Raw genomic sequence first — 143,703 nt, forward strand, 5'->3', positions numbered from 1 at the left:
AAAGTCAAAACATGGTCAAACATGATTGACCTAGTGCATATCACTAACAATCTCCCACTTGCACTAGGCCCAATCTACATTAAATCTAATTCCCATGGACCTAGTATGACTCTCATGCTTAGGCTGTGGAAGAGCCTTAGTTAGCGGATCAGCAACATTATCATTTGTCAAAACTCTGCATATCTTCACGTCTCATCTCTCAATGATTTCTCGAATGAGATGATAACGTCTAAGTATGTGTTTGGATCGCTGATGTGATCTGGGCTCCTTTGCTTGTGCTATGGCCCCATTGTTATCACATAACAAGTTCACTGGATCGGATATACTAGGAACAACTCCTAATCCAGTTATGAACTTTTTGATCCAAACATCCTCCTTAGCTGCGTCTGAAGCAGCTATATACTCAGCTTCTGTTGTAGAATCAGCAACGGTGTCCTGCTTCAAGCTCTTCCAGCTGAAAGCACCTCCATTCAAACAAAACACATATCCTGACTGTGATTTATAATCATCAATGTCAGTTTGGAAGCTAGCGTCTGTGTAACCCTTTACAATCAGCTCATCTTCCTGACCACCATATAGCAAGAATGCATCCTTGGTTCTTCTCAAGTACTTAAGGATGTTCTTAACTGCTGCCCAGTGACTTTCTCCTGGATTTGACTGGTATCTGCTCGTTGTACTCAAAGCATACGAGACATCAGGTCGAGTGCACAACATTGCATACATGATAGATCCAATAGCAGAAGCATATGGAATTTTACTCATGCGGTCTCGCTCATCCTGTGTCTTAGGACACTGAGTCTTGCTGAGACTGATGCCATGTGACATTGGTAAGAATCCTCTCTTAGAGTCTTGCATACTAAACCTGTTTAATACCTTATCAACATAAGTGCTTTGACTTAGGCCAATGAGTCTTCTAGATCTATCTCTATAGATCTTGATGCCTAATATATAAGCAGCATCGCCCAAGTCTTTCATTGAAAAACACTTCCCTAACCATGATTTAACATTTTGCAGTGTGGGAATGTCGTTTCCAATGAGTAGTATGTCATCAACATAAAGCACTAAGAAAACAATCGCGCTCCCACTAACCTTCTTGTATACACAAGGTTCATCTTCATTCTTGATGAATCCAAACTCTTTGATTGCTTCATCAAAACGAAGATTCCAACTCCGAGAAGCTTGCTTTAATCCATAAATGGATTTTTGAAGCTTGCAAACCTTTCCAGAATTCTCTGGACTGGCAAAACCCTCAGGTTGTGTCATGTACACATCCTCAAGTAAGTTTCCATTAAGAAACGCTGTTTTGACATCCATTTGCCATATCTCATAGTCATAATATGCAGCTATGGCAAGGAGAATTCGAATGGATTTGAGCATAGCAACTGGTGAAAAGGTTTCATCATAGTCTATACCATGTATTTGTCTGAAACCTTTTGCAACTAGTCTTGCTTTATAGGTATGCACATTGCCATCCATGTCAGTCTTCATTTTGAAGACCCATTTGCACCCAATGGTTTTTACACCATCTGTTGGGTCAATCAAGGTCCAAACTTGATTATCATACATGGATTGCATTTCAGATCTCATGGCTTCGAGCCATTTTTCAGAGTCAGGACTATTTATGGCCTCTTGATAGGATGTGGGTTCTTCTTGATCCACAATCATCACATCATTGTTCTCAGTAATGAGAAATCCATATCTCATAGGATTATGACGTGTCCTATCAGACCTCCTTTGGCCTTGTGGTACTTGTACTGGTTCAGCAATTGCTTGTTGATTCTTTTGAGGTTCCATACTTGGTACAATGCTATTTTGTGGTTCTTGAATTTCTTCAAGTTGTACTGTACTCCCACTGGTTCCTTTGGAAATAAATTCTTTTTCCAAAAAGATACCATTTCGAGCAACAAACACTTTGTTCTCATAAGAATTGTAGAAGTAATATCCTTTAGTTTCTTTAGGATATCCTACAAAAAGGCTAATAATCACCCACGGCCCCTGACTTTAGGGGTACCTTACGACAAACCCCCTGATAAAAAAAAAAACGATCAGTAAACCTCCTAATCTTTGTGGCGGCGCTCGCTCAACCCCCTAAACCCCAAATATGACGAAAATACCCCTGGCGCCGTTTTTTTCAGTCAACTGTCATTTTTTTGAAAAAAAAAAAAAAAAATCTGACGGCGCCACGCCAGCTGCCACGTCAGCAAAATACCATAAAATTTTTAAACACCCAAAATACCCCTAATTTAATTTAGAAAAAGACAAAAATAAAATAAATCAACCCAATCTAAACCATTTAATTAACCGACCCAACCACCGCCACCCGACCAACCCACCGCCCGACCACCGCCGGAAAATTTTCCGGTCATACTCAGATCTGTTCAAGAACAGATCCACCGTGGATCTGTTCAAGAACAGATCCCACGCAGGGATCTGTTCTTGAACAGATCCGTCGCCGGGATCTGTTCTTGAACAGATCCAGTGCTGGGATCTGTTCAAGAACAGATCCATGGTGGATCTGTTCCAAGAACAGATCTGAGTATGACCGGAAAATTTTCCGGTCATCTCGGAGAAGATGACCGGAAAATTTTCGGCATGGTCGGGTGGCGGGTTGGTCGGGTGGCGGTGGTTGGGTCGTTTGTGTTTGGGTTGATTGAATTGTTTGGGTTAGATAAAGTTGAGTTGAGTTATTTTATTTAATTTTTAATTAAATATGGGGGTATTTTAGGTGTTTTAATTTTTTATGAATTTTCGATGACGTGTCAGCTGACGTGGCGCTGTCAGTTTTTTTTTTTTTTTGAAAGTCAGTTGACCAAAAAAGACGGCGCCAGGGGTATTTTCGTCCAAAAGGGGTTTAGCGAGCGCCGCCACAAAGATTAGGGGGTTTACTGATCGTTTTTTTTTATCAGGGGGTTTGTCGTAAGGTACCCCTAAAGTCAGGGGCCGTGGGTGATTATTAGCCCTACAAAAAGGCATTTGTCAGATTTGGGTGCTAATTTATCTGAAATTAGTCGCTTCACATAAGCTTGACATCCCCAAATCTTAAGAAAAGACAAACTATGAGTTTTTCCAGTCCATATCTCATATGGTGTCTTTTCAACTGCCTTTGATGGAACTCTATTCAAAATGAATGCAGCGGTTTCTAAAGCATAACCCCAAAATGAGATTGGAAGATCAGTTTGACTCATCATTGATCGAACCATATCCAATAGAGTTCGATTTCTCCATTCAGACACACCATTCCATTGTGGTGTTCCAGGTGGAGTCAATTGAGAAACGATCCCACAATCTCTTAGATGATCTACAAATTCTTGGCTTAAATATTCACCACCTCGATCAGATCTTAGTGTTTTAATATTTTTACCAAGTTGATTTTGTACTTCATTCTTAAATATTTTGAACTTTTCAAAAGATTCAGATTTATGTTTCATCAGATAAACATAACCATATCTACTGAGATCATCAGTAAAAGTAACGAAGTACTGAAATCCACCTCTAGCATTTGTACTTAATGGACCACATACATCTGTATGTATAAGGCCCAATAAGTTTTTAGCTCTTTCACCTTGTCCAAATAAAAGGTGTTTTTGTCATTTTGCCCATTAGACAAGATTCACATGTTTCAAATGATTCATAATCAAATGAATTCAAAAGTCCATCTCTTTGAAGTTTTGATATGCGTTTCTCATTTATATGGCCTAAACGACAATGCCAGAGATAAGTAGAGTTTAAATCATTTGACTTAAACTTCTTAGCATTGATGTTATAGATTGATTTTTCATTAGTGTCTTCAACATTTAAAATATAAAGACCACTACTGCGTGGAGCATATCCATAAAGAATGTAATTATGCGAAATACTGCATTTATTATTCCTAATAATAAATTCAAAACCATCCTTGTCCAAACAAGAAACAGAAATAATATTCCTACACATGGTAGGTACATAATAACAATTGTTCAAAGATAAAATAAGTCCACTAGGCAAAGATAACTCATAAGTCCCTACAGCTAAAGCAGCAACTCTTGCTCCATTGCCAACTCGTAGGTCCACTTCGCCTTTTGTCAAACTTATACTCCTTTTGAGACCCTGCACATTAGTACAAATGTGAGATCCAGATCCAGTATCTAATACCCATGAATCAGAAGTAGAAAGATTAATTTCTATAACATGAATACGTGAAGTGGTAGTCTCACTACCCTTGTTCTTCTTCAGATCATCCAGATATATCTTGCAATTCCTTTTCCAATGTCCAGGTTCCTTGCAGAAAAAGCAAGTTCCTTCCTTTGGCGGTTTTTCTTTGGGTTCATCCTTGGTCTTGGGCTTGGACTTGGGTTTAGACTTCTTGAAAGCCTTTCCCTTGCCCTTACCAGACCTTTTCATACCCTTTCCCTTGTTGACCATAAGAACATCCTTAATCTCATTCTTGATGTTCTTTTCAGCAGTTTGAAGCATCCCATGCAACTATGTGGTGGTCTTCTCCATATTATGCATATTGAAGTTCATGATGAAACCATCATAAGCCTCAGGCAAAGATTGGAGAATAATGTCTGTAGCCAACTCTTGGGCAATTGGGAGACCGAGCCTGTCCAAATGTTCAAGATGACCCTTCATCTTCAAAACATGAGGACTAACTGAGCCGCTAGTAGTCAACTTGCAAGAAAGCAAATCCTTGATGGTATTGAACCTTTCAATTCTTGCTCTCTCTTGGAACATTTCCATGAGATCAGTAATCATGGTGTTCGCATCCAATTCCATCATTTGCTTTTGGAGTTTATTCTCCATGCATCCAAGCATAATGCAAGTGACATCAGTAGAGTCATTAAGATGCTTCGTATAAGCATCCCTTTGAGCTCTAGTAGCAGCAGGAGCTGGTTCCTCAGGGAGGGGTTGATCAAGGATATATTCCTTTCTTTCTTGCCTAAGAACAATTCTTAGTTTTCTGTACCAGTCCAGAAAGTTAGTGCCATTGAGCTTATCCTTCTCAAGGATTGATCGCACTGATGAAGTATGTGTAGTGTTTGTAGCCATCTCTACAACAATAAATATACAAGTAGCATTTAATAAAAGGCACAATAAAATTCTCACAACATATATTAATAATTCATATAAAAACCCTTAATGTTAATTTCAACAATTGAAAAATAATAGTGGGACAAGATCCATATTTCACCCTACTTCAAGTAAGATTTGGCTTATCACTTTAAGTGTGGTTTATTTAGGTAGGTAACACTTTACCAATTACATCTCATGCAATTCTTGAACATAGAATATTAACATCACATGTAATCTTGATATTCTATCTTATACCCTAGGTTCAAAACTACTTTGATAACCTAGTTAAGTCTAACCAAATCAAACATATGGATATCACTTTTATCCAACTTATCTTACTTAGATGACTTTATACATCATGCTTTGGCATAGCCTATACATAGCAATCTAAGTCTTGATAAGTGTTATTACAATGGGAGGTATATTGAAGACTTAATATTAAATAAGGGTTTGTTATTTATCCTATTTAGTTATCCTATCTTATCACATGTAAAATAATCATGTAAAGCATATAACCAATAAGATAAACATTAAAAAAAATTATTTTACTATTTTAAATCATATTTAACAACAATCATATAAATATGTTATTCATGATAATTTAAATCATATTTAAAATTTATCATTAAAGTATTAAAATAAAATACATGACAAAAACACGCCGGCTTAAAAGGATAACGGTCCTTAATGGGGTGTATCAGCGGGGTCCAAGGGGCGCGGCCCCTTGGCGGGGTCTGGGGGCAGCGCCCCAAGCGGGGTCCAAGGGGCAGCGCCCCTGGCGAGGCTCGGGGGCAGAGCCCCAGGCGGTTCTCACATGTTACTCTTAACAGAATTAAAATTTCTTTATCCGAAATCAATAATCTTAACTGATTACGGTTTATTTTAATATGTTCAAAACAGATTAAAATAACCCCAAAACCCTAATTACTGCATCTTAAAAACTGTTCAGAAACAATTTATTTAACACTTAAATAACAACAGTTTCATTAATTCGGCTCATAGCAGAATTAAATACAGTTTTATAAATTATGTTCATAACATAATTAAACACGGTTTTATCAATAGAATTAAAAAGTTTCACAAACAGTTTACTAATCCTATTTAAAACAGAATTACTAATAGAATCAAAACAGTTTCACAAACAGTTTACTAATCCTATTCAAAATAGAATTACTAATAGAATTAAAACCAGTTTCACAAACAGTTTACTAATCCTATTCAAAAACAGTTTTCCTAATAGAATTAAAACAGTTTCATAAACAGTTTACTAATCCTTATTCAAAAACAGTTTTATTATTCTGTTTCCCCTTTTCTTATCAATTCGTATGAACATTAATACTACGAAACCTTTAATCAAATTAAAACGTAATATTAATTTAGAATAGTATATTCGAAGTTTTAATCACATTAAACGATTAATCAAATTAATTCTTCATACTATTTTTCATACAATTAATCACATAAACGTTTTATTTATAATTACAACGAATTATAATTCCTTCAAAAACAATTTCGAAAAACAACCCCTTTTTCAAAACAGAACATACAATAAGCACATATCACATATATACTCAGAATCTAATTAATCAAATTACAAGCAGCTCTGATATCACTGTTGGGTTTTATAGGTTAATAACGCAGCGGAATTTCAAAAATTTATCTAAAAACCCAAACCAAGATCCATGTAATTCGAATTAACAGAATAATTACTTACTTGTATGTCGAATTCAACAGCAATGTAGGAAGGAAGGAGGTGGTTCACTTTGGTGATACCTGGCCTCGGATCAGAAACGCCTCCAAAAGAACGCGTCCTCTACGAGTATCCACACGAACAGACCTTAGCCAAAACTAGTGCTTGTGTGTGCTAGCACTATTGCTTCACAAGCAATTTCGAATTTTAGTGATTTAGTGAATAATGAATTTCGTGATTCTCAAACCTATTGCTTAATGAGTATTTATAGTGATAAATAACACTAGGGTTTGAGACAAATTCGAATTTCAATCTCATTGCAATTCTACAAGTTTATGTTTATCAAAAACTCCTTTTTGATAATTATCCATATATATTAATTACTATATTTATTATCTTCCAAAAATAATAAATTAAGGAAAACACTTATCCTTAAATTTCGAATTAATATATATATTTATTAATATATATATATTACGAATTATATATATATATATATATATATATATATATATATATATATATATATATATATATATATATATATATATATATATATATATATATATATATATAATTAATCACTTAATCACATTGGGCTTGTACAACCCATAACTATTTTGGGCCTGTTCTTAGTGTGCGACCCTGTAGGTTCATATAACGTTGGCGGTAGGCTCGAAATCCCTATTTCAGCCCACAAGTCATAAGTGGCCTCTAGCAAGACATTATGACTACCCAAGTTATATGAATATCGATAATCCGATTTAACCATTTACAATAATATTTTAATCCCTTTGTCTCTCGATATCCAGATTGAATATAAGGCATAGTTATGTCATCCTTATAACATTCAATCATTAGTTTCTTGACTCTAAGTAGACTGAAAATGATAACTTCTTATCAATTAGCATGACCATGTATTTTCTTCAGTCTATCTTCTTCAAGGGGCCCATAGATATCTTACTCAAATAAATGAGGGACAAATTCCTTCTCAGTCACTCACATTTCTCACATAGTTACTCTCATATCCAATGACAATCTATTCCATTATCCTGTTAAAGATAATGTAAGACTGTATCAAAATATGAAATAGCTATGTAGAAATCCATGATGATTTCAAGGTCAAAGGATTATACTAATAGAACTGTAATGAGAATTACTTATGACAGTGATCTATGTAGTATTCTCACAGTGGGTCATCCAGTGCCTTATTTCTCAAATAGCACCTATGATTTGACTTAATATCTCATATACATGATTAGTAAAACATAATCATCAGTCAACATCATACTAGTCTCAATGTTCTATTAAGACTAGGGATAGATGGTAATATAATTCTTTTATTAAACCTAAGGGTTCTACTATCAAGTCACATACTCGATGACCTTAGAAAGAATTAACCATTCAAGTATTTTAATCATTAATATAAAATGATAAAAACTGCTAATCAATAAATAATAAAATGATAAAGTCAAAACATGGTCAAACATAATTGACCTAGTGCATATCACTAACAGGTGATTTGTTAAAGGCTAAAAATAATCATGTTTCGAAAGGGAATAGCAAAGTGATCTCACAAAGTGACAATCAGAGTAGTGTTAGTTAGAGTATAGAGAGACAGATTTTTCCTAGGTAGGAGTTATTGGAAACAATAGGCAGAAGAAAAATAATGTTCCCCTCGATAGGGGTAAATGATAGGAGTTTTGAACATTAGGGGTCTAAATGACCCTATTAAGCAATCTGAGATTAAAAATTGGGTCATTAAAAACCAATTATCTCTTATAGATATAGTGGAGACTAAGGTGAGGAGGATTAATGCTGATAGGATTTTTTGTAGTTTGAATTTGAAATAGTGGGAGTGGATTAACAATTTTGAATTTGAAGAGCTTGGGAGAATTTGGGTTTTTTTTTATAAGGAGTATAATATGAATGTGGTTAAAATTAGGGGTGAGCATTAAACGGTCAAAACCGAATAACCGAACCGAACCGAATTAATCAAACCGAAATATAATTTGAAAATATGGTTCGGCTACGGTCCGAATTTTTAAAATTTTGACTATTCGGTTCGGTTTACGATTTTTACAAAAAAATAACCGTAATAACCGAACCGACCGTATTTAAAAATTACGTTATTTTAAACTTTCATATACACACATTTATATATTAAACTTGTTTAATTTTAAAGTTTTATAATAAAAAACGATAAATATAGATTTAATTTAAAGCACATGTACTCTCTAGGTTAAATTTTTCCATTTATTTATTTATTTTTTAAAAAACTGTTTTTTTTCTTTTCTAAAAACCATACAATTCGACCGAACCGAACCGAACCGGACCGTAATATTTCGGTTTGGTTAATACGGTCTTGATATAATTTGGTTAATACGGTTCGGTGACCAAAATTTTTAAAAAACCGAACGGTTTTGAATTTTTGGGCGGTTCGATGACCGAACCGACCGTTGCTCACCCCTAGTTAAAATTTCTAGTAATGAGCAAATGATTAATTGTTATAAATTTGTTTGTAGTTTTATTTTATGGTGCAAATGAACCTGTAAACAGTGGGTGATTTCAATGCAATTCTAAGAGATAGTGAAAGATGTGGTGGAGTAATGGCAAATTGTAATGATTGTGAAAATTTTCAGAAGTGTGTTTGTTGTAACATTGATACCGATTGTTGAATCTTTGGTATCAATTGTTGTGACCGGTTCTTGACCGGATTGGTATGCGCAGCGGAATCGAAACCATTGGTAGGATTTGATCAACAAACAATAATATAGCAAAATAATAAATAACACAAGAGATTTACGTGGTTCTGCTTTAAAGCGTACATCCACGGGTGAAAGATTCGAGCCATCCACTAATCATCAAAAGGAGTACAAAATTGGTGGAGAATCACCAAATAGAGAACATCTCTAGTAAATATGCCCTTAGAAGAAAAACCCCACAAAGTGTTTCTCTCTCTACAAGAAGTAACGCAAAAGGGTAAGAATTAACTTATATTCCTCACATCACACACACTCCCTTTTTCCCTTATTAACATCAATGTCTACATTGTGTGTTCGGTTTTTGGTGTTTTCTAAAAGGTGAATAAGGTAGTGTATATATAGTGAATAAATAGTCTATATGGCATTAGGAATATTAATCCTAATTGGATTTATACTTCCTAGTTAGCCAATGATAACAAAGTTATCCTTCTCCCAAACACTTCATTAATAGAGTCCTAATACAAATAGGAATTAGAATTCTAGGCATATTCCAACAATCTCCACCTTGACTTGAATTCTCCAATAAACTGTGATTACTGTTGTGCTCCACCTTCTCCATTTAAGTCCAAACTGAACTTATTCCAAAAGAGGTTCTTTGAGGAGGACCATACAAGTTTCAAGAACGTCTTGAACTTGCTGAAACCAAAATGACTGAAGATTTACTATCTTCGGGTGTATCAATCAAAATTTCACGAAGCTTCAAATTTTGTTGGTCTTAAAACTGATACCAGAAACAAACGTCATTAGTAGCCTATAATGATTAAATCAAAAAACAAATGTTGAGATCGTAGCATATCCCTTAATCTTCATAAGTCGACCAACCCAATGAGCATACATCACAAGTGCAGCATCCAATCTCACTTCATCGCCAAATAACCCATAAAACTCGTAGTTTTATATATTGAGATACCAGACATGTGCATATAGAAATCATGTTGAACATACATTATTGTTCTAACTGCCTCATTATGCATCTTGTCCTTGACTGAACCAAAATTCCAAAATTCTGCATGTATTGACCGTTACCCATAACTACACTCCACTATCAACTAGTTGTAGTCGGAAAACCAATTGAAATTGGCACAAATGTGATATGAACAACCTGAATCTGCATAAATTTCGGATAAAATATAATTATGCTGCAATTTTAAGCGTAGACTGGTTCTCTAACATGATTCGCTTGTAACCGCTAGCATTCAGTCCTCATCTAATTATCTCCAAACAAATTGACTTATGAGTGATCCAATAGTGACGTCATTCCAAATTACAAACGTTGTAATCCATCTTGTGTCTAAGATTGCTACTTATTCAAAACAAAATCTCTTTTGCAATATCATGATTTTATCAAAATCTGATTATACTCAAACAAACTCTTCATTCAATAAACTCTTAAAAGCAATTTTTTAAATTCAAATCACTAATAAAATTTCATGAGAGTATAAAGAGATTACCCCAATCACTCATCTTACAAAGGCTCTATAAAATCCTCAAATAGTTGTGTGTTTAGAAAAGTCATACCTTTTTCTTTGTAGTTTAAAGTAGCATATTGATCTCCATAATAAAATTCTTCTTAAGATTTTACATACCCAAGTCTGTCTTCAATAAACGACTTTTGGCACTTCCAAATTTGGTGGCTTCTCTATCTCCAAAAAATCTTCTTCATGTAAAGTAATTCATAGGGGTGTGCAGTATTCGGTTAAAACCGAATTAACCGACCGAACCAAACCGAAATATTATTTCGGTTCGGTTTTTGGTTAATTTAGTTCGGTTATGGTTTTGGATTTTAAGAATTTTGGTTATTTTGGTTCGGTTCGGTTTTCAATATATAATTTCCGAATTAACCGATATTTAAAATGACGTAGTTTTAATATGTACATATATAATGGCACTTTTGTAATATTTTAGAAATGCAAAGTAAAATTGTAATTTAAACCCGAGCACACCCTAACCCTAACATTTCATTTCAGTTTGTTTCTTCTTTTCATTTCACTCCACAGACTACAGCCGCATCACACTTTCTCAAACCCTAATAACCAAAATGTATCTTCTCTTCACACTTTCTTTAAATCTAACATAATTTATGAATCACTCATATCCTTTCACTTTCATACTTTAATGGTTACTATTTATCAACACTCTGAAATTTTTGTATCGTTTGGGTCCAGCATTTACGTTATAATCTCTTCTCAATTCCGTTTCAAATAATCATTTTTATCTTCAACGAGATCAGGTAAATTAATTATCAAATTCAGTTGGGTTAATTTTTTAATTTTCAATTAAATCTAGAAGTGTTAGTTTTATCCATTAGTTAAATTTCATACTAGAAATTTTATAATATCTGAAATAATTATGAATCCTACTACGATTTTTGTAAAATTTAACCATGGATGTTGTGTTTTCTGAGATTAATGATGTTATTGCATTTTTTAAAATCTAAACCATGAATGTGGTGCTTTTATAGTTTTATGGATAGTTTGGAAAATGATAATCACTTGATATTTTCATTTGGTTTTATTAATTTGTTTCTTGTAAATAAAAGAGTGCTTTAGCTGTTCATATTTTTTGAAACTTTTAGATATTATTTGAACATAAAAGCAAAAAACAATTGACATGTTAAATCTGTAGTATGTCTTTATCATAAAAAATAATTAAAATGTTATTTCTGTACTTCTTTAACTAATTGTGTAATTATTGCAGATGTCGAGTTCACAAGGAGATACTGAAGCCTCAAACAGTATGAATCAAGATGCCAATACAAAATATGCTTCAAATAATACTGAGGCAGGATCAAAAATGAAGCGGAAGAGCATGAAACCGAGATCACAAGTGTGGGATCACTTTGAGAAGATCCAAGGTGACGATTCTACAACTAGTAGAGTTAAATGCATTCATTGTGATAGAGAATTTTGTGGTGATACAAAAAAAAATGGGACATCATCACTTAGAAATCACATGCTAGGTTGTATCAAAAACCCACATTTTAAAGAAACTAAACAAACATTGATTAACTTGCAGCCTACTAATAATCAAGAGGGTAATGGGATGTGTCAAATTAGTACTTGGAAATTTGACCAAGATGAGATTAGACAAACTGTTGCTTATATGATTACAGTAGATGAATTACCTCTTAAGTTTGTTGAGGGTGAGGGTTTTAAGAGGCTTATGGCAAAAGCATGTCCTAGGTTTAGGATTCCATCTCGATGGACAGTTTTTCGAGACTGTTTTCAGTTGTATGTTGATGAACGGATAAAGCTAAAAGCTTTCATGAAAAATAGTTGTCAAAGGATTAGTCTCACAACCGATACTTGGACATCCATCCAAAGGATTAATTACATGTGCATTACTGCTCATTTCATAGATAACGATTGGAACTTGCATAAAAAAATTCTAAATTTTGTCCCGGTTTGTAGTCATAAGGATGATTACATTGGTAAGGCAATCGAAACTTGTGTTCTTAATTGGGGGCTGAAAAATATTTTCACCATAACCGTGGACAATGCAAGTTCTAACGATACAGCTATTCAATTTCTAAAAAAAAAGAATGCTGAATTGGGGGGGTAGTGTAGGCAATTGTAAGTACCTACACATGAGGTGTATTGTGCATGTCATTAACTTAGTGGTTTTTGATGGTTTAAAAGATATTAATCCTTCTGTAAAACGTGTGCGAGATGCAGTGAGGTATATTGGAAACTCACCTGCTAGACTTAGGAAATTCAAGGAACTTATTGAGTGGGAAGAATTGGATTCCAAAAGCTCATTGTGCTTAGATGTCCCAACTAGGTGGAATTCCACCTATTTAATGTTGTCAACAGCTCAAAAGTTTGAGAAAGCATGTAATAACCCGTATTTTTTATAACTTGTTTTGGTGGTTGGTTGTCCGTTTAAAGTTTGGTTTGTGATGGACTTTGGTTGTGTTTTAACTTCGACATGTTCTCGTTGTGCTTCCGACTTGTTTTCGGATTGATTTATGTGCGAATTAGCATATGTGGTACCTTGGTTGTGTCATGTTGAATGACTTATGTGTACCCCTTGAACCTTTAAGTATTTGATGTTGAATTGATTTATTTCCGGATTGTTATCGAAACAATGTTTGCATGTTTTCCAAATCTGCTATGCTCTAGTAAAACGTCCATATCTCCCAAAATAACCGTCGGATCGGGCTGCCCTTTGGATATGTTGTACCTAAGAGGATTATCTTTCATTCGACTGTTAGGATCGTCGTTTTGACCCCTTTTCGGGTCAACCGGACCTATAACCGGACCTGCTGGGTAGAACAGGCCGTAGGTCCGGTCCACTATGATTTCTGCATTGGCAGTGAGTCAACCGGTTCTATAACCGGTTCTGCTGGGCAGAACCGGTCGTAGAACCGGTTCATTACGGGTTTGCTTATAAAAACTTCGTTTCTCGACCAAATCAGCCCCCACTCGTTCCCACAAACCCTAAACTGATTTCTAAACATTTATAGACAATTCACAATCACATTTTGGTGCCTCAAGACACTTGGTAAGTGTTCTAACATCCATTCCATCATTCAATTCATAGTTTATGTAATCGAATTGTTTGGGTATTCATTGGTCCTTCGGTTTTTCATTGTTGTAGCCATTATTCCACTATTTTTCTGAGTTTTCCATGCTCTTTTGGATTGCTAAGGTAATTAATTCTTCCTTTACCCTTTCAATTCGAATCGTTGGTGTGATGGTTGTTAGATTTCAATTTTAAATGTTAGTTTTGTGGCATGTAATTATATGGGCTGTTTTGATTTGGTTTTCTTATTAGTGTATAAATTATTGTTAATCTTGATTGGGCATGTTTAATGTTAGAGGGCATGCTAAGGTGATTGTATATTTTATGTTGGCCGTTTGAGCATGTTTGCCCATTGAGGACTTTTGTCGAGAACCTTATGAGCGTTATGATATTTTGATTATTGAGTTCTTATTGAGTTCCTTGTTTTCAAAATGGATTTCATAGTTTATCAAAAGTTGTTCAAAATATTAAAATCTGGTTTTACTCTGGTGGATTTTGGTTCGGGTTAGACTTGGGTCGCCCGATTTGTGAGAAGATGCCTTGCAATTGTTGTAACTTGGCTGACTCACCATGTTGGTTTTAAACTTGGTTTATGGATTTAACTAAGTTATCTGAAATGGATTTTCGGATCATGTTTTCAAAGTGGGAACTCAATTTGACTTAACTGATTGTATGACTTTGGTGACAGTCCGAGTAAGTATGATTATTCCACGTTGGTTTATGCTTTGGCATTTTGACTATATATGTATAATGGCGTTATGATGGTTTATACTTTGGCTTGATTGATATATGTGCTAGTCGTATGTGGTGTCTAGTACTCTCTAGAGTTAGGGGATGATATTAATTATTATATATATTTTCTTAGACCTGTCGACTGCTCGTGCTTCGGAGTCGGATCAGGTTTAGTTGCTTGTCAAGTTTTCACGTGGATATGCAAGATGTGAGTTTGTACTTACTATTTACCGCTTTATTAAGTAAATTGTTATTTTAATATATAAATATATATTGTATGTATATTTCGAACTGTTTTTCCATTATGGCTTTTAGTTGGAACATGCTACCTAATGGGCATCATTAGGACTGCGTGCGCACCGGTATTGATCTAGATAAGGTATGTGATATATGGGGGTAACTCGGTGGTAGCCTAGCTCTCGGGACCCAGTAGAGTAACTCGGTGTAGCTTAGCTCTCGGGACTCTGGTTATGAATTAAGAGTGGTCGGTGGTAACTCGGTGTAGCTCAGCTCTCGGGACCAGGCCTAATGGATTATGGTTATATTAGTATTGTGGATTAGGGTTCCAACTATTATACGTAATGTTCATATTAAATGTTTTAAAAGGGTTTCAATGGTTTTCCACTTGATAAATGTAAATAGTGGTATGAACTTATCTCAGTATATCTGACCCCGTTGTTTTCCCAAATTTTCCAGGGTTATGATATGAGCGAGTCAGCTGCTCTCCGATTCTTTATTTCCTCGGAGGTTTTACTATATTTAATAAGGTTATTAAACTTATTTTATTCTTAGACCGCAGTAGTAAATAGAAGTCTTATGTCAAATACTTGTTATAAATTTATTCAATAAATTATTGCTATTTTGGCATTCTTTTATTAACTTGGGTTAATATATACTTCTGCCATGTTTAAAACTCAGAGTTGCCTGAGCACTTTATAATAAATGTTGTAAATTATGAACTGCTAGAACTAGGCTGAAGTCTCGGTTGCCCCCGAGCATTGGTTTCTTGCAGGCTTATGTATTTGTTGGTTATCCGCAAGGCTAGCTACGGGTTTTGATACAACCATACCCATACCCTAGCGCCGGTCGCGATTCATGAAAATGGGTCGTGACAAACTTGGTATCAGAGCTTTGGTTTCAAACCAAGGCCTTATGCATGTTATGTATTATGTGTTTTGGCATGATAAGTTGATGTCGTGTCATAGGAACTACTGCGGAATTAGGATTCGTGCCTTGTCTTTTAAAACGTCATCTTTTATTTTCAAACTTTCAGCCTACATCCTATAGGTGATGTCTGTCAGTCTTTATTTGGTGTTGATGTTATGATTGACAATTAATTTCACTTGGATGTTATTGATGTGTTTTATCATGTTGAGATTATTTCACTTGGGTAATTATAATTGCTTTCGATTTCTCGGGAAATCATAGGTTGGTAAATATTTCTAAACTCATACTTGGGTATGATGTTGTTTGATAAATTTTTGCGTTTATGCCTGATGCGATTTAAAAAATATGGTACGGATACGGTTATTTTGCATGATGCGTTGCACTGTTTTTGCCTTATTAATAAAGTACATCTTGTCTTTGGCCTCGATTGTTGATTTTAAATGTGATCGTATGTTGGGTGTTAGCCTTGTTTTTTTTCTATTAAAGAGATAAAACGTGTTTTGATGGTAATGCATTGTTTGACCACATGTTGATTTAAAGATTTTCATTGAGAATATTGTTTTATCCAATTTGTGTTTCGACACAAGATCATAAGAGAAGTTTGATTTTAAATTCTTAAAAAGTTTTATTTTTGGTTGAGCTACCAGTAAAAACAAATTCCTGTATTTTGAGATATTATGTTTGGTTTGGTGTTAACAAGCGATGATTTCAAAATGATATTTTATGAAATGAACCATTGTTTTATGAATTTAACGTTGAAGTTATTTTATCATGTTGTAGTATGTCAGCATTTTAAATTTTTTAAGATTTACGGAATAGATGTTTGAAATCAAAGATTTCTCACTTGAGTTTTAAATTACCGTTTAGCGGTTGGTTTAAGTTGAGCTCCCAAATATGAAAGGATGGAAATTTTATTAATATATTTTTCCGGATTTACAAATATTTTAAATACGTCTTATAAACGATTGTTTTGGGTTCGACTTAGGTCACCCTAATTTAGGAGTTGAGCTTGGTAGTTGTAATGACTCGGCTATCTCGATGATTTTATTGTTTGAGATACTTGGGTGTCCATTTTAAAGCAACTGATTAATAAGAAGAGACTTTTACAAATTGTGATTTTGTTCTAACCTTGGGGCTCAGCAAAATTTGGAAGTTTTCGTATTTGATTTTAATTTCAAAACGAATTTTGAAACGTACTATTAAAGGATGATATAATTACATGGTAATGAGATTTCAAAAAAAAATGTGTTGTGGCATGTCCTGATTTGTCTATTAAGTATGTTTAGGGTTAATTGTGTTCAATGGCATGTTTGGGTGAATTACGGTTCATAGAATTCGTAATATGTTGGTAATAAAAATTAGTTGTATAACTCGCTTGTCTGTTGGACTAAGTTGATCGTGTTTGTTGTCTCTACGTGTGGAGTAGCACGTGAGATGATTTACTCACGTGGTCAAGGTTAGTTTACCTTGATGTATGATTCTAAGATCGAAATCTTTGGGTTTCGATATCGAGGAAGACGAGGGAAATACTCCCTTGTATTGGCTGATGATTTCTGGTTATCCTAGAACGGATATTGGAAACTCTGAACCGAGAAGATAGACTAGTGTATTAATACACTGGTGTTTCCATCAAGTCTGAAGATGCGATGCAGGAGCTGGCGGTAAATTTTATAGGAATGTATTTTATGTGCTATTTTTTTTTGGATATGCTCAGTCATGATTGAGATTAGTTAAATACTTTTTCTAGTAGAGTTGTAATGAAGTTATGAGGAGGAGTTGTTGTATAGCATCAAATATTGGTAGGTTGCAAGTACAGAGTTTAAGAAATAGTTTGAGGTTATCGAGTGCACATCTCACAGAGTGTAACGACTAGCAAATGTTTTATTGTGAAATGAATTTCACAGGTTGATTTGTTAAAATATTTGAAATATTTTTAACACGTAACTGTGCCCAGACATATCATGAACATGCATTTTAAAGGTCACGAACAGGATTGCATTAAGCATTGAGTATGTTCACTAAATAAAAGATAAATTAATAATTGATACATGCATAATAGTACATGCATCACGTGCATAGAAATGATTAGGGTTGGATGCAACTCTTTGGGGATGAGAGATGTCATCACCCTGGCGCACAATTATGTAAAATAGATTTTGTCAATAAAGTGTTTTGAGAAAAGTATATTGAATCAAACTCGCGAGTCCCTTTGGGGTAAATGTATTTTATAAAGTTATGGAATTTCAAATGATTTTGAACTGTTGCCGAGAGAAAGCTAGACAAATACTCTGTGATGATGGTGTTAAATTATGGACGATTACATTGTTAGGGATCGGTCGATGTTTTCAGAATCTTGTGCTTCATAGAAAGTAAGAATGATTTTGAGGTTGCGCTCGAGATATAGTTGTGCTAAGTGCGGTATAGTGTAGTTTATAATAGAAAGCTTTCGTGATAATTAAGGATTTTTGGATTAAGGATGTTGCTTATGCTCCATGTGTGCGTATACACTATATTTTTTATTTTAAACGAAACTTTATTTTTCCAGATTTGAATTGTCCAAAGTATTTTGGTGTATTGATATAAAGGTATGTTTATAAACAAGAGATTTACATTGCTGATTCTACCTTTCTGAGGAAAGGAAGAAATTTTGTCAAATTGATTGAAAAGGGATAATAAATTTTTCGCTTGAGCGATTTCTTCAAATTGTGTTTTTGTTTGAAAAAGTTTAAAAGCGACTTAAATTTTGGATGTTTGAAACATCAATGTGCATTTTGAATACGGGAAATCTTGCCACAGTTTGACTTTTACGAGAAAAGTATAAACTATTTAAAAAGTGTTTTAAAAAGTTTGAATTAAAGAGAACATAAATTTTGTCAGTTGAACTGATTTACAGATTTGCAAATGTATTAGAAAATAAGAAGAAATTTCGGATTTAAAATGTGAATATTTTGAAAATTTTCAAGGGTTTGCAAAACCGATGGTTTTTCAACGGTAAAGGTATTTCGATTTTGAATGAAAAAGGAGGTGTAAGACGTAGACTCTTTTAAACAGTGTGGAAAATTTTGTATATAAAATATTGTATACCCACAGGGGTTGGTTTTGAGCATAGCTGACAATCCGGTCGTAGTAAAATGGTCGTATTGATCTTTCGTTGTATACGAGATTATAGTCAATTGATTGAATAATTTTGAGAATTTGAGTTCGATTTGGTTATGTGAGATAATTGATTCAGAATCAGGAATCGCGGTTAATAGGTTTCGACAACCATAATCGGTTGATCGATTTTGTTAATTAATGGTATTATTGTAATGTTTGTATATCGTTTTGAGCATGGTTGAACACTTGTTGTAAGAGACAAATTTTTTTTTAAGTTGTCTGATGCAGTCAATGTTCAGTGTAGTCGTGGCGTTATGTTTTTGAGTGATTGGGAGAATCATTTTGATGGACATTGTTTATCACTGATTTAGAAACTTTCGTTATCATAAAAGAGGTCCGCTTTTCTTTGAATTGCGATATGAGTTCTTATGTTTTATGATTCACAAGTTAATTGCATTATCGAGTTGGTACTAAATCGTTTGGATTAAAGGATTATTATAATGTTGATTTTGGAACTGAAACATTATGAGAAGTTTATTGGGTTTTGTTATCGATAATTTTGATGTAAAGATGCTATAAGTGGAAGTAAGTAAGTGTTTTAGAACGATAGATTTTATCAGCTATGTTTACAGTGTTATTGTTTTGTCTGAGGCAAAAGATTTTGGAATTATAGAATTATAGTTGAGCTTAGCGCTTAATCTTGTATTTGACATTGAGGATTTTATAATAGATGAGTTTCGAGGTGGTTCTGGAAGCCACTTTGGTATAGAGTAATTGTGACACTCAGTTGAATAATTGTTGATTATTCACATTGTGTTGATCGAGTGATTGTTGAAGCGCTGAGTTGATAGAATAGAAATTTGTGCATATGTGTGTTGTGACCATTTGAGGAGTTGATTTATATGAGTGGTGGTTTTGAATTATCATTCGATGAGCAACCTGTTAAATTTGTGGTTACGCAAGTGCGTCGGTTGATGAATAACAGAATTCCTATGATTACAGTTTCAATTGGTTACTTGGTGGAGGAATGTTCTTGAGAGATAGAGTTTGTTATTCAAATTTGTTATTATGCTTTCCTTAATTCCTTTGGGTATCATGATTATGTGATCTTACGTTGGTCATGTACGTTTTGTATGGCTTGCTATGTAGTTTTATGTTATATTTTACGTCGGTTGTTTTTGTGTTAAAATCGAGGACGATTTTGTTTTTAAGTTGGGGAGAATGTAATAACCCGTATTTTTTATAACTTGTTTTGGTGGTTGGTTGTCCGTTTAAAGTTTGGTTTGTGATGGATTTTGGTTGTGTTTTAACTTCGACATGTTCTCGTTGTGCTTCCGACTTGTTTTCGGATTGATTTATGTGCGAATTAGCATATGTGGTACCTTGGTTGTGTCATGTTGAATGACTTATGTGTACCCCTTGAACCTTTAAGTATTTGATGTTGAATTGATTTATTTCCGGATTGTTATCGAAACAATGTTTGCATGTTTTCCAAATCTGCTATGCTCTAGTAAAACGTCCATATCTCCCAATTTAACCGTCGGATCGAGCTGCCCTTTGGATATGTTGTACCTAAGAGGATTATCTTTCATTCGACCGTTAGGATCGTCGTTTTGACCCCTTTTCGGGTCAACCGGACCTGCTGGGTAGAACCGGCCGTAGGTCCGGTCCACTATGATTTCTGCATTGGCAGTGAGTCAACCGGTTCTATAACCGGTTCTGTTGGGCAGAACCGGTCTTAGAACCGGTTCATTACGGGTTTGCTTATAAAAACTTCGTTTCTCGACCAAATCAGCCCCCACTCATTCCCACAAACCCTAAACTGATTTCTAAACATTTATAGACAAATCCCAATCACATTTTGGTGCCTCAAGACACTTGGTAAGTGTTCTAACATCCATTCCATCATTCAATTCATAGTTTATGTAATCGAATTGTTTGGGTATTCATTGGTCCTTCGGTTTTTCATTGTTGTAGCCATTATTCCACTATTTTTCTGAGTTTTCCATGCTCTTTTGGATTGCTAAGGTAATTAATCCTTCCTTTACCCTTTCAATTCGAATCGTTGGTGTGATGGTTGTTAGATTTCAATTTTAAATGTTAGTTTTGTGGCATGTAATTATATGGGCTGTTTTGATTTGGTTTTCTTATTAGTGTATAAATTATTGTTAATCTTGATTGGGCATGTTTAATGTTAGAGGGCATGCTAAGGTGATTATATATTTTATGTTGGCCGTTTGAGCATGTTTGCCCATTGAGGACTTTTGTCGAGAACCTTATGAGCGTTATGATATTTTGGTTATTGAGTTCTTATTGAGTTCCTTGTTTTCAAAATGGATTTCATAGTTTATCAAAAGATGTTCAAAATATTAAAATCTGGTTTTACTCTGGTGGATTTTGGTTCGGGTTAGACTTGGGTCGCCCGATTTGTGAGAAGATGCCTTGCAATTGTTGTAACTTGGCTGACTCACCATGTTGGTTTTAAACTTGGTTTATGGATTTAACTAAGTTATCTGAAATGGATTTTCGGATCATGTTTTCAAAGTGGGAACTCAATTTGACTTAACTGATTGTATGACTTTGGTGACAGTCCGAGTAAGTATGATTATTCCACGTTGGTTTATGCTTTGGCATTTTGACTATATATGTATAATGGCGTTATGATGGTTTATACTTTGGCTTGATTGATATATGTGCTAGTCGTATGTGGTGTCTAGTACTCTCTAGAGTTAGGGGATGATATTAATTATTATATATATTTTCTTAGACCTGTCGACTGCTCGTGCTTCGGAGTCGGATCAGGTTTAGTTGCTTGTCAAGTTTTCACGTGGATATGCAAGATGTGAGTTTGTACTTACTATTTACCGCTTTATTAAGTAAATTGTTATTTTAATATATAAATATATATTGTATGTATATTTCGAACTGTTTTTCCATTATGGCTTTTAGTTGGAACATGCTACCTAATGGGCATCATTAGGACTGCGTGCGCACCGGTATTGATCTAGATAAGGTATGTGATATATGGGGGTAACTCGGTGGTAGCCTAGCTCTCGGGACCCAGTAGAGTAACTCGGTGTAGCTTAGCTCTCGGGACTCTGGTTATGAATTAAGAGTGGTCGGTGGTAACTCGGTGTAGCTCAGCTCTCGGGACCAGGTCTAATGGATTATGGTTATATTAGTATTGTGGATTAGGGTTCCAACTATTATACGTAATGTTCATATTAAATGTTTTAAAAGGGTTTCAATGGTTTTCCACTTGATAAATGTAAATAGTGGTATGAACTCATCTCAGTATATCTGACCCCGTTGTTTTCCCAAATTTTCCAGGGTTATGATATGAGCGAGTCAGCTGCTCTCCGATTCTTTATTTCCTCGGAGGTTTTACTATATTTAATAAGGTTATTAAACTTATTTTATTCTTAGACCGCAGTAGTAAATAGAAGTCTTATGTCAAATACTTGTTATAAATTTATTCAATAAATTATTGCTATTTTGGCATTCTTTTATTAACTTGGGTTAATATATACTTCTGCCATGTTTAAAACTCAGAGTTGCCTGAGCACTTTATAATAAATGTTGTAAATTATGAACTGCTAGAACTAGACTGAAGTCTCGGTTGCCCCCGAGCATTGGTTTCTTGCAGGCTTATGTATTTGTTGGTTATCCGCAAGGCTAGCTACGGGTTTTGGTACAACCATACCCATACCCTAGCGCCGGTCGCGATTCATGAAAATGGGTCGTGACAAAGCATTTCTGAAATTTGAAGAACAAGATATCAGTTTTAAAAATGATTTAGGAGAGGGTGGAATTCCAACTTTAGTTGATTGGAGTTGTGTTAGAAAAATTGCAGATTTGTTAAAGCATTTTTATGACCTTACATTGAGAATTTCTGTTTCCTTATATGTTACTTCTAACTCATTTTTTAGTGAGATTTCAGATTTGAGTTGTATTTTGAATGAGTGGAAGGGTAGTCAAGATGTAGAAGTCAATAGAATGGGTGGAGCAATGAAATTGAAATTTGATAAATATTGGGGGGATCCGGATAAAAATGAATAAAATAATTTTTTGGGCTAATATTTTAGATCCTCGTGACAAAATTGAGTATATGGAATACTCCTTTTCTGAGATGTATGGATCTGAAAAAGGCAGTAACTTATTTGTAAGCGTGAAAGATGAACTTGCCGAATTGTTCAAAGAATATAAGAGAAAGTACCAGCCGAGTAATGATTCAGTTTCAAGTGGTAGTCAAGCAAGCGGTACTTCTGAAATTTCAGATTGTGGTGCAAAATCCAAGAAGCCTGTATCTGTCCTGAAAGAGAAGTATAAGAAGCAGAAATTAGAGAGTGGGTCTGGTTCGTATAAAAAATCAAAACTTGAACTTTATTTAGATGAGGCTATTTTTAAGGATGCCGAAAATCTTGATGTTTTGAAGTGGTGGAAATGAACTTTGAAAGGTTTCCTGTGTTAGCAAGGATGGCTCGTGATATCTTGGCTGTTCCAATTTCAACCGTTGCTTCAGAGTCCGCATTTAGTACCGGTGGAAGGGTACTAGATGTGTTCCGGAGCTCTTTAACTCCAAGGATCGTTGAAAGTTTAATATGTGGACAAAATTGGCTTCGTGGCTCGCAGCTTCCGATATGTGTTGAAGAATGCTTAGAAGAGCTTGAGAATGCTTAGAAGAGCTTCGGTTTCGGTTATTTCGGTTTCGGTCCGGTTCGGTCACCGAACCGACCGATGCACACCCCTAAGTAATTGCGCCTTGCGAAATCCTCCAAATAATACTTTTCCATAATAATCATAATCCAAAATTAAATCTGATAACCAAATTGGCTCTGATACCAATTGTTGTAACATTGATACCGATTGTTGAATCTTTGGTATCAATTGTTGTGACCGGTTCTTGACCGGATTGGTATTCGCAGCGGAATCGAAACCATTGGTAGGTATTTAATTATGGATTTGATCAACAAACAATAATATAGCAAAATAATAAATAACACAAGAGATTTACGTTGTTCTGCTTTAAAGCGTACATCCACGGGCGAAAGATTCGAGCCATCCACTAATCATCAAAAGGAGTACAAAATTGGTGGAGAATCACCAAATAGAGAACATCTTTAGTAAATATGCCCTTAGAAGAAAAACCCCACAAAGTGTTTCTCTCTCTACAAGAAGTAACCCAAAAGGGTAAGAATTAACTTATATTCCTCACATCACACACACACCCTTTTCCCCTTATTCACATCAATGTCTACATTGTGTGTTCGGTTTTTGGTGTCTTCTAAAAGGTGAATAAGGTAGTGTATATATAGTGAATAAATAGTCTATATGGCATTAGGAATATTAATCCTAATTGGATTTATACTTCCTAGTTAGCCAATGATAACAAAGTTATCCTTCTCCCAAACACTTCATTAATAGAGTCCTAATACAAATAGGAATTAGAATTCTAGGCATATTCCAACAGTGTTGATGATTCTAATATGATATAGCTAAAATGGAGTGGTAACCTTTTTACCTGGACTAACAACCAGATGGGTGGCAACAAAGTTTGGAAGAAATTTGACAGAATGCTGATAAATGATTTGTGGATGAGCAGATTTATTTCTTTAGAAGCCAGAATTCTTGATCAAGTTATTTATGATCACTCTTCCATTGGTGTTGTGATTAATGATGAGATTAGTCATAGTGCTGGACCTTTTAGACTCATGTGGACTAAAGATGAGGATTTATGGAGACCTTGAGATTTGGATGGAATAGACCTAATGAAGGTTTTAAAATATTTAAAGTTGTTAAGAAATTGAAAATGCTGAAGGCAGACTTACTAATTTTAATTTGGGTTAATTGCAAATGCATGCACGAATTTTACCCTAATTTGCAATTACAACATAAACTTTGAAACTTAATAATGTCAGTAACCAACTTTCATTTTTTGGCAAATTGGTACACCAACCAATGACGCAACGACACATGGCAGTATATTACAATGTCCACGTTAGTATTTTTCTTATTTGGTGTATCGATTTGCCAAAAGTGTAAAGTTGGTTACTATTATTGCCAAGTTTCAAAGTTTATGTTGTAATTGCAAATTAGCGTAAAGTTCGTGTATAAATTTGCAATTAACCCTTTTAATTTTAGTGACATCTCTATAAAAGTTGCTAACTGTAGAAATATTTTAGATGATGTGCAGAAAAATATCCAGTTAGGTCCTTTAAACCCCTTACTTATTGAGGAATAGCAAGCCATAACCAGGGGTGAACAAGAATCGAACCAAACCAAAAAATCAAACTGAACCGAACTTCGTTGTTTGGTTCGATTTTTCGGTGAAAACAACTTGGTTCGGTTTCTACTTTAGGTAAAGTTTGGTGTTCGGTTTGGGTGTTTTGAAAACCGAACCGACCAAAAAACCGAATTAACCGAACTTTAATATAAAATATATATATTTTTTAAAAATAATATACATATATACTTATATTTATATATTTTTTGTCTTTATATCTTAGTTATTGTTGATATAAGTTTATAATTGATATTCAAACATATATGAAATTTTATTAGACTGTAATTATTTAACATTACAATTACTTTTAATATTAAAAATTTTAAAAAAATAAAAAATAGTGAAATTTAGTTTTAACCAAACCGTACCGAACCGAAATTTTCGGTTCAGTTCAGTTTTTTCACCTCCAAACTAAAAGTTCGGTTCGATTCGGTTTGGAAATTTTTCAAACCGAAAACCGAAAAAAATTTCAACCGAACCGAACCGACCGATGCTCACCCCTAGCCATAACTATTCGCTTAAATAAATTGTCAATGCATGTGTTCAATTGAAGATCCTAGGCTTTAGGTAAATTGGAGATCTTGAGCTTTTGAAAAAATAGAGATCCTGAATTTCTGGCGGCTTGGAGATACTGAGCTTCTACCAACTTGGAGATCCTGAACTTCTAGAGATCCTGAACTGCTGGCAATTTGGCGATCCTTAGCTTCTTGCATCTGGAGATCCTGAGCTTCTGGAAAATTGAAAATTTTGGGCTATAGGCTTCTTTTTATTTTGGGCTCTTGAATTACTTTTATTTTGATATAAACGATAGTATAGATTAAATCTTTTCAATTTGAACCCTCTGAAAAAAAAAGTCTGCGTCCATCACTTACTACAACCATATTATCCAACAAAATCAAATACTTGCAAAAAAAATATACTCCCTCCGTCCCGTAAAGATAGAAAAAGTAGCTACTTTTTTTGTCCCACAAAGATAAAAAAGTAGTGTTAGTTAACAATAAAATTTTTAAAATACCCTTATATTAACATTAATTGATTTAAAGTTTCAATGTTTGCTTTTTATGCATCTAAAATTATATTGGCTAATATTTATATAGTGGCTTTGGGTTGTGTGGATCACTAATTTATTGTGATTTACTTCAAAAAAAGGATAATTTAGGAAAATTATCACAAATTACCTATAATTAACTACTTTCTTAATTCTTGTGAAAGAGCTATTTTTTCTATTTTTACGGGACGGAGGGAGTATCAGTTTCGTAAAAAATTTAAATTTATCGATTATAATATAGTTTGAAAAATTAATTTCATAATACTATAATTATAAAATTTAAGTAACGAGAATTTTATATAAATATGACACTCAGTTGAATTTTTTAGTTATAAATGACCTAATTATTAAGAAAAAAAAAGTTATAAAATATATACTCTTTTTCCCATTAAAGGAAATAAATTTTATAAATTTTTTTATAGGTAAAATCTAATTGTGTCAGTTGTTAGTGATTAATAGTTAATTGTTAAATCATTAGATATTAAATTGATTTTACATCACTTGACTGCACTAAAATTTAAAGTCGAGATTTTAGAAATGTACTTGGAGGATCTAATCACTTGGTTTAGACTAAACTTGTTCATAAGCTGAGTACTTGTCCAGCTTGCCCAGGACCATTCACCTTGGGTGTGACTTGGACAATAATCTTTGGTCTCAAACCTGGCCCAAGTCCGAGCCAGAAAAAAGTCCGTAATATCATGGGGTGTTTAGCTTTTTAATATTGTGAAAAATTTGTGTAGGCCTGCCCGGTCCCTAAAAAATAGTACATCAACACCGGAATTGGGTAGTATATTTGAAGATTGAACAGGACTTGATCTTATCTTTAAAAAAGTCAAGTCCAGTCTGAACCCATCTAAACCCGGCCTATGAATATTTTTAATTTAGATTTCACTGGCGGGTGGTGATATTGCCAGATCTGATTTTTATAGGGCCAGAGCATTTTTTGAATTTAGACAATATTGCCCTTTTTTAAATAAGATGGTAAATTATTTTCTATTAGCTATCTTTTTATTCCTAAATTAACTTGTTTAATTAGGAATGAAATACTTAAATCTAGATAGAATTCTCTCTATAGTCAACTCTTTTTCTCACCATCACTTCAAAGTTCAAACAAACAAATAATGAATTAACAAAAAGAAATCTTAACAACACTGCCTTCATTCCTCTTCATCAAAATCATGATTCTTTATGCACCCAGTACTAATAGTCATCTCCTTAAGCACAAGTTAATTAGCCAGCAATAAAGAATGGTTTTGATCTTCCCAAGATTTTAAAATGTTTCAGGTACAGCTCTAATATTATTAGTTTAACAAGAACAAATGCTAATCCAACAGCACATACAGTAATGAGTTCAGGTCGAAGCACTATAAAACTGCTTCACGGTACAATACCATATGAATTACTATATTATTTTGATTATCTCTCTTTACTTAATGTCTTGCAGCAACTGCATTCTTGCTTAAATTTTAGACACAACATCTACTTCATCGTACAATACGATATGAGTTTATATAATTTTCATTATGTCTATTAAGCTTCCCTAATTATTAAAACTGTTTCAGGTAATGTACATCGCCATTTTTGTTCAAATTGTTGCCAGGTTCAATTGAAGCAAAAAGCCACTTTTTAATGCTGGAAAGAGCTAAGAATTTGATGATGACGTTACAGTGCTTTGTTCTTTGATCTCCTAAAGTGTTTACTTCCTAATTATAGAGAGTTAATTTAGGAATAAAACGTTAGCTAAAAGAAAATAATTTACCCCCTTATTAAAAAAGGGCAATATTGTCTATAGTTTAAAAAGTGCTCTGACCCTATAAAAATCAGATCTGGCAATATCCCCACCCTTCACTGGCAATTTAAACATGTTAAATTATTGGTGAGTTTATTTTTCATTTAAATAATTAACTTAAATAATTAATTTTGTTTTTTTTATTGATTTTAATTATTTTAATTATATTCTATTAAAGATTAAAATAAAATTAACATTAAATTTTAATAAATTTTGCAGTTATATGTCTGGTTATCAATTTTTATTGGTCAAACACATATTTAAGTCCTTATATATCACATTTTTTCAATTTGGATCCCTATACTCAAAGACGTTATATGTCTTACACTATAAGAACATCCATTTCAAAACTCTATTCTTGCGAGAGTTGACGTAATGTGAATAAACCTAACAATCAATATAAGGTAATTCATTCTGACCATTATTGAACTTTTGAATTTTTTCATTTCAGTCACTAAACTAATTTTTTTTTCATTTTGATCACTGATTTTTTTTTCATTTTAATATTTCGGCCAAAAATGCTTAGCTGGCAGCCGGAAGTTGACATGTGATAATCGGATTTTACAAGTTTTATTTTAAAAATTTATCACACATACATATTTTCACTTTAAAATTGAGTTTTTAGATCAATAATGCAAATTTATCACACATACCTAAGTATTTTTAGCCGAAAAATACCAAAAAAAAAAAATGAAAGTTCAGTGATCAAAATGAAAAAAAATAGTTTAGTTACTGAAATGAAAAAATTCAAAAGTTCAGTGAACTTCAGGATCAATTACCCATCAATACGGGCAAAATGTATATATATTTTGGTCTCTACAATATATTTTGTCAAACCGAATTTCTGCACTAAAAAAACTTTCAAATTAAGTCCCTATTCTATTAGAAACATTTACTACAATCACATAATTTAAATAATATTACTAATTTTTTTGTTTTTTTGTAGAATTTGACTCATTTTCTCACAAAATGAAGGTTACAAAATAAATCTGATTTTTATTCACAATGCTATCAATTGTTTTTTAGTGTTTCCTACACTAATACATATTTTCAAATCTAGTTTAAAATTTTAATCATTTAAAATTAATTAATTTAATTAAATGAAAATAAATATTTTTAAATATAAAATTAATTTTAGTTTTTTTTAGAATTAAATATATTAAAAACTGTTCGTTTTCTTCAAAACACGATCTTGGTTGATTTCAATGAATATGAACCAGATCTAATTCACACGAACAAAATCTAGTTTATTCGTCTTCCATGAGAAGAAGATGACTAGTTCATTCGTCTTCCTCGAGACGGACCAAGATTTGTCTCGAGAAAGACGAACGATTTTTATAAACTTAATTTAAAAAAATGAAAAACTAATTATATAATTTATTAATAATAAATTTTGAATAATTAAAATTTTAAGTTAGATTTATAATGCATGGACTCAATTAGCAAAAAAATTATAGTGTAAATACAACCAGTTTCATAAACAATTGTGTGTATCTCATTCTCCAATGAGACATAGGTACTTAAATTGAAAACTTTTGATAGTATAGGACATATTTTTAAGGATTAGAATTCTTTCATGCTCAAATGATGAGTCATGTTTACTAATTTACACCATTCATTACAAAATGAATAGTGTATGTTAATTTAATTAAATTTGGACTTTTTTAATCTACACCATTCATTTTGTAATGAATGGTATAGATTTAATAAATATGACCCCTCATGTTCAAATGAACATGAGAGAATTTAAATCCTATTTTTAATGTTTTTAATTGCAGGGACCCAAATTGAAAAAAATAATAATATAAGATTACAAATATCTATTTTTATTTTTCAATAAATGGTAACATCAAACTATTTTTTATTTTTTTATTGAAAGAAATGCTGATGTGGAAGCCGGTACATCAGCGTTAGCGGACTACTGTTGGAAAACACAAGCCAAGAAAAATGGCGGGTGCGAAACTTTACGGTGGCAGTTGTACGGTGTCACTCTGCTTCTCAAAACCAACAACCTCAGCTAAACCGCCGTTCGTGTTATTTGACTCGTCGCCTGAACTCCGCCGTCCTCCTCCTTCTGGCCTACGAGTCGTGGCTATGACCATTAAGCGAAGCCCTAAGCGTCTCAAATACTCCACTCCTCGTTTCACTAAGGTCTCTTCTCTACTTACTTTTTTATTAAACGCAAATTAATTAATACTTTTGATTGTAATTGTTAATTCATTTGTTTGCTTTTTTCTTTTTAAGATTTTTTTGGTATTTCAGTTTCTAATTGCTTGATTTTTTTTGGCTGCTACTCTAAGAAATTAGAAACAAATTTCGATATCTATTGATTTTTTTTGAGCTCAATATTAATGTTAATGGTACGTAATTGAAATGTACACAAGTAATGCTATAATTTTCGAATTATGCAAGTATTTTGTGTTTTTCTGTATACTCGGTTTTTCGTGTTTTGATTTTTTGGATATCTAGGGCTTGTTTTCTTGATTTTTTGTTGTTTAAAAGTATAATATATTAATGATGGACTGAAATGTATGATGAATATTAAATATCAGGAGGATGAATTGCTTTATGTAGAAGCTGATCCATCAGGAACAGACAGTTGGAAGTTAGATTCAGTCGTTGAACTTTTGAAGGCGGGAGCTGTTGGTGTCATTCCCACGGATACTGTGTACGTAGGAGCTTGATTGCCTATTTATGAATATCTTTTTCTTTCATTATATATCCGTTATTGCAAGTTGTACTAGTGATTCAATTATTGTAACCGTATGTGTGCCTACAGCATGTGGCTTTAATTGTCTTGGGAGCATTATCTTTTCTATAGTTAAATTGGAAGTTAGATTTTAGGTTCCTGGAATTGGACTCATGGTGGTTTGCACTTTATTTCTTGGATGTTCTGATATTCATTTAATTTCTTATTCTATTTCTTATTATTGTTACGCGGTTCAGCGGTTGTATTTTTCCACCCTCATATTGTGTTTGGGTTTGCATGGTGGGAAATTTTTTCATCGTAACCGCAGGATTGGGGTGAATTTTAGTAAGTTGTGGAGGCTTGTGACAGTTCATAGGTCTTAAATTTTTAAAGTAATGATGTAGCCACAGGTGAAAATAAATAAACAATTAGAGGTGTGAAGTATTTGAAAAGTTCATGAATATTGTTTTCTTTTCTTTACCAACATCCTTTTTGCAACCAAACTGAGGTTGGAGTTTAGAAATCGAATTCTCATTGCTCTTAACTTGTTTGTCATGATATACAACAAACTAGTGTTTTACTGTCTTGACTTGTCTTCCTTTGTTGTTAGGTATGCAATAGTCTGTCATTTGAAAAGCCACTCAGCCATTGAACGTCTGCGCAGGTAGATTTTTTTTTTCTGTTGCAGTGCTTTTTTTGTTTCAATCTTAAATCTTCAGGTGACATCTATCTTGTAATTTTTGCAGAATAAAAAATATAGAACCTTCCAAGGCAAGAAATATTGTTTCTCTTCAAGTACCATTGTAATTGCTTCGGCAGAGTTTTGGCGAGACACTGAACCATCTATTGTGCTGCATTTGGATTACATTCCTTTTTTTTTTCTATCGCAAATTACTGTGTAATTATTGTTTGACCTCCTTTTCTCATTATCATCTACAATAATGTCTTTCGTTTTTTTGCAGCCTCTCAGCATGCTATGTCACTCTTTGCGAGACATTGACATATATACAACTGGCTTCCCTCGCGGTGATGGGCAAGGACATGCAAACATATTCCGAGCTGTCAAACATTGCGTGCCTGGACCTGTATGCTCTATTGTGCTTAATCCATTTTAATGAGGGAAAATATAAAAGTCCCACTAGAGATGATCTAAAGTACAAAGGATCTATCCATAACTTCATCCAGGACTGACCATCCAGTGGTTTTTTGCCTTGGATGTGTTGAACAGTAAATTTTAATTTTTTAGCTGTGTTTTCTCTCTGATGAGCAGTTACCATGGCTGATTCTCCTGGAAATTTTTCCAAGTTTTAACTTGATGAATTAATGTTGATCTTGAGAATTTTTGGATGACCCAATTTCTCTAACCCACCCATAAACAATTTTATGTCATTTGTCACTGAGATTAGCTATGATATTAAAAACTTATATTCTGTTTTGGATGGTCATGATTATAATTGGGTACAACAGATTATGCTAACCATTGTTTTGTTTCTTTGTGACAGTACACTTTCATTTTAACTGCAAGCAAAGAATTACCTAAGCAGTGTGTGAGGTATGGGACTACAACTGCCAAATATGCTTCAAGGAAAAATGTTGGCATTCGTATCCCTGATGATGCAATTTGTCAAGCAATACTAGAGAAGATGGATGCACCACTTATATCAACAAGGTACGTTTGATTTCATATGCTGGTTATAAACTTGTTTATTTATTTCTGTTGATGAGGGCTTCTGGATGGGATGGGGAATGAGCAGAGGTAGTAGCAGTTTGCAACTTTGCTGAAAAATGGGAGATGTGTATCTGTGCATGCTTTGCAACATTTATTATTGCTGATGTTGGTATACTAATGTGTTCCATGATCTAGACCGACTAAGTGAATATATTGTGTCTTTCTGTCAGTGTCAAGTGGCCCGAGGATAATGCGTGGATGCTAGATCCTGTTGTTATAGCTGATTTATATGGACCAGAGGTATGTATACATATACTTGTGGATTTGCAATTACCATCAGAGATAAAGTTATGATTATTTCCTATTCCTTTTCTGTAAACTGGTGGTCATGCCTAGTTATTTTGGTTTTTGTATGTGCTTTCAAGAAACTTTTGTCAATCTATGAGACGTTTTCTATATTGGCGCTTATCTTATATGTAGTTTCAGTTCTTGCCGAATGAGTCATTGGCTTTTCTTAATCATTGTGTTTTTGCCTATCACATAAATTTGATCGAAATCCAAGTACTTGACCAGAAGAAAAAAGGAATGAAAAATTTATTGAGATAACATTAATTTTCTTGATTAATAGGACCCGATCGATAATGATATTTGTAAACACTGTACTTTTACCCCATGACATCTCTTTCATTCTCAAAGAAACTTGTTGATAAATAGTGCTATTCATTAGAGCTTTTAATTTACCTTCTAATATTTCTGCTTTAGGTAGGCATGATAAACTCGAATACTATTTATTTTATCGATCTTAACCTTCTGGTTTTGGCCGTACTTTAGTTACAGTTCAAGCTGTTCATATTCTAGTGGTTGAGCCATGTGCTAATAAATGCAGGGTCTTGATTTTGTTGTTGATGGTGGTTTAAGGGTGGCTGACCCATCCACTGTGGTTGACATGACTGGAGTGTTTCCAAAAATTATCCGGCAGGGGAAGGTAATATTATTTATACTTGATAGATTTTTGAGCCCCTTTGTTTTTCTTTAGCTACTTTGATGGTTTTTTTTATCTCCTATGAACTAGCATTTGCATCATCCCCTTTACTTGACTTTAAAAAAAATGGAAGAGCATCTCCCCACCCCTTTACGCAACTTTTGATAACCGGTTAATGCTCAGGGACCCAAACTACACTGGATGGTAGCGGAAGATGATGCTGAGAACATAATCCCTTCTGCCTCTTAGATGGAACTTGTTTGTACAGAACCACCTTCCACGTATTTTTGTCTCATTGGTCATGCGGCAGGGCCAGTTCTTTTTGATGGAGGGATTTAGCATCTTTTGTAAATCTGCTAGTTTACGACTTAACATCTATAGCAAACAACTTTCTAACAAGAGAGTTCATGGTTAAAAGGCTCTAAGCCTTACTTTTAGCGTTCATGCCAAGATTTCCGATGAGTTTCAGGTCATCGATCTCAAATGTGGCTGTATAGAAAATCTAGTGTTTCAGGTGATATGTAGATACAAAGGGGACTCGGATTACTTGTTGGATGTGGAGAAAAATTCAAATTTTCATTAATTCAACTTTTTGCCATTTTGAATGTGTTAAAAATATTAATTACTGTGGAGGACCACATGTTTTATCTTACCTACCATGAATTTCGAGTCTTTAAATGGTCGGTTCACCAATCAATCAAGCTCATGGTATGTAATTTTATTGATTGTGGACATAGTAATAGATGAGGCATGGACAGACATTTTTCTTGTACTACTAAATGCTTTAATCTGTATTCTTAACAATTCATTCAATGCTTAATACTAGTATTTAATGCATTTTGCTTCTTTATCAACATTAAAATTTGGCTCTATGACGAAACCAGAAATTTCATATTTTACATGCTTAACCAATCAAATCAAGAGAAATAAATAAAGGTTCAAATATTTAAAATCTCTTTTAAATTTTCTACCTTTCCTATCTTCAGTTTTTTTGTTTACCATATCATATAGTACTAGTGATGAATAATTCGGATTCGAGCTGAGCATGAATATATGTGTAGCAAGTCTCTCCCTACCAAATTTAAAATCTGTTTTAATTTTTAAACCTTCTTTTCTGTTTTTAATTTAATTTATTTTTGTTTAACCATCCAATGTCCGATTATCATATTGGTGTTGAATAAAACCTTTTTCTTTTTATCGTTGAAAAGGGAGATTTTTGACGCTTGTAGAGGACCTAACAGTTTAACGAATAAAAATTGATAAGTCTGACATTCCTAGCAACCAAATGAAACCAGTGGTCTTTCGTGGAAGTTGGTCGATTTGAAGTCGCTTTATGAGTGAAAATAAGCCGATGACGAAAAATATGAGAAAATTAAACTTTTAAAATTTGAACGAGAACTTTGCCATTCCCGCCTACTCTTTCAAATCAACTAATTAATTAATTCTTGATATGATTTGCTGCATTTTCTTCTACTATTGATCCTAGCAGAATTATGCCGCGCACGTATCATTTGAGCTATAACTCGTCAGTAATAACACGGAAGCTAAAATGGTGAAAACACAAACAAATATGTGTAGGTCTTGAGCTGGCCATGATGGTTGACAAGGAATGTGATGAAATTTAAATAAGCAGTTATTACCCACTGACATTAACAGTTGAGGTAGCTGCCCTAAAATCTATCCTACTTCTCCCAACATAAATTCATCATCAACATTACATTCATTCATTCAATCTGCTTTTTTCTTTTCTACTGCTATTATTTTCTCTGCAACCAAACAAACTAAAGAAAATAAAAATGCTCCATTTTCTTTCTCTTCTCTCATAATTTGCTTAAATGATCTAGTGCATGAATGCAAGCAGTTTCTGAAATGGGAATTCAAACTTTTTTAGAATTGTTTTTATGTATTGCAGTGATGACAGTAGGTGAACTCGACTCGGTTGAGTCAACTCTTATGATTAAAATACATGGAGCTCCTCCAAAATATTCAAGGTTTACTAATGCTGTTTTTAACTACTCAGTACTAACACCAGATGGTAGTAATGCTTGTAACAACAATGGATGTTCCATTTCTTGTCAGGTGAATTTCTTTTTCACTTACTTTCATCTTTTAAATGATAAATTATCTAATTCTAGGAAAATTTATCTCAATGGTGTCTGAACTTTTATTTTTTCATGTGTTCAACTTTTTTTAAATGTATCAAACGAGTATTTTTAGCTGTTTCGTTCACCGATGTGCTAAAAGACAGAAATAAAACTCTCGTTTTTATTTAAATCTATGCATCATATTAATAATCGTGTGTGATGATACGCTTATATATACGGAATGAAAATGGAAAATTATATACGTAAATTTAAAATAATTTTTGCCTTGTTAGTAGTCGGTTGATTGTAAATGGATTAAAACACTAATTTGATACATTTTTAAAAAGTTTAGACACTAAAATAGAAAATTTGTAAATATTCAGACACGACTAGTGTAATTTTTAATTAATTTTAAGATTTTGTTATTTGTACTTAACATTGAAACTTGACATGCAATTTTGAACAGATTGATGGTCATATTTTGAGATCGTGTCCAGTTGACACAATTGTATTCAAGAATTTAACAGTGAATCAGAAACATAATTTTCTTCTCAATGTCACAACTCAAAGTGGAGAAACAAACACATCATCTTACTCATGGTTTATTGGTTAGTATCAAATTAATAATTTCTTTAACTTCATGATTATAGAACCCTAATTTATTGTTTTGTTTCAGATACAATTCCACCAACTGCAACATTATTTAGTGACCAAAATCACACAAATGCTCAAAAATTAACAGTTGAAGTTACATTTAGTGAAGCTTGCAGTGGAATGGGAGGCTTCAAATGCATTGACTCAACAAATTGTGATGTAAGTGGTTGTTTATACTTACAAATTATACGTAAATTACTATATTTTGTAACGATGTTGTACGGAAATAAAAATGCAGAAATGGAAAACGTAAAAAATAGTATTTTATAAAATTAGGTTATAAATATCAAATTTAGTTCATTTTCGGACGTAGAATTCGCCAAATTTCTATGCAACATAGAGTTTTTAAATCAATTTTTTTTTTCAAAATTCACAAAAAATAATAATAATTTTCTCTATTATTTGTAGGTTTTATTGGATGGACCAGCATATGTCGAACCTTCTTCACTAAAAATGATAAAACCTAGCAAGAAATATAGCTTTGACATAATCCCTTCGTCCAAGATTCTAAATGGGCGAATCATTGTTAGAATGGCAGACAATTTCTGCACAGACAAGGCTGGTAACAGTTTTAAGAGGACTAATGCTTCCATTTTAGTTATACACTTTGGTAAGTTACCTCATATTCTCTTATTTTGTTTCGAGTTCCAACTCGAGTGTGTTATACAAGTTCAACCTCGAGCTCGAATGAGCTTAAATTTGCAGGCTCGAGCTTGAGATCAACTCGAGTTTAATAAAGAAAAACCAATTATTCAAAATTTATCATAGTTGTTTATTTGATCTAAATTTACTTGAATTGCTGTCTTAGATAGAAGAGCAGTAGTAGTAGATATATGGATGCCAGTTTCATCATATGAATTGGAGATCAATGGATTCCCAAGAACAGTTCTAGCAACTAACAAAATGGAGAACTTGAAAATTTTAATGGAATTCAGCATTCCCATTATGAATTCAACACAAGAACTGTTTAATGCTGTCCGTGTAAATATGGGTAACATATTACCTATTTTCAGTAAAAATCATGGAGATCGCAATTTTGTTTTCCAAGTAAGCATCCTACTACTTCAGCTTGTATGACATGAATATCAGAATTGCACTTTTTACGGAGTTAGTAATGGCGGATTCCGAATTTGTAGCTCGAGAACATATTAGAAACTGAAATCATAACAGTTGAACTAGATGCTGGATTAGTAATCGGCAGGACGGGCGTTCCTGTCTCACCTGTAGCACCACTTACAATACTTTTTGGTATGCAATGTCGAATTTCGGATTCTCACAATTAGTTTCTCTCGTTTGCTTTCTTTTAATTGCTTCACTAACTCTTATACTTTTTGTCAGACTCGACAAAGCCTGGCGTAACGCTAAGTACCAGCTCTCCGAATGTGACAAAGGCGTCTGATATCAATGTAGTAGTTGAATTCACAAAGCCAGTTTTCGGTTTTGAGGCTTCCATGGTGAATGTTGAAGGAGGGAAACTTACAAGGCAGGTGCATAGGCGATTCTGAAAGCTGTTCTTACCATAGTTCACAAGTAAATACGTATAATTTTCATGTTTCGGTGCATAATAATTGAAGATTAGCCGAAAGGCTTGAAAAGCAGCTTAAGTACATTGCTTTTCGACTCCATTTAGGTTCCGTGGACATTCAAGGGCTCTTTATTCATTCACTGTCGTTGCTGTAACATCGAGCATAGTCCTCGTCAGTATTCCTGAAGGAAAAGTAAATGACATTTCAGGAAATCAAAATTTGGGCTCTAACCAACTTGAAGTGAAACACTGTAAGAATGTTACACTTTTTCATTGCTTATGGTCTCTATAGAGAGGGACCTGCTCTTTAATTATCAATAACGCAATGCTCTTGCTTCTTGATTCGGTAAAAAAGACACGATCCCTGCAATTTCACTGGCGCTACACTCCTTCATTACTGCTGGAGTATTAGCAACATCACTGGTGGCAGCTGCACTTTCCATTTCCTCTGCAAATCTTGGAGCAATAGGCTCTCTTGGCTCGGGTAATACCATTAATGCTGCTTCAAACCCGTCGATGAATCTACACGTAAGTACATAACCTTACGCTACATATACAATCTACTTGTGGATAAAGCACTTTATATATAAACTTTTCTATGGTAGGGATTGTATGGGCACCTTCAAGTGTTTGTCCTCTCAGACTGGTTTCCGGTTAACCATCCAATTGAATATTCTGAAACAACAAAAGGATTGAGATGGCTCATACCTCGCCAGAAACTTCCGTGGAAAGAGGATGGAAGCTCAACCTGGCCTAACCATGTTTATTTGGCTGAACAAGGTTTCTACAGATTACCCCTTGGATATCCCTACCATTTAAAAGCGGACCCTTGGTTTGATCGAAACTTGACCGATTCTTCCCATCTGCAAGATCAACTATCTTCTCTTAATAAAATGGATCCGAACTTTTCTTGGCTTCATGAACACAGTATGAGCATGAAGAATTCTCCATTTGGTCTACCGCTTGATGCCAGAGAATATTATACTTATTTCTTGGTGTGTATTTGTTATCTACCACCTACAGTTAATTTGTCGTCGAGATCTTGTATAAATCTTTATTAAAATTGTATTTGTCCATTTTCCGCAGAGAGGAGAGCCGTATTCTGCTAACAATGTCGTGAAGAGGATGGTGAATTACACGGGGTAGCTTCAGCATCCTTTAAAATTCGTTAAGCAGCATATGTTCGAAACAAGTATATTTGGTTAGTAATATTGATGCCATTGTTTCTGTGACAGATGGGAAGATATGGAGATGAACTTGTTCTGGCTTGGAATAGGAGGAGGAAGTTTGCTTATGATTCATATTCTAATCTTGATTTTCCTGAGATGGAGAATCGGAGCATCATCCACTCATGGGATACTTGCGTTTCCAAGATTTGAGTTTCTTCTTCTCATTCTCGCATTACCATGTATCTCTCAGGCATCTGCATTCGTTATGAGAGGTAAGATACTGCAAATGAATTCCTTGTTATTGACTGAAAATTTCCAGAATTTTCCAATTCTAAAACGGAGAAAACATGTGAATTTGCAGGCGGTACAATGTGGGGTATCATAGCCGGTGCCTTGATGCTTGTCATACCAGCAGCATTCATTTTATCAGTTAGTGTTTTTCTTGTAGTTGCTGTTTACCCAGGAAGTTTTGCTCAGTACAAGGAAATCAAGCATATGGATATAACAGAAACATGGCCTACTAAGATATGGCTCTTCTTCGTCGGTAAGCCAGTAATTGGAAAATGGTTTAGTCCTGAAGGGCTACCCTTATCGTTCCTTACACGGTTTGGAATTCTCTTTGAGGATCGAAAGGGCCCTCCATTGTTCGTCTATGTTGATCAGAATGATCCAAACACCATACCGAAATGGACTGAAAGTGGGCACACTGGGATAGGAAGAATGAGGGCTCTAAGCTCTGATGATAGCAACGAAGAAATCAACACCCCCTTATTCAAGAGAATTTTAGGTTGTGCTAGATCATTCTACATTGTTCTCGATCTTTTAAGAAGAGTCAGCTTGGGAATAATATCCGGAGCTCAATCTTCTCAAACATCAAAGGAAAACCTTTTCGCGTTTGCGATGACATCTGTACAGTTTATGTTTCTGTTTACTCTAAAACCATACATCAGAAGGGGAGTTCAGGTGGTAGAAAGTATTTCTTTGTTGTGTGAGTTAGGCATTTTCGGTTTATCCTTGGGTATGGATCATTTAAATCCGCTAGAGTCGAGAAAGCAAGGATACATAATGTTGGCTCTTCTCTTTGTAACCTTTATTGCTCAGATTATAAACGAGTGGTATGCATTAATAAAATGCACTTTAAGACTCTCTAGGCCTAAGAGGGATTCTTTCAGGCTTGGATTGAAATTTGCTGCTAAAGGTCTTGTATTCCCTTTCCTTCCAAGGAAGCATTGGTCGAGTATTATACCGAAAAGAGGTACATCGACCATCCCACCTCTAAGTCCGGAGACACAATTTGCGAGAAGAAATGCAAGTGCAGAGCCTTACAGTGCTATGACAGCAACAGTTGTTCCTGTGCTTAGTCCTGGTTCACCAGCAGGCCTGGATATTAGTCAAAGAACAAGTGCCGCGATTGCAGAGACGACAATCACTGCTGGGGAGGAAAAAAGATTAAAAATCGAGCGAAGGAATGAGCTGAAGAAGCTTAGAGAGTTAGCCAAGGCTAGTTTTGCAGGCATTCCGAAGAGCGAGGAAGGACGAAATAGAAACTATAGATTTATAGAGCAAACTTGCCCTCCGGCTGAAACATCGGATCATCATCAAGCCTCCTCTTCTAAAGCCAGAGACCGATGTTAACAATTAGAGGCTGAACTTAGTGAAGAATCTATGTATATTATTTGCTCATCTAAACATACTTTTGTTCATTGATACCTTCTATTAACTTATCTTATGTGAATATTCATTTAGGGAAAAAAAATATAATCCATATCAAACTAGAGAAAGTTGAATTTACATCCGTTTTTCAGTAACTACATGTTCATGAAAATTAAAAGCATTAAAAAGTCATAAAAGGATATAAAGCTGAAGAATATGTAAGTTGCTAAACATCAAAAATCCGAAACTACTCGCTTCATGCTATTCAGAAATCATCAAAATACACATCTACTACTTCACACTATCTTTCTGCTTTTGGAATTCCAATGTCATAAAAACTAAACTTGTCTGCTTGAGGAAAGTGCACCTGATTCTGAAGGCTCGACATGGGCGGCTGATTACGTGATTGTGGCAACATTGTTTGCAGCGGCATAGAGGCATCAAAATGGTTGAGCCGTACATTATCCGGTACCAGGAATTGAGGGTTAGCAGCATAGGGCAATCCTGAAAAGCTTGGAATATGATTAAGAATACCTCTGCCACCAAATTGATTGCTGAAATTCTGATTGTTCGACATTTTCGCCATCACATCCTCCATTACATTTGAATTTAGCGACATCCCCTGATTCTGGAAATACATTGGAACTTGAACATCCAATGGCTTCGGAGCAAACAATTGCAATTGCAAGTTATTTGAGCTGCTGCTACTGCTGTTATTGTCCATCAAATTTCGACCAGATATGGTTGAATGAGTATCAGGGAAAAGTTGAAAGTTTGAATTCAACGGGATCATATACGGATTCTGCCAATATATAGGAGGAATTTGAACATCCTTCATCAGGTCCGGAAAACCCTGAAAGTTGTGAGTATCATAGACCATTCTTGGCGCTAACATTTCAATTCGATCATTCTGATTTGCTTGGAATGAGTTCAATCGTTGATCAGCCGCTTCAATTCTATTTTCTAATAAAGTAACAAGTAGTCGTAATTCATCTTCAGACGAACTATCCAACCGAACATTCCATGACGGGAACTTAGCTTGGAAAACCTGCTTATGCAACTTAAAAATCTCTGCATCAAGTTTCTTCTTCTTTTCCGAAAAATAATCAGAAACAGAATAGCATCTTTTCGCTTGATCAGTTTCCTTATACTTGCCGATAATATTTCTAGCTTCATCAGAATTGAGCGGCCAGACAGCGTCGGGCTTGTTGGAATATTGATTTTTCAGTTTCGGTCCGAAAATGACTAAACAAGCTTCAACACCACAGAGAATTGAGAATTCTGAAACCTTTTTCTCTAAACTTTTCTTTCTTTTCTGATACGTAAGCATTCGCGTACTCTCCTTCTTTATCAATTCCATCTTTATTCTGCTATGACCCATTGCTTTGATCTACCAACACAAAACAACAGATTATATATCTTCTCTCCAATAAAAAAACATATATCTTTCGAGATCGAATCAATTAAAAATTTACACTAGTTCTTCATTTAATCACATTATTGTTTGTATCCAAGTCTACATAATTCAAGAGACAAAATATTCCATAATTAAGTAATCAATCAATGCAGTGCGAACATGCCAGATCATCGAGTTTAGTTTCGAATTTTCTCGAATTTCCTTTCATATTCGATTTAATGAAATTCCATGAACTTAAGAAAGAATCAATCAATTTTCTTGCATGCATAATCTAATGCTAAAATGTAAATTCGACCGGGCAGTCTCGGGTTCGATTCTCTTTCACCATTAATAATCAAGAAACCAATTCAGACAAATAATAAATCACTGACAGTAATTAAATAGGGAATCGATCAAACATACCAAAAAGAACACAAACAGTAATAAATTAAAGCTATGAGTTAATCAAACAAAGGGTTTCAAAAGTAGAAGGTTTGATTAAATTGTTACGTTACTATGAATACAAGTGGTAAGTAGCAGATTACCTAAGGCGTAAATGGAGTTCAAACACAACAATGGAGATTTTGTAATGACAAATTTGGGTGGACGAGCTTTGTTTTTATATAGGAACAAGAAATATAATAAGGAACAAGGCATTGATTGCTGGATTTCAAGAAAGATTTTCTCTTGTTCGTAATGGAAACTAACCGATTTGTCAAGTTTTTATTTTCTTGAACATTTGATTGTTCTTGTTTTAGGAAATAAAATATGAGGGGGAATCTCCTATTTAATGAAGAATCGAAAGAAAACAAAAGTTACTGTGTGTTTAAAATGTTACCGTCTTATGCTATTAAAATATTATGAAACACGGAAACTTCGACAAAGTTGCGTATCCCGTTTCGGAAAGGTTTCAGAAACCGGAAACTCTCAGAAACTCTCGGAAACTCATAAAGGAATGTTTCTGGTCGTTTCCTAAATAAAAATATTATATAATTATAAAAAAATCTAAAAAATCCTCAAAAAATAATTTTTATGAATCAATTATACACAATTTTTATTATTATTTTATCTATAATATAGCTTATTTTCTTATTTTTGTTGGATTTAATTATATTTGATTTATTTTATTAATTGGTATAAATATATAAATAAAATTTAATATATATGTACCATTTTATGATTTCTAATATTATAAATATATCCTTATATTTTTATTATTTATACGTTTTTTTCACGTTTCGTTTCCTTCATTTTAAAAGTTCGCCGTTTCGTGTCGTTTCCGTTTCCGTACTACATAGTGTGTCAGCCACCTATGGCACTCCTTTGGTTCCAAGTCAAATCGGTCGAACTGGCTATCCGGTTTAAATATGGCCATCATCCCCAACATGTCATCTTCCACAAATGGGTTCTGAATCAAAAGATTTGGAGATGGCATACGAAGACAGGATCAGCAATTTACCAAATGAAATTCAATGTGAAATATTGTCACGTCTCTCAACAAAAGATGCCGCCACAACCAGCGTTTTGTCAAGGTGCTGGAGACACAAATGGACCGCTCTCGCCGATCTAGATCTACACACTCCACGCACTGTTAATCTCAAACCATTCCTGGATTTCGTTAGCAGGGCTCTGGCGGTTCGCTCATTCCCATCCATCAAAAGATTTAGACTTCAAATGGACGGAGATTGTCCAAGTTCAAGCTTAAAGTCATGGATTGAAGCTGCGGTTCGTTATAAAATTGAGGAGCTGCATCTTTGCATCAAACAAGGAGGCATTCCAGTTCCCGGTCATCTTTTCAGGTGCGGATCTGTAAAGGTTTTGAAGCTTCAGGGACGTGGCTGTTATATTGATAAGAATTATTTTCCAGAAACTATATGTATGCCGAATCTCAAGATCCTTCATCTTCAAGGAATTGAGTATCCAGGTGATTCTACCATAGGTATACTGTTATCGTGTTTATTTAATCTACAAGAATTGATTATCTATAGATTAATGGACTATAATAATAAGTGTAAGACTATCCATATACAGTCTGGTTCATTGAAAATTATCAAGCTTCACATGTGGAGTGGATGCTACATGAAAAACACTAGGGTTGTCGTCGATGCGCCGAAACTTGAATTTCTTGAGCTTTTAAGTCTTCACTGTCTAATAGTTGACATGAAGGCTAATTCATGCTCAATAGTTCATGTGGCTTTGTATCTTAATTCATATCTCTCCTATCACCCTAAAGATGCCGCTATTCGATCCGCTGCTCTTCAATTTATCTCCAATATTTCTAGTACTGTTAAAGTCTTAACCTTGTCTCCAGACATTCTTCAGGTTATCATCTTTTGTCCTTTCGCTATTTCTCGTTTTCATGTAATGTAGTGATAATTGATCTAACTAATTTTCAGGATATTTTTGATGCATCCAGCAAAAATGTGCCTTCTTTTCCTAACTTGAATCACTTGGTGCTGAGAACTTTCCAAAGTGGCATGTCAAATTTGCTTCATATGCTCAGAATTTTACCAAATTTAAAAGTTCTTGCACTCAATAAGGTTAGTACTATCATCTGTATCTATATGAGTCTAAATTACATGTTTTTCGGCAAGCTATGTTAGCCGCATTTTCTATTTCTGTTAAATACTATTGCAACAATTTTGAAACTGCTACTAAACTGGTGTAGTCATTCCCACTTTATGTGTGTTCCTCTACAAATTACTTGTTGCTATTCAATGTCGAACTATGTTAACATCAACCCCAATAATTAATCTCTTTTCCCAGGTTCATAAACATTTTTTTCCATCGGAATATTGGGATGATGAACAAAATGTTGTGCCCCAGTGCTTGAACTCATCCATCGAAAGGTTTGAATTTAAGGGATACTCAGGCTGTTCAGGAGATGTGAAAATTCTAGAATACATCGTGAGAAACGCAAAGGCGTTAAAGGAATTTAACGTCTTAGCGTTTTCTTCTGACGATTCTGAGGAACCATTCAAATAAGAGCTTTTAAACAAGTTATCAGTATTGCCAAAGACATGTCAAGTTAAAATTGAACATTCTATGTGATCTCAGTTTTAAAATTAATTATTTTAACTTTTGTTAGTTTCTCGTATTTATAAACAATCAAACTCTTTTCCATTTGAATTATAAAACTTTTTACTGTCCGAATCCGAACTGCTTAAAGGAACAAACTTGTAGATCCACAGCTTTGGACCCAAAGGTTGCTCTTATTCGAATGGGCACTAGAGAAAGGTACAATGTATTTTGACTTTATATTTTTAATTATACAGTGCTTTAATTCAATTGGGTGTATCGTAATTTAATTGCTTTTGATCTCTGAAATTTCTCTTTTTCTCTATAGCACAATCCTGCCTTCTTGATGAATTTATAAATTGATCTTTAGCTCTCACTTTCATGTATCAGTTGTTCGAATAATGCTGCTAAACTGTGTTCCTAGCTTATGTCTATGATATAAAGGTATGTGCTTGTCAAGTGATTGCTATTTGCGATAGTTTCGAGTTTTGAATTTCTACCAAAAATGTGAATTCATACTGAAAATCTTTTAGAATAAGATGGCGTAAGAATGTTCACCACTGTCTCATAACTTTAACCTTGTGATGACTAATTTTATCCTTCTAGTCTAAATTTTCCCCAGTTTGATTATTTTCCCAAATCTTTTGGATCTTGATATGCTTAACGACGTCAACAAGCAGTGACAGAAGGATAATAATTCAATGGTACAAGAGATTATAAGGCTTGAAAACTGGCAATCTTGGGTTGATATGTTTCAGATTAAGCTATTAGCTAATAACATGAGAGAAAGCTTGATTCTTGAAGCGACAGATTGTGTTATTATTGAATATTTGATGCACAGCTGGAAAGCTTGGAACTAACTCAAGGTGGAAGATCTTCCTTTATTTTTTGAGTTTTGCAGGAATTTTGGCGTTTTTAACGCAATGGAAGACCTAAGGGGACGTTTTGGTATCCCAATTTGGATTTGGTATTCAAATTTGAAAAATTTACGTTTAGGAATAGGTTTCCCTTTTTAATGTGCTTTCTACTGTTTTTAGGGCTCCGTTTCTTTATTTTTCATCTCTTAAAATAGACTAAAATATTGTCATCTCTATTTTCATTCTCGTTTTTTTCGTTAACCTGGCCTCCTTTCCTCTATCTTCGTCCATCAACACCATTATCCAATCCTCCGATCACCAATTTCCTCTCCCTCCAATGATGTTGAAGTGTTCGTTGTTGTGATATGCTTTATGTTCTCGGATTCTTGTTTGATCTCGCGTCAACACCAACTTAGTCACTGAAATTGTAAGTAACAACTTTATGAGTGTCTTTGGGGCATATACTATTTTTGGGGTGATTGTGTTGTTATAAAGTGATATACTTTTTTTTTATTTTTATTTTATTTTACTTTTGCTTCTATTATTTTAAGTTAGATGAGATATGTTGTGGTAAGGAATTAAATAAGAATTGTTGCACCCATTGTATTTGTTATTGTGCTAAAATGACTAAAAAAAAAGCTCCTCCATGTTTTTTTTTAATTTTTTTTTAAAAAAAAAATTGAAACTGGATTTTAAAATTAAAGTATGGTATTAGGTTGAAATGAAATTAATTAGTCTGAATATTTTATTTGTTTTATGTAAATTTTTTTACGGTTTTTTATTTTTTAAAAAATATTGATAATTAATATAAATTAAATTATTATTAGTTGAATTTTTTTAAAGAAGAAGGTGTTTTTGTATAATTAATAATATTAACGTATAATTAGAATATATGCTAAAAATGAAGGATTATTTTAAACTCTTTTTCAAATGAAAAGAGGTCAATTTAATACCTCGAGGGTAAAGGCGAAATATAATAACAACATCAAAGGTATATGTGATAGTTTTCCTAAATCAGGGTATAAACGAAATAAAGATTAAAGGTGGGGATTTTTTTAAGTAATTAAGCCTTTAACTAATTAGTGGCTTTGCATCAGTACTGATTAGAGGTGACAAATGGGTGATTTTGGATGGGCTTCTTTGGATTTGGCAATTTTGGCTCATAATTTTTTTGAGTAATTTTGGATTAGGTAATTGTGAGTTGGGTTGGGTCATGAAAGCTCCAAAAAAAATCCAAAATATTTGAAATTCATACTTTGAGATGAAAAAAACAAAATTAAAAATCAAATTGGAATTTCTAAAAAAAAGAAATTTTTTTCAAAATAAAAAAGTCAATTTCTTTTCTCGAAAAAAATTATTTTTTAAAAAATTTTGAGAGAATTTTTTTTTTAAAAAAAACAATTATTTAGATAAATAAATTGTACAACTTTTGAATATTATTTTTGAAATTTAAAATGTATTTATTATTTTAAAAAATTCAAACACTCTTGAATTTAAAAATTATTTGGACCAAAATTTATCTATTGGGTCATTCTTATAAAATTATTAAGAAGATTACACATTTAACTAAAATATAAAAATATTTACAAATTCTAAGTTAACACGAAAAACATACAAAAAATACATCATCATTTCAACTTTTTTATATTTGTATTCTCTGTGTCTAACGAAATTAGAATTTTATTCTGATTAATTTCATATGTAACTTGACCACCACATTTCTCTCTTTCTACTTTTTTTCTCTCTGCATCTGACAAGTCTTACAATTGTGCAGACCACAAATTTCTTTTTCATTTGTTCAAACATCCAATTTTTAACATTCAATTTTTTTTTATTCTTCGAATTAAGTGCAAATGTGCAGATTACAAATTGGTATTAAATTTAACATTTCTTTTTAATTTGTTCAAATATTCAATTTCTTCCGTTTCCTTTTATTATTTGTTCTTTAAATTAATTATAAAAATGTAATTAAAATATTAATTTTTTTAATTAATTTCAAATATGTGCTACTATTTATTCTATATTTTATTATATTAATAGCAGCTTTAAAAATTTATATAAACTGAATAAAATAATTAAAATTTGATAAATTATATTTCTAACATACATATTCTAATTATAATGATAATAATAAATTATTATTTTATTATCATAATTTTATCATAATTGTATCATAATATTTAGATAATCCTATCATATTCTTTTGCATTAATTTTACATAATTTTACAAAATTAGATAACATTTCATAATATTATTATATTTTTATCATAACTTTAGCATAAAATTATTATAACTTTATTTATCATAATTTTTGCATAACTTATTTTACGTAGTTTATAAATAATTAGATTATATTTTCATAACAGTATCATAATATTATCACAATCTTATCATAATATTATGACAGTCTTGTTTAGGGGTGAGCGAAATATCCGACCAACCGGTTTAACCGACCAAACCGATGATTTTTGGCCGGTTTAGTTCGGTTATAAATATTATTTCGGTCGGTTCGGTGACAAATTAGGAATTTTTAGTTTTCGATTTTTTGTTCGGTTTGATACACAAATACCTAAAACTTATTTTATACGTGTTAACTAATACTCTGCATTTCATGTTATATAACAATTAACCTAAAAACCTAATTTACAGTTGCTGCTCTTATTAAATTTCTCCCACTTAGCCGCTGCCGGTGCTCATCCTTTCTTGCATCATCAGTTTGTCCCTGATACTTTCCTTTCTAGCATCAATTTGTTGCCGGCATCTTTTCTTTCTCATTACTTCCATCAATTTGTGCTGTTTTCTATCAATTTGAACTTTAATGGATAAAGGATTCCTCTAGTGGTGCAAAGAAGACTTTTCATAGCCATATAAGGCTTTTGTATCAATTTGAACTTCAACAGATAAAGGATTCTTCTAGTGGTGTAAAGAAGGCTTTTCATAGCCATATAAGGCTTCAATTTACATAATTTATCATTCTTAGGATTTCTCTAATGGTTGCATTATGACGATCTACAGGTCTTCGTGACGAGCTTATGGATGATATGGAATGATCGAAACAACATTGTGTTTTCAAATCCCAGGCAACCGGGTCAACTTTTGTTTCGCAGCGTGAATGAACTATGTGCTCGTGCTGAGCAGCAGAACTCACAAAGAGTTCACGCTGATCCTGCATGGCAGGCCCCCCTCCCAACGTTATTAAGGTTAATATGGATGCAGCCATGGCAGTTCATAGGAATGTGGCGGTCATCAGTGCTGTTTGCAGGGATAGTTCGGGTGCAGTGGTGAAATGTGGAGTGTCTACGTTGCATGGTATTAGTGATGTTGAATTATCTGAGACTTATGCGATCCGGCTGGGGTTGCAAATGGCCGCCTCTTTGCAAGTCACAGATGCTTTTGCTGTTATCTCCCGTATCCAGCAGCCGAACTCAGCTATTGATAATATTCAGTTGATTGTGGAAGACTGTTTAGCTATAGCAAGGGATTTTCATGTTGTCTTTCGTCATGTTCGTAGGAATTGCAACTATGTTGCTCATGCCCTCGCCAAATAGGGTATCTTTATCGGAAAAAATTGTATGTTTGACGGTGAAATTACTTTCCCGATCAACGAACTTATCGTTCATATTTAACCAATAAAAATCTTGTTTCCTCTCAAAAAAAATATCTTGTAAGAATTTAGCATACCTAGCCGTTTGAAGTATTTTTTTTATTTTTGTTTCATTTGCTACCATCAACGGTGGATAAATTTGTTTTCTTGATTATTAATAGCAGCCAATTTCAATTTCAGTTTCAATTTTATTTTCATATTTTAGGATTTTTGTATAAAACAAATTTCATCGTTTACGATTTAAACGCATTATTTTAAACGTGACATCGAACATTCCAAATTTTTCATCCAAAATTCTAGTACCGTTTCAAACATTTTCTTTTGCATAAAAGGACATTGTTTTAGTCGTTTTGAATAACTAAAACAACATTAAATAAGATATTTGGACTGTAAAATGCTTAAAAATGAAGGTCAAATAATAAAAAATGTTAAATCTTTCATGAAAGTTTCACAAAAATTCAAACCTTTCAATTTTATCTAATTTGTCCTCAAATAAAATCAGATCATACAAAAAAATGGCGGCAAGCAAGAAATGACAGATGGTAGGAGAGATTCGTTTTTTTTTTAAATTGTAACTTTTTTTTTTTTAAATTTTATGTGATGTTTTAATTTTTAAATTTATTATGTGTAATAAAAATTAGAGAAAATCACAAAAATACAAGAAAAAAGTCCACCATTTTCATTAATTACAAGCTATTATGAAAACATTTCATCTATACCATTTCTCATAAAAAAAATTTCACTAGTACCACCTTGGTGCACCAATACAACAAGTGCACCAGATAGTTATCTGACCCGCGCATGACGCGCGGGTCAGTTCATGAATTGCACCCAATTCAGTAATGAATTGGGTCCAATTCATATTGTATCCAATTCAGCTTCTACTGAATTGGATTACATCCAACTTTTTTTATACTTTAATAAAACAAATAATTTATTTATGCATTTATTTTACATCCAAATTTTTCTTATGTATTTATCTAATATTTGAATTTTAAAATATTAATTTTAATTTGATATTTAAAAATATATATATATATATATATTTAATCTTAAAATTATAAAATATAAAACATAAAAATATACAAAATGATACAGTTTTAAAAAACATAATTTTATAAATTATTTTTCAGCTACATTATTGATAAATACTGAACTCGAGTCTGATGCATAAATAATTTATTTATCATATGTATAATTATATATTAGAGATGTATATATCATGTGTAAATTATATATCAGTGATGTATTTATAAAGTACATTTTAAAAAATGTATCTATCATGTATAAAAAAAATGTATCTAGCATGTATAAAAAAATGTATCGAATATGTATAAATATAAATGAACCAATCGAATTAGTTAGTTGATTCAATTATATCGATAAAAATTAAAAACAATTAATTAATTCGTTTAATTAAACTCCAATATCACAACATATAATTCATTTCTCGATAAAAAATTTTGAAAAAAATAAATTATTCCACCTGTGCATCGTCTATTTATTAAAATTTTCAAATAATAAATTAATATATTTGATATCATATAACTATAATTTATACATGCTATCTATCATGTATTTATTTAAATATATTTAAAAATATATCTATCGTGTATAAATTATGTATCAGCAATGTATCTATTACGTACATTTACAAAATGTATCTATCATGTATAAATTATGTATCATCGATGTATATTAAGTACATTTAAAACATGTAACTATCATGTTTAATTTATTTATTTTATATAAATATCACGTATAAATTATGTATCGACAATGTATCACATATGTATCGGAAATGCATCAAATATATGTCGGAGATGTATCAAATATTTATCGAATATTTTGCGCTTCTACTCGCCTTTTTCCTTCTTTCCACCTAGAGCTTCCGGTCAAACCATAAAAACAAACCAATCAAATATATATAAAACAATAATATTTGGTTCATTTTAATTAGTAATATTACATATATGTTTAAGCTTTTCTAAATATAAAATAGAACCAATCTAATTAGTCAGTTAATTCAATTAATGTATCAAATGTGTATCTATCATGTATATATTGTGTATCAGAGATGTATTAAAAATATATTCGAATTTCAATTAAATGTATCAAAGGTGTATCAAAAATGTATCGGAGATGTAACAAATATATGTCAAAGATGTATCAAATTATGTACCAGAGAAATTAAATATGTACCAAACATGTATCGAAGAAGTATCAAATATGTATTGGAGAAGTGTCAAATATATAAATGAACCGATGGAATTAGTCAATTGATTCAATTAAATCGATAAAAATAAAGATAAAATATGTAGTGGAAATGTATTTGAAATATATCAGAGATGTATCCAATATTTATCAATTATGTATAGTTCGATTATGTATTAAAAATGTATCAAATATATATCGGAGGTGTATCGAATATGTATCAGAAATGTATCAAATATCTATCAAAAACTTGATACTTTCTCGATACAAAATTTTGGAAATCCATAAATAAATGTATAAATTATGTATCAGATATGTATCCATTAAATAAATTTTAAAAATGTACCTATCATGTAGCGGAAATGTATCAAATATGTATAAAAGAGATATATGCAATATATATAAAAATATTTCGACACATCTCAAAAATGTATCAAATAAGTATAAAAAATATATGTAATAAAATGTATAAAAAAATAAGAAAATAAGTTCGAACAATCATATATTTATCAAATATATATATATATATATATATATATATATATATATATATATATATATATATATCGGAAAAATATTATTATATAATATATGAGAGACGTATCAAATATATATCGGAGATATAAATAAAAAAAGATTAATATATTTGTATTTTTAAAACTAAAATTAAAATTAATATTTTTAAAATTTAAATATAATAAGTAAATTTTATGTATTTAATATATAAATATATAATTTATAATAAAAAAACAAAAAATTATATCAGGTGCACCAAAAGGTGCACCTGAAATTTGCTAGGAATGACCCGCGCATCATAGGCGGGTCATTCATTATAACAGGTGCACCAAATGGTGCACCTTAAAATTGCTGAAATAAATGACAGTGGTGTACGTGTATATGGTGATATAATGAGGGCTTTTTTGGTCTTAACATATGTGATTTGGTGGACATGTGTTGGCTTGGGAGAAAGGTGGTGTTGGTTGAAAATTAATAATGGAAGTTGGTATTTTATGAAAGAAAAATTGTAATAAAGTAAACAAATAAATTAATATTGTATTAGGTGAAATAGTGAGTTATTATTGTGGTTTTCTTGTTATTTTCTCTAAAAATTATGTGTTGATTTTACTTTTTTATTTTTTTATTTTATGTGATGCGCTAATTGTTTTTACTTAATATGTGTAATAAACAATTTATGATTTTTTATTAGTTTTTATTATGTGTAGAATTGTAATACCCCAATTATTTGAAGATAAATAAGTCATGCCACGTGTCGTAATTTCCGATAAGTTAAGTTAAGAAGAATTTAATTTAATTTTATCGGGAGTTTAGAATAATGTTTAGAAAGCGGATTAGTGGGATTTAAGGAATTTAATATTGAAAATTTGGATGTGGAGGCATTTTGGGGCTAAATCGTAAATTGTGAAAAGTTTAGGGGCTAAAGTGCAAATTAGCCAATTAAGCCTTGAAAATAGGAATTTGAGGATTTTAACGGAAATAATATATTTTGAGATAGTATTATTTATTGGATATGAATAATACGTATATGATTTAATAGAAAGATTAATTGAACAAGTTTTGGATTAAATTGAAACATTTAAAAAGTTTCAAGGATCAAAGTGTACTTTAGCCGGATTGTATATATCTTCCAACTCCTTCTCTATGAAGGTATCAGATCATCATTATCATTTCTTTTCTTTCTCTCGCTCGCCGTTTCAATTACGTTCCGTCGTCCGATCGCCGTTTCTCGTCCGTTTCTGACGTTTCTTAACTCGAATTGATCGTATCCCAGTGACGTATCACGGTAAGCTTGACGTTTTATCGTTTGGACGGATATATTTTGAGTTATATCGATTCAAAGTTTTAGGCCACGAAACGATTTTATCGTTTTATCGATTATAGGATCGTTTTTGGATGTTTAGATGTTAGAATACGCGTTTTGGTTGAGTTTGGAGCGTTTTTACGTATATAGCATGTCGGAAACCCCGGAAATCGATTCCGGAGGATCGTGTACGATAGTACACGATCGTGTACTTGTGGTACACGAACGTGTACCATCCATGGTACACGAACGTGTACCAAGGTACACGAACGTGTACCAATATATGGTACACGACCGTGTACCAAGGTACACGAACGTGTACCATCAAGGTACACGAACGTGTACCTCCCTGCACGATCGTGCAAACCCCCTCGACCCTCGCATCCCCGATTTTTCATACTCCTATTGAGTTAGTTTAACACTCGTCGCCGTATGCGCATGCCGAGAATTGAATGAAAAGTGATGTTCGATCCGTGAGCGAGTACGTGTGTGTTTATATCTCGAGTCTAGAATGTCTATCGAGTTAGACTCTCACTCGAGTTATGTTTGTCTGTTTCTTAGGTCCGGCAAGGCAACCAGCTACCGGACAAGGAGCTTGACGGAGGTCGCGTAATAAAGTTTTTGGGGAAAAAGCAAGCAGTGAGTTTATATGTGTTTACTTTTGATGTATTGAAAATGCATTGCTTTTAAACGTAAAATGATTTATATGAATTGCATAACACCATTTGTTATCGAAAATGCTTTGTATGAAATACATGCATCATTATCTTGAAACCAGTATAGATCCGATGAAACATGCTTTCCTATTGGGCGGCAATAGGAACTACGTGATCACTAGTTAAGTTCAAGCTGTATACTCCTTCGGTTGTGTTTGAAAATGTTTTGTTTGTTTGAATATGAAATTCATATCGATCGATCGTTGGACTTTAAGATGGGCAGTCACCTTGGTTGAACTATCCCGGGACTGTACCAAATGGTATTGGTTGATCTGGTTGAACTATCCCGCAACCTACCAACAGGATTAAGATATATCGTTTTGTTCGAAAGAAAGAATTTGGTTTTGATAATTCGATGAATCAAGGATTAGGGTTTCAATCGGAAGTTATATTTGGATGCATATAAATGAATGACTTATTGCATTGTTTTGTTTTATAGAATACTCAATTGTAAACTTATGAACTCACTCAGTTTCGACTGACCCCGTTGTTATAACCATTTTTCAGGTATATAGTCTTTTGACGTGACAGGCTTCTATTCTTGCTTCAGAAGTCTGCTTAGAAGTATGTATAGAAGAAGTAGGTATCAGTAGTGCTGCAGTAGACCAGTCCTAGATATGTTTATAGTTTTGTCAAACGGTCTAATGTATATTTATACTCTGATGTTTGTAAACTTGAATGGTGTTACTGCGCTTTAAACCATTTGTTTTTGATGTGCGAAACAAGGCAATGCTTGATGTGGCATCGCATTGTAAGACCCTAGTTTCTATTGATGGTTTTCAGAAAATGTACATAGATGTTTAATATCTTTCGTTAAAAAGCTTTTCTGAAAACGCTTGTTTGTTTTTACCGCAAAAAGTTTGTAATGGTTTTAGGCTTGCTACGGGTTTCGGAGCTACCACTCCCATTCCCTAGCGCCGGTCGCGGCTCGAGTTTCGAGGATGGAAATCGGGTCGTGACAACGTTGGTATCAGAGCAATGGTTTAGTTTCCTAGGCCATTGCCTTATGTTTTGTTTGTTATGTGATCCTAGGATTGACAATGCCTTTAGGTTAAGATAGGAACTACTGCAGCTATAGGATTCGAATTATGTCATTGAATTGTCTTCGTTTGTTTTCGCGCTTTCAACTCTTATCTATAGGATGTGAGTTTGTTGTACGTGTGATCGATAGTATACGGATGCCTTTGTTTGCATATATGATTAGTTTTGCGCTTAGAAGTAAGAATATGTTTATCGTATGATTGCTGATCGGGGCGTTGTTTGCTTTGGTCAGGATGGCTGGCCAGAGACAAACTAGATCGCGTAGCGCTATGGCACGAGCAATAGCTGGAGAGGCTCAAGATGAGTCTTCTGTCCAGGGTGGACAGCAGGAACCGGCGGGAGCAGCTGGAGGAGGCAGAGGACAAGCTGCCAATGTGCAAGAACCAGTGCAGGCACCAGGAATGCCTCAACCAGTGAATTTTGGAGGATTTAATATGGAACAGTTTTTAACTGGAATTGCGACTATGGCAACAACTCACGTGGAGAACCAGACTATGCAACGGGAGCAATTGCTGCAACAACAGCAACATCTAATCGGGAATGTGGATAGAGATATTACTTTGGCTTACATGCGTCTTAAGCCAACTGCATTCAACGGTACTGGAGATGCGTTGGATTTTCTGGACGAAGTGGAGCGTAACGCTAGACGTCTCCAAGCTAATGAAAGGCATTCTATTATGATGATAGAAATGTCGTTGAAAGGACCAGCAAAGGATTGGGTTCAACGTGTTATTCAACCGACTATGGATCAGATGACATGGGCTGAGTTTGTTAATCGCTTTAGAGAGTCCTATCTACCGTACTCAGTAACTGAGCTGCATCGGGATCGATTACTGAATTTGGAAAAGGGAGATAGGTCGGTGCAGGAGTATGTTACGGATTTTACAAGATTGAGTCGTTTTGCACCAGACCTAAATATGGATCCAGTTAGAGTGAATACGAGGTTCGTAAAGGGATTAGGACCTGAGTTCGTGAGCTTGATGTCGAGTGTGACTAGGGATTTGGTTCAGCTGATTGATAATGCTCAACAAATCGAGTCTACCCTGATTAGATACGGGAGACTTCCAGATCCCTCTGATCGAGTGCCGACTAGAAATGAGAATGTGCATGTGGTGCAGAGTGCTCCAGTACAGTCTCATGATGGAAACTTCCCTAGACCTCAGCGTAATCGAGAACGTAAAAGAGCTAGATATGATTCACAAGCTAATACGTTTGGAGAAGGATATAGTGCAAGGACAACAAGTAATGCAGGAGTGGAACCTCCTATTTGTCAGACCTGTAACAAGAGGCATTACGGAGTGTGCCATCTTGTCTCAGGAGCGTGCTTTAATTGTGGTCAGTATGGTCACTTTGCTAGACATTGTCCGAGGCAGATACCTCAAGGCTCAATGACCACTGTGGTGCAACCTTCCTACAACCAACAGAGGACTGCGTATCAGGCAGCATCTGGATATGGTCAGACAGGAAGTACTTTTACCGGTCAGAGAGGCCGTGGCTATGGAAATCGTGGAGGAAGGAATGGTGGAGGTCGTGGTGCTGGTCAGACTGCACAGGCTGGTGGGGGTCAAGCCAGAGTTTTTGCTTTGAATCCGCAAGAGGCACAAGAGTTTGACGATAATGCTCAAGGTATCTTTTATAACTCTTATGGATGTGTTAGTTTGTTTTGATAAGTATGTGGTTAAGATTTAAATTCGAGGACGAATTTATTATAAGGTGGGGTGAATGTAATACCCCAATTATTTGAAGATAAATAAGTCATGCCACGTGTCGTAATTTCCGATAAGTTAAGTTAAGAAGAATTTAATTTAATTTTATCGGGAGTTTAGAATAATGTTTAGAAAGCGGATTAGTGGGATTTAAGGAATTTAATATTGAAAATTTGGATGTGGAGGCATTTTGGGGCTAAATCGTAAATTGTGAAAAGTTTAGGGGCTAAAGTGCAAATTAGCCAATTAAGCCTTGAAAATAGGAATTTGAGGATTTTAACGGAAATAATATATTTTGAGATAGTATTATTTATTGGATATGAATAATACGTATATGATTTAATAGAAAGATTAATTGAACAAGTTTTGGATTAAATTGAAACATTTAAAAAGTTTCAAGGATCAAAGTGTACTTTAGCCGGATTGTATATATCTTCCAACTCCTTCTCTATGAAGGTATCAGATCATCATTATCATTTCATTTCTTTCTCTCGCTCGCCGTTTCAATTACGTTCCGTCGTCCGATCGCCGTTTCTCGTCCGTTTCTGACGTTTCTTAACTCGAATTGATCGTATCCCAGTGACGTATCACGGTAAGCTTGACGTTTTATCGTTTGGACGGATATATTTTGAGTTATATCGATTCAAAGTTTTAGGCCACGAAACGATTTTATCGTTTTATCGATTATAGGATCGTTTTTGGATGTTTAGATGTTAGAATACGCGTTTTGGTTGAGTTTGGAGCGTTTTTACGTATATAGCATGTCGGAAACCCCGGAAATCGATTCCGGAGGATCGTGTACTTGTGGTACACGAACGTGTACCATCCATGGTACACGAACGTGTACCAAGGTACACGAACGTGTACCAATATATGGTACACGACCGTGTACCAAGGTACACGAACGTGTACCATCAAGGTACACGAACGTGTACCTCCCTGCACGATCGTGCAAACCCCCTCGACCCTCGCATCCCCGATTTTTCATACTCCTATTGAGTTAGTTTAACACTCGTCGCCGTATGCGCATGCCGAGAATTGAATGAAAAGTGATGTTCGATCCGTGAGCGAGTACGTGTGTGTTTATATCTCGAGTCTAGAATGTCTATCGAGTTAGACTCTCACTCGAGTTATGTTTGTCTGTTTCTTAGGTCCGGCAAGGCAACCAGCTACCGGACAAGGAGCTTGACGGAGGTCGCGTAATAAAGTTTTTGGGGAAAAAGCAAGCAGTGAGTTTATATGTGTTTACTTTTGATGTATTGAAAATGCATTGCTTTTAAACATAAAATGATTTATATGAATTGCATAACACCATTTGTTATCGAAAATGCTTTGTATGAAATACATGCATCATTATCTTGAAACCAGTATAGATCCGATGAAACATGCTTTCCTATTGGGCGGCAATAGGAACTACGTGATCACTAGTTAAGTTCAAGCTGTATACTCCTTCGGTTGTGTTTGAAAATGTTTTGTTTGTTTGAATATGAAATTCATATCGATCGATCGTTGGACTTTAAGATGGGCAGTCACCTTGGTTGAACTATCCCGGGACTGTACCAAATGGTATTGGTTGATCTGGTTGAACTATCCCGCAACCTACCAACAGGATTAAGATATATCGTTTTGTTCGAAAGAAAGAATTTGGTTTTGATAATTCGATGAATCAAGGATTAGGGTTTCAATCGGAAGTTATATTTGGATGCATATAAATGAATGACTTATTGCATTGTTTTGTTTTATAGAATACTCAATTGTAAACTTATGAACTCACTCAGTTTCGACTGACCCCGTTGTTATAACCATTTTTCAGGTATATAGTCTTTTGACGTGACAGGCTTCTATTCTTGCTTCAGAAGTCTGCTTAGAAGTATGTATAGAAGAAGTAGGTATCAGTAGTGCTGCAGTAGACCAGTCCTAGATATGTTTATAGTTTTGTCAAACGGTCTAATGTATATTTATACTCTGATGTTTGTAAACTTGAATGGTGTTACTGCGCTTTAAACCATTTGTTTTTGATGTGCGAAACAGGGCAATGCTTGATGTGGCATCGCATTGTAAGACCCTAGTTTCTATTGATGGTTTTCAGAAAATGTACATAGATGTTTAATATCTTTCGTTAAAAAGCTTTTCTGAAAACGCTTGTTTGTTTTTACCGCAAAAAGTTTGTAATGGTTTTAGGCTTGCTACGGGTTTCGGAGCTACCACTCCCATTCCCTAGCGCCGGTCGCGGCTCGAGTTTCGAGGATGGAAATCGGGTCGTGACAAGAATTAAGATTTTTTATTATAAATTTAATGAATATAAATTGTAATTTAATTTTTAATACTTTAATAATGCATGGACTCAATTGGCAAAAGATTATAGTGCAAGGACCCAAATTTTGATTTCATAAATTTTAAATAGGCCAAGCCCATCTAGAGGCCCTTGTACTTTATACTTTTTTTTTCGTAAGTCCTTATATTTTATTTTTGTATTATCTGTTCCCTCTACTTACCTATTTTTTATTTTCAAATCCTTTTTGAATAATTTTCAATCCTTTTGAGTGACTGGATGAAAAAAAGATTGTAAGTAGAGGGACTGGAGGAAAAAAAAAATTGTAAGTGCATGGACTGGAAAAAACTCAAAAAGAATCTAAAATTAAAAATAAGTAAGTAGAAAGACCGTATAATACAAAAATAAAGTGTAAGAACCTACGGAAAAAGTATAAAGTATGGGGACCTATAAACGGATTAAGCCTTTTAAATATAACCAGTATCAAAGACAAGCGTGTGTATCTCACTCTCTAACGGTATGAGACAAATGAACTTCAAATTGATGTTTCTTGTCCTAATGTATGAGATAGACATAAACTTTTTGGTAGTGTATGACATATTTTTAACATGTTTGAGTGCATAGATCCAAATTTAAAAAAAATGATAGTGCATGATCCTAAATATATGTTTAGCCTTTAATCTTAAAATAGCTTATTCAATGTTGAGGAATCATTGTCTATTTGTATATATCACTCTTCATTGAATGAAGTTTAACTTTTGACAAAAACATTATTACTACATTAAATAAAAGTGGATGTGATTTTTCTTTTTTACAAGTTAATCAACAAAAACTAACTAAAACGGTTAATAATCAACCATGAACCCTCAACTTCGTTCTTCATATCAGTAAATATAATAACCCTAGATATGAAACGATAATTGGATCGTGCCACGAGTCCTAAATTATTAAATTTAGGCTAAATAGGATGGAAAAGAGGACCCGAGTAGGTCACATTTGAAATTTAATAAGAAAATTTCAATAATAATAATATTCCATAAGAGAAATGGAATTGGAATTAAAAGATAGATAAGAGAAATTGGCTAAAAGTACAGTTTAGTCAAAATTTGGAAAATAAGTTTTTAATTCCCGAAAATAGAAATTTAATAGATTAAGATAGTAATTAGTGTTTATAAGAATAATATTGATAAAATGATTGTCGATAATTATTAAAATGAAATGTGGACGAAAAAGTGAGAAAAAGTGCAAGTGAGCTCAAAATTGAAAATTTAGGGTTTTTGGCCAAAAGTGCCAAAACAAGTCATGGGGAGATGGAATTATTAGATATGAGATCAATATTATTTATTTGGAAATAAGTAATATGGAATTTATCGGATCTAAAAGAATGAGTGTTCGACGGACTAAATTGCACAAAAGAAAAATTAGAAATTAAGGCATAAAGAGGTGACAAACTTAAAGACCAAATAGGGACTTATGCCATAAATATAAAAACAAGAAAAATGAGTTATAAATCAGCAAAACCCCATTTCTCTAGCTGAAATGAAGATCATCCCGTAGCTCCATCTTCCAAAAACATTTCAAACTTCAAATCATCACAACTCTTTCTTTTCTTGACGGAATTGAGTGATTCTCGCGGACACGAAACGAGGAAAGAATCCTCTAATGGATTGTGGCTTCAATTTGAGGTAAGGATGAGTGATTTTGGTTAGGGTTTCAACTGAATTATTTCGGTTTTGGTGATTGAATGTGTGTTTTGTGTGATTGATGATTCTAAGGTAGTCTTGAGTTTATATGGAGCAATATGGATGGTGAATTCATGCTTAGACCTTTGGTTTTGATTATCAAGTAAGGTAAGGATCCATTTCTGAAAGTACTTAAGTTTTGATTGATAAATTTGATAGAAATTTGGCTAATGCATTTGGCAATGGCATGAAGTAAATAATATGTGATGTTTGATGATTATAGTCATAAGATTATGTTGTATTGAATGAAATATTAGTTTTGGAATGAATGAAGGGTTCAGGCAAGGACCTAAACCATTGATACATGAGTATTGATGTGTTCTAGGTCTTGAAATGATGATGAATTGGATGAATTAGAATAGAATTGAGTGAAGCTTGAATGTATGAAAGTTAGATAAAAATTGCAGAAATCTGTCTTACAAAACAAGCATTGTTGTGAGGGTTATATCTCAGGATATATAGCTCCGAATTAAGTTATGTTTGTTGTTACGGAACCAGGTTTAAATTTTAGCTAATTCAGACTCTAAGTTGTCCAAACAGACCAGAACATTACGACGCGCGTAACAATTCTGAATTATGGACAGCTCAAGTTGTTAACTTAAGGGCCAGTTTTCGAGACCTTCGGGTGCTAGATTTAGTCCGAGACCCAAACGAAAGTCGAAGATGACATTTTGAACTTTAAGAATGTCGGTTTCATTTAGAGGTCGGACTACTTTATGGTTAGCAAACATAGTCGACTACCGGGTCGATAACGCGACAAGTTATGAACTTGTTTATTCTCGAGTGTAAGTATCTATTGAGTTAGAATCTCACTCGAGATCTATACGATATTTCCTAGGTTCGACAAGGCAACCAAATAGCGGACAAGGAATTCAATGAGCTTACGCTATAAATAACAAGAATTTTGGATAAGCAAGCAGGAAGTATATTTTACTTACTCGCATTATCCTATTAAATGTTATTTAATATGCTATATGAATAATACTTAAATGCATCACACACACACACACACACACACACACACACACACACACACACACACATATATATATATATATATATATATATATATATATATATATGAATGGTTTGTATACGGATTAGATTGGGTGTTTTGTATTGGATTGAATTATTATTTTTATATATTCAATATGTGGAGATTTAATATGTTTGAAATGAGTTATTTAACTATTTTGGAATATGTCTGAAAGGTGCTTAACTAAGCTAAATGTTATTTATAATGAAAGAGGTGTTGATTTGAATCGATATAAATATTTGATTGTTGCAAAGCTTTTGTGCTTTTGATGTATTGATTCATTTTTGATAAATGTGATATGCTTTTGACTATTAGATAGTCATTTGACTTGGTTAATATGAATGTGTTTATTGTTGAAATTGATTTGAGATTTGATTTTGTGGCCAAATGGTGATTTGTTTGTGCTTAAATGGTTTGAGATTTATGTTGGTGATATGCCACTCTGTAATGATGTATGTGAGAGGTGCTGAGTTGTGATATGCACCTGTGATTATGTGTTGAGATAGAGATATGCACATGAGAGAATATTTTGTCAGGTGTCAATGCGCATGACACTGGGCTAAGTCATGAACGATGGTCGGTAAAGGGAGAAGGGTCGAGCCTGTTAATGAAGTGGAAGGGTTAGCCGTCAGGTGGCCTAGAAAGAGGTTGGCTAGGCTGTAAGCCAGTGTTGTGTTCGTGGGTACAGACCTAGGTGTTGGACCTTTGTCCTTTCAAACTCCTTTTGTTTTGACTTTGACAATCAACTATGAGTGATCTAATCATGTTTATTAGTGTATAGGAACTCATAGGAACAATCGGAAGTCAATTCGGAGCTCTCTAGCAAAAATCGTGTTTTTGAGACACAGGAATATCAAAAACCCTCAAAAGCAATCAAATGTGAACCATAGAACTCAATGTTTTTATTGCATGCAATATGGTCACATTAATGTTCATTGCTATGTGAGAAAAGTTCAATTAAGGCTAATCCCTTTGAACTATTCAAGCATTAACTTTCAAGGACCCAAAGTTGTTTGGGTACCTAAGTGATTTGCTTTGTAGGTACAATTGATGTCCACTAAACCAATCTCAAATCATAAGGTGGATGATCAATGGAAGTTTTTGGAAAATGGCAACATAGGTAAAATTTGTATCAATCTATATGCCATGTTTTCCAAAATTGTTGTTTTGAGGGGGAGAATCAATTTTTCAAAACTTAATTCTCCAAAAAGTTTTGATATGCTTTAAAACTTTTTTTAATGATTGGACTTGCCTTGGTACAATTCAATTGATGAATTATTACCTATTTTTGATCATTTAAATCAAATTAGTTCAATCAATTGAGTTTTAGGCTTGATATGCATGTCAAATTAGTGTCTTGCGCCTCAATTGAATGAGAGACTAAAAATTGTTTTCAAAATCTCCTTCAATTAGCTCCTTTGTCCGTGTTCTAAACATGCTTTGATTCTTTTTGTGCTTGACAAAGGGGGAGAAGTTTCCATGCTCTCAAATTGCTAAGTTTTTTTTTTCAAAATTTCTTGCTTATGCATTATAAATTGCTTATATCTTTTGTGCATAAAGTGAGGGGGAGCCAAAATCAATTTGACTCTTACTTAACTTAGTCATTTTAGCATGTTGATTGTCAAACTCAAAAAGGGGGAGATTGTTGGACCTTTGTCCTTTCAAACTCCTTTTGTTTTGACTTTGACAATCAACTATGAGTGATCTAATCATGTTTATTAGTGTTTAGGAACTCATCGGAACAATCGGAAGTCAATTCGGAGCTCTCTAGCAAAAATCGTGTTTTTGAGTAGAAAGCTGTCCAGTAGCATATCTCGCCCGTGATGGATTTCCATCTCGGGGGCGATATATATCACGGGGGCGACGCAAATATCACGGGGGCGATATTCGAGCTGACAAAACCCTAGTCGACCGTTGGAACGAATCACGGGCGCGACGAACACATCTCGGGCGCGATAAATGAGACCGTTGAAGATCCAACGGATACATTTTTGAAGACCCAATGAAGCATTGACACGTGGCTCTAGCCGTTGAAGGTTTTTGTCTCATTCAAATATCTCGCCCGTGATCCATGCATCACGGGGGCGATATGTGTGCAGAGATCATTTTTTTGTTTTGTTTGTTAGTGCTTTGTTTGGGGATTGCTTTGGGTATAAATATAAACCCATTTGCAATGTTTCAAGGTTAATGATTTACACACCTTGAAACAACAAACACACATTTTCAAATCACTTAGTTTTGTTGTAGTTTTGGAGTTATCTTGGAAACTCCTAATCATTGTGAGTTAGAGTTTAGCTTTGGAAAAACTCAACCCTTGTAGGTTCTTGATTATCCTTGAAAAATCAATTGTGAGTTTGAGATTATCTCTAAGAAATCTCTTTGTAAAGTTGGTGCTTATCTATAAAGCACAATCCCATTTAGTGGATTCTAAAATCTCAATCTTAGATTGAGTAGTGGAGTAGGATCGTGAGTTGATCCGAACCACTCTAAATCTCTTGTGTCTTTAAATTCTCTTTTCCGCTTTAAAGAATTTAAATTTCCGATTCACAAATCAAAAACCGGTTTGCCTTATAACCCAAAGGGTCTTTCACTAGGGTTAGGTGAAATATTATAGAGATGGATATCACAATTGTTTGTATGATGTTCATGCTATTATGAGTTTTATGGATGTTGAGGCGATTGCAAATCGCTTATAAGTGATTGTTGGTAGTCATGTCGCAGCTAAAACCTTTTTTCGTGTGTATGTGATATAAAATAAAAATGAGTATGATTTAAGGATTAGATATTTATACAACCCTGTAATGGGTTAGTATATGTATACGAGATGATTGTGTTTGCGTAAAATGTTTTCAAAGGCGCGATGCTATTTTGATAATAGAGTGAGTAACATATATCTCACTCAACTTAAAGCTGAACCCCCCATAGTGTTTGCTTTCAGGCACCTAGACTCTGGACTTGGATGGAAGTTCGCCTTTTGACCGGAAGTCTGTTTGCAATGAATAGTCCTGACTCCCGTAGCTGCTGTATAATGTTTGTCCAATATCGTGGCCTAGTACGACCATATGTTTTATGATGATTGTAGTTGCTGTCTTTATGTATATGTTGTTTGGCTACGATGTATGTATTTTGTCCACGGAGGTAGATTCCCGTGAGGTGATCTTAACACTAGTAGTTTTTATGTTGGGCTAGTATGTACAGAGTATGAAAGTGATATGCCCGAAAAAAGTTGCATGTTTACTAGTGTGTAAAAGTATGTTTGTTAAATTCTTTCGCGTATAAGGTCAGTATGTGATTGTTAGTTGAACAATTTGCGAAAACGTTTTAGTGAATTTTAGGCTTGCTACGGGTTTCAGAACTAACATTCCCATTCCCTAGCGCCGGTCTCGACTCGAGATTTCGGGTCATGACAGTAAACCTCTCCTACTTCAAAAAGCTCAAGTAAACCCCTGGTACATTGTGGGGGCACTCATTCACGGTCCTTATGGACGAAAATACCCCAAAACCTGATATTTTTTAAAAAAATATTGGCGTACCACGTCACCTGACACGTCACCAAAATTTCAAAAAAAAAATATATATTAAAACACCAAAAACACCCTAAAAAAATTTAACCAACCTAATAAAACCAAAAACCACCCATCCAACCATAAACTACCCCTCGACCAAAACCACATGGTCAACCACCACCAACTGCCGTCAGTCATCTTCTCCAACGCATTCTGTTCTTTCAATAACAGATTTAGAACAAATACATGTCCGTTCTTCAAAAACAGACTAGTGTTCATCTATTATTGAAGAATAGATAATATGTTCTTTAAGAACAGACCAGGAAAAATCCCATCTAGGTTTTTTTTGAGAAGACAAATATTCGTCTTCTCAGAAGAAAATCTAAACGGGCTTCTCTAGAGAAGTCTTCTCAAACAAATTGAGAAGACCATCTGGTCTTCTCAGTATGTCTGAGAAGTCAAGCACCAGTTTGGTCGTCTTCTCACCTGAGAAGACGATCAGAGGTGGCGCGTGGTTTGAGTAATGAGAAAACGATTAGAGTTGGCGCATGGTTTGGGTTGGCTGGTAGTTTGGGTTTGCATGGGTGATTTTTGGTTTGATTGAGTTTTTTTTAACAGAGATAAAGATTACAACATTACAACTACAAACAAAGCTACAAACAAACTATATATATACTACTATTTACAAATATAATTTAAACGCCAGACACGCCATCCACACTGTTTACGTTGAATGCATCGCCGTTACGAGTTCGTCATCATGTGGGAAACGATGCCGCAGCCGCTGCTTCCGACACCTCTGACGTTGTGAGCCTTCTCCAAATTTTCCTCCCTCTTATCCACATGAGGGATTGAACCCAAGACCCTTAGGTCTTATGCCTCTCTCCCTAGCCAATTGAGCTAGGAGGTCATTGGCTTGATTGAGTTAGGTTGGTTAAATTCTTTTAAGGGTGTTTTAATTTTTTTTTTTTTAGTTTTAATGACGTGTCAGTTAATGTGGTACCACCAATAGTTTTTTAAAATAATGGCGTTAGGGGTATTTCTATCCATAAGGCCGTGAATGAGCCCCGCCATGCCGCCACAAAGTACATGGGAATTACTGGAACTTTTTGAAGTAGAGGGAGTTTTTTGATAGGAAGGCTGAAATTGAGAGTTCATAGTCGATTATTAGACAGCTAAAAGTAATCATAGAACAACTTAATTATTAAATAGAATTTTGAAAACAAGTGAAATTAAAATTTAGAAACTATACGGTGAACTGTAATTTTCTTTTAAATGTTAGTAAAAGAAATCAGATATTTTAATTTAAAAGTTCACTTAATATAAGAGGGAGATAGAGTATCCCAAACCCAATCCCAGTAAAAATTAACAGTAGCATCTGTGTACGTGGTCATGTATGATCCACCTAAAGCAGTGGGCTCGTGTAAAGCATGTGCAGTCACAATTTACCCAACGTTCAACCTTCGTAAAGCTGCGTGCCCTTTGTTATTCGGATAAGGTAAAAATAAAATAATCTCAATAACACTCCCGCCAATTAATTTCCCGCCCCAAACATAATATAAACCTAATATATTTATTAACTTTCTCATTTAGCCCTCAAACTTTCCTTCTTTTTACATAAAAACCAACCAAACCCATCAATAAATTCCCGCCACGTCTCCAAAACCTAATTTAAATTCCATAACTACCCTTTTCTCCGCTCCATTTTTCAATTTCAAAAGACTTCAGTCTTCCGCAAGCTTCTCAAAACTTGTTAAAAGACCAAAACACCCTCACTTCCGCGCTCTATTTAGTTCAGTCTCGCGCAAGTTTCCCAAAACTAAATTAAAAATTCAAATTTCCCCCGCTCTTTTTAAAAATTTCAAATTCCCCTCTTTAATTTCTCATCTCTATATAAACACACCCAAACACAACCTTATCTCTAACAAAAGATAACAATACAATAGTTTCAACCCTAATCCCCAAATTACCCTTCACCGGAGAAATTCCAAAATGCCTGCAATCCCTGAAGAGCCGCTTCTAGCACCAAATCCCGACAGATTCTGTATGTTTCCGATTCAGTATCCGCAGATCTGGGAGATGTACAAGAAAGCCGAAGCCTCCTTCTGGACGGCGGAGGAAGTCGATCTCTCTCAAGACCAACGTCACTGGGATAACCTGACCTCCGACGAGAAGCACTTCATCTCCCACGTCCTCGCCTTCTTCGCCGCCTCCGACGGCATCGTTCTCGAAAACCTCGCCGGACGGTTCATGAAAGAAGTGCAAGTTTCAGAGGCGCGTGCTTTCTACGGATTCCAAATCGCAATTGAGAATATCCACTCTGAAATGTACTCGCTTTTGCTTGAGACTTATATTAAAGACTCCGCTGAAAAAAACCGTTTGTTTCACGCGATGGAGACCATCCCGTGTGTCGCGAAAAAAGCCGACTGGGCTTTGAAATGGATCGACGGTTCAGATTCATTCGCCGAGAGAATCATCGGTTTCGCCTGTGTAGAAGGGATATTCTTCTCCGGAAGTTTCTGCGCGATATTTTGGTTAAAGAAACGCGGGTTAATGCCGGGTTTGACTTTCTCAAACGAGTTAATCTCGCGAGATGAGGGTCTGCACTGCGATTTCGCGTGTTTGATATACAGTCTGTTGAGGCACAAGTTAAGCGAGGAGCGCGTGAAGAGTATAGTGAGAGACGCAGTGGACATAGAGAGGGAGTTTGTATGTGACGCGCTGCCTTGCGCGTTGGTAGGGATGAACGGGGCGTTGATGAGTCAGTACATTGAATTTGTTGCTGATAGATTGTTGGTTGCGCTCGGGTACGGGAAGGTGTACGGTGTTTCGAATCCGTTTGATTGGATGGAGCTGATTAGTTTACAAGGGAAAACTAATTTTTTTGAGAAGAGGGTGGGAGAGTATCAGAAAGCTTCTGTTATGTCTAACATTAACGGTAACGGTGGAACCCATGTGTTTAAAATGGATGAAGATTTTTAGTTATTTATTTCTGTTGCCTTGTACTATTATTAAATTCAAGAAAAAAAAAGTATTAGTATTCGAATTTCTTTTCCTTTTATGTTATTACTTGGGAGAAATGAAATGCAAAAAACATTATATAATTTTAATTGTTTTCTTGCACTCAATTAAATATTCAATTTTTTTTGCAACAGTTAATTAAATGAGGAGATGAATTTAATATGGGTCCTGTGAATTTTGGTATGTGAATTAAAATAGAGAAAAATAGGTGAAATTTGGGTATAAAATTTGTGGACGAAGAGACATGTTATTGGGTTATGTGCAGTTGTGTTTGTCCTCTTCCGCCACTGCTAATTTTGAAATATAAAGGGAGAGTTGAGGTGAAATTCACAGATTTGTTTAAATTTGAGAATGGCTGATAATGGTTCAAAGCTGCAAAGCTCTGGAATGTTATCGGTTGAACAGTTGGTGTATCTTTTTGATCGGTTTTCTCAACTCACTTCTCAACCTGGTAATGTTACTAAATTACTATCTGACATTGCATTTTCTTGTTTATTGTTGTGTGGTTTGTTATCATTTTAATTTTTGTGGTTTTTATTTAGATGTGAAGAAAAGGATTGCTGATGCAGTGAATGATAAACAGGTGCTTACTGAATTTGCTGCATTTGGGTTTCATCTGCTGCTTGATTTTTTGCATTTTGTCTTCATTTATTTTCTCCTAATTATGGGGGTTAAAATGTTAAAATTGAGGGTTAGAAAATTGGAAATATGCATTTTCTTTTGATTTTATTGCTGTTCAATAAGTTTCACAATTCTGTGTATTTTTCTGTTGCTTTGCTCCATGTTTCTTAAAATGTTATTACTGTGTAATGATTGTAGGAAGCTGTTGCTGTTACCACTTCAATCCAGGAAGGCATATTTTTGGAGATGGGTGTTGGTGAGTTGGTGTGTTTCTCTTTTGGTGTTGAATTGGTTTAATGGTGCCGAATGTTTCTGTTTTCTTTCTATTTTGGCTTTTGAATCCTATGCAAAACTACTGTGGCACTCATTGAACTTTAAAGCTATGAAATTAGTCTGGAGAAGCACTCTTTCTGCTTTCCAGTTTGCTGCTTATTCTGGTGTTCTATAATCACCTAGAGTGACCTAATATGTTTCTCTTTGGGGTTAGATCGATTCAGTGCCATGTTAGGCTAATTTATTATTTTCTTTCCCTTCTGGTAATACTGCGATGGTAAGTGTTAGTTGTAGATCTCTTTTGTTGACAATTTTCTTGTCATATATTGGTGATCCATAATGCTATACTGGTTTGGCGTGTCACATGTGTACAATCTCTTTCAATTGTTGTGGAAGAAGTGGTTTGTTGCAATTCTGTAACATGGATTTTAAGTTGTAATTAGAAATTGCTGAGGAGAATTAATATGAAGAAGAACAAGAGAGAAATAGAAGAGATAGGGATAGGGAGGCAGTCGGAAACAAAGACAGCTGAGAGAAGTTGTATCGGTTTTATTATTCTTCAATCAATTACCATTTTGTGGTTTTTTTTTTTGGAAACAACCATTTGTGTTTTTTTATTGAATACAGTTGTAGCTATTTTAGACACAAACTATCACAATCTGGTACACTTAGCTAATTTTCCCTGAAAAATCAATGAGCCAAACTAATGTCATCTTTGCTTGATTATAAATCCTCATCTGTCAGTTCCCTGACCATCAGGATTATCATTTTTTCTAGCTGATATCACAAGATTTGCATGAAGTTTAAAGAAGGTTAAGAAATGCATTTTAGAATTTAGATTTTAAGCAGCCTTAGTTTTTGGATCGTTTAAGAGTTTTGCTTTTTGTGTTTGTATGTAATTGCTGGCGTGCAATTTAAAATGTAGACACTTCTATTTCATTTTTATGCTAGATTTTGTATATATTTCATATATGCAAACCTTTATGTAAATGGTGGTCAAGTTCATATGAATATATGGTCAGTTTTCTGTGGTTTATAATTAAAAAAGCTGATTTGATGTGAATTCCAATGTTCATTGGACAAGATTACATTTGTAGTAGGTAAAGCTGCTTCTTTATTTATTCTCCTGATAATTATCTTTTCAGTGCTGAATTATTGCTTCAATCATGCCTATTTTGTTGACATGATTTTGCAAATCTAAAATTAATAGAACAGGAATCAGAATTTGTAGAGCTGAGAAACGGTAATGTCACTTTCACTTATTTTCTGTCTCTTTTTCGCTATCAGCTAGAAGTCTTGATGTGGTTTTGCTATTGATGAATTTCCTGTTTTCTTTTTACTTCTCTATCTTAATCCTGGTTTATCAACTTGTAGCCATTCTTTCTATTTGCTAAATTCTGCATTCCAAGTTAAGATTTTGAGATTTTAACATTTAAGTTGTCATTTTAGGTGGCTATAGCTCACTTCTGATATAGTATAATAAAGGCCGCTTTCTGACTATTGCAGATCCAAGTTTTGGTATTTCATGCCTGGGAAAAGTGAATGTGGTTTATGAGAATGATCAGGATTTAATGATTCGGTTTTATAAATTTGTTACAGAGTAAGTTCCCTTTCCTCACTATAATTTTTATATGTTACGCCAAGTTTAACTGGTCTTCTCTAGAATTTCACTTCTACATTTGAAGTATCTCATGCAGACAAACTTGTATTTCTTTTTGGTCTTTGATGTTGAGAATTGCACTCTCTATCTCTGGTGTAAAATTCATCGTTATTTTGTTATATGTGCTTTTGACTAACTAAAAAGCATGGCGTTGTCTGCTGCTTTTGGTTATGTTTGCTGTCTCATGAGCTTCTGTATTTCGACCTGAGTGTCAAGTACTGTCTTCTCATTAACTGTGGAAGGCTATATGTTTTAGTTTGATGCTCTTCTCCAACATTTGTCTTAAAATTTCATGTTCATCCGAGTCTTATCATTGACCTTTGTTTTTTTACTAACATACACACTTAAATAATTGTCTGAATATTATCATTTGGTAGTCTTAAGGTTTAGTTTCTTTCTTTCGTTTTTTTTCTTTTCACAAAGAAGTTTTAGTCTATACAGGGAAGTAAAAGTCTCATCTGAATTGAAAACATCGTTGTTATTGTCAGTTCTAGCATTTATGCATATTACTGTCTAATTCTATGATGTCAATTGTCTAAATATATGTCTAATGACAGTGAAGAAATTGCCTGTGATGAAGCTGAACTCGGGCCGGATGAGTTTTCTGAGAAAATGCAAGTTCAGCACAAATTTCATGAACAGGTATTTTAAGTCACATTTTGGCGTGAGTTCCGAAAGATTTTGCTAAGGTTGCTCAGTGTTTACCTTTACTTTTATTTTCTTATCTAGCAATTGGAGATGCTGAATCATATGCGGAAATTTCACCTGGATGACCAATCTGCGATTCTTGAAAAGGTACATCCCTGTCTATTATCTTTCTTTGTATCCTATGATTCATATAAATAAAAATATTAATCACGAAAAGCTGAAATAGAAAACAATGAAACAACAGTTCTTTTACAACAGTAAAGTTTCAGAAATATAGAAAAGTTGTGAGAAACGGAAACAAATATCAAAACATAAGACTTGAGAAGTCTCTGTGCAAGAAAGCTTGTATCTGTAATGACAGCAATGCTTTATGTTCATTCCTTGCTTGCTTGGAACAAGATGTTGTGATCGATAAACAACCTACTGGGTGACATGTAGGGGTGTACAAAATTTACATAACCCACCCAAACCAACCATGTGAAACCAACCCAAACCACTATATTTATTTTAATCATAAACCATTGGGTTATTGAAATTTTATAACCCAACTAAAAAAGTTTCTTGGTTTATTTGGGTTTGTTTGGGTTATATATTATTTAAAGTGCATATACATTTGTTGATTGATTTACCAAGTTTTTTCAAAGTTTTCAAAAAAAAATTATTTTTTAATATTTTTTTCTGGAAATAAATATTTTTGGAACAATATTTTTTTTAAAAAAAATTCTGGAAAATTTTAAAAAAAAAATAATTTTTTTTTTAAATTTTATCAAAATATATTTTTTCTGGAAATTTTTTTTTTAAAATTTTTTCCTGAATTTTTTTTTTCTGGAAATAAATATTTTTTTTAAAAAAAAATTTTGGAAAATTTTTTTATATATTTTTTCTGGAAAAAAAATTTTAAATTTTTTTCTGAAAATTTTGTTTTTTCTGGAATTTTTTTTTTATTATTATTTAAAAAAAAAATCAGATTGAAATTTGGGTTTTAAATTTTTCATCTAAAGTGATAAAAAGCAAAAAAAAGTAAGTTAAATAACCCATATAACCCATGTTGGTTTTGAATAACTAAACTAACATAACCCAAATTATTTGGGTTATAACCCAAGATAATATTAGCAATTCAGTTTGGCTGGTTATAAGCTCATAACCCAACCAAACTGAATTTGAACACCCCTAGTGACATGTCTGTGAAAAGGCGGTTTTCTCACCCTGAACTGGTTGTGTTGACTTTCAGTTACACCGGCAGCTGCAAGATGCCGACTTTGTAGGTGAGGCATCAGTTTTGTCATCAGAAGAGATTCAAGATGTTGTTAGAAGAAGAACATCGCCTCTATTTATGCCCAGCTAGGTCATACCTCATTTTGACAGTTCATTTATATTCCGCGTTGCTGCCTTTCGTATGTTCTATTAAATATTATCCATTGTTTGTTATTGCAAATGATTTTCTTAATTATGGGCAATGTAGCATGGAAGCAGAAACACAATGTCTGAATGAGAAAAATCCGAAATTAAATATGGCAAAATGATATTATAATCAGAATAGGTTATATATAGAATATTGGAGTTTCACGAGTGTTGCATTAAATGGAATTAAAATGTTAGAACTTGAAATTTAAGACTCAAAGAAGTTTAATGCAATATAAAATTTAGGGCTTAATGCATTATTTGACCCCTTTACTTATAACTTTCACATATGACTTTCATCTTGTCATTTAAGTATTTAACCAATCCAACATCTCCTCTTCTAAATTTTACCTATATTAAATAGTGTGAGCTATTTAAGTTTTAACATGTTGAATATTTACTTATGATACTAAACCTACTTATGATATCTATTAAACCTACTTATGATCGACATATATTTACTATATATTAAATCTACTTATGATACACAAAAACCATATATCACGTGCAATACAAACTTCAAAATATGCATGTATATGCAATGAACTATCTAATGGTCCGTTTGAACCGTCTATCATATATAAATGTCGACTCAATGTATTCTTTATATCTTGAAAAAAAAATTGCAGGAGGGTGATTTGCGACTCAATAAGCAAATCGATAAAAAAATACTAAACATATACTTCAATATTCTAAGTAATGAAAATACAACAAAGCAATTTTGCATACAACATAAGCAAATAACTAACAACGTCACAATCCAATGATTAATTCAAGTAAAGCATATTTACATAACTTCCAATCAAAATCACGTATATGGATATTTAATTGTGTATGCAGTTCACATATTTACTCAAATCTCCATATAGACAAGTAAAATTATGTTATTGGCCTGAATCGTTTTATGAGTAACCAATAACTTAATTATCACATTGTTGGTTACAAGTGCCAGTTTAGATAATCAATGACCGTTCTCAATTCTCACTGAATATTCAAATATAAACATAATTAGATTTCTTAAACAAAACACAACTCATAACATCATTTCATCCATAATTTATAGGCATATTTATATTACAAATCAACACACTTGAAATTACCAACAATGTAGCACTATCTATTTACTTATTTAATTCACCGATCGTTAAACTTGTGAAGGCTTTGGTTTATCCAAAGTGTCAATCTCTAACTCTTTATTGTTCATTCAAGTTCTACCGATACAGTTCAACTGACAATCTTTTCATTCAATCATGTCTCGTTATCTTACTTGTCACTATAGTCACTCATAATCAATTTAAACTACTTGCATTCCAGTGCATTTGAGGGAACAAATATGATATTCTATATTAATAAATGTTCATTAGAAAAAAGTTGACATTAAAATTCTAAAAGGTACAATTTATTAATAGAAAATTTATTTTGATAATTATAGAAATGAATTGCTATAAAACATTAAATATCTATGTTGCATTTTTCACATTTTTGAATTTTATGAGTTTTCATATTGAAATCCCACATAATATCACTTAATATGCATATGCATATAAATGATAAATATTAATTTATACTTCTTTCCATCCGATTGTAAAAGTTACATATTCTATTTTGGGATGTTTCATTTTAAAAGTTCCATTTAGAAGATTTTTACATGAAACTTCTCCTTTTACCCTTCTTCAAATCACCTTAAAAGAAATAATATGAAAATTTTCACTATCATTAATAAGGGCACAATAAGAAAAAACATGAAAAGACAAAAATAATAAATATTTTTTTAATCTAAAAGTAAATGAGCCTTCTAAAATGTAATGGAAGGAGTACTAAATAAAAATAATAAAACATAGCTATATCAAAATTGATAATACATCATAACAATGTTACAGCCGCCGATTCCGATTCAGAATTAGCGGTCTCCGGTTCTTTTTTTAAGTGGAGCTGGTTCAAAAAATGGCCGACTATAACAGGCTAGTTTCGATTTCAGTTACATTTCTGCCACTTCGGTTAACATGAAATTGAAGTTAAAAATTTGTACTTTTGAAAATTAAAGTAGATAGATTTTAAAAATTTGAAAAAATCAAGTTATATTAAGTTCAATTTATTTAAGAACAAAGGGTCAACGCGCCCCCTAAACTTGTGTCACGGGGTCATCTACCCAATTTATCCTTTTTTAAAGCAAATAACCCTAAAACTCTTTATTTTCGTGTCAAGTAACTCCATAATTGTATTTTTAAAACACGTAAAATACAAATTGGAGATGAGGGATGCAAAAAAATAATTAGATACTTTCCTAATTATTGCGATATAATTATCCTAAATCTGTTTTTTAAAATAAAAATATAAATTATGAGGTTATTTGATCTAAAAATGAAGAGTTTGGGGGTTAGTTGTTCAAAAAAGTTTAAATTGGACTAGATCATCCCGTATCACAAGTTCAGGGGGCGCGTTGACCCTTTGTTCATTTATTTAATTTTAATGTAAAGAAAAATAATTTAAAATGAAATAAAGAGAGAGAATTAGTAGTTAGTAGATGACAAGTGATAAATGATGGGATGATTGATGGTAAGGCAGAGAGAGGGAGAGGGAGATTAGTGTATATGAAATACTTCCACCTTTTTTTTTTAAATGAACAAAGGGTCAATGCACCCCCTGAACTTGTGACACGGGGTCATTTAGCCCAATTTATACTTTTTTGAGCAACTAATCCCAAAACTCTTTATTTATGGGTCAAATAACCTCATAATTTATATTTTTATTTCAAAAAACAGATTTAGGATAATTATATCGCAACAATTAGGGAAGTATCTAATTACTTTTTTGCATCCCTCACCTTCGATTTGTATTTTACGCGTTTTAAAAATACAATTATGGGTTACTTGACCCGAAAATGAAGAGTTTTGGGGTTAGTTGCTTAAAAAAATATAAATTGGGTTAGATGATCCCGTGACACAAGTTTAGGGGGCGCGTTGACCCTTTGTTCTTTTTTAAATTGTCCATTTAACAAAATATCTTTGTTTCTAATTATTTATCCATTTAAAATTTTAATGTGACTTTAACTATTATCTTTCAAATTTATCTCTCTTTAATAAATGACTTTATAAATCAAATTACAATGCTTTTATTAAACAATAGGGTTATATTTATATTTATTCATATAAGTTAAGATAAAACACTCTCTATCTTAATATGTATAATTTTAGCTAATCACTACTAGAAATTTTTCATTTAGCGACAGATTTTTCCGTCGCTAAATGGCATAAATCCGTCGCTAAATGACTTTAGCGACGGATTAGCGACGGATTTAGTCCGTCGCTATATTCCTGGTTGCTAAATCATTTAGCTACGGAAAGAAAAAATTAGCGACGGATTTTAAAAATTTAGCGACAGATTTAGCGACGTCGCTATTTTTTTTTTTTTAAAATAAAAAAAATTAATTTTTTTAATTAAAGCTAAAAATGAAATATTATTTAATCTATAGCCCACGGTCACCCCACCCACCCGCGATAGGTAACCTAACATCATCCTCCAACAATTTTCGCAAACTTCCCAGTAGGTCACCCATCCATCAATTACTCTCACTCAAACCTCTTTAACCTTCTAGTTCCCCCGCGTGTGACTCCATCTTATCCAGCACAAATTCTTGATACATATCTATGTATATTATATTTAAATATAACTAAAAGGAACGAATATTTACTCCCGCAACTAACAACCACATTATAAAATTATTATTTTTTCATACTAATTATTTTTTAAATAAATAATTAATAAATTATTTTTCTAATAATTATTTTAAATAAAAATAACAAATTATTACTTTTACACTTTACTACCGCATTCTGATATAATAAATTTTCTAATAAATAGTAATTTTTTTAATAAATAATTATTTTTTCATAAATATTTATTTTTTTAATAAATAATTATTTTTTATACATAATTAATTTTTTAATAAATAAATAATTTTTAAATAAATAATTTTTTTAATAGAATTAATACTTTTAGCGACGGATTGTGGAATCCGTCGCTAAAAGTAAGCATTTAGCGACGGATTCTGAAAACCGTCGCTGAATGTAACACTTATAGCGACGGATTTTGAAATCCGTCGCTAAATGTAACACTTTTAGCGACGGATTTTGAAATCTGTCGTTAAAAGTGAAAAAATAAAATCGGCGGGTTTTAGCGACGAAATTTCCGTCGCTAAAGTTGGCGGGATGAATCCCGCCAATTTTTTTGAGGATGTAGCGACGGATTTTAGCGACGGATTTTAAATCCGTCGCTAAAATCTGTCACTAATCGACATTTTTCTAATAGTGTAAATAGAGAAAAAAAAAACGGAAAGAGTATTGATTAGTGTAAGAAAAAGAAAGGAACATGTAGCAGATGATCGATTGACATAAATAGAAAAATTAAAAAAAGGGGGGGGGGGGGGGAGGGAAATTGGGCAGGATAGATTTTTGAATTTTAGATTCAAAATTTCTGTTTTAAAATTGGAATCCTCAGTTCTGTTTGGGGAAAAAAATTTAGAACTGGTATGTGGCTTAGGGCCGGTTCTGGTTCGAAATAGAGTTAATTAGAGAAAATACGTTCATTAGTCAAAATAATTAGACAAATACGTTGCTAAGTTTCATTTTAGAGATTTACATTTTTTTTGATTTTTATTCTTTCTAAATTTGATGAATACGATCTTAGCAATAATCGGCCTGTTAACCCTAACATAAAATCTCAATGCTCCATTTTCTTCTCCTTATTTAGATCCGATGAAGAGAAAAACCAGTGCCGTGCCGCCATACATCGCTGACAGAGCAGAAATCGTCGTAAACCCGCCTCCGAAGGCAGCCCTCCGCCATCATTGAAACAGCCAAGCGGCAAGCACAGAAGCAGCCACCTTGAATGTCGCCTTCTCCCTCTTAAACAAATGTCTGATCTCCCTGAGCGTGGATTGAGTCTGCTGATAAGGTAAACCCACGAGTTCATGGTATTCGACTCAGTAATATTAACATTATTTTCAGAATCGTTATCCATGTGCGGTAACACCATAGAGATTGATCATTATCTCGAGCCCGATTTGGTTTCCAATTGGGGTTGTTCTGTTCTTTGATGTGGCTGGATTCTTGAGTTTTGTTGGGTTCATTGTGTAGGTTTGTGGTGGATTGTCGTGGATGTATAGATAGAATCAATGTTCAGCCTGCACTTTAGGTGTTTGAATAAATGTTTATGAGAATTGTAATGTTTTTGGGTGTTGGGTAACTAATTGTTAACATTGGGTAAACCGTTGGGTAACTTGTAATAAATTTTATTTTGAATATATTAATAATAAAATCGTTAGTTAACTGGTTGTTGTCGCCGGAGGTGGCAGACCTGTTGTGATGAAATTTATTCTTTTACATTTTTTTTGGTTTGCATGATTTGATAAGAATCTTTTGTTTTTACACTTATTTATCTGTAATGATGTTGTGTTTGGTTAACCAATGGTTTACTAATTGTTAACCAATAGTTAACCAATAATTTTAAATTTTAAAAAATACGATTTAGGTTTTGTTTGGCGATTGCTCTTGCGGTGGTGAAGGCGGAGGGATTTGTAATAGAATTTTCAACTAATTTAATAGAAACGAAGGTTTGAATTTGTAATAGTTTTGTTGTTGGTTAACCAATGATGTACTAAGGGTACACCAATAACCTTGTTTTTTAGTATATTGTTAGTGGAAGGTGGGTTAACCGTTGGTACACTTGTAATAATTTTTATTTTGAATATATGATTCATAAATCGATGGTAAACCGTTTAGCATATCGTTGATAATTTTTTAGTAAATTTGAATTGTGCATATAAAACATAAATTATTGTCTGGTATACAGTTGGTAATCTGTTAGTATACAGCTGATTAACTAAAATCGTATTTTTGAGATTAAAAAAAATATTTTTAAGAATAAAAAAAGTCATTTTTGTAAAAAGAAAGTACAAATTGTATTTCTCAAAAATAAATTTTGGGATGATATATTTATGAATATTTTATTTTTTTTGTATTTTTTAAAAGAGGCCTTCGCAATAAGTGTTAGGAATTGATACTATATTTTAACCACAAAAATCAGGATATGTATGATATTTTTATCATCAGTATCTTGAAAAACATACTAAAATGACCCTGTATTTTGTGGTTAAAATGCAGTATTGATTAGTATATTCGTAAACTTTTTTTTTTTTCCCAGGTGTGGGCATCTTTTATCTGGTAAAAAGGCAAGTTATTTTGACCTGTTTGAAAAATCCCCACCAATACAAGTGTTTTCATATGCATAATATGTATGCCAATTTCTCAGCTCTTGTGTTGTGTTTTATTTTAAAGATGCGCGTATTACATAGCAAGATGTTGATATGGCCGAGTTGGTCTAAGGCGCCAGATTAAGGTTCTGGTCCGAAAGGGCGTGGGTTCAAATCCCACTGTCAACATTTCTATTTTGGTTTTCACTTCTCCTTTTTAGATTACTTTTTTTTTATTTTTGAAACTTTTTTAGATTACTTATTTCACGAAAAATTATTGAACGCAACACTTTTATTTTACTCTCTTGATACACTTTAATATAATCATCATTAATAAAGTTGGTTGGACTAATCAATTACCTGTGTCTTTTTCATTTATTAATTTTAGTAATTTTTGTTTATCATTTTTTTGGTATTTTTTGTTATAATTATTATTACTTTTATTATTAAAATTTAGGAAAAAAATACCAAAATCAAGTACGACATTTTGGACAAAATACCAAAATCAAATATCTACGTAACATATTCAGTTCTATCATTTTAGTTCGAATACAAATTACATGGATTTTAAATCCGATACATTAAATATATAAGCGTCACGAAACATAAACTAAGATTCAAATTCAAAATTTTAAAATCCAATATTTTTAATTATCATTTTCAATTTTCATATGAACCACGTGGGTTTTGATTCCAACATAATATATGCAGAAATTTTGCTATACAAATTAACACTCAAATCCTTCCTTTTGAAAATTTATTATATTTAAATTATAGTTTTCACAAACTATGTGAAATTTTATTTCTGTGTTTACTGTATTTTTTTATTTACAGGTTCAAGTCTAGTTTTTTTTTTTATTTCAACAATTAAATTATAATTTATTTTATCTTGCAATAATAATATGGATTCATGTTATAATTTATATTACTTTTATTTCTATGTTAATTAATTTATTTATGCATTTCTTTATTTACATATTATAACTTAAGTTCACTAGTTACATACACTTACAAATGGGACGGGTGGTCTATTGACATCTTCGTGAAAAACCCATAACTTTACGTGAAAGTTTTCGACTCAAAACTAACTTTTATTATGAGATTCAACTAACAGAGAGATTATATTGGTTTCAAAATCTATTTTTTAAAAATTAAAAATTAAAAAGTTAACACAAAAACTATCGATAAGCAAATAGTGGATTGAATAGAATAATATTTCCGAATCTGAATCTGTGAAGAGACGAAAGTGGTTATAATGCTTAACAATCTTTTTCCCCGGTTAATCCCATATGGCGACTCCATTTAACTTTCATAATTCATTGTTTGATACGGAATTTGCCAAAATTATGTAAACCCGTATTTATAAAGTAAATAAAAATGCGATAAAAGTGATAATCATAGTGGCGAATCCAATAAGAATATTTGAAATGATTCTAAAAATATCCATCATTTGTTGTATGATTATAGGCCTAATGCATTGAAACACTTTGACCTTTTATTCCCTTTTCAATTCTATCTTGACATTGAAAAGTGTTCAATTTTACCATATTTTATATTTTTTCATTTCAATTGTACCCTAAAATATTAAGTTGACTTTTTTTATTTGAAAAAAAAATTGAAAAAAGTTCTTCATATTTAACATATATTTAAAATAGCATTTAATATTATAAATTACACAAAGAACTATTCTTTCCCATAAATTCAAATAATAATAAAAATAAATTCTTAATCTAATATAATATAATGTAATGTCAAATACTTTTTTTTTTTATAAATATTTCCGACACTGCAACCGCCTTCGACCATAATCTATCCCTTTTCCAGTCGAACGGGTTTCAATTATTTCAATTTTTTTAAAATAATTTTATATTTTAAAAAAATTAAATTAAAAACCGTTAAAAAATTAATTTCATCATCATCATACCAGCTGATCATCGAGGATGAACAGACCCAGTTGGGTCTGTTCTTTAGCGTCGACCGAGATGAGTTTAATGTTTTTTTTAAATAATTATGTATTAATATTAAATTATTTAGATTTAGTTAAATAAAATATAAATTAATTTTTATTAGATTATGATTTTTTTTGTTAGTTTTTAAAGTTGAAAGAGTTATTTGTACTTTTTAAATTGGAAACGGATATAGTTTTATCCTTATATTTAATTAATTGAATGATTTCATTTTTTAAGTAAAACAAATTGTCAAAAATAAATTGGGGTACAATTAAAATGAATATGCGAAATAGGGTAAAATTGACCTCTTTTAAACATCAGGATATGATTGAAAAGGGGAGTAAAAGCAGTGTTTTAAAAACCGGTCCGGACCGGCCGGTCGGACCGGTTAAACCGCGAACCGGCCAGTGGTCCGGTCTGAAAAGGCAAAAAACCGGATCTTTTGGTTGGACCGGATTGGACCGGACTGAACCGGATTGGACCGGTATGAACCGGTAAAAACCGGGTGTTAAACCGGATTGAACCGGTAAAAAACCGGTGAACCAGAATTTTTTTCAAATTTTTTTAAATTTATTAAACCGGTTGAACCGATCATTGAACCGGTTAAACCGGTTGAACCGGAAACCGGTGGCCTCACCGGTTCGGCCACCGGTTTGGTTTTTAAAACACTGAGTAAAAGGTTAAGGTTTTTTTTACGGCATTAGGCCTATAATTAAGCTTTATCACCAAAAAATACAAATTTTTTACGTCTCGTGACAGTTATATCCAAACTTTTCAAAATCACCAAATTTAGCCAATTTTGTCATATTCTGTTTCTTTTTTCAGCCATTTTTGAATCGAACCGGATTAGTTGCCTCCATTTCATATGCCATTTTCAACTTAGCAAATTAGCTGACATGACAACATTCTAAACCACTAATCCAACTTAACCAAACCAAATATTAAATCAAATAAAATCAAATCCAATTAAACTAAATCAAATTAATGATTATTAATAATCATATATATTTTAAAAAATTAATATTAAGTTATTTCATTTGATAACTAATAGATATATAATTAATTTAAATTTTTACTAAATAAATTAAATAAATAAAAATCGTTAAATTTGAATAGACATCGTAGTTTTTTTTATATTTAACAATAATTAATATTTTTAATTAACTAATTAAAATTTATATAAAATGTAATTAAAATTAAATTTAAATAAATTTGTTAATATTATTTTTTAAAATTAATTTAAAATTTTATTATATTAAAATAAACCTTAATTATCTCAAGACTCGCCGCCACTGAAACCCGCCGCTACCAAAACCCGCCAACACCGAGACCCCTGCCACCAAAACTGACTGTCGGAGGAGGAGTTGATGCTCTTTCTCTCACCTGAGAAGGAGCAGGCTCTTCCTCCGGCGGTCGTTCTCGATGGCGGCGAATCTTGAGATAATTAAGGTTTATTTTAATATAATATAATTTTAATAAATTTGATACATTTTTCTAATTTTAAGTTTTACGATGTTTTCTTGGATTTTATAATTTTTTATTTATTTAATTTATTTAGTAAAAATTTAAAATTAATTATATACTAGTTGTTATTCAATTAAATAATAATTTTTTTAAAAATATATGAATTTTAATAATTATTGATCTGATTTACTTGGATTTGATTTAATTGGATTTAATTTTATTTGGTTTAATATTTGGTTTGGTTAAGTTGGGTTATGGTCTGAGATGCTGCCATATCAACTAATTTGTTGAGTTGAAGTAACATAGATGACATGGAGACAACAAATCCAGTTCGATTGAAAAATGGCCGAAAAAAATATAATATTATAAAATTGGCTAAATTTGGTGGTGTTGAAAAATTTAGCTATAACTGACATTTGATATTTTTTAGTGATTAAGCTATATAATTATATGAGAATTCAATTTTTATGTGCTAAAATTAGGGGTGGGCAAAAAAACCGGTCAAACTGATTAACCGAACCGAAACCGGAAAACCGAACCGAAAAATATGGTTAACCGGTCCAACGGTTTAGGTTTAGGTTTTGATTTTTAGTTTTCATGGTTAATGGTTTAGGTTTAGGTTTTGGATTTCTAAAAACCGTGGTTAACCGGTTAACCGGTTATATATATATATATATATATATATATATATATATATATATATATATATATATATATATATATATATATATATATATATATATTCATATATTTTTAATAATTAATAAGATATATTTTATGATCTATAAAATAATATTGATTTTATAATATACACAATAAAATCTAAATATAAAAATATATTGACATATATTTTATTTAGGAATATTTATATATTTTAGGAGATTTTATATATGAAAATATTGTAAAAGAAATTTGTTTTCCTTATTAAAATATTTATTTAACAAAAATAGAAATATTTAAGTCTATAAATAGTAGAAAGTGGACGTGAACAACACTACAAACAATTCAAAAAATACAAACCTAACTTTAATATTACTCATAAATTATTTGTAAATAATAATAGTTTTAAATATTTGCATTGATTTAACTATTTATAAGATAGTTTAGATTTATATTTTTTTAATATAATTTGAATTTCTATAGTTTTTTTTTGTTTGCTAAAAATCAAATAGAATTAAAAATATATCTTTTTTTGTCTTTAATTTTTCTAATGGTTAAAAACCGCAAAACCGAAAAACCGAACCGTTTTTTATGGTTAACCAATTTACCGGTTAACCGTTTAAAATTTTAGGTTTAGGTTTTTAATTTTAAAAACCGTATTACAATGGACCGGTTTACAAATTACCCTCATGGACCGGTTAACCGGTCCATGCCCACCCCTAGCTAAAATCATGTAGGAATAACTTAGAAAACTTACTTTTTATAGTATTCCATTTAGAGTGGAATTAATGACCCACTTGATGATTAATTTATCTAATCTAGGATTAGAAAAAATTAGTGTTTATCCCATGCAACCGTTGCGCCACGTCATTTTTATATCAAACCAATAAGTAATTGCGATAGGAATTTTTTAATTATTACTCATTTTTTTTAATATTTAATTTTCCACATGGCTAACGCACATTTGGTTTGTTGCACGAATGACATGACGCAACAGTTGCGTGCAATAATTTTTCAGATAAAATTGGATATAAGATTGAAAAGACTTAGATTGAGAATATTGTTTTGTATGATTTTTCAAAATGAATCAAATTGAGATATCATACACACATTATACATCACTTTTAGACATATCCTTCACATTGAATCCCAACCCGATTTTTTGATTCGCGACGGACGTTGGAAAATAAGAGTATAATCTCTAAAGTTCATAGCAAACTTTATAAATTTCTTACCCTTGTCATCCCTCACGTGCAAATACGTGTGATCTCACCATCATGAAAGATATTAGCATTATCTATCTTTTTACAATTCTCAATTTATGCAGTTTTTTATTTAATTCTCAATTTATGCAGTCTTTTATTTTAGAGGTATTGACAAAATAAATATTAATGTTTCGATTTTGTAGTGACTTAATTTTATTGCTCAAAACATTATAAAATAAATTTCAATTTTTTTTTTTGCATTTTATAGTCCATATTTGATTTCTGGTTATTTTCTACACACATGGACTACCAGAGAGCCACTTGACTGTCGAAAATATCCCACCTCATATACAGAGTGCTGCATAATTTTGAAAAAACTTAATTCACTCCTCAATTTTACACATAATTTTAAAAATAAAAATAATCTTTTTTTAACAAAGAAGGACCTCCTTCAACGTAGACGAAAAACACTTCATCTTCTTTGTGTAGATTGAACCCAGATAGAGATTTGAACCCTAATGAAGAAGTTTCTTCGTCTAGGTTCAAAAGAGAGGTTGGGGCGACAGTCTGGTGGTGGAAGTTGGTGGTAGTGATAGAAAAGGGTTAAGATAATAAAAAAATTATTTTTAAAGTTGAGGGAGTGAATTAAGTTTTTTTTCAGAATAATGTGGCATTACGACGGTGATGCAATACTGAATGTAATGTGGCATTACGACGGTGATGCAATACTGAATGTGTGAGGTAGGAAAATTTCGGCAGTCATGTATGGAAAAAATGTCATGAAATTAAAAATGAGCTAAAAAATGTTAAAAAGAAAACAATTACGGTTTATTTTGTAATGTTTTAAATAATAAAATTAAATTACTATAAAATTGAAATGTTGAGACTTCTTTTGCTAATACTCTTTTAGGTTATCAAGCGTTTCATACAGGATATATTATGTCAAAAGTAATGAAACACATTCATTATGTATATACTTATTTACAATGACACCACATAGATTACAGGGGAACTCTATAGCTTAAAATATCTTTGCATTTGTTTAGCAAAATAAGATTTCCCGATGGAAAAACATTCGAAAGTTATCTCAAAATTAATTCTGCTTTTTTGAAAAATGGGAGAAACAACGAATCATTTAAAACTGATCGTCAGTTCATATTATTACTAATGAACATTAAATTTCTATAAATTTTTATTCAATTAGAAACAAAATAAAATTCTAGTCCTCGATCTATTTATGAAACCTCTATAATCAACGACCGAATCATTCAACTCACTCGACACATATCTTCTATCACACACCTCAGCCAAATTATTACAAGTGAAAACATATTTTTATTACCATCCAATAGATAACTCGTTCCATGAGATCCATGTAGATATTTAAAACATTTCAAAGCTTATATATGTACATGCCTACTAATTGTTAAATGAAGTAATATTTTTAACTTCATTAAATTAAATATATGCTTAATCACATTTTCATGTATATATAGCTTTTTACATATTATATATCAACTGAAATTTCTCTATCCAATATACATAAATGATCAACAAAAACTAGTAAAAGGTTCATTTGTATTAGCAAGAGAAGGTATTTCAAAATGCCAAAGCCTACCTTCCGCTTTTACCAAATACTTCTTGCACAAAAACTCATTTGCATAATCCTTCTCCACCTTTCTATCCACATCATGCAAGAAAACATGAGTCACACCTGGGCGTGTCCTACCACGCGCCATCACGGCAGCTGAAAATATAGCCCCCATCCTTCCCGGCGCCTCAGCAAAATACCCACGCGGCGCGTCTATCATTATTATATCCCATTCTTTACCGTGCACCTCCTCCGACAACATGTTCAACGCTAACTTGCATTTCGTGTTGCCTTTCAGGCGTATATCAGGCCCTACGCAGTCTTTTTCGTTCTTATAAGAAGCAAGAAGCGCGTCCGCCTCTTGAAGCTGCGTCGGATAGTTGACGACATTCACGCGCAGGTTAGGCGCGCGTTGGAGAATTGTGTGGACCCACTTAGGATCTTCCTCGAGAAATAGCGTGTTGCCACGTGGATTAAGTGAGGTCCACATGAGTGAGTCATGACCTAAACCAAAGACAAGAAAATTACATGGAGCGAGTTCTTGAAGAACGTTGAAAGAAAGAGTGATTTCGGCGAGTGATTGCTGCGGAACAATGCGTGACGTGGCGTAATGGAGAATGGCAAGGAGCTGTGTCGGAGTAGCGGCGTAGTCTTCGGCGGAGGTTGTCTTGTACGCGCCGCTTAATGAACATAAGAAAGATTGAGAAGAAGTAGAAGCTGAACCTATGATGCTGCCTGCTATACAAAGAGCAGCGGCGAATGAACCGGCTATGAGAACGGCGAGAAACCATGGCCGCTCCGATAAGAATTGACGGTGGCTCTTCATCTCTGGATACACTCCTTGTTGTTTATTCTTCATTGTTCTTGATTAATGCTTAGTTTTGTAAAGAAAATATATAAAGAAAATGTTTTGTTACTTTGAAAAGAAAGAGGAAAAAGAAAGGAAATTGTTTGAAAGCAAATTTAAGTTATATTGAAAGTAATTGGTAGATATTACTATTAATATTGGCGATATTGCATTATTTTAGGATTAGACTTGTTATTCTCATAATTTAGTGGGGGAGTGATAATGAAATTTTCCCATTTTTGAAAGGATTGGTGATGGGACAAATTACTCATTTCTATTTAATATGATCCAATTATATGTACTAAATTAAAGCATAGCTAGGGATCAACCGACACAAAGCTATTTTTGTTTTTAAATCCCCAAATTTGATGAAATCGAATACAAAACAGTTACATTTATAAGAAATTTTGAATAATTTGAAAATTAAATTCGATGACCTGACATGAAACAGACAACATGATGCCTGATTTGCAGATCTTACTTACAAAAATAAAAATAAATTATTAACTATTTCGCTAAATGAGTGCAATATTCGATCACTTTTCGATCAAACTTCTCCAATTATCCACAAACTCATAGCATTCCATTCAATCACCACTTGATAACTCCTTCATAAAAAAGAGACAACAAACTCCTTTATAAAAAAGAGACAGCAAACCTTTCACAGAGAAAGGACAACAAATTTTTTATAAAAAAAAGACCACATAAAATATTCAGAACAAAAATAAACAATGAAAAATAAATAAAACTAATGTAGCTCATAAACAATTTCATTTTATTGTTGAAAGATTTTCAATCTATCTTCATTTCTTGGTAAAAAATTGCGCTTCGTTAATAGATTTTAATCCATCACAAAAAAATGAAAAAGAGTCGCTATTTATTATATTCTATGCAACTAAAATAATATAAATAAAGGGATAGCTACTGTCAACAAAAAAAATCAAACCATTGACGGCAGCTGGAGAAGAAATAAGAAGAAAACTCTTGGCGGTTAGAATTTGTTTAGAGAGAAAAGAGAGGTTTTTAGGTTTTTGAAATTACGACACAAAACTAATTAATTATATGTATTATGTCAATTGTGGGTTAGTCTTGACATTTTATAACAAATTCATATACTCCCTCTCCCTCTGTCTCATTTTAATTGAAAAAATTTTCATTACACATTGTTTAAATTTTTTTAACAAATTACTTTTATATTCTCATATTACATTAAATACTTCACCATATTTTAACAAAATGCTTTTGAAATGCATTAATTGATGAGGGTAAAAGAAGAAAATTAGTGTGAAAAATATTCTATAAATAGAAGTTTTCAATTAGAATGGGACATCGAAAATAGAAAATTTGGTCAATTAGAATGGGACGGAGGGAGTACTTAGTAATGAAAAGTACTACCTCCGTCCCACTTAAGAAGGGACATATCCCTTTTATACATAGATTAAGAAAATAATAATTACTCTTGTCTTTTCTCATTTTACCCCTATTAATTATTGTCTTATGGTTTGTGTGTAGAGTATTAGCATTAATTATAGAAAGAGAAAATGGGAGTATAAGAGAGAATTTCTTGTAAAATGGCACAAAAACCATAATTCGACCTTCTTATATGGCATAAAAAAATTGAAATATGTCCCTTCTTAAACTGAAGGGAGAAAGTATAAATTAACAAAATATGATAGTAATTTTTTCTTTTGCTAAACAAAGAAGGATAACAAAATTGAAAACCAAAATAATTATTGTGTTTGTGATCAATTTAAAGAGATTAATTTCAATCTTAGATAATATTGTGATCAATTTTGAAAATTTGGTAATCAAGTAGTACATCAAATTGTTACATTAACGTGCCAGCTTTCAAGTGAAGGTTGAGCTAATGAGAGAGATTCTTCTCCAAACTCCTAGGATATATTTACATTCTATTTAAATCGAATTTAACAATTTTTTATATATAAATTAATTCAAATAGATTATAATTACAATTTCCCAAATTAATATTTTAAGAATTATATTGTAATAAAATAAACACTAAAATACATCGTTAATCAACTGATTTAAATTTCGAATAATGAAATTTTTGCGGCATAATCCAATGAATTCAAACGTTAAGAATTTCTGATCATCATTTACACCTTTACAGCTTTCATCTTCAATGTGTTTCATTTGTAAATATATTTCAATACTACAACCAACAACCTCGATTCAATAGAAAATTTGAATATAAAACTCAGACAACCGCTACACAATCTTCAGTTAACCGATGATCAACATAATTAAATAAAACATCAAAATACAATTAAAACCGCACAAAACAAAACTTAAAATATTATTGTCGCCTCTACCGACCACTTCAAAAGGACCCATAAACTATTTTTTTTTTGATAATATGAATAACCATAAACTATTAACAACTAAATATACGAGTTGTGTTGTGGCTAATTCATTTGGTTCCATCTTTGGAGTGCATAGCATTAATGGTATTGGGATATTATTTCTTAGATTAGGGGTCACATGTCTTGCAAGGTTGTATTTGAGAATAATTTCCTTTTTCTTTCTATTGCACACTGAGGATTGAGGATTACTCGTACGTCGGAGATATAATTAAAAATTACAGGAAGTTGTTTTTATATTTTTATGACAATTTTATTAATTTTGTTAAGAGATCAACAAATATGAAGAGTCAAATTTTATTTTTAATGTCGACTGCTGGGTTTATATATTCCAACTTATATTTTGCAGACTTTATTATATTTCTAGATTTTTAATACACACACTTACGCGTGTGTGTGCGTGCATGTTGAATAATTTATTTGAAATGAAAATAAAACAAACCAATTGAATTTAAATAATTTGTTTGGTTTGATCAATACTAAATTGAATTAGAAAAACTTGACTATTTTGATAGAACAAAAAAAATATATATTTTTAATTCAACTCAGCTAATTGGTTTGGCTCAATTTTATGAACCTCTACTAGAGGTGTAATCCAAAGGCGAATTGGAGTTAATGCAAACTTCAAGATTGAATTGAATAAATATAATTTTTAAAATTAGATTATTTGAGTAGGCTTAAATTCAATTTAAAAAATCAATGTAATAATTGAAAATTTATCTTCTGTGAATAAATATATTAGCATAATTGATTAAAAAAATTATAAATTTCAGTTTATTTTGAAATTTTAAAACCAAATAATATTTTGCTAAAAACTGATGACGTGGACACTAGAAAACTGTTTCTGGTGTCCACATCAGTAAATTTTTGTCAGAAAATTGCTCGGTATTTGAAATCGTAAAAAAATGATATTCCATGTATTAAATTACAAAATTAAAATTCCGTATTCAAATTGCAAAATATGTTTAAGTTTATAATTTTTAAATCAATAACCCTAAAAGATTTCCACCATAAAATATGAAAACTAATTAAATAATATAACATACATTTAAATTGAAAATATAAAAACAATAATTTAATAGAATAATAAATCAATATTTTACATGTACAAAATATTCATTTAATCTTGTGTAAGAACTCGTTTAATTTGATTTATGTTGGAGATTAAATTCAAATTTATTGTGTTTTTAGAGTTGATCTTGATCACTTATGTCTTCCTATACCGGCACGTGCAATAAAATCCGCACGTGCGAACTTCCCAGTTTCAAAGATAAGCTCTGAACATTTCTCACCTCTTTTATTCATCTCCTTCACTCCCTGCTTCACTGTAAGCTCTTCAACAAACCACAAAAAAAAAATCTGAATCTTACTAAAAAAAAATTAAACTCTAATTAAATTTTAATTTACATTTGCTTTGAATTTTCAGGTAAGTAGAGTAACAATGGCGGCAACAGCAATTAGTTTCAATTTAATAGGCTCATTCAAAGGATTATCATTAAGCTCTTCTTCTTCGTTTCTCAAAGGCGATACAGCCTCTCTCAATTTTCCTATTTCAAGAAACTCCGTTTCGTTTCCGTTAAGAAAAGCTCCGTTGCCGTTAACCATTCAAATGGCCCACAAGAAAGGAGCTGGTAGTACCAAGAACGGCCGTGATTCTCCCGGCCAACGTCTCGGCGTTAAGATTTACGGTGACCAAGTTGCTAAACCCGGTGCTATTATTGTTCGCCAGCGCGGCACTAAGGTGAATTTCTCAATCTTTGAACTATTTTTAATTTGTGTAATTAGCTAAGTTTTCTCTATAATCTTGGTTTAGGTTTAGGTTTAGGGTTTCATTTAGCTTTTGTAATCTTGTTTTTTAATTTCAGTGATAAACTAAACAAAATTGGTCTTAGTTGGCAACATAGATTTTTGTTAAACAATTATTGGCATGATTGAATATGAAATTTCGTCTCGCTCAATGAACATGAAGGCCATTTGAACGAAATTGAAGTTTTTAGGACAGAAATGGAAACGTTAAAACGGGAAATTACTGATGAGGGAAACGGCGAAATAATATTTTTATGTTAAAGATATAAAGTTTTTGAGTTTCAGTAGTATTTCTGGAAACGAAACGCGCGAATATAGAACTCTGCACATTTTCGTTCAATTCAATCTTTAAGGGCCCTGCGATTGTGATATTGTATAACAACGATGTGTTTAAAATGCTGGATGACAGTGTAATCAGAAATTTAAGTTATGGGGATTGCTGACTGAGATTACAGTTAAAATCTATGGTTTAAAAACAGGCTGCATTCTATGGGATTCTGCAAAGTGTATTCCGATTAAAACTAGAAAGAGCTTGACTAGCAAGCTCTGAGTAACATGATTTATTGTGCTTGTAAACCAAATTACTTGAGATGATAATCTCATTTTTTCTGTTGAATTTTGAATTCTTAACACAGAATCTAAAAATCATACAATGCTTTTGTTAGTATTATTTCACTTGCTTGCAGAAAACCATGATCTTATGAGGATTTTAACATTATTTTTACTATGGGAACTTTATACACGCCAATCATTAGCTTTACGGACTCGTTTGTCTTATTTATTGCATATGAAATTCCAAAGTTAAGAGCATGTCAACAACTGATGGTACATGCTACCCATTTTCATGTGTTTGAGTTTGATAATTTGTGCTATTGTTGTGACAATATCTTCAGTTCCATCCTGGGAAGAATGTGGGGCTCGGCAAGGATCACACCATTTTCTCATTGATTGATGGACTTGTAAAATTTGAGAAGTATGGACCGGACAGGAAAAAGGTTGTGTAATTTCTAGAATTTCATAGCGCGACTCATAAAGCTAGATTCTAAGTTAACATTTTAATAATATGCAATTGGCAGATAAGTGTTTATCCACGAGAAATTCAGCCGGAGAATCCCAATAGCTATCGGGCAAGGAAGAGGGAGAACTTTAGGCTGCAACGGGAACGCAAGAAGGCAAGAAAGGAAGGCTATGTTGCTCAGCCACAACTAGTACTTGCTTCCAATGTTGATGTTTCAGAAAACAACACCACGGCCTGCTGATCTGAAAGTCATTCTAATGTAAAATTATTGTTTACTTTAGTGGCATCTCTTGTTTATTTTTGAAGCTTCTTAGATGTGTTCATTGTTTGTGAATTAATATGCAAGCAATCTGAAACGATTTGATGGACAAATTTGAAAGAAAAATCTGATCATACCTCTAGATAACAGAAAATTGAATATCCTTACAAAAGTATCCGAAATTTTGGATTTCGATCTCGTAGTTTTGTATAAACAACAAATAAGCAAAGCAACGTAAAACTTTATAACCAACACACTCCTATGCCAAAAAAGAAAAGGTTTCCGTCATTATCGCATTCGAGCAATCCATTGTCACCTGCAACATTATTAATAATATTAATCAGATATGCTAAATCACTTCAGAATGAACTAGCACAAAGTAGAACTAAGCAGATTAAAGCAATAAGACAATAATAATAAAAACACGAATTAAAAAAGTTAATAAAGCATTGAGCATACCTAACCGGATCCAACAATGATATTGTTGATCGGAATGAAGATCAATTTGACAAAGAACCCAACAAATCCCATCACTACAAATCCTAGCGCAGTACGAACCGCCACCTTTGTGAACTCTGCAGCAACAACAAACAAGAAACGACGCAGTTTTAGTCATCGGAAACTGAAAACAATCAGATAATACAAGAAATTATGATGATAATAAATTAGTAACAATTATAAAACCTTTGCTATCGGGTTTGTGGCAGCGCTTGACGAGGCGGATGCTGTCCTTTGAAAATTCTCTGAGTGGATCAAACACTGAGTCGATTGCCTCCATTAATTGGTTTAGTTTTTACTGAGAAGTTGAGCTCTGTTTGTGGATGATACTGATGTTGATTAAGAGATTGAAGAATGTTCAATATATAGGCGCTTACATCTTAATTGGTTTTGAATTCGGAATACTAAATTGGACTTGAATAACGAATACTTTTCTGAATAACTATTAGTTACAACCGTTACACCATGTCATTCGTGCAACAAATCAATCATACGCTAGCCATGTGAAAAAATTAATAATAAAAAAAATAAGTAATAATTAAAAAATTCCCTATCGCAAATCCTCATTGGCTTGTTTTAAAAATGACGCGGCGCAACGGTTGTGTGGGATAAACACTCTACTTTTCTAATAGGACTTCAATAAGGAATACATATTTGTTTTGTTTATATATACTTTTTTTTTGTTTGACCACAATTATCAAATTCAACACTAATTTTCACTCCAATTAGATAGGTCTTTTGCGGGAGGCAATGTTCTGACCTTAAATTTTAAACGGTGCATATATAAGTACAGTGCAAACCCGTGACCTCACTTAATACCTCTTTTTTAGTACTCTTTTTTTTTTTTTTACAAAGAATAGCTATTTTTTATTTATAAAAATTTGATTTGGGTGAATTATTGAATGGTGAAATTTTGATAGATGTTAAAAAAACATATTTTTATCAAGAAATAAAAAAATTGTACTTTTGCAAAAGATTTATAAGAAAACCGTATAGCCCCCCTACATTTTAATTGAACTTGAATGCAGAATGCTCGTTTTTTTTCTAGTTTGACAAATTAGTCCTATGAAACTGCGTGTTTATTTAAGATTTAGAGAGTTTTTAAAGTTACATGTTTAAATACAGCCCTGAGGGGAGAGAGGTCTCAAAAAGATCAAAATCACTAGTAATTCACTGAATTCATCCAATTTTTCAACGTAAGAAAATAAAGATTTTGAGTAATAGAACAGAAAATTGTCTGCTCTCTACAAATAAATGCTCATACCATCAGTTCAACTTCTGATATAATGCTATTGACATCTTACACAGCTTGAATTAATTGCATACTTAATGCGAGTTATTTACATATCAGATGGCTGGCTCTCTTTGTTGCGGTTTGTGTGTGCTCTTTTCTCGCTGAACAGCTCGAGGGACAAACGTGAGTCCACGATTGTGGCGACGACCAAAATTGATGGAAGAAGGAGATGAATCTGAGGTGCTTAATCTCGAAACAGCTGATATGAGGCCGTCGAGGGCTTCACCTTCTACGTCCATTTTACTTGAAGCTTCTTCATTCTTTGGGGTTGACCGTGATATGAGGCCATCAAGGGCTTCACCTTCTACGTCCATTTTACTTGAAGCTTCTTTGTTCTTTGGTGTTGACCGTTTATGCTGCTGCTTCTGTCTTGCTTTCTTGGACGACCGGGCCTTTTGTAAGAATTCAAATGTACTTGGGAATTTATGCTTGTCCATCAAATGCCGTTGCCTACTCTTGTAGTTGATGAACTTTAGACCACATCCTTCCACCAGGCATTCATACTGTCACATGAGAGCACAGTTTCAGGAAACAAAATACTTGTCGGAACAAAGAAGTGTAAAAATCTGTAGAAGTGAATAAGTTTTATGATTATAAGACAGTTGGACACACATGCCGGAACCCAAAAACCAGGAAAAACATAGTATCATAAGCAACTGGTACCCACCCAAGAGCATAATCCCACTCGGTTTCTATTTCCACCTTTGTTTTCCTTTCTTTATTACAAGCGATCCTTATATCTCATTAAGAAGTGAGAAGGCATTGATAATGACTAGATCTATGATGCAATCTCATACAAACTGCCTATAGGAGTTGCAAGTAAGCAAACCATGCATCAAGCAAATTAACAAACATAAGTTCTGTTCTAACTGTAGAAGTGCTAAACTAAAATCAAATGAAACATTAGAGAAATTTCGTAGATTGATTCAAAATACCATGGGATATCCCCGTGCAACTTTAGCCTGAAAGAACGAATCATGAGCTTCAGATACATGGATGCTTAAAAGGCGCGAAGTTGGATAAACTCTAGAGCAAACTGAACATGAAGCAGTATGCCGTGCATTATAATGATCTTCAAAGGCTTCCAAAGATGTCAAGCGCGCACCACATCCAACAATCGGACAGAAAACCTCCCTGTTCATCAATAACATCGGCATCAAAAACATCATACATGAAACATATATATAAACCCTAGCATTTTCCTGTAGCAATAACAATTAACCATAAACAGATAATATAACTAAACCATGTTCTAGATCATATCTTGAATTCATTTCTCTCAATCAATTTCTACCACCTATATCTTTCACATACCATATAACTCACTGAAAGTGAAAAAAAAAAGCTGTAATTCTAGGTAGCACAGAACACTTGGACACGGGCGAAATGGTGTTGGAAACGTCAAGTGTCCGAGACAGTTCCGAAACAGGACATGTTGATTGAATAAAGTGTATGTACTACGTATTTTAATACCTGTCATCTTCATCAATTAAATTCTTCAACTGGGGATTTTCATTTTGAGTCAAATCCAGAGCAACCTGAAATAATATCAAATACATAAATAAGTGCTTAATAATTGGAAGAAACTATTAAAAAAATGCAGAAAATTATAATCGATTGAACCTGTTTGGCGAGGAGTTCTCTCTCGATGTTGCCGTAAGAAAAGAAAGGAGATTCAGGTTCAAAACGTCGACGAATTGGTTTCCAGTACGGAAACCCTAACTCTCCTGTTGTATCTAAATCTACTACCATAGCCATGGGTGATCGCTTTGCTGTTACAGTTTAAGGATTTGCAAGTTTTTGTTTTTTGTTAGATTCAAATTGATTTCAAAACTAAACTGAAATCGACCGTTACGAACTGCCCGAGACGGTTTCTTAACTATACTGGTTTGGAATGGTAACCGGGAGGTAACTAACTGATAATTCTTTAAGTTTGGACTGTAAATCTACCGGCCCAAAATATTATGGGCTTCTCTTAAAACACTTGTATTTTACGCGTTTTAAAAAGGGAAAAAATGAAAAATATAGGAAAAGGGAAAAATAATCCCATAATTACGGAAAGATAAAATTAATTAGGGACAACACTTAATTAGATTCCTAAATAAAAGTTAGCACTTATTTTGTAATATAATTCTCAACCAACACGTGTTTTTCATATCAAATTTTCTCTCAGCTCAAAATCCCAACATATCAATTTTCTGAGATCAAACTTTTTCTCCTCAACAGTAAATTTGTCTCTAAAATTTGTCTCTCAGATCTGAAATAACAAAATAAAGAAGGTGATTCTTCAACAAAATTTGATTTTTCAATTATCAGATCTGAATAACGAAGGTGATTTTAATTTCAGCTCCGCTGAAATCAATTCGTTTTTTATTTGATTTCAGCTCCGCTGAAATCAAAACGATTTTGTCCGCTGAAATCAATTCGTTTTACTTTTTGATTTGATTTCAGCAAAAGTAAAACAAATTGATTTTAGAGATGAAATCAATACAGATTTTGAATTAGATCCTCTTATTTTATTTATTTAATTTTGTTAATTTAATTTTGTATATTTTCTGTATAATCTCTATATGCTTATATTATTTGCATTATTTTCATCATGTTGACTGTATTTTTTTAATTTCTGAATGTTATATTTAGTGGTTTTAGAGATTTGGTATACCTTCTGTCTATTTTTTTAATACCTTCTAGAATTAAGGAATTTCAATATAATTTTGAATAAATTAATTTATGAATGTTATATGCAGTGGTTTTAGGGATTTGGTATACCTTCTGTCTATTTTCAAAATACCTTCTAGAATTTGGGATTTTAAATTGGATTTTGAATAATTTACATTATGAATGTTAGATTCAGTGGTTTTAGAGATTTGGTATACCTTCTGTCTATTTTCGGTATAACTTATAAAATTTGATTAATATAATATTTGGATGTGATTGAAATATACTTCCTGTATGTTTTCTGTATTCCGTAATTCAGTATTACAACCTTTTTGATTCTGTATTTGTTATATTTCTATGTGTTTTGTATACTTTATATACTTACATAGTTTTGTTATTTTCTTCTTAATTCAGAAATGGAATCAATACCACTAATCGTCCATTACAATGGAAAATGGGATGAAAAGTATAATTTCACAGATTACCAGATCAAAAAACCATACTTGAAAGGCTAATGGAAATCCGTCAAGCCTTTAAAAGACCGAGCAGATTTCATAGCCTTAAACCTGTTCTTCAAGAACTCTATTGTGCAATCAAACAAATCTTTCCCCCAAGCAAATTGCTCAAACAACCCAGAATCAACCAAGTAGAAAGTAGCATTCAAAACTAACCTCTCTGACTTGTTGTTATACAAAAATAATTCAATGAAATATAATACAGCAAGCTTGACCGCATTTTCATCAGAATCCCATCTTTTCAGTAGAAAGCATTCTTCAACACTTTTCTTAGAAATTTTATTTAAACCAGTAAAATACTTAGCTTTCAAATCACTGTGTAAATCAGAATATTTACCCTTATCAGACTCTCCAGTGCAATTCAAACCAGTAACCAAGACAAATTCCTCCAGTCCAAACTTCAGTATCTTCCCACAAACATTAACCCACATCTCATATGGACATGGCTGCTTCACCTCCCTTAATAACAGCCCATGAATCAAGTTGCATTGCAAATCATAACGCTTCATCTTTAAAAATTTCCCAAAGCAAGTGTCGGAAAAAAAAGACAGTTGTGGATCAGACAAATTTGATTTAATATTTGAAATTACATCAGCACCCACATTGTGATTGATTCTTGTAGTAAAATACTGTTCCACCTCAAAATATGGAGAATAAAGCTGCATTATAAAAAGATAACAATATTTCTGTTACAGTATACAAGAAAAATACTTATAAAATACAAAAAATATATAATAATCCTAAGACAAAGATTTGGACAGATCATAAATAAAACAAAAAAGAACATAACATAAACTATAGAAGCATACAACAAAAATACAGAAAAAAGACATATATACAAAAAATATAAACAACATCAGAAAGTATACAAAACAAAAGAAACAAAGATAACATACAGTATATTATAAAGTAAAAACACCTTTTCAAATTAAACAAATTAACAAACTAACTAAGGCAAAAAATACATATAATATAATAATACAAAGAACATGACAAAACCAAACAGCAGAATACAATAAACAACAAAAAATAATTTTAAAAATAAAAAATGGCAGCAATAAACATACCTTTAGATCTTGTTGTCTAGAACTGATCTCAATAACATCAGATTTCAGTATTTTTTTAACAGTTTTTGCAGGTACTTTTTTCTACAAAATCAATAAAAACAAGTTTTAAAATACAGAATCAGACAATAAAAAATGATTTACAATAAATTCCTAAAGAAAAGAAATGCATGTACCTTTGGAGAACTTGCTGATGCTTCTAATGTTGTTTTTTGTTTCTTTGGATCAGGAATTTCATCTTGGAAATCAGAATCCTCTGATTCAACTAATTTCCTTTTAGCTTTTGCAACAGGTACTGTTGCTTTTCCCTTGCCTTTTGCAGTAGTTTTTTTTCTCATTTTTTCCTTCAAAGGAGTGGCACTTTGAGTTTGTACCATATTTAAAGGAATGAGGAATAACCGAATGTAGCAGTTACTCAAAATGAAAAAGCAAATTGAAATTTCAAAATGCCTAAAAGTAAGGAAGCACAAGATAAGAACTACGATTTATTTTCTAAACGTGTGACAAAGAGAATGAAGAAACTGCTGAGAAGAAGAGAAATGTTCAGAAAATTAGCATTTCAAAAACTGAATAGAGAAGGTAGTGTAAATGGAAGACAAAAAGAAGAACAAAAGGAAAAAGGAGGAGCGGTTACATCTGTTTTAAAACAGAAAGGTCTGGCCCGCCACGTATAGGATGCAAAAAAAGAAGCCCATTACGTGTTAAAAGAATGACGAAACCTTTAGCTCAAATTTATTTCATCAGCCCGTTATTTTGGAATTATTTTCTAAAATTAAGTACTACAGCTAATTTTCTCTTTTAAAAATATAATTATAGGATTATTTGAAATGAAGAGTTTTGAAATTAGTTTGTTAAAAAAGTATAAATTGGATTAGATAATCCCGTGTCACAAGTTTAGATGGCGCGTTGACCCTTTGTTCTAAAAAAATTGCACTTATAAGTTCTTTTTCTCTTTCAGTTTATAAAGGTACTCTTTATTTTTTTTTGTCTTTTGTCCCCTATTAACACGTGCTATTTCATATATACAACAAACCTACTCCTATTTTATTATGCATCCTGTATTACTCTTTGGGGTCATTCTACTGTACCACTTGCTCTTCTATACCATTTGTAATCGACACCCTTGGATGATAATATTTTAATCCTGACAATTACTTTTATGGGCTATTTACGCCTAATTGTATTTTAATCCTCCAAGTTTGCAACTGTGTATAGATTACGCCTTCTTAGATCCCAGCAAGCAAATCGAAAACCCGTCACCCGGACAGATTTCTCTGGAAAGCATCATTGGACGCTTCAGTTCCTTATCATTTTTTACTTGTCCGAAAAATAGGTGTTTACAGGGTTCCTACTTTTCCGAGAGAATAGATCTGCTCAATTATTTATGGGTTAAAGAGGAAGCACCATAACAAAATATTAGAAAGGCTATCATTTGAAGAAGAAGATGGAAAATGAAAAATAGCGCATAAATAAAAAAAAAAAAACTAAACAAAAGTCCGCTTGAAATTAAAATTTTGGAATGAGTACTTATGCAAAATTTGGAGAAAAGAGGGTATATTGTGTAACTTCCCCAAATTTCAGCATCCTTAGAATCCTGAAAGGGGTTTTTAAATAGGGTAATCTATAAAACTGCCCAAAATATTAATGAAGTTTTATAAAAATACTAATTAGAGTCACTTATTACACTAGCACCTAAAATTTTAAAAAGTTTACATTTTATACTTTTCCAAATGAGAGTGCGACACATCCGCCCGTGTCAGAAAATGCGTCAACCAACGCATCAGATGCGTCAAACGTGTCTGATAACACGAGCAAACGCGTTAGTCAACTTGCTCCTGAACTCTGTTATCAGCTCTACTAGACCTTTGGGTTGAACGGGTGCTCCTCCGAGTCCTATTATGGCTACCAGGCAATGTTTAAGCTTCCCCAGCTCGCCTCCTATTCCTTGGCATGCCTCCTAAGTCATTAGGTTCACTGTGCTTCCTTCGTTAGACAGTAGCTTTATGACTATGAAGTTGTTGATGATTGCTTCTACTACTAAGGCATCATTGTGATGTCCCTTCACATGTGTCCCATCCTCTACAGAGAAAGTGACTTTCTTCATCGTGTTCGACTCTCATCCTGTTTGCTCTGTCACCTGCATTATTTCGGCCATTGGTATTTTTCTCCCTGCCTCTATGCTTTTTCCTCCTATGATGACGTTGATAACTCTGGCAATTTCCTTCTTTGTTCCTCTTTCTTATTTTCCTCCTTATCACTTCCTTCTTTTCGATGCTCCTTTTCTTCCTTGTGGATCGTGAACTTCCTCAGCGCCCCAGACTCTACCAGCCTCTCTATTTCCTTTTTTAAATCGTATCATTTCTCTGTGTCGTGTCCGTAATTATCGTGGAATTTGCAGTATCGATTTTCATCTCTTGTTCTTGTTCTATGGATCATCTTCCCTGGCCAGGTCATTAGCGTTCGGGTGTCCTTGACCCACATTAGCACGTTTTCCCTTGTTGTATTCAGCGGGGTGAACGTCTCGGCCCTGACGTCGTATTTGATTGACCTGTAATCGTTACTCCAATGATCGGCGTCTTCGTACGACGTGTACCTGCTGATGCTCTGATGACTTGCGCTATAGTCTTTTCGGGAGTGGGACGACTATCTTTGCAAGGTGCCTCCTTTGCCTTCTTCCTTTTTGGTGCGTCGTCCATGTTTATGCATTTTTGGGCCACCATAATTAGTTATTCTTAATAAGTTTTGGGCTTTTAGGAGCTCAGCTTGTCTCACAGTACTCCCATCTGTGTGCCTTTCTTCAGGGGTTTTACTACCGTGTCGTTATTCATGTCCTCGATCTTCATTGCTTCGATGTTGAATCTTTCAATGTATGCTCTAAGCGTCTCCGTTTCTCCTTGTCGGCATCTGTAGAGTTCCTTCAAACTTCTTTTCGGTGGAATGTTTGTGAAAGACCTTATCACAAACTCCCGGTTTAGTTGTCTCCATGTCGTAATTGATCCGGCGTTAAGCCCATTAAATGTATCATCGTTGTGCTGTGTCGCTGAGCGTGGCTGGGAATGTTTTGCAGAGTATTGTGTCTGTAACATCTAGGAGAATCATCTTGTTGTAGAATTTTGAGACATGATTTTCTGGGCAGCTGGTTCCATCAAAGTTATCAAAGTTGGGTATCTTGAGCCTTTCTGGCCATTTCTCTGATAGCACGCTTGTGGCTAAGTGTAATACCTCGTAGGTTTAAGTGTCGTTTAGTGCAACGTGTCCTGCTGAGAGGGACCGGAGTTGCAAGAATATAAGAAAATGGGTATTAAAGAAAAGGGTAATATCAAATAGGACGTTTATGTTAAAGAATTTAAATAAGGAAGTTTGGATATCAGCATTAGTTGAAGCAAGAAATAATAATATAAAAAGGAATGGACGAGAAAATAGGTGAAGTGAACTTTATGTCTCAGATTGGAAATTAGGCATTTTAGCCGAGATAAAATAAAAGGATTTATCGAAATATAAATTAATAAGAGATCGGAATGGTATTATTTATTTGGATGTGAATAATACGTATAGTACTCGAGTTAAAACGGTTAAATGATCGTTGGATGAAAACGAGTAAAAGAAAGGATATAAGTGAAAATCATTTGAAAGTAAAAGAGGAGAGATCAAGATGCACTTAACCATGATATATAAACCTAAGCTATTGAATCAAATCAGCAAATACACATTCTTAAAGATCAAACTCGAATTCATCTTCTCCAAACCCTAGGAAAAATAGTTTTGGCTACAGTTTCTTCGTTCAGACTTGGAATTGAGCAATTCTTGTTGCGTTGGAAAGAGGAAACGATTATCTATCATATCAAGGCATCGAATTGACGAAAGAATCACTTTTTGGTTGCTGAAATTAGGGTTTAGCTGGATGTTTAGGGTTTAAGATCTTGCGGTTTGATCGAAACGTCCGTAAGCTTGTCGTTTTAGCGTTTTTGTGATGTTTGATGATTAATTGGATGTGGGTTTTGAGTCTTGGATGGATTTCTAGTGTTTTGAGACCTCAGAGCACGTCAGAAAGAATAGAATTGAGTTTCTGGGGCTGTGCGCGAGTGTGATGGTGCACAGCTCTACTGTGCGGGCGCACACTGCCCCCTGTTCGACCGTACGGCGATTGAAAGTGCCGAATCACCCGATTCGACCTAGTTTTGACCCCGACAACCTGTTTGGACCTAAATAGACTTTAAAAGTGAACCGAGGACATTCCGAATGGATAAAAAGGAGTACCAAATGATAAACGAGGATCGATTGAATAAGTCTAAAGGTTTAAATTTGAGTTATTAGACGTTAAGAGTTCGAGTTGTTAAAGTAAAACAACAAGCATATGAACTAGGATTTCATATGCCGAGATGGTATAAAATTGTGATGTCAGTCTAATCTTAGACCTAGGACATATCATTAGAGTTAGAGTTTATAGTATTAAACGCATTATAACTTTGTAATGCAATAGAGGATCTGTGTAGCTACCGGACCGATGAGGTTGCATATTCGAGGGATCGATCGATCGATCGACGAGTTATTGTATTAGCATTTGCATAGCAATTTCTGTGAGTTTACATATTACTTTTGTGTTTTGTTATATAAAGATGTTTAGTATATAATATACTATATAAACACATTGCATACTATTGATTTTATCAATTTTTTTGTGATTTGCCTAAAAGTACGAAAACCAGTGTAGTGATCCGAGGAAACAGGCTGCCTATTGGGCCTCAATAGGACTGTGTGATCACCGGTGACGGGTAAGTCTTAGATGATAGAATAGACTAACTCTTTTGTATTAGATACGAGGTTGAATTCGGTGGAATTATCTCGCGATCTGTATCTAGAGTTAACTCGGTGGAATTATCCCGATCGTTTGGTTATAAGTAATGTTACTAGTTTAACTCGGTCGAACTATCCCAGGACTGTACCACTTGGTATAGGTTAAACTTGGTCGAACTATCTCAGGATCTTACCAAAAGGATTTGAGAACTATTATCGCTCGTTACTAATAGGAATATACCTAGTTCATGATTGTTTCAGGATTAGGGTTTCGTTCAGATCTATTACCTGCATATATTTGTAATCGTTTTATTTTTATGTGCAATGTTATTTTATGTGATACCTTAAGTAATTATTGACTCACTCAACATAATCTGACCCGTTGTTGTTTAAACATTTCAGATACCTAGAATTTGACAGGCAAGGCTTTCTGATCTGTTTCGGGAGTCTTTTTTTTTGGAAATGTACAGTTCACGACTTTAGTTAGGAGCTGTAGTAGTTGATAGCCAATCATAGCCGTTACAGCATGGTGTTACATATGTTGTTTTTTCCCGCTGTCTTGTTTATATCTTTTTGAGGGTGCGAGACTTAGTATTTTTTCCATGGTGCTATAGTTATCCATGTTTGCCTTGTTGTTGCACCAGTTTGTATATATGATAGTTTTGTATGTGTTTGTGGTGGAGCTAGTACGTATGTAGATACGGAAGTCAGAAGCTCACCAATATAATATTGTTTACTCAGTGACTTGTATGCATGTATATGCTTCCATTTGAGTTTTGTTGTCCTGAGTATGTATGTTTTGAAAGAAAAAGTTTTATCGTTTTTAGGCTTGCTACGGGTTTTAGAGTTACCACTCTCATTCCCTAGCACCAGTCGTGATCCAAAAATCGGGCCGTGATATTAAGGGCGACTTTCCACTGCTCATGCTGCTTGTTTGGACGTGCTCTCTTGACTTTTCTTCAGTTTCCTTCTACATTGCTTCTGCTATCAGCTTTTGTACTTCAATCAGATCCACACCTTCCATTTCTACCTCCGACTGCCTCTTGTCTGTTGGGTCCGCCGCCTCCTTTTCCTCGTCTTCCACTATGAGTACCTCCGGTTCTTTTCCTTCGAGGTTGTCACCTGCGCGAGGTGTTTTCCCTCCATATCCCGCTCGTCCTCCGGTTGTGTCTTGACTTTTACCGCTTGGCGTCTGGGACAGAATGGTCTCTGCTGCTTCCTTGACCACAGTAGCAACGTCTTCTCAGAAGCGCCTCACTGCACCGTCCATTGTCTAGTTCATGGCTTCCTGGAAGGTCTGGTCTGATCCATCTCCGGGGGTGGGCGTCGGCCTACCGAATCCTTAGAAGAAGATGCCTGATCTTCTTGTCGCTCCTGGTGCTATGGGCGTTCGCAGACTGTCCTCTATAGATCCTCCTCGTTCGCCCAGTAGCGAGCCTTTTCTTTGACCGTTTGTCATGGGGTGTTTTTGTTGATGTTAGTCATCTCAAGATTCTATCAATAAGAATTTTTTCTGGGAGTTGAGTTCCCACAGACGGCGTCAAATGATGGATTCGGATGTTGGACGTGCGTCTTGGGCCTACAAGGCGTACAATGGAAAGAGGATCGCTTATGGCGGGTCTAGGACCCCGTGACCACTCCGAAGCTCTAGTCAGTTGGTTGTTTAATAAGAAGAGTGTATGTTGGTTCAGATTTATCGTCCCTCTGGGCACATGGGCTCGTATCCTATTTATAGCGTTTCCAGCGTATCCGTCTTCTCTTAGTCGATGCAGGATTTCTTGTGGTATCTTACTATCTCATTTTATGCTTATTCCATCAGTTAGTTTCGACAATCTATTTTCCATAATTTTTATAGTTAGTTTTTATAATTATACTTTTCAAAAAGTTCAAATTACCTCCCTTCTTGAATAGTCTTAGAGGACCGATACATTTAAAGTTTGGTTTCAATAGATATATGATATAAGGCTGATAAACTAAATTTGAGTGGACAAAAGATAGAAAAATATTATTACCGTGTCAATTTGACCAGTTTTTTTTTTAATTTTTTTTGGTCAATCAACCAAGGCAGCAACTCTTTATTAATTGCTGAAAAAGGGAGATACACCCAACAACAAGGAAGAACAAACAAAAGCCCTCAGGCCACAAAGCCCAACAACTTGGGAAAAGCTGTGCAACAGCTAACAGGAATTAAACAACTACTAACTAACAACAAACGCAAGAAAAGGAACAAAGGCTAAGCTGCTAACAGACTCACACTTTCTTCATATCAACAGCAAAAGAGATTTTCTTCAGAATCTGCTCTGAACTAATCACCTTCTGATTGAAAATGGCCTCATTACGAGCTTTCCAAATGAAATAAATAGCAGCTGTAAACCAGATCTTTTTGGTTCTAGAAGCAGTGGATCTACCAGAGGTTCTTCTCAGGAAAAAGCTAACCTCTCTCTGCAATCTTAAGCAACTTCTTCTATACCCCATATTAGAAAGGATTTTAGACCAAAAAACCTGGGAAAATCTACATTGAAAGAAAAGATGATCAATGTTCTCAGACCCAGCCCCACATAGACTGCAGGTGTCATTATCCACCACTTTCCATTTGAGTAATTTATCCTTGGTTAAAATTCTCCTCTTCAAGACAAGCCAGACTATGAAGGAGAATCTAGGAATATGCCCTGGAAACCAGATAAGAGGATGCCAGTTAATTCTCTCATGCTCAGCTGATAAACTATCAAATAAGCTTTTCACAGAAAAAACACCATTCATACTGCTCTTCCACTTAATCAAATCTTCCTTATCTTGATAAACTCTGTAATTTCTGGAAATGTACTCCCAGGCAGACTGAGTATCCTCATCAATAGGATCAGGAAAGTTCCAAGTGCCATTTCTCCATAGCTTGCTAACTTTAGCATCCTTAGAAATCTCAGAGTCTTTTATATTAACTGTAGGAAACTTATCACTGATAGATTTGCCATCTAACCAGGGATCAAACCAGAAGGAGAATCTCTTGCCATCCCCTAGCTTATACTCAAAATGCTCAACAATAACCTTCCTAATCTTCAGCAGATTCCTCCAAGACCAAGAACAGTCAGCAGGTTTATAGATGCCCCAGAAACTCATCCTCTTAAGCTTGTTCTCTATAACCCATTTAGCCCATAAAGTAGCTTTTAGAGTTACTATATTCCAGACATGTCTAGCAACTGCAGCTATATTCCATAAGTGAATAGCTTTCACCCCCAAACCACCATAATTCTTCCCACAACACACATCCTTCCAACTCACTAAACTCCTGTTTTTATTAAGATCAGAACCATGCCAAAGAAATCTTCTACAGATAGTTTCAACTCCAGCAATCACAGACTTAGGGAGAATGAAAGTAGTACACCAATATATATGCATACTAAGTAAAACAGAGTTTATCAACTGCAATCTGCCAGCATAAGAAAGACTTTTTGCAGACCAAGAAGTAACCCTGCTAGTAATTCTGTTAATAAGCTCAGAACAATGACTTTTAAATAATCTTGAAGTGAATAGGGGAAGGCCTACATACTTAACAGGAAGAGACCCAATCTGGAAGCCAAGGATAGACAGAATCTCAGTTCTATTCTGATTACTAACCTCATCAAAGTAAACAAAGCTCTTACTGAGATTAGGATGTAAGCCATACATTTTAGAAAAATCAAAAAGGGAGCTTTTAAGAATTTTAATGGACTTGCTATCACCATTAGAGAACAAGAAGAGATCATCAGCAAAAGACAAATGGCTAATCTGAAGCTTTTTACAACCCTTATGGAAAATGAAGTCAGGATTATAAATGGTTCTGGCTTTTAAAATTCTAGACAAAATATCCATACACATGACAAAAATAAGGGGGGAGATAGGGTCTCCTTGCCTAAGCCCTCTACCCCCAGGGAAATACCCCACCTCCTCACCATTAATCACAATAGTGAACATAGCACTTCTCACACAATTCATAACTAAAGAAATGAATTTTCTAAGGAACCTCAACCCTAGGAAGATTTCCTCAATAACATCCCAAGCAATAGAATCATAAGCTTTTTGAATGTCTACTTTAATAGAGCAAGAATTCCCTTTGCCTCTATGATAATTTCTAATAATTTCATGAGCCAATAGAACATTATCAGTAATATTCCTCCCCTTCACAAAAGCAGATTGACTCTCATTAACAACAAGATTGAGGACTTTGCTAAGCCTACTAGACAGAATCTTAGAAATGATCTTATAAGTGACATTACAGCAAGCTATAGGCCTATAGTCACTAACACAGCAAGGAAAACTAACTTTAGGAATGAGAGCTATGGATGTAGAATTTACCTGTCTAAGCAACTTGCCAGTCTGAAAAAACTCCTTCACTGCATTACAGACATCCTTACCAAGAATACTCCAGCTTTTCTTGAAAAAGGCACTAGAGAAACCATCAGGGCCAGGGGCTTTATCATCCTTTATAGAGAGCAAGGCCTTCTTAATTTCTTCATCAAAAATATTCATATCCAGAGCACTTTTATCATTATCATTCAGAACATAGCCATGGTTAAAGATATCACTATCTACACTGCATCTATCAGGACAAGGAGATCCTATAAATTGCTTATAGTGGTTCAAAAAAACATTCTTGATACCTTCTGGATCAGAAACTGGACCATTGACTGAATTAATCATAATTATTTTCTTCCTTGCTTGCCTTTGCTTAATACTTCTGTGAAAGAATTTGGAGTTCTGATCCCCCAAATTGATCCATAGCATTCTGGACTTCTGCCTTTTAATACTTTCCTCCCACTCAAGTAATTTACATAAGTGAGAGTTATAAGCTCTTTCTTCATCTTGTAAATCCAGGTTAAAAGGGTCTGTAATCAAATTCAGCTGTAAATTCTCTAAGTCAGCTTTAGTTTTCTCAATCTTCAAAGAAAGATTACTAAACAAAGACTTGTTTATTTTTCTCAACTCTACTCTCATTAGCTTCAACTTCTGATAAAGCTTGAACATAGAGCAACCTCTGACCTCTCTTCTCCAAACATCTTTAACTGTATCATTGAACTTCTCATGCTCGCACCAAATGTTAAAGAACTTAAAAGGGCACTTCCTGATCATGTCCTCAACTTTCAAATGAACAATAATAGGAGAATGGTCTGAAACTCAAAGAGCCTTCTTCTCACAAAACGAATCTGTCCACTCATCCATCCAGTGCTCATTCACAAAACACCAATCAAGTTTTCTCCAAATTCTATCAGTACCAGACTGATTATTGGACCAAGTAAAGTCCATGCCAGTAGCTTTTAACTCCAAGAGATTAGAATCAATCATGCAATTCTTAAACTCAGCAGCAACATTTTCATCTACATCAATGCCACCTATTCTGTCCCTATTACTCATCACAGCATTAAAATCCCCTAAAACAATCCAGCTACCTCTCATATTCAGACTGAACTGCAGTAAACCATTCCAAAGATCCACTCTCTCATTGGGTAAATAAGACCCATAAATGAAAGAACAGAAAATCATATTTGAGTCAAAACACAGCTTACAGTGAATAAACTGTTTATGAATAACTATAGGAATCAGATTAACTTTATCCTTCCTGTAAATAACCCAGATTCTTCCCATACTAGAACAGGAGTAATTCTGAATAATATCCCAATCTGTTAACTTCTTCTTTATAATATCCCAAACTTTGGCAAACTGACTAGCATTGACTCTAGATTCAGTAATACCTAAAATATTCAACTTATACTTACCAATCAGATTATACATTTCTGATTGCTTTAAGGAGCTATTTACTCCTCTCATATTCCACACACCAATCATCTATCAATATCTATCATCCTGGAGTTCAGCCTAGCCTTCCTCCCATCACCAACTGATCCAACCTTCAAATTCTTACTGAATCTCACCTCTCCAGTTCCTATGTCAGGATCATCAATACTCTCTAACATACTATAAGAATTTGTTCTTTCATTTCTACTATTTTCTCCCTTCCTTAGATTAGGCTGGCAATACTTTTCTCTTTAGCAACCTTCTGACACTGATTCAACCCAGAATTCACATTTTCCACCACATTATCATTGATGACAATCTCTGTAACAATAGCATCACTCTCTACAGAGTTATCTTTACCCCCTTCTTTCACTTCAGCATCCTTCTTACCAAGAGCTTTCTTAGTATTCTGGACAATTTTGCAGTTCTTTATAGAATGACCCATTCTACAGCATTTCTCACAGAACAGGGGTTTCCACTCATACACTATCTTCTGTTTGAACACATTTCCACATTCATCCTGGAGCTCCACAACTTCTGGGAAAGAACCCGCTACTTCCATTTCCACCAGAATTCTAGCAAAGTTCAACTTAACTTTACTTATAGTACACTGATCACTATAAAGAGGGGTACCACAGAAACTTCCAATCCTACTAAGGATCTCCGATGACCAGAACTCCCATGGAAGACCAGGTAACTGAATCCATACAGGAACTGAACTAATAGCATTAGGATCCATAGACATTCTAGGGTGCCATTTCTTAAGCATAAGAGGTTTTTGGTCGAAGGTATAGGGACCATCACCTAAAACCCTACTGCAATCTTCTTCAGATCCAAACTCAAACATGAACATTGAGGCATTAATTCTAATCACATTTTTCAATCCATACTTCAACCATCTGTTTCTAACAAAAACATTTAATCTCTCAAATTTGGGATACATACCATAAACGCATCCTATAATAGCAAACTTCCATCGATTCTCCTCCTTGGTGACTTCTTTTGAGTTGAAGCTAACAAATCGGGTCCCATCCTTCACAGACGGAGGGATAAATTTCAGCGTACTTTCTTCACTTCTTCCTCTGTTATTAGAAAACAGATCATTCCATTTTTTTGGAGCATTCATCACATTCTCATCAGTCACCTGAACATCATTCGTCTGGGTTATCATCTGAGCTTCAACAGACTCATCATTAAGATCCGATTCCAAATTAGGCTTAGAACCAATATTAAACTCAGAAACAGCTATATCAACTTCATGAATCTTAACATTATCTTCGATTACTGCATCAATCAAAGTAGTAGACGGTGAAATCATGGCCGGAGTAGCTACTTTTGTCGATTTCTTTCTCGCCATTGACACCAGCGTACGTTAGCTTGCTAACTAGCGCTGAGAGGAAGAGAGAGAAAAAGTAGTCTAATATTGTGATGTATTATTATACTTTTGTTTAAGTTTTCAACAGGCTTTAGATATAAGGTGAAGACACAGTCTTGAACGATTAATCACGAAATCGTATAATAAAATCACAATAATAATTTCTTGAAGAGTGCAAGTAAGAGATAATAATAAAATTGGTTATGAATAGGTCATCTTTTATTTAGATAGGTCTAAAGGAGATTTGCAAGTTGATTAGCCCCGACCCTCTTACGTGTTTTAAATCAAATTGTTAATTGCAACTTAATAATGAGATCAATTCCAAAAGAACATTGAATAATTAAAGTAATGACATCTTAGTTCATGCTTTGAGATATTCATTCAACGATAAAGTTAAGAGTTAACTATAAATTCTTAAATTAAGTATATTTTTATTTATTCATCTAAAGAAAAAAGTATATCTTTATTTATTAAATATGGAACACTAAAAGTCTGGCGGAGCCACATAGAGAGTAAGAGAGGTATTTGCCCCTTTTATTTTTCCAAAAAGACAGATTTTCAAATTATTTTTAAAAAAATTATCATATTATTTAGACAATTCCTGTATATTGACCTCCTTAATTTTAACAAATTTTCAAATTTTATACATTATATATATAAAAAATATATTTTGCCCCCCTTAATTTTGATTTCTGGCTACGCCACTGCTAAAAGTATGTGTCATTTAATAAACGGTTAGGTACAGTGATGATTAGCCACAGAAAAAAAAATCATTTGCTTCAAATGTATTTTTAATTTAAATGAATATTTTTTAGAATAAATTTAAAATTTTATTTCAGCATTAGAAATTGCAGTCTCAAGCATAAAGCTTGTTTATGAATATATTAATAAACAAATAATTAATCAATTTGTGCAACCCTCTTCGCACAAATAAATAAGATCAAAGTTTTCGATAAAAGCAAGACGAAACAAAAAAATTGCAATTTTTTAGTTTTATTGTTCACTTGTTTTGACAGAGTTCTACTGACGTGCATTTTGGTAGTCTACCCATTCTACTCTATGGTTTTTCTAAACTATATAGAATAAATTAGATTGAAAAACTCACAATAAAAACATAACTATATATATAGGCTTAATTACTTAAAAACCATCCACCTTTAATTTTTCTTTCCTTTATGCCCTAATTTAGGAAAAAAATTATTTATAGTATGTGTTTAGGTTTCATCTATACCCTCGAGATATTAAATTGACCTCTTTTAGTTTGAAAATAATAATTTAAAATAATTTTTTATTTTTAGCATATATTCTAATTACACGTTGATGCTATTAATTATACACAGGGGTGAAGTTAGAAATTATATAAAAGGGAGGCAAATTTTACAATTTAATATGAAATAAATAATTAAGGTGGTCAATTTGTATAAAAATAGGTGTTATATATATAATTTAAACTAATTAATACTACTAATTAGTATTTTTTTTGAGAACGTAGTCAATTCCCAACAATGTGGCTTCGCCACTGATTATACAAAACTGCTACTTTTAAAAAAAAAAATTCAACTAATAATAATTGTTTAATTTATATTAATTATCAATAATTTTTTATAAATTAAAAACCGTAAAAAAATTTATATAAAAAATAAAATATTTCTGTCGGAAAGGAGCAAAACCAACGACAATAATAAGCTCAACAAATCGTTTGAAATTTACAATACATTTTTTTAATTTTATAAACTTTCAACCGGGCTATTTTTACGGGCTAACCGGTTTGAAAGTTTTCCATTTTTTTCGAAAGAGATTAGATGTTGAACCTAATACGTCAGCGTTGGGTTTTGCCGGTAACTAACGGACATGTGACAATATAAGTTTTGAGGGTCTGATGTAAATTTTTTTTAACGTTAAGTACCTTCATCAAAAAAAGTTCATTAGCGTCCAAAGTTAAAACCGAACCAAACGAGAGGTCTAATACGTACATTTATCCGCGAAAATATAAGGTAAGATCTCTGTCTCAGTTAATTGATGATTATGCAATGCCATATTATGCAAAAATAACCACATATGATTGGATTAACAGAGTCATAGACGGTGTCAAATTGGGGAGCCTGCTTAAAATGTTAGTCATAGTTGAATTTTTTCGAATGTTAAGTGCTCACTTGATCTTGGCCACAAACAATAGGGGCATTAATGTCCTTTTCCCTTAACGGAAAAGTCATGTTATTAATGAAAACGGTAAAAGAAATAGCCACGTAGGATTGATGTAACAGAGTCAGAGACGGTGTGGGAGGTTTACTTGTTTAAAATTTCAAATGTTAAGGGTATAGTTAAACCTTTCCGAACATTAAGTACTCACTTGATAGTAACCCCAAACAATAAAGGTATGAAAGAACCTTTGCCTTCAAAAATATTAAATCTTAAATTTATATGTGCTGTAGTTGAAAAAGTAGACAGATTTGTTCAACAAATGGCCATCAGAATTTTGTTTGTTATGCCTTTATGGCAAGTCAAATGAAAGGGCATTAGTTTTGTTTTCTCAATTTGTGCCTTTAATATTTTTGAATAGCATAAACAAATTTTCACCTTTTTAAAAAATGCATATAAATAACTAAAAATATAAGATGATATTTTCAAAAAACAATTTAAAGAACCTTAGTTTAAAAAAAATATTTAATGGATTCTTCCTGCAACATTTTAAAATCTTGAATGTCTAAATAAAAACTAAAAGAGTTTTATATATATTTTTTGAATAATTTGAAAGTTTTTTTTTTTTATATATATCTTTAGCCTAGTAAATAAAACAACTATTATAAAGCAATCCAACTGATTATTTTTGTTTTGAATTTGAGATGAAGTGTCTCACATAAAACATTTTTATTTAAGACTAACTAGAAAAGTTACGGAAACATTTAATGTTGGAAATCATAAGAAACTCAAATAGTTTTCTTATGCGAAGATTCAATAAACTAATAGTAGATTTGTTATTGTGTCATTATCATTTCAAGCTCACAAGTAAGGGAATAAGGTTCAATTCAAGGTCTATTTCCATCTAGAAAATTTACCAAATTACACCTACTGACTCAATAAATGGATGACAATTCTTTTTGTTTTTTTCAACACAAAAAACTAAATTTTTTGAAAATGAAAATACTCAAATGTTTAAACACATATGGTAAAGTACAATTTTTGCAAATTTTAGGTTTTAATAAAAGTTTTACATTAGGTAATCAGAAGTAATTTTTGACCTATTATAAATTATTTACAAATATAATTATTGCAGAATTGAATAAAATCTTTTGTTTAATTTAAATTTTTAATTTTTTTGGGATTTTTTTTTGAATACGAGAAAATGCGGTGAAATGTAGTTTTCAAAATAACCAAGCCAAACAAGCAATGGTTTTGACTTAATTGTAGGCTTAAAGATAATAATTTTTTCATATGTAGACTACTTCTTTTCTAGATTTTTCTATATCACCCATTTAATCTGTCCATACTAATTAATAACATCACGGGTAAGTATGATCGGACTTATATAAATTAAATTATAAATAATATTAATTAATGTAAAATTTAATTATATAATTTCATCTATCTTAAAATTCCAATTTTGTCCACCCTTCTAAGATTATAATAAATTTATCATTTTATAATTTTTTGCACTTTATATTTTTTTTATTATTGTCGACCAGTATAACTAATTGATTCAAGTATCATACGAATTTTGTTATGATTTAAATAAAAGCTTTGATTCAAATTTTATAAATGGTGAAAGTATGCTATTGGAATATATCTCCTTCTCCTATTATGATTAAAGGTTCATATCCTTACAAGTTCTTATTTGATTAGAACAATTCTAGTTATATATATATATGCTTGTAATCAATCTATCAACATTCGATTCAATAATATATTTTCTCTTCTCTAATTATTTCACATGGTATCAAAGAAAAATTGATCCTTGATCTCCGCACATATCTTATTATTTTAGGGAGGTGATTTTGGTTATTTTTTAACCAAAATCACCTCACACCCCTTTTAGATTTTTCATTTTTTTTAAATTATATATTACTGTTTTTTTTCTTTTTGTTTTAATTTTTCTACTCTATATGGACAAGAAAGATGTCGACGCCGCCATACTCGCCGCCGCCACACTTCAAGTCTCCAATGATATTTTTTTTATATGTTACTAGTTTATTGTTGTTTTCTATTTTTTTCTTTTTTCTACTTTATATGGAAAAGGAAGATGTCGCCGCCGCCGCCATACTCGCCGCCGCCGCCGCACTTCAAGTCTCCATGTTATCTTCACCCTTCGAATCATTCGGGTCTTAAAATTAGCCCGGTGGCTCAAAAAGGCAAAAATTACGAAGAATGTTCTTCGTCCAATTAATTTGGACCGACGCAAGTCCTTAAACTGCAAATATTGAAGGAGACCATCAAGTCTTAAAACTGAAAATTATTAATTGGGACCGACGCAAGTCCTTAAACTGCAAATATTAAAGAAGACCATCAAGTCTTAAAACTGAAAATTATCGATTGGCCTAAACATAAGTTTAGTCTTATTGATGGTCGAATTGTTACTATGTTATTGTCCAAGTTGGGCATGATCGATCCTCATGCTCCAACTTGAGAGGGAGTATTGGAATATATCTCCTTCTCCTATTATGATTAAAGGTTCATATCCTTAGAAGTTCTTATTTGATTAGAACAATTCTAGTTATATATATATATATATGCTTGTAATCAATCTATCAACATTCGATTCAATAATATATTTTCTCTTCTCTAATTATTTCACATATGCACCGAGGTAAATTTATCCTCTTATGAATTCATCCGACTTAACGATGAATTAGAGCTTTATAAATATCGGGTTTAATGATTGACAAATATCCCACTTTTTTAATTCTTTTTATTTATGGTACAAACTTTTAAAATCGTCAGGTTTAGTCCATTTTTAATTTTCAGTTTTAATTGTAGTTTATTTAAATTGGAGTGAAAAAAATTTAAATATGCCCTTTATATATGAAATTTTTGATGATAAAAAGATAAAGTGGAACTATATAAAGCAACATGAAGGGTATATTTTGAATTTTTTTTTTCATTTTAATTTACACAAATGACTAATTGAAACTGAAAATTGAAAAATAGATTAAAATTAACGATCTTAAAAATTTGAGCCATAGTAAAAAGGTCAAAAAATATATTTTTGGATGATTAAATCTAAATATTAAAGCGTCTTTGTTAGCATAAATATTAGGATATCCTCCCTCTATATATATATATATATATATATTTTGACAATTCTCCCTCTTTAATTTATGCATATAAAATTCTTTAAATTCTTAGCCAAAACCCATTCAAAGGTAGTCCTTTGAGCAAGAGGAAGAGACCGATAACTAGTAATTTTCATGTGAGGTATGCAAATGATTTAATTATTTGAGATGAGTTTTTATGTTTGTCTATAAATATAGGACACTATAGTTATGTTAGTTTCAGGCAAATTAAAGAAGATGGAGACATGGAAATGTTTTTTGTTGATGACGATGATGATGATCGGCAGAGGAGAGGGACAACTAGTTGAGAATTTCTACAGCTTTTCTTGTCCGAACGTGGAGGCTATAGTGAAGCTAGCAGTATCGGCCAAGTTCAGCCAGACTTTCACCACAATTCCGGGAACTCTCCGTCTGTTTTTTCATGATTGTTTTGTTACGGTATGATTATTGTCCTGTTTTTCGTCTTAATTTGCGTGTATTATTAATCATAAGTAGTATTAGGATTTTGATTATGATCATGTTGATGGATTACCATTTGATGGTCTGAAATAGAAGTTGTTCAGCAGGTAGCAGAGTACCGGTAATTGACAGTGAGAGTACCCAAATTATTGTGGTTTTACAGTTTAGTTACCGAACTTTAGTTTAGTTTATTTTACTTATTAAACTCTAGTTTTATTTGAACCAGAGATTTTCCAGATAAAAATGTATAGGTGGCAACCGAATTTTAGTTTTTTACTTATGCATAATTTGACCAAAAAACTATCATTCAAAATGAAATTATGCATAAGTTACAAGTTTTTAAAGTAAAAACAATCCAATTGACAAAAGTCAAATTCCGGCCTCCATGTATGTACTTTAACAGGAAGAACCTCATTTTAAATAAATATAAAATTTAAAAATCAAATAAAACAAATTAAAATTTAGTCACCAATATAAAAAACAATACTTTAAATACGTTAAAGATCAATTACCCATCAGAGTATTATATACCTTAGTTCGGTCTAAAATTACAAAAAAGTCAGTTCACTTTTGTCACAAACAGAACCAAACAAAAGTGGCTCAACCGGCTAGTTCGGTTGAGCTCGATTAAAATATTTTAAATTTTTATAAAATTAGTTGGATCAATTTAAAAATAGAATAAAATTTAGTTCACTTTGAAGTGAATGAATATCCATCCTATCATAAGTGATTGACTATAGAGTATAATTACCCCCACCTTTAAACAAGAAAAAAAAAGACGTTAATGACAATATTAATTATGTTTCACATATTTCTCCAAAAATGTCTTATTTATTTGTATAATTATAGGGCTGTGATGCGTCAGTTATGATCTCATCGCCAAATGGAGATGCAGAAAAAGACGCCGATGATAATGTGTCTCTGGCAGGAGATGGTTTCGACACCATTGTCAAAGCGAAGCAAGCAGTTGAAGCACAATGTCCCCAAGTTGTTTCTTGCGCTGACATTATGGCTCTTGCTGCCAGAGATGTTGTAGTCTTGGTAAGAAACCCTATTTATTTTACGTAATTGATGCTTGCATTTCAATGATTAAATTTTGATACATTTAATTTTAATTATGGCAGAAGGTACAAAAAACCCATCGTGTTTTTTCAATTGGTACAAATAACCCATCGTATTAAAAAATGTACATATAAATACCCGGACTCAATTTTTTTGGACAAATTACTACCTGGCTAACGGAGGCTTCTAACTCTGTCAATTATTTTCCATGTGAGCTGTTAGTTGTGGTCTCTTTAATATCCATGTCACCCAAGAACGTCCATGTCACCCATCTAAAATCTCAATCTCCTTTAACCTAGGGGTGTGCATCGGTCGGTTCGGTTCGGTTCGGTTCGAAATATGTCAAAACCGAAATTAACCGAATTTTATTTTTAGAAAACCGAACCGAACCGAATTTTATTAATAACCGAACCGAACCGAACCGAAATATTTCGGTTCGGTTCGGTTAATAAAATTCGGTTTCACCTGTAAAAAAATTAAAAATATTTATATTCAGACCTGCTATAACTTATACATTCAGACCTGTAAACAACATATAACCTGCTCTTTTAACAAAACAATATAACCTGCTAATATAATCTGCTCTTTTAATATCATATATAAACCTTAAAAGATATAAATATTACCATCCATACATAAACAACAAAAACAACATTACAAATTCCAAATAATCCATGAACATTACAATCGATCTAGCATCCATCGTCTTTCTTTTTTTCTTTGTAGCATCTTCACTTGTTACGGAAGGCTGAGAACTTGATACATTTAGTGCTGCATTACTTCCTGTTCCACCAATTTCCATATTTGTCGCGGTATCTGACATCTACATAAACATAATTATAGAATATATCACATTTTGTTTAGGGAAGTGAAATAAGAATATATCACATCTTGTTCAAGTAATGAGTTGAGACTTGAGAGTGAAGCCTGGCGGAGGTTACGGGATACGGTGGCCGGAGTGAGTGGAGTGGCTGAGTGAGACTGACCGAGAGATTGAGAGTGAGGTGTTGCGATTTAGGGTTTTCTTTGTTGGAAAAGAGATGCGGTTGCTGATGAGTTTAGGGAAGTGAAATAAGAATTAGGGTATTTGGGAGTATTGGGGCAAATTTTAGTAAACAGCGTCGTTTTGCTTAAGGTCATAAAACGACGCCGTTTTATCATTTCGGTAATTCGGTTAAATCGGTCGGTTTTTCACCAAAACCGAACCGAACCGAATTACCCGAAAATTTTATTTATCTAAACCGAACCGAACCGAAAAACCGAAAAACCGAACCGAAATTTTAAAATCGGTTCGGTTCGGTTCGGAAATTCGGTTTCGGTCGGTTTTTGCACACCCCTACTTTAACCTTCAAAGGTGGACATGAGCTATGCCATAGGAAAGCTCTGTTCTGAATTGTAACTCTTATTCCATTATTAGATTGGTTTGTTCATTTTAGTGATGTGCTCACATGAATCTTCCTAATCAACTCCTATAAACCTTAATTCTCAATTTCACTAAGAATGATGTACATGTTAATTTCTCACAGATTTTCTTCTAAGCTCATAAAACCCTCAGTTCATCACCCATAACCCAAAACCCAAATTTTGAATCTTCCGCTTATCATTATTATTGAGATTATGGTTCCTCTCAACAATCAAAACTCTTAAACCCCATTTGTCATCACATCTCTATTTTGCAACCCACAAATCATAATCTCAAAAGGCCCCGATCTTTGATCATTATCACCAATCTGAAGCAAACCCACATCATGAATCAAAAACCCAGATATTTTTCAAGCTCAGATTGGGTCCCAAGTGAGTATCCAAACAAAATCCCTAATTTCAAGCACCAAGAAATAGAAGGACCTAAGAGATTTGTCACCTTTAGCCAATGAAACTAGAGAAATACTGGAAAAATGATGAATATTTATGGTATTAGTAAGGTTATAGTTGTGCTTAGATTAGTTCAATTTGGAGTCGGAGGTTGGATTTTTATATTACAAAAGAAAATCCAATAGACGCTTCAATTCAAAGATTTGCGGCTTTTGGGTTCCCGTTTACTTTGGAGTTTTTGTTGAGACAATCATTGAAACCAATGCATTTTCTTAAGAAAATGGAGGAGTTTTGCAGGTTACTGATTTAGACTCTTACTCTTCAAGTTTCTAAAAATGCGGTGATGAAGCCGGTGGGCTCGAATGGGTCTTTATCTTCTTCTGCTCCTTTGCGATGCAGAGGTTGAGACTGGCGGCGGTGGTGGTGGATAGTTGGGATTTTCATCACCGCAATTCTTGTCCAGCTTATTTACGTTAAAGGAAATTGGGATTTTAAATGGGTGACATGGATGTTAAGAAGACCACAACTGACTGCTCATGTGGCAAAAAATTGACGGTGTTAGAGGCCTCTGTTAGCGAGGTGGCAATTCGTCCAAAAAAATTGAATTCGGGTGTTTATCTGTACTTTTTTTAGTACGATGGGTTATTTGTACCAATTGAAAAAACACGATGGGTTTTTTGTACCTTCGGCCTTTAATTATTAAATTTACATTTTATTTCAATCAAGATTTTTTGGACAAAATACTTACATGAAGATCGTATTTTGCTTCCATTTTTCTAAAAAATTGTTATTCATATATATTTTTAATTTAATGGAAATTTTTTTGGCCTAATTATGCACACGTGTCTTTAGAGGTGGACGGCCCCAATATGTAATATAAACCATTTTTTTAATATAATTATTTTAAACGTATTTTTTAGTAAATTTTTATAAAATTATGTAATGCTTTTAGATTTTATATTGAATCATTATATATTTATAATTTTTTTTAATATTCTGATATTATATTGTTTTATTTAATTTTAAATTATAATTTCTAGGAATTTCATATATTTTTATCTAAACTTATTTGGGGAAAACATCATCGGTGAAAATTAATAATTTTTATTCTTTATAATTGAACTGTTTCACTAATTAATCAATTGACAAAATTAGAAGAAGAGAGAAAATTAATATATATAAAAAAAATATTGAGGGTTAAACAGTTGACTTTTGTGTCCCTTGTTTTAAATATGAGTATCAAACTAAAATATGATTATTTAATTACTAACAATAAAATGACCATTTCTATCCAAATATTAATGTGATAGAATTAATTAGATTTAAATTTATTCATAAATATCAAATAGATGCATAATTTTATAATTACTGATCAAAAAGAATTTATTTGATTTCACCACACAAGTTTTCCATTTCACCTAATTGATCAAATTGGATTTATTTGACATGAAACTATAAATTTATGAATATATTTGATCTTAATTCATCAAATTTGATTTTGTGACATAAATAACTTTATGGACGTAAACTAATTTATTTGAAACAACGTATAAATTTTAGGCCGGAGGTCCTTCATTTCCAGTAGAATTGGGGCGTCGCGACAGCTTAACTTCTCAAGCATCAACGGTGGCAAAAAATTTACCAGATCCAGACTCAACTCTTTCTCAACTAAACACAATTTTTGCTAAAAATAACCTTACACAAATCGACATGATCGCACTTTCAGGAGCTCATACATTAGGTTTCTCGCACTGCAATCGCTTCGCAAATCGCCTTTACTCGTTCTCTCCGACATCCGCGGTTGATCCTGCGCTTGATCCGGACTATGCACAGCAACTGATGGCTTCTTGCCCTAAAAATGTCGACCCGGAAATTGCTATAGATATGGACCCCGTAACACCGAGAAAATTTGATAATGTGTACTATCAGAATTTAGTTGCTGGCAAGGGTTTGTTTACGTCGGATGATGTGTTATTTACTGATCCGTCTTCGAAATCGACAGTCATTGATTTTGCGAATGGGGAAGGAGTTTTTAATGCGGCTTTTACGACCGCGATGAGAAAGCTTGGTAGAGTGGGAGTTAAGACCGGTGAACAAGGAAAAATAAGAACAGATTGTATGATTCTTTGATTAATTTGTTTTTATCAATTTTTATGGTTGCGGTCGGTTCATTTTATTTGCGACATGAGAATAAATGTTTAATATTTGTTGCTTGAAAGTGTAATTGAAGTAATAATAAAGCCTGAATTGTTTTCTAAATACTGCAGATGGAAATGGAAAAAAATTAAATATATTTGGTTAAATGTAAGGTATTAAACTCCTAAAGTTACTAAAGTACATGGTTATTACAGATTGGTGATGAAATAATTTTTTCTATTGCAGTTTGGTTACTAATGTTATATTTTATTCTAACGAGAAGTTTCTCTCCCTGAATTTTCTTATGTGGCAGTTGGATTGGCAGTGTATCATGACAAATATGGCATGTCAAGTAGGACAATTAAGGTCAAGTAACTTTTGTTGAAATAAAATAGTAAATTAATAATCAAACCTGAAAATTAGAAATGTGTTAATCCTCACACATAAATAATACTTTAATGATTGAGCAGATCACTAAATTTTCGCCTATATCATAATTTATTTTGTGATCTCTGTTTGAAAACAAATGATATGGTTTCTTATTTTTATTTCCGTCAACAGTTTAATCCTTCCGTCCAATTTTTGTGTTAATCAATTGAGTTAAAAGACTTACGAGTAAATAAACTTTTAAATATGAGGGAGGAAGTTTTAAAAATTAATTTCTTTATAATTTAGTCCTTGGATTCGAGCCACTAACACGGAAAATGGATGGAATGACTAAATTATTGACAGAAACAAAAATGACAGACCATAATGTTAGATTTTTAAACAAGAGGGATGAAAGTGTGAATTATGACATATGTAGGGAGCCTGATATTTATTTACTCTTAGTAATTCTATAACATTACAATAATATATTTTTCCGTAGGCTAAAAATCTTATTATTAAAAATATAAGCAATACAAAAATGAATGGTTTTTGAATAATAATAATCATCAATAAAAGTTTCAGAGAAAAGCACAAAAATATCCCTATATAAATCACACTTTACTCAAATATATAGAAATATGAATTTTTACATTCATAATAAAAATTATGAGAATCTTTATATTTTCTACCCAACCGCTAAATAAGAGAAATATGACACACAAACAAACAAAAAATGTAACAAAAATGAGCCAAAACGCGTCAAAAATACATCAGAAACGCATCCGACAAGCGTGTCAATCACACGCCAGCGCGTGTCAGCCTATTAGAAATATTTAAATTTATATTATTTATGTATCTTTTATGTATTGGAAGTATATAACGAACGTATTTAATTATTATTTTTTCATATTTCTAAAACAAATTTAAAGAGAGTCTGAAGACTTGGAAAAACAAATAGTTCTTTTCTAAGCTCAAGTTTTGAAAAAAAAAATTAGATATTTTTGTTTTGTTTTGTTATGATTTAGTAGATGCAAAGAGTTTATATTGTTAATTAGTGAATTTTGATGATATTTTTAATTATAAAGGCTTGTTTTTTACTTATTTAGGAATTATTGTAAGTTGCTGCTAATTGAAATTTTATTATTGGAAATTGCTGCTAATTGAAATTTTGTTATTGATTTTCCTTCTTTATATCTATAATGTATCTAAACGAGCTCGATAAGTACTAAAAAAGCCCGTTCGTGAGCGAGCTCGTTTAAACTAAGATATTAGGTTATAAGTTTCTCATATAAAATGACGTAATTTTTGATACACTATACCAAAACTATTTTGTTTTGGTAAACCATGTAATTTTAAAATTATAAAAAATATCTATATAAATTAATTTAAATATGAGTTAGTTGGCGAACATGTTGGACCAAGCCCCATTTGAACTCTAATTTTGAGTTTGACAATCAATTTAAAGAGGCTAATCATGTTTATTAGTGTGTAGAAAAATATAGAAACCATCCCTAGTCGAATCGGACTTTTCTAGCGAGAATCGAAAAATTCAAATTTCGACTAGTTCCAGTAGCATATCGCACCCGAGATTCTTTTTCCATCACGGGCGTGATACATCAATCTCGGGTGTGATATAGACAATCATGGGCGCGATACTCAGGCTGACCAAAACCCCTTAGGGTTTTATCTTTCATCACGGGCGCGATGAATGTGACCGCTGAAGGTCCAACGGCTCTTTCTGAGCACCCCTATCAAAGAGTGACACTTGGCTTGCACCCATTGGCAGAATCCTGAAGTTCAAATATCACGGACGCGACAAACCACGTCACGGGCGCGATAGGGACTTTTTCAGAGCAAATTTGTATTTTGATCTAGAAGTTTCAAGGAAAGGTTGTTGGGGTTATAAATACCCTTATTTACCACATTAATTTGGTTAGACACTTTATCAACAAACAAAAATTACAAGCATTCACTTTCTTATTTCTAAAAACATTTATTGTGCATCAATTTACATTGATTGCTTTCCTTTCTTGTTGTTGATTATCAATTGTTTGATTAATCATTTATTGTTTGCAGGTTTGTGATTAGCCTTGAAAAATTCACTTTGTAAGTTTGAGATTAGCTTTAGAAAATCTCTTTTTGTATTAGTTTGTGCTAAACTTTAAAACACATATTAGTGAATTATCAAAATCTCAATTTTTGATTGAGTAGTGGAAGTATGATCGACTTGTGATCCGAACCACTCTAAATCCCTTGTGTCAATCTCTATCTCTTAATCTCTTCTTAAATTTTAAAACACCTTATTCACCCCCCTCTCAGGTAGCATTTGTGATTTCAATTGGTATCAGAGCTAGATTACTCATTTTATTGCTTAATTGCGAGTTCTTCGATCCAAATGGCTACCGAAAATTTCTCAAATACTCCTCGTCCTTTCTTTGATGGATGGATTATCCTAATTGGAAATTTCGAATGGAAAATTATCTTGACATGGATGGTGTTTACTTGTGGCATATGGTTCTTGATGGTTATGTTGCTCCTACTCAAGTGAAAAATGACAATATCATACCTTGGCCAAGAAAAGAGTGGACTAAGGATTACATCCAAGATAATGCTCTCAACCGGAAAGCTATTTGTGTGATCTTTTCTTCTTTGTGTAGAGAAGAACAAGGAAGAGTTCAACATTGCACAACAGTTAAAGACATGTGGAAGATTCTTGAGAACTACCATGAAGGAACGGTTCAAGTCAAGAACAAGAAGGCTGAGCTTCTCATCAGAGAATATGAAGCATTCAAGAACAAGTCAAATGAGAGTGTCACCGAAACTACTAATAGACTCTTTGCTATCACCACTAATCTTAAAAAGTTTGATAAGCTGTTGGTCCAAATTGAGCTTAATGTATGGGAGAATACATTCATGAGACCCAGATTGTGAACCATATAACCGTGGGCCGGACACCACATTAAACCCAAAACCTTAAGGTAATGGGTTAGGTAGTCCATCCCACTTATATATTCCACATTCTACTCATATCTTTCCAATGTGGGATTTCCATCACACTTAATATTCAACAATCTCCCCCTTAAGTGTGATACCTTTCCACATTGGACCGCTCAACTTACCTCGGAACTAGACTCCAACCCTTTCGGGATAGAAGACCCGGAGTCACCAAGTTCCACCCAGCCGAACCGGGCTTTGATACCAATTGTTGGTCCAAATTGAGCGTAATGTATGGGAGAATACATTCATGAGACCCAGATTGTGAACCATATAACCGTGGGCCGGACACCACATTAAACCCAAAGCCCTAAGGTAATGGGTTAGGTAGTCCATCCCACTAATATATTCCACATTCTACTCATATCTTTCCAATGTGGGATTTCCATCACACTTAATATTCAACATAAGCATTATACTCTTGGTGAAATCAATGACAAGAATTCTTCGTTCATTGCATCTCCTTGATTGGCAACTGAAGATAACCGCCATTGAGGAATTCCATGATATGAGGAATTTGAGAACCGATGAGGTGCCATTCAATCTTGTACTTTTCACAATTCATTATGTGAAATTTATTCTTTGAAAAAAAAAATCAAAAAATCATGCTGAAAAAATAATTGTCACTCCAGTATCTTCATCATCATTAAAAAATAAAATAGATTAGATGGTGATGGTCTATGAGTAACAACTCCTCTATTGATTTCTAAAATTCTGATGTCTTTATCATAATTGAAAACACTCTGTTTGAGATAAAAATTATTACGTCTTTTGTTTTTGCAGTTTAAATTTTGTGTTTTCATATTACATGAAGCAAATAACGGATATACATTGGGACCAAGAGGGGCAATGACCCCTATAAAATATATATAAAAACAACTTTGATTTTTTTTGTTTTATTAATTTTGTTTTCTTGTTTTAATTTTATTAGGATAATGTTAAATAAATTCATATTTTTTTTAATTTAACGACGAACTTTAAAACTTCTCGTATGCAAGAAGTTTCATTTTTTCTCAATTCAATGCATATGTTGATATGACACTCATCTATTGGTATGAATTTACTGAGGTGGACATCATATTTGGCAGCAACGTCATTATATTTTACTGAGGTGGATATCAATTTTTGATCGAATTAGTTGAATCAATCAATTTTCAAACAATACAGATAATAAATTGGAATTTAAAAATAATTAAATTTTAGAGGTTATTTTAAATCCTTAGATTTGCATATTAGGACATTAGGATTTTACTGTAATTCAAATACACAAAAAATATAATTCAAACAAAAAATTTGGTTCAAACTTAAATTTAAACTAGGATGAAACCCTCGCTTCGCTTCGGGCTGAGCCATTTTTCATCAGAAAAATAACATATAAATAAAGACAAAATTGAAATATATATTTTAATGTGATAATTAAGCATTAATTATTATTGAAGTTGCATAATTGGAAATTTAAATTTAACAACAACAACAATAATAGTAAAATAAATATTCTTTTTTGGCTTACTCACTCAAAAATATCTTGTTTCTTTTTTGATTTTTTTTCGTTTATGACCACATCTTTCCAAAATTATAGCTCATTTTTAATATATTTTTTCAATTATAGCCATTTTTCAAATTGAAATTGAAAAAAAATTCAAATAAACCTATCATATTATTTCATTTTTATGATTACTATGATAAAGATGCAAATTGAAATAATATAAAGTAATATAAACAATAGATTTGAATTATTTATCATTTCAATATGGACAAATGGCTTTAGTTGAAAGTGAAAATTAAAAAAGAACCGAAATTGAAAATTTTGGAAGTTGTATAAATAAATTTAAAAAAAAAAAATTTTTGAATAATAAAATGTTTTACTTTTTTTTTTCAAACCCAAAAGAGATTTCTCCTTGACCAAAAAAAATAATCAGCATCAACTTGTTTGGGTTAATGACCATTGTATGTCTCATTTACTAATTATTTCTCAACTTACCCTCAAAAATTCAATTTTTCCCACTTAATACCTTACAGACCGCGGAACTGTTTCGCGGTTTGTGTAAACCGCGGAACTGTTCCGCGGTCTGTCCTACGTGGCTCCTCGCTGGCCAGTCAGAGAGGAGCCACATAGGAAAAGTAAACCGCGTAACAGTTACGCGGTTTGCTTTTTCAACGTGGCAAACCGCGTAACAGTTACACGGTTTGCTTTTTGTGCAGCCAGAGAATTTAATTCCCTGGCTGCACTGCTTGGAAGAAAATTCTCCCAATCATTTGATTTATTTTAAATGATTGGGAGGTTTTCTCCCAATAATTTAAAAAAAAAATTAAAAAATTAAAATATTTATTTAAAAATGAAAAAATCTTTGATTAAAAAAATTTTACGTTTTAAAATTCTGAATTGTGGATTGTTTTCAATTGGTGTACCTGTGCATACACCGTTATTAGTAATTATTAAATCGAAAATATTTTTAATACTCGAAATTTTTAAAAAATTACCGGTAGCATGCCAGACTGTCCTGCGATTAGCAACGGTGACATTCGTCATAAAATTGCAAATCTCCTTGAAAGAGTCGTCCCATTGTCCGAACCTGTTTGCAATAGCCTTTTCCTTGGCATACCAAGTTTTTTTGTATCCAGGCCTAACTCGCAGTTTTTGAAAAATGCCCTCTTGAAGCGTTTTAATCCTAATGTCACGTTGCAGATGCAATTGCATGTCGATGTGTTCAGCTATCTGTCGCGCTCTTAAATTGCGATGGTCTTGGTTCATTGATTGGCCGCTGCATTGGTGGGGGCCGTTATATCTTGTTATCATCCAATCTGTCTCGCCTTTTAAAAGCGACGCACGCAACCTCCAATTGCAAGTGTCATTGTTCACACACACAAGAACTATTGTTTTACCAGTTGTTTGACTGCTCTTGTATTCTTTATTAGTTGCAATGTGATAACTCGTCGCGCATGTCTGGACAACATACCTCGAACTAAAAACCATCCCCAATTCAAACTCTTTGCCAGCTTCCCATATTGCGTTTTCTTTAGGCCACAGATTCATATTGACACACATGTCGTCAACATTCTGATGCGTGTACTCATGAGGAAGGCGTGACTCAAAATGATCTGTATTTTGTTCCGACTCACCACCGACATTCTCACCATGGGTGCCATCTCCATTCTCACCACCGATGTCATCATCATCATCATCCTCGTTGTCATCAGCAACGGCCCCGTAGAAGTGTTCTTCTTCCTCATCTTCATCACTAAAATCATCACCATCGTCTACATCTGCACAGTCGTCTACATCCGCACAGTCGTCTACATCCGCACAGTCGTCTACATCCGCACGTACTTGAGATAACGGATTGTACACAATATAAAACTCAAGTACCCTCATTTGTGGCGTCCGCGAAACATTACGCCACATTGTTTCCATGTGAACATCTGTCTCCATAGGAAAACCATCATATTTTTGAAATCTTCCATGTTCATCGAACCGAGGCACTCGTAGATAAATCTTCACTATCTCGTCAGCATCCTTCAGCCCAATTACCCTTCTAATTACGACTTGTAGTTGTGCAAAATTCACTACACTCGTCAGCTCAACCAGTTTTGATTTACCGGAAACATAATCAACTCCACCCGGAGTCGATAATATTGTACCATCCCAAAAAAAATTTAGGACTGGCAGCTCATTTGTCGTCATTACTACATTAAAAAATAATAATTTTAACTACATTTTAGGGCTGACAGCTCAATTTTCAAAATTATTCGTACTAAATTTATCAAATAATTAAAAAGAGGGTTACTCTCATTTAAAATGTAATTCGAATATTCTACATGTCAAATTCAAATTTTTAATAATTAGCCGATTTAAATGTAATTTCAAATTTTTTATGTTAACTTTTTTCACAAAGTTAGTTATAAAAAAATTATATTTTCTCTAAATACTGTTAAAAACAAATACCTATTTTTATATTTACTTTTTTAGTATCGAATCTATTTATATAATATAAAACATAAATTTTAATATTTTCACTAATTCCAACCTAATATAAAAATATTTTAAAAATTTCATATATTCGATTTTCTAATTTTAATTTACTCTATTTTACATTTACATAAATTTTATACACATTATTCTAATTTCATTTACACATTAATCTAATTTATTTTATAATACATATTTTTTAAAAAAAATTTAACTAAATCTAACTATATTTATTTAACTAACTACATTTCAAACATTATTTTTAATCTAACTACATTTCAAACATCATTTAAATCTAACTACATTCAATAATTAAAATAACATAAATTTAAAAGACTCACCCGATAATTCCGCCAAAAATTAATATTCTACGCCAAAAAATAATATTCCGTCACGAAAAATAATATTCCACCACGAAAACCGACTCCGCAAAATCTTCTCCACAATAATATTTTTTGTCGACTGAAACTAAATCTTTTCCACAATAATACCCCCCATTTAATAAATTTCTCTCTAATCTATATTCTCTCTCTAAAACCTCGACAATTTTTTTTTTTAAACTACTCATGAGGAGGGTAAGGGGGAACGGTTCCCCCTTATATAGGGGATGCAGACCGCGGAAATCTTCCGCGGTCTGCACCTGCCTAGTCAAAGGGAATTTATTCCCTGTCAGAGGGAATAAATTCCCTCTGTAAACCGCATTCCGTGGTTTACGCCGACGTGGCTCCACCTGCCTCCAGATGGAGCGACGTTTGCAGACCGCAGAACACTTTCGCGGTTTGCAATAAGCCGCGGAAGTGTTCCGCGGTCTAGAAATGACAAATTCAGAAAAAAAATTAATTGGGGGCTAATTTAAGAAATTTTACTAATTTTATAAATAAACATGTCATTAACCCCAACTGTTTAACTACACCTTCTTGCCATTTTTATTGTTAATTTTAATCAATTAATTTTAATTTACTATTCTATATTTTATTTCTAATCATCCTTAGATCATGAATTGAAATAAACCTCATATTACTTAAGATAAAAATCAATAAATTATGTATGCACAATAGCATTCTAGATATGAAATTTTAACAGAAAATAGCGATGCGGATGTTAAGTGAAGAGAAAAAACTCGTAGGATGTTTGGTGACAGTTTGTTTACGAAAATATAGTTTTATTTGTTTTTATCTAATATCTGATGATTTTTTTTACCATTACGGGTAGTAAAACTTGTATTTATTAGGGAAAAATTACAGGAATGGAGAATCAATATACTAATAAATTTATAGGACCAATATATTTTTTTGAGCAGGAGCTACCTAATTAAAACATGATAGAAATGATGGATAAGGTATAAATTGAAAATAATAAAAAGATGTCATGTGGCACTGAAAAACTCTTAGACTTCCTATTAATGACACGGAAAATAAGTTGCCATTCTATGAATTTCATACGAATTTCCAAGGGTATAAGTTCAAATGCAATGTCACAATAGGGATAATTTAGTAAAGGGAACCAAAATCATTGTTCAATGTACAGTAATTTTGGTTCTCTTTTATGTGTGAACACTGGTTATTATGTAATTAAATAAAAAACATTGGGTTATTCTATCATAAAAGGTGAGAAATTACAAAAAGAGGTACATAAAGTTCCTTATATTGTGCTTACTTGTCTGAAATTCTTAACAAAACAAATAATATTTTGGTAAAAAGAACAAAAATCACTGTTTAATGTACAGTGATTTGGTTCTCTTTTATACTATATATATATACATATAGATTCAAATTCAATTCATTTCTATCCAAACGCAGCCTTGGGCAATTCAGTTTATTGAATTGTGAATTTTCATTAGCAATGTAATATATTGCATAATTGATTTTAAAAAAATTCCTCAACAAATAACATTTAATTATAATGAAGAAATCACAATTTGATTTTATTTATATTAATCAGAAATTTTAATGTATCAATGGAAAGTTTATTATAATCACACATGGTGATGGAATATTTTGCCAAACTATAAAGCACTTGTCTGTTTGATATTATAAAATATCTGGATTATCGGTTCAATTCAATTTATTTTAAAAAATATAATTAAATTCTGATGTAAACAAAATCGATATATAAAAATTGACCTAATCAAAAATAACCAAAACAAAAAATTTAAGAACCGGCTGGTTTAGTTTGATTTGAAAGAATCAATTTTTTTAAAGAGAAACTAACTAGAAAATCAGAATAATGACTTATTATTAATTAATTTGATTATTTTATTACAATTTTCCTTTTATTAAATACCAGCTCCCACTATTACTTTTCAATCAGCACCATCATCCTCCTAAAGCCAACACGTGTCTACCAAATCACACATGTACTTTGCCCCATTAATTTTCATCTCCTTTTCTTCTTTTTAGCACCATGATCGCCTCATTATGATTTTATCACCTGTATTATCATCATCACCATCGTCGTTGTGGTTATTTTCGTTGTTACCTCCACCACTGCCGCCAAAAGGTGAATTCTTGTTGAAGTCGCCTGAGTCATCTCCATCGTTAGTTGAAGGAATGAATAAAAGGAGGAGAGGGCTGTGTCGGTGGTGGCGGAGAGAGAGAGAGGCGGAGGTGCAGAGGTGATGGAGGGATAGATGGACGGTGCAGATTGAGTTTGGGATTGGAGGTTGGGATAGAGAAAGTGAAGAAAAAGGCGGAGATGTATCAAAAATTGGTCCATCTTTAAATATTTAAAATTAAAAATAAAAACACCCATGATACCAAAATTTAAACTTTTCTTCCACACTTTCATAATTATCTCAGCAGCCAAGCAACGCCCATATTTTTTATTTTTGGATTTTAATTGTAATCTAGTTCGGGTTTTTTCCCATAAAATTGCCCCCTAAATATATAATTCTCAAATGGTGCCTTGTCATTGAATCCGCAAGTCATACTTGGGGATTCATCAGACAATCCCTTAATCACCTGATTAAGGGTTGAGTTGGGTTAATGATTGGGCATTATGCCCAATCATTAACCTAAATTATTAAAAAAAAATTAATAAAAACCCACTTTAATATATATCTAATAATTGAAAATTAAAAAATTTGATATTAAATAAAAGTTGTTGATAAATTTTTTAAACCTAGCATAATTTAAAAAAATGTAATAATTTAAATAATTTAGTATAATTATAAAAATTAATTGTATTTTAATAAAATATTAGGGATTAGTCAAATTTAGGAGAATGTTATAAATTTTTCTATTTTATTTAACTTTTAAAAAATGTTAGAGAACTGTAATTGTTAAAGTTGCAATTAATTATATATTTTTATAAAAATGCTAGAAAATCATAGTTGTTATAATTATTTATTGTTAGTAAAATGTCGTTGATATGCATTTGAAATTGCTATAATTTGTGCACAAATATACAAAATAGAGATTTCAATTTCTTTAACGAAATTTGTAGTAATATCCACACAATATATCGTTTCTGATATGGTATGACGGGCATATTCTGAACTCCCCCCGTGGAGCAGAATATCACGGTGGTTCAAAATCGGCCCGATTTCGTGATTAGTTTTGTTGTATTTTGTACCAAAATTACAAACAATTTTAAAAGGTCTAATCACTTAAAAACCCCTTACCTTTAAACCTTTTTTCAATTCCACCCTGAGGTTGAAAAGTTGTCAATTTTGCCCACTTTTAAATTTTCCGTTTTCAATTGTATCCCAATTTTTATATTTTTGTTAATTTTTTTATTTAAACGATGAAATCGTTCAATTAATAATAATTTAAATTCTTAATTAATTTAACTAAATTTAAATAAATTTTAAAAACATACAATTAATATATGCTAGACGTGGAGAATGTTTTTAAATTTTTTCCAAATAAAAAAGACGTTAATTTAATATTTCAGAGTACAAAAGACGTTAATTTAAAAAAAACATTAATTTAATTTTAATGTTTTTTAAATTTTCAATTATTAGATATATATTAAAGTGGGTTTTTATTAATTTTTTTTAATAATTTAGGTTAATGATTGGGCATTGAATGCCCAATCATTAACCCAACCCATCCCTTAATCACCCTTAATCAGGTGATTAAGAGATTGTCATTGAATACGCAGACTTGCGGATTCATAATGAATCCGCAAGTCATACTTGCAGATTCAATGACAAGACACCATTTGGGAATTATATATTTAGGGAGCAATTTTACGGGAAAAAACCCCTAGTTCTTTTTATTTATATAATAGGTACAATGTCCGATACACATTTGATACATCTCTAATACACATTTTTGATACATAACTTATATATCTCTGATATATTTTTGATTCATTTTGGATACATATTTTATTTATCTCTGATAGATGTTTGGTATATATTCGATCGTTCAAACACTTTTTCTTGTATTTTTATACATATTTGATATATTTCAAATATATTAGATAATTATTGATTTATAATTTTTAAAGAAAATAGTTAAACAACGTGTATGTAGGTTAATTTCTTTTTTTCAAAATCTCGAATTGAGAAAGTGAATGAGATGTAGTGAAATTGAAGTTTAATTAACCGAATTAATTAAATTTTTAAATTATTATCTTTTTTTTATCTATTTAATTAAATCAATCGACTAATTTGATCGGTTTGATACATAATTTATACATGATATATACATTTATTTAAATGTATTTTATCGATACATCGCTGATGTATAATTTATACATGATAAATACATTTTTACTACATAATTTATTTTATTTTATTTCTCAAAATCTCCGGCGTTAGAAATTTTTTAATAGAGCGGATACATCTCTGATACATTTCTGATACATCATGCGATATATTTTCGATGCATCTCTAATTTTATTTTTAATGAATTGAGTTTAAATTATTAATCTTTGAGCGTTAGATAGTGCATTTCGAATATGTTATTACTGCTAATTTTATTTCCTAGTGCTTATTGAATTCTAATCGACTGCATTTAATTGTAATTCGAATATATTTTTGATACATCTCGGATACACCATTTATACATGATAGATACATATTTGATACATTAATTGAATTAACTGACTAATTCGATTGATTCGTTTTTATATTTAGAAAATTTTATAAACATATATATAATTTATACGTATGTGATACATTTCGGATATATATGTGATACATTGCTGATACGTAATTTATACACGATAGATATATTTTATCTCGTTAATACATAATTTATATATATTAAATATATTAAATATACTTAATAAATACCTTTCTCATACATTTTTAAATGTATTTAAATAGATACATCGTTAATATATAATTTAAATATTCAATTTATTGTAATGGAATCAACCGACTAATTCGATCAGTCCTGTTTTATATTTATACATCTCTGATACATATTTATACATGATAGATATATTTTTGATGCATTTTCCATTTATTTATTATCAATATGCATTTTATGCTATAAATAAATGATAGATATATTATTATTTTTAGATCTAATTAATAGATACATCGGTGATATATAATTTATACATGATTGATGCATTTTTTAAATGTATTAAATGGACACATTGTTGATGCATATTTTATATATGATAGTTACATCTTTACCACATAATTTATATAGAGAAATTACAAGAAAACAAGAAAAAAGCTCCACAATACGTCTCTGATACATATATAATACATTTGTCTGATATGTATTTGATAAATATTCGATCGTTCGAACTTATCTTTCTATTTTTTATTCCGTTTTTAAAAAGTTTCGTTAAATTTATGTATTTAAACTTATATGATACATTTTTGAGTCATGTCAAAAATATTTTTTTATATATATTACATATATATTTGTTTATACATATTTGATACATTTCCAACATAGTTTATACATGATAGATTAAAAAATTGTATCATCTATGTATCTTCATATTTTTAAATTTAATATTTTTTTAAATTAAACTTGATATTTTTTTAAATTAAAATAAATTATTTCTAAAAAAAAAAAGAATTACGGACTGATCCGCGTGTGCGGATCAATTCTTAAATGAGCAGGTGCACCAAAGTGCACCTGCTTGCCTGCTTGCGGGTGCACCTGCTCGCTTGCTTGCGGGAGAGTGCACCTGCTTGCGGAAGCAGGTGCACCATCTCTCCCGTGTCAGCAGTTAATACACCTGCTGACGCGTTGATGTCATACATGGTGTTTGTGAATTTTTTTTATAAATAATGGTGTTGATGAAAAAAATTTAATTTTATTGCAAAACGCAAAAATGGCAATTAATTTTGTGGTATTTTTGTTATCTTCTCTTTTTTAAAACCTTGATTCAATTTGATATTGAAAAACATAAAAATTTGGTTTGGTACGGTTGGATTTTGATAAATTATTTTTTTCTTAGGGTTGTCTTGATTATTTTTCATATCTATTTCTTAAAAACAAAACATGTAATTATATCTATAATTAATTATTATCTAAATATTATTTTTGAAATTTAAAATTTAAAATTATTACTTTATCCAAACAAGAGATTTGGAATTTAAATTTAAAAATCCAAATGAATTCATAAGAATCTATTTTTGTAGATAAAGAAATTAGTTATTATGTTCTGATCAAAGGAAACTAAACAATGGAAAAGTTATACGGGTGTGGAGGCAAAACAAGTGATATTTTACAGCGGTAAACAATAGCAATTACCATAGTCTCACATCTAAAGAAGTACAAACTTATACTGATCATCCAAAAAGGGAACAGAATCATCAATTGGTTCTGTAAATACAAGAGGAAACTCTACAAAATACTTCAACTTCAAAACCATAAATAAAAAATCATCACAATTTGAAAAAATAAAAATAAAAAGAATTGGAGACTTCACAATAGAACTGCTCTGGAGTATGATTTACCCTGTTTCTTTGAGCATGACTGGAATGTCACAAAAATCTTCCTTGGTGTATATATATAACTACTGTAGCTATTCAAGCTCGACCTCGAAAAATCAAGTGCGGGTTTTTCCGTAGAGGTGTGCGTAGACTACCTTAGTCCGATGCACGAGAAACAAGCTCAGCATAACGGCAATGATGCAAAACCCTGACATAATCATGGAAGTAAGGAAGTAGCATACAGAACCTACACATTTATATGGTTCATCCAGACCAACCAAGCCTGAAACGAGCGATCCTGCAGTCCGCATATTATGCGCATGAGCTTGCCTTTCTGCTTCTCGGTCATATATGCTACTTGCTATCAGACCGGAGAAGACGAGTGAACCAGCAGGATTTGCTAGAGTCAGGAAATTGTAGAGAGCCCCAAATTTTTTCAGTCCAAACAATTCAGATGCAGCAGCTGGTACAATCGCCCAGTGAGCACCATAGCCGAGGCCAATCAGTAACGTACCAATGTACATGGCACCAGGCCAGCCAAAAGCAAAGAATACATGCCCGATTGCCATTATAAATTGCGCAAGAGCCATTGCTACTGGTCTTGGGTAAGCATAGTCCCTGTATAATATCAAAACTATATGTCAAAACTATTGTTCAATCATCTCAAGAGTGATTCAGCATCTACATAGTAACAAAAATGATATTTACCTCACAATGATCTCGGAGAAATAACCGCCACCAACACGGCCAAGAAAGTTCCAAATGCTGATCATAGAAACAAATATATGCGTATTGTCATATCCTAAAGACTGACTCATTTGACCGAGATTATCAATGACGGTCAATCCAGATCCAGAACCCAATAGAAGTGAGACAAAGATAAGCCAAAAATCTGCTTTGATCAATGCCTGCGTCAAGGTGAAATCCTCACCTCTATGCGGACCTCTTCTCCTTTTGATCCTCACCGCTCCTTCTGCTGCTGCTTGGAATAATTTTGCCTGCAACTGAGCAATTCGTTTATGCCTCTCTGATGCTGGAAGTAAGTCTACTTCGTTCGGCTTCTCATCTTCCATCTCACTCATTATGACCTCGGGAGTATCAGTACCAGATCTTCCAACTTCTTGTTTCTCGGTCGGAGACAGTAGAGTCTCTTCTGCTGGGTCTATAGAATCTCGGAAAAAGCTCAACGAAATAGGAATTACAATTGGAAGTATGAGGAGAACAAATAAACCAACTGTAAAGATAACGATCATAGTGTGGTTAACGTCACCAAGATCTTCGAGAAGCATTACCCCCATCAGATAAGCAGCTAATAGAAGGCATATACTGTATATAAAAGTAAAACTTGAATAGTCGGACTGTCTAATCTGTCTATGACCTCCAACAGGTCTTATAATGAACATTAGACCGATGACTACCATGAACGGCCCTACCGCAACCATAAATATAAGAGATGCATGATCAGGAGAATGAATCACTGTATATATTTGGGTCAAAATTGCACCACTTAAACCAGCAAACCCTTTGAGAATTCCCACTACAGGACCCCGGCTTTTTGGAAAATTTTGTACACAAGAAACCAGAGCAGCTGTATTGAAGTAGGTTTCACCATTGTTTCCCACAAATATAAGAATGCACATCTGCATAATAAGTACATATTAACCATGTGGCAAAGGTAAGATATGATATAAGGTTGAAAGACATGGTTCATATTGATAAAAATTAGAGTAGACAAGAATGCAGGAAGTATTTCCGCGACTAAAACAAGGTGAATCATATTTTAGAAAGTTAAATCTTATCACATAGCCACTATGTAGCACGGAAACAGAAATGCTAAAGCAGAAAATGTTAACAACAAACAACTATGCTTTAAAAGCGTTTCTAGACACAAAAAACGGAACACCAAAACGTAAAACACGCAAAAAATTTCTGTGCAACATAGCATAGCCATTTTTGTTCAAATACAATTGAAATTCTTCTTGTTGATTCTGTTGCCATATCAGAAGTTCAGTAGTTTTTATCGAAATAGGTTTTCCAATACATCGAAAGAAGCGCATTATCATCTGCACACTTTACATACAAAGAAAAGACTCATATTTTACGATTCGGAATAGAAACTTGTTTTAGAACCTATTCTGTGTACGAAAACATGCAAAATTCTTCTAGAAAAGAAAGAACGGAAAAGAAAACACCACACATCATATCTTTTCTATAAAAGGTTAGTATCAGTTATAGATTATAACTCATCACCAAGATATTTAGTCATCCAACATGAGTTAATTGGATAATTTGTTTCCAAAAGCACGAGGCATAAACGAATTGCTCTGTTTAAACAACAATTCCAAATTACTGTAGTAACAACTATTGTAGATGAAAACAATTAACTGTTTCTATTCAACAATTCAAGAAAATTAAGCAAGTAAGATTAACCAAATATGTAAAAACACTTCTAGTTTTCTTTTTCAATAAGCCTATTGATCTAACCAAATCCCATAAAATTTCAGTGTGGTGAGCACAAAGCAGAACAAAAAACTCTAACAAAAAAGTAAATCAAACTCAAGCAAGTCACTGAATCCAATGATTAAACCAACCAAATGATCAAACCAAAACAAACCACAACAAGAATCAAAAGATTAAAGATAAAAAGAAAATACTCACAGCCCACAAAGGCAAAACAGTAGCTCTACCAGTAACAATAAGCCAAACCCAACCATACCCAACAAGATTCTGCAAAGCACCAACCAATAAAGCACCCCACAAAGGCAAGAATTCAGACAAACTCCCAGCCAAGAATCCAACACTATCCCCAAGATCCTTAGCAACACCTAAACTAGCCAGCTGCCTTTGATTATAGTTCAAAGAACTCTTAATTACAGGTGAAATACTCCCAAATAAATACCCAATCCCTGCACAAGATTGTATCCACATTGCAGCCACAAAAACCAGCCATCTATTATTAACAAACCCACAAAATCTCTCCTTTAATCCACCCATCACTCCAAAAATCTCAATTCTTTCAAAGGGCAGTCTTAAAAAATCTTAATTCTTTTAAGGGTAGTTTTAAAAAAGCTTGTTAATCAAGAAAGATTAAAACTTTGTGACAATTATATACACAGATGATGATGATGATGAAGGTGATGAAATGAGAGACAGTGTTTGTATTATATTTTATGTGTTTTTGTGTACAGAAAGGTACATAAGTGTTGGAAGTATTTGCATAAATGCCCCTTGTTTGACAGAGAGAATAAGAGGGTAAGTGTCTCTATTTGAATAAATATAGAAAGGGTGGTCAGATAATTTGGTTTTGTTTGGCAGATAATTGACAATTTACGCCGTTTCTGTACATTTTTGATGGATTGATGTTTTTGGCGGTAATTAGCTCTTTACATTTGGCTATGGCTTCCTTCTTTATGGTTACTATAATATAGGAGAGGGATAGGTTTTGAAATTTTTGAGGATAGTACTTATAAAACGGCCCTTTGGTGGTAAATAAATTTATCAAATGGAGGGGTAGTTTTCATTGGACAAAAGTTTATTTTGGTGCCTGAATTTGGCATGAAAGATCAATTGAAATTAAATTTATGACTTTAAAAAAGACATTTTAGATTTGATATTTTATCTCGTTTTACTCTTCGTATGAGTTTAGCCTTAATATCATGAAGTGGGGAAAATTGTTAAACATTTTAGAAATATGGGATAAACTGATTCTAAATGTCAAGTTTATACTATTTTTTTTTAATCATGAGCTTAGCCTTGATTGATATTTGAGGAAATTTCCTACACTACACTATTTTCTATTTTATTTACAACTTCACATTGTTTTTTTGTCTTTATTTTTTTAACTTTTTTTTACAAAAAATACTTTCTTTTTTTTAAATTTCAGAAATACCTTTTTTCACTTTTTAATGATTTATTCTCTTTTTTATAAATTTTTTCTTTTGGTATTTTATTTTTATTTTTTTGGTATTCTTTAGTGTAACTATGGTGTATTATAGTATATCTATTGTGTTTTTTTAGTGTAATTATGGTGTTTTTATAGTGTAATAATAGTGTAATAATAGTGTATTTATAGCATTTTTGTAGTGATTTTATAATGTATTCCCATAAAAATACTGCAAATACACCATAAACACTGCAAATGTACCATAGAAATACTAAAAAAAGGATAGAAATACACCAAAAAAATATAGATATACCAAAAAACACCAGAAATACACTGTAAATACAACAAAAATACATTATAACGTAAATACGTTATAAAAACACTGCAAATACACCATAAATCAATTTGTTCTTTATAAAATCAATAACATTAAAATAAATAAACAAATCTATAAATAAGAGAAAGACAAAATAATTATATGAATAATAAAACAATTTTATAAACAAAAAAATCATAGATTTATAATTATTTATTTACAAAATGTTTAAATCATTACAAAAAACCTAAAAACTACAAAAAATATAAAAACAATGTCGAGAAATCTATAGCGCGAACGGAAGAGCCGAACGGAAAAGTGTGAACGGAAGAGACGAACGGAAAAGCGATCGGAAGAGACGAGAAACTCATCGGAAGTAGACGAACGGAAGCGCGAAGGGTTTTATAACTATTTTACAGCGGTTGTCTTTCTTTACGAAAGTTTTGCTGTTCTTTCTTATGGAAAATTTGTTTGTTTTTTTATGAAGAGTTTGTGAGTTTTCTATTAGACAGAGAAGGATTGGATCTTATTGTGGTAGAGCAGTTATGCAATTTTAATTTTATTTTGTAAGGCGATCTGCGAATCAAGGTCTACATCTTATTCCATGTCAGGTCATTAAAAACGTTATACCCTTTCTAAATTTTTACACCTGTAACTGCACATTATTATTAATGAAAGATTATTCGATTGTCAAAAAAAATAACAGCTTACTGAAAAGTAAACGGATGGAAAAGTAAATGGCTGGAAAATAAAGGGCTGGGAAGTAAATACAGAAAAGTAAATATGCATTATATTTGAGACGTGCATATGATTCGATTTGTACTGACATGGTGAACAGGTAGCAAATACTTCTAAACAAGCATCTAATCGTAGGATTTCTAACATGTAACAAACATGAGTAGATTTATCCATTTGCATGCATAAATTCTAAACCGGATGTACATGTGAGATTGACTTTATCAATTAACATCTTGAATGCCTATACCACCACTAATTATTATTTTCATGGTAATCCTAGAATTTATATGTGATTTGATTAGTTTGAAATGAGTTAACATGATTATCTTACTAAACCTACTAAATGATGGATTTGGACATATATTCAAAGCGATAACATTATAAACATTACCCAATTGCAGGTGATATACATACAAGGTTTATTATTATTAATATATTTAAACCTTTTTCTGGAGTGTTTTGAGCTTGTTTGTTATTACAACTAGATTTAGGATTTGTTCAAAACGCGAAAGTCATTCCACTGGTCGACATAAGTACTCTAGTTCAAACTAGAGTCGATTTCGGATTCGAATGAAGTTGGAAACTGCTCTAGAAGTTGTTGGGCTGGCGGATGGACTTCGAATCCTATGATGACATTGCAAGGGAAACTGTTGTTGATGTGGCAAAAGGATGCTGACTAGAACTGGACCAGATAATTACATAAAATAATCCTATAACTAATTATTTGGCTAGTAGTTTAAACGGGAAGCGATTCCAAACTCGGATGAGCCCTGAGGACAAGAGCACTACGGTGCCAGATGAAGTGGCAGTTGTGCCACACGAAGTGGCGAAAATGACATTCCACACCTGTGGCAGCGCCAGATGGGCAGCGAACGCTCGGGTTCAGATTTTATCAAAAAAATGTGACAATAACAATAAAAACACACAATTAACTTGCTGGAATTCAAAAATAATCAAAATAGCATGTTTAATGACAATAAAAACATCCTAAATATCAATCTAAAATGCAAAACCGGGAAAATATGGAAAATACGACTCTTATGCGGTTCATGGAAAAATATGAAAATCACTAATCATGCTTCCTATTGATTCGAAATTAAACAATATGCATATAAAGACAGTTTCATGTGATGGAACTGAAATTGGGTCCTCAGATATACCGTTTTGAATTCTGGGATCGTTTAATAGTGATCTAGATGTGGAATCTAGTTCTATATCGAAGTGCAGCTGCGTGTTCTTGATTGATTGAAGTATAAAAACTTGATTTGATTATTATAAGTGGTTGAATTTGGGTGATTTGATGGCTAGAATATTTGGCTATGTCATGCCAAATTAAGGTTTCTTTTGTTACTTAGAATTTGTTTGATTAATTATGTGCCAATATGTTAATTATGTGTGCCATCCTCCTTTTACGGTTTATATAGTACTCCTTCCGTCCCACAAAGATAGGCCACCTTTCTATTTTGGGCGTCCCAAATTATAGGCCACCTTCTATTTTTGGTTAATAATTTTAAACCTAAAAGTCTTACTTACCCCTAATAAATGTACATTGTTATCTTCAACTTAATTAATTGCTCCATGTTCCAATATGGAGTAAATGTCATTTTTTAATACCAATGCAAAATACACCAATACAAAAATTAGTCATCAATACATTATTTATTAATTTAAAAAAATATTAAAGGCTAAAAATGGAAAAATACACAAATAAACTAATTTTAACTAATCTAACTACTTTTTTCTTAATTCTCGTATTTGTCCAAACGGCCTATCTTTGTGAGACGGAGGGAGTACTATTTATAGTGGTTAGGACAAAGGTTAGGGTTAGGGTTAGGTGTTAAGATTAAGTTAATACTCTATATGAGGTAATTTATTTAATTAATTCGTATTCATAAGTACATGTCATGAAAAGGCAGCAAAAAAGTTGTTTTGGTCCCTGAAAGTGTCATAAAGGCCCTTCATAGCCACTAAGGTTTGGTTTTGGATAATTTAGTCCGTCAAACCTACAAAATGGCCCATAAATTTTTAAGACATTGTAATTAGTCCAATTTCTCAAACTTTTATCATAACCCCTTTGGATTTTTATATGCTATTTGCGGCAAATTATGCTTCAACCCTTCAAGTTTGCCGCTGCGCGTTGACCTAATCCGCTTGAATTCTAACATGCGATCATTAGCTCGTCACTCGGACGGGTATCTTTGAATATTATCATCGAACACTTTAGTCTTTTATCACTTTTCTACTTGTCCGAATAAAGATGGCTACATGTAGTATGTGATTTAGTAAACTATTTAATGATATATCAACCATTTAAAGTGCTATTTAAAGAGTCCTATTTATTTTTTTGATTTAATTTATGCCACATTATTTAAATTATTTTAAAATAGATTAAATAATAATATCTCTCTTTTTATTCATTTTCTCTCTCTTTATTTCTCTCTTTTTTCATATCAACCATGCTCTAATTTTTTTTAATGTCTATCACGATTCATTGTTAGTTTCCACCTTCTAAAACCACCAGCATAGTCTTGGCATGAATGTTGGCGATAGCTTCTTGAGCTAGTGGCCTTTACCGAAAACACTTCCAGGAACCCTGCCAACAAATTTAAAGTTATAATTCTTTTTTTAAAATATGAAATTTGTTACTGGATTTAAGATCTAAAATCTTTAATCTTTAATGTGAAAGTTTCCCATTAAAAAAAAGACAGTGCAAGCGGAGGAAGCCAAAGCGACGCTGAAAGTGGCAAAAGCAAACATCCCGCAATTTGTACTTGAATTCTTTTTATATCTGCATGTTCAGTTAGTTCAATAAATTTTTTCATTAATTTGATGTGGTAACATTAATGATTGTTAAAATGCATATTATTTGTTTATATTTAAAATAATTATTTTAAAAAAATTAATTTCAAATTATGTATATATTTGAATTATATGTAATAGTAGAATGTGAGAAATTTTGTATATTTTATTTAAATGCAAAAGGTACAAAAAATCCTCGTAGTTTTTACAAAAGTACAAATCAGCCCTTTTACTTTTTTGGGGTATAATTAAGCCCTCTTTGTTGTCAAATATAACAAATAATCCCTTTCATCCAACATCATTAGAAACACTCGTTAATGGCTGACATGTCTCTCATAATCATATAGGAAAAAAGTTCAAAAATAATTTTAATAAGGGTTTAAGGGGAATTAATTGTGCCCAAATAAAGTAAAATGGCTGATCTGTACTTTTGACAAAAATTCGAGGGCTTTTTTTGTACCTTCTGCCTTTATTTAATCATAATTGTTTTAAGGGGTAATGTTAAATAAATTCATAAACTATACATGT

General features: G+C 32.8%; 15 protein-coding genes and 1 non-coding gene across 22 annotated transcripts; 9 read left to right on the forward strand and 7 right to left on the reverse strand.

Moving 5' to 3' along the window:
* Window positions 1-30,015: 30,015 nt before the first annotated feature.
* Window positions 30,016-34,084, forward strand: LOC126683252 (uncharacterized). The gene is made up of 9 exons (XM_050379100.1): window positions 30,016-30,297; window positions 30,699-30,814; window positions 31,446-31,499; window positions 31,582-31,606; window positions 31,798-31,920; window positions 32,338-32,504; window positions 32,735-32,804; window positions 33,391-33,489; window positions 33,670-34,084. The coding sequence occupies exons 1-9, from the start codon at window positions 30,094-30,096 to the stop codon at window positions 33,733-33,735; spliced, it is 924 nt and encodes a 307-aa protein (XP_050235057.1). The 5' UTR covers window positions 30,016-30,093; the 3' UTR covers window positions 33,736-34,084.
* Window positions 34,085-35,215: 1,131 nt separating this feature from the next.
* Window positions 35,216-40,621, forward strand: LOC126682252 (uncharacterized). The gene is made up of 13 exons (XM_050377857.2): window positions 35,216-35,565; window positions 36,037-36,178; window positions 36,247-36,383; window positions 36,633-36,834; window positions 37,033-37,271; window positions 37,361-37,472; window positions 37,563-37,707; window positions 37,855-38,000; window positions 38,105-38,277; window positions 38,355-38,744; window positions 38,836-38,891; window positions 38,985-39,190; window positions 39,280-40,621. The coding sequence occupies exons 1-13, from the start codon at window positions 35,338-35,340 to the stop codon at window positions 40,551-40,553; spliced, it is 3,450 nt and encodes a 1,149-aa protein (XP_050233814.1). The 5' UTR covers window positions 35,216-35,337; the 3' UTR covers window positions 40,554-40,621.
* Window positions 40,622-40,669: 48 nt separating this feature from the next.
* Window positions 40,670-42,754, reverse strand: LOC126682253 (floral homeotic protein GLOBOSA-like). Its single transcript, XM_050377859.2, has 2 exons — window positions 42,513-42,754; window positions 40,670-41,961 (listed from the first exon to the last, which is right to left on the reverse strand). Exon 2 carries the CDS (start codon window positions 41,950-41,952, stop codon window positions 40,873-40,875), a length of 1,080 nt encoding a protein of 359 aa, XP_050233816.1. The 5' UTR covers window positions 41,953-41,961; window positions 42,513-42,754; the 3' UTR covers window positions 40,670-40,872.
* A 537-nt stretch (window positions 42,755-43,291) lies between these two features.
* LOC126680033 (F-box/FBD/LRR-repeat protein At1g16930-like) lies at window positions 43,292-46,355 on the forward strand. Of its 4 annotated transcripts, XR_008790866.1 has the most exons (5): window positions 43,292-44,289; window positions 44,364-44,507; window positions 44,734-45,014; window positions 45,151-45,204; window positions 45,376-46,355. XR_008790866.1 is itself a non-coding variant. In XM_050375068.2 (3 exons), the coding sequence occupies exons 1-3, from the start codon at window positions 43,369-43,371 to the stop codon at window positions 44,950-44,952; spliced, it is 1,284 nt and encodes a 427-aa protein (XP_050231025.1). In that variant the 5' UTR covers window positions 43,292-43,368; the 3' UTR covers window positions 44,953-46,355. The 4 variants fall into 4 exon arrangements, 1 of the variants encoding a protein (XP_050231025.1); XR_007641030.2 differs by having other exon boundaries at window positions 44,734-45,204; XR_008790867.1 differs by having other exon boundaries at window positions 45,151-46,355.
* On the forward strand, window positions 46,180-49,557 carry LOC130015613 (uncharacterized). Its single transcript, XM_056106054.1, has 2 exons — window positions 46,180-46,269; window positions 48,859-49,557. The coding sequence occupies exon 2, from the start codon at window positions 49,014-49,016 to the stop codon at window positions 49,389-49,391; it is 378 nt and encodes a 125-aa protein (XP_055962029.1). The 5' UTR covers window positions 46,180-46,269; window positions 48,859-49,013; the 3' UTR covers window positions 49,392-49,557.
* A 17,773-nt stretch (window positions 49,558-67,330) lies between these two features.
* LOC126682141 (ribonucleoside-diphosphate reductase small chain) lies at window positions 67,331-68,545 on the forward strand. The gene has a single exon (XM_050377721.1). It carries the CDS (start codon window positions 67,492-67,494, stop codon window positions 68,479-68,481), a length of 990 nt encoding a protein of 329 aa, XP_050233678.1. The 5' UTR covers window positions 67,331-67,491; the 3' UTR covers window positions 68,482-68,545.
* Window positions 68,546-68,637: 92 nt separating this feature from the next.
* Window positions 68,638-73,169, forward strand: LOC126682143 (uncharacterized). Its single transcript, XM_050377722.2, has 7 exons — window positions 68,638-68,971; window positions 69,063-69,103; window positions 69,340-69,397; window positions 70,921-71,014; window positions 71,632-71,716; window positions 71,804-71,869; window positions 72,954-73,169. The coding sequence occupies exons 1-7, from the start codon at window positions 68,872-68,874 to the stop codon at window positions 73,065-73,067; spliced, it is 558 nt and encodes a 185-aa protein (XP_050233679.1). The 5' UTR covers window positions 68,638-68,871; the 3' UTR covers window positions 73,068-73,169.
* Window positions 73,170-79,481: 6,312 nt separating this feature from the next.
* TRNAL-AAG (transfer RNA leucine (anticodon AAG)) lies at window positions 79,482-79,562 on the forward strand. The gene has a single exon. It is a non-coding gene; the product is annotated as a tRNA-Leu (tRNA).
* Window positions 79,563-86,071: 6,509 nt separating this feature from the next.
* On the reverse strand, window positions 86,072-87,183 carry LOC126680217 (probable methyltransferase At1g27930). The gene has a single exon (XM_050375281.2). The coding sequence runs from the start codon at window positions 87,099-87,101 to the stop codon at window positions 86,202-86,204; it is 900 nt and encodes a 299-aa protein (XP_050231238.1). The 5' UTR covers window positions 87,102-87,183; the 3' UTR covers window positions 86,072-86,201.
* A 3,523-nt stretch (window positions 87,184-90,706) lies between these two features.
* Window positions 90,707-92,666, forward strand: LOC126682925 (50S ribosomal protein L27, chloroplastic). Its single transcript, XM_050378704.2, has 4 exons — window positions 90,707-90,797; window positions 90,897-91,211; window positions 92,170-92,271; window positions 92,353-92,666. The coding sequence occupies exons 2-4, from the start codon at window positions 90,912-90,914 to the stop codon at window positions 92,533-92,535; spliced, it is 585 nt and encodes a 194-aa protein (XP_050234661.1). The 5' UTR covers window positions 90,707-90,797; window positions 90,897-90,911; the 3' UTR covers window positions 92,536-92,666.
* Window positions 92,667-92,697: 31 nt separating this feature from the next.
* Window positions 92,698-93,436, reverse strand: LOC126682926 (protein transport protein Sec61 subunit gamma). The gene is made up of 3 exons (XM_050378705.2): window positions 93,238-93,436; window positions 93,013-93,128; window positions 92,698-92,869 (listed from the first exon to the last, which is right to left on the reverse strand). The coding sequence occupies exons 1-2, from the start codon at window positions 93,329-93,331 to the stop codon at window positions 93,013-93,015; spliced, it is 210 nt and encodes a 69-aa protein (XP_050234662.1). The 5' UTR covers window positions 93,332-93,436; the 3' UTR covers window positions 92,698-92,869.
* A 774-nt stretch (window positions 93,437-94,210) lies between these two features.
* LOC126679956 (uncharacterized) lies at window positions 94,211-96,246 on the reverse strand. Its single transcript, XM_050374982.1, has 4 exons — window positions 95,969-96,246; window positions 95,819-95,883; window positions 95,281-95,479; window positions 94,211-94,848 (listed from the first exon to the last, which is right to left on the reverse strand). The coding sequence occupies exons 1-4, from the start codon at window positions 96,101-96,103 to the stop codon at window positions 94,399-94,401; spliced, it is 849 nt and encodes a 282-aa protein (XP_050230939.1). The 5' UTR covers window positions 96,104-96,246; the 3' UTR covers window positions 94,211-94,398.
* A 1,268-nt stretch (window positions 96,247-97,514) lies between these two features.
* Window positions 97,515-98,959, reverse strand: LOC126681955 (uncharacterized). Its single transcript, XM_050377509.1, has 3 exons — window positions 98,759-98,959; window positions 98,586-98,666; window positions 97,515-98,177 (listed from the first exon to the last, which is right to left on the reverse strand). The coding sequence occupies exons 1-3, from the start codon at window positions 98,957-98,959 to the stop codon at window positions 97,515-97,517; spliced, it is 945 nt and encodes a 314-aa protein (XP_050233466.1).
* A 16,858-nt stretch (window positions 98,960-115,817) lies between these two features.
* On the forward strand, window positions 115,818-121,376 carry LOC126683460 (peroxidase 55). Of its 4 annotated transcripts, none has more exons than XM_050379364.2 (4): window positions 115,818-115,926; window positions 116,008-116,222; window positions 117,093-117,284; window positions 120,678-121,376. In XM_050379364.2, the coding sequence occupies exons 2-4, from the start codon at window positions 116,022-116,024 to the stop codon at window positions 121,245-121,247; spliced, it is 963 nt and encodes a 320-aa protein (XP_050235321.1). In that variant the 5' UTR covers window positions 115,818-115,926; window positions 116,008-116,021; the 3' UTR covers window positions 121,248-121,376. The 4 variants fall into 4 exon arrangements, with proteins under 4 accessions (XP_050235321.1, XP_050235323.1, XP_050235322.1 ...); XM_050379366.1 differs by having other exon boundaries at window positions 115,820-115,926; window positions 116,002-116,222; XM_050379365.2 differs by having other exon boundaries at window positions 115,825-115,921; window positions 116,002-116,222.
* A 5,377-nt stretch (window positions 121,377-126,753) lies between these two features.
* On the reverse strand, window positions 126,754-128,298 carry LOC126681956 (uncharacterized). The gene is made up of 3 exons (XM_050377510.1): window positions 128,013-128,298; window positions 127,098-127,910; window positions 126,754-126,839 (listed from the first exon to the last, which is right to left on the reverse strand). The coding sequence occupies exons 1-3, from the start codon at window positions 128,296-128,298 to the stop codon at window positions 126,754-126,756; spliced, it is 1,185 nt and encodes a 394-aa protein (XP_050233467.1).
* A 6,911-nt stretch (window positions 128,299-135,209) lies between these two features.
* Window positions 135,210-138,862, reverse strand: LOC126682383 (protein NUCLEAR FUSION DEFECTIVE 4-like). The gene is made up of 3 exons (XM_050378038.2): window positions 138,098-138,862; window positions 136,148-137,079; window positions 135,210-136,057 (listed from the first exon to the last, which is right to left on the reverse strand). Exons 1-3 carry the CDS (start codon window positions 138,431-138,433, stop codon window positions 135,556-135,558), a joined length of 1,770 nt encoding a protein of 589 aa, XP_050233995.1. The 5' UTR covers window positions 138,434-138,862; the 3' UTR covers window positions 135,210-135,555.
* Between the last annotated feature and the right edge of the window lie 4,841 nt (window positions 138,863-143,703).

The sequence above is a fragment of the Mercurialis annua genome, linkage group LG5, assembly GCF_937616625.2.
Source record: "Mercurialis annua linkage group LG5, ddMerAnnu1.2, whole genome shotgun sequence".
NCBI classification, from domain to species: Eukaryota; Viridiplantae; Streptophyta; class Magnoliopsida; order Malpighiales; family Euphorbiaceae; genus Mercurialis; species Mercurialis annua.

Excerpts from the sequence above, each read along its gene's own strand:
- LOC126683252 (XM_050379100.1), top strand. The coding sequence starts at position 30,094 with ATGGCGGGTGCGAAACTTTACGGTGGCAGTTGTACGGTGTCACTCTGC. Across the intron at positions 30,298-30,698 it reads CCACTCCTCGTTTCACTAAG|GAGGATGAATTGCTTTATGT; the intron begins GTCTCTTCTCTA and ends ATTAAATATCAG. Across the intron at positions 32,805-33,390 it reads CTGATTTATATGGACCAGAG|GGTCTTGATTTTGTTGTTGA; the intron begins GTATGTATACAT and ends TAATAAATGCAG.
- LOC126682252 (XM_050377857.2), top strand. The coding sequence starts at position 35,338 with ATGCAAGCAGTTTCTGAAATGGGAATTCAAACTTTTTTAGAATTGTTT. Across the intron at positions 36,384-36,632 it reads TTGACTCAACAAATTGTGAT|GTTTTATTGGATGGACCAGC; the intron begins GTAAGTGGTTGT and ends TATTATTTGTAG. Across the intron at positions 37,272-37,360 it reads ATCGCAATTTTGTTTTCCAA|CTCGAGAACATATTAGAAAC; the intron begins GTAAGCATCCTA and ends CCGAATTTGTAG.
- LOC126682253 (XM_050377859.2), bottom strand. The coding sequence starts at position 41,952 with ATGGGTCATAGCAGAATAAAGATGGAATTGATAAAGAAGGAGAGTACG.
- LOC126680033 (XM_050375068.2), top strand. The coding sequence starts at position 43,369 with ATGGGTTCTGAATCAAAAGATTTGGAGATGGCATACGAAGACAGGATC. Across the intron at positions 44,290-44,363 it reads TGTCTCCAGACATTCTTCAG|GATATTTTTGATGCATCCAG; the intron begins GTTATCATCTTT and ends ACTAATTTTCAG. Across the intron at positions 44,508-44,733 it reads AAGTTCTTGCACTCAATAAG|GTTCATAAACATTTTTTTCC; the intron begins GTTAGTACTATC and ends CTCTTTTCCCAG.
- LOC130015613 (XM_056106054.1), top strand. The coding sequence starts at position 49,014 with ATGGCAGGCCCCCCTCCCAACGTTATTAAGGTTAATATGGATGCAGCC.
- LOC126682141 (XM_050377721.1), top strand. The coding sequence starts at position 67,492 with ATGCCTGCAATCCCTGAAGAGCCGCTTCTAGCACCAAATCCCGACAGA.
- LOC126682143 (XM_050377722.2), top strand. The coding sequence starts at position 68,872 with ATGGCTGATAATGGTTCAAAGCTGCAAAGCTCTGGAATGTTATCGGTT. Across the intron at positions 69,104-69,339 it reads ATGCAGTGAATGATAAACAG|GAAGCTGTTGCTGTTACCAC; the intron begins GTGCTTACTGAA and ends TAATGATTGTAG. Across the intron at positions 71,717-71,803 it reads AGCACAAATTTCATGAACAG|CAATTGGAGATGCTGAATCA; the intron begins GTATTTTAAGTC and ends TTTCTTATCTAG.
- LOC126680217 (XM_050375281.2), bottom strand. The coding sequence starts at position 87,101 with ATGAAGAATAAACAACAAGGAGTGTATCCAGAGATGAAGAGCCACCGT.
- LOC126682925 (XM_050378704.2), top strand. The coding sequence starts at position 90,912 with ATGGCGGCAACAGCAATTAGTTTCAATTTAATAGGCTCATTCAAAGGA. Across the intron at positions 91,212-92,169 it reads TTCGCCAGCGCGGCACTAAG|TTCCATCCTGGGAAGAATGT; the intron begins GTGAATTTCTCA and ends CAATATCTTCAG. Across the intron at positions 92,272-92,352 it reads ATGGACCGGACAGGAAAAAG|ATAAGTGTTTATCCACGAGA; the intron begins GTTGTGTAATTT and ends TGCAATTGGCAG.
- LOC126682926 (XM_050378705.2), bottom strand. The coding sequence starts at position 93,331 with ATGGAGGCAATCGACTCAGTGTTTGATCCACTCAGAGAATTTTCAAAG. Across the intron at positions 93,129-93,237 it reads CCACAAACCCGATAGCAAAG|AGTTCACAAAGGTGGCGGTT; the intron begins GTTTTATAATTG and ends TTGTTGCTGCAG.
- LOC126679956 (XM_050374982.1), bottom strand. The coding sequence starts at position 96,103 with ATGGCTATGGTAGTAGATTTAGATACAACAGGAGAGTTAGGGTTTCCG. Across the intron at positions 95,884-95,968 it reads GAGAACTCCTCGCCAAACAG|GTTGCTCTGGATTTGACTCA; the intron begins GTTCAATCGATT and ends ATATTATTTCAG. Across the intron at positions 94,849-95,280 it reads TTGCACGGGGATATCCCATG|TATGAATGCCTGGTGGAAGG; the intron begins GTATTTTGAATC and ends CTCATGTGACAG.
- LOC126681955 (XM_050377509.1), bottom strand. The coding sequence starts at position 98,959 with ATGGTACAAACTCAAAGTGCCACTCCTTTGAAGGAAAAAATGAGAAAA. Across the intron at positions 98,667-98,758 it reads CATCAGCAAGTTCTCCAAAG|AAAAAAGTACCTGCAAAAAC; the intron begins GTACATGCATTT and ends TTGATTTTGTAG. Across the intron at positions 98,178-98,585 it reads CTAGACAACAAGATCTAAAG|CTTTATTCTCCATATTTTGA; the intron begins GTATGTTTATTG and ends TTTATAATGCAG.
- LOC126683460 (XM_050379363.1), top strand. The coding sequence starts at position 115,995 with ATGTTAGTTTCAGGCAAATTAAAGAAGATGGAGACATGGAAATGTTTT. Across the intron at positions 116,223-117,092 it reads TTCATGATTGTTTTGTTACG|GGCTGTGATGCGTCAGTTAT; the intron begins GTATGATTATTG and ends GTATAATTATAG. Across the intron at positions 117,285-120,677 it reads CCAGAGATGTTGTAGTCTTG|GCCGGAGGTCCTTCATTTCC; the intron begins GTAAGAAACCCT and ends TATAAATTTTAG.
- LOC126681956 (XM_050377510.1), bottom strand. The coding sequence starts at position 128,298 with ATGACGACAAATGAGCTGCCAGTCCTAAATTTTTTTTGGGATGGTACA. Across the intron at positions 127,911-128,012 it reads TCACATGGAAACAATGTGGC|ACGACTGTGCGGATGTAGAC; the intron begins GTAATGTTTCGC and ends GTGCGGATGTAG. Across the intron at positions 126,840-127,097 it reads GACAGTCTGGCATGCTACCG|CCAGGGAATTAAATTCTCTG; the intron begins GTAATTTTTTAA and ends CAAGCAGTGCAG.
- LOC126682383 (XM_050378038.2), bottom strand. The coding sequence starts at position 138,433 with ATGGGTGGATTAAAGGAGAGATTTTGTGGGTTTGTTAATAATAGATGG. Across the intron at positions 137,080-138,097 it reads CTGTTTTGCCTTTGTGGGCT|ATGTGCATTCTTATATTTGT; the intron begins GTGAGTATTTTC and ends CTTATTATGCAG. Across the intron at positions 136,058-136,147 it reads TTCTCCGAGATCATTGTGAG|GGACTATGCTTACCCAAGAC; the intron begins GTAAATATCATT and ends GATATTATACAG.